General features: G+C 39.7%; 1 protein-coding gene across 1 annotated transcript; it reads left to right on the top strand.

Annotated features, from left to right (window-relative positions):
* The first annotated feature begins 62,192 nt into the window (after window positions 1-62,192).
* ALDH1A1 (aldehyde dehydrogenase 1 family member A1) lies at window positions 62,193-114,395 on the top strand. Its single transcript, XM_080820711.1, has 13 exons — window positions 62,193-62,344; window positions 74,629-74,733; window positions 82,642-82,782; window positions 85,102-85,231; window positions 86,803-86,864; window positions 89,318-89,446; window positions 91,039-91,152; window positions 95,484-95,586; window positions 97,363-97,547; window positions 101,561-101,725; window positions 105,676-105,833; window positions 109,087-109,161; window positions 113,775-114,395. Exons 1-13 carry the CDS (start codon window positions 62,279-62,281, stop codon window positions 113,845-113,847), a joined length of 1,506 nt encoding a protein of 501 aa, XP_080676837.1. The 5' UTR covers window positions 62,193-62,278; the 3' UTR covers window positions 113,848-114,395.
* Window positions 114,396-144,179: the final 29,784 nt, after the last annotated feature.

The following is a 144,179-nucleotide window of genomic DNA, read 5'->3' as shown; positions in this document are numbered from 1 at the left end:
GTGTGTCTGTGCACATATGTGTACATACATATCTAAGTGTGTGTCTCTTTCATGTACTGTGTGGAAAGGGAAAATAGTTTATTTATTGTTACACAAAGAAATCTTGGAATCCACTGATTTACTTGGTATTCAATTCAAACTTATTCTTTGCTGTCATTTCCTACAGGTTACATAGGTGAGATATTATATTTTTCATTACTTTGCTTTTTCTCCTGAACATTATAGGTATTTCAAGGGCTTTCTTCACAGTCTCTACCCACCCTCCCCCAGCAATATACATAGATAAACTCTTCACCTAGGAATATTACCTTCCACTCCCATCCCTAGCTTTTTCATGAACATTAAAGCAGTTTCAGCCAGATACTTGTTTTAGCTGTTAGGGTTCTTCTTCCTTCCATCGGTAATGATTCTAATTCCTTTCCTACTTGATGAAATCTGTCTAAACAAAATGTAGATTATCTAATTTGCTCACCATTATGTGCTGAGTTCCTACCACAGAGTATGAGCTCTAGAAGCATTTGTTAAATAAATAAATAAGCATGTATTCCTAACAAATAGGAATGCAGACCTATTAATGAGTGATCCTATCTTCCACTCTACAGTGGCCCTTCCTAAATCACCCATCCCTACCAAATTATTGAATCCTGTCTTCACAGGGCCCAAAGCATCCTTGCCTGAGATGGCACAATTGAAAGGGTGAGGGAAATAGAGGAATCTCTTCTTGATCGGGATTATGGTAGAGCTGGATGTAAATTATATCTGGCTAGCAAAAATCCTTTGTTTGCTCCACACATTTTAATCAGTGTCCTATATTTACATGTTAGAAATTCCCACATAAAAACTCAGCTTGTCTTAAAAGATCGTAAGATCCGGCAACATTAGATTCAGAGTTGGCTGGAGCTGGAGAGGCTGATTCTCCTTGATGGCTCCTGTGTGTAACTTTTTCCTTTTTGCTAGTTTTCCCTACTAGATTGTGAGTCCCCAGAATCCTCATAGCGGGGACTCGACAGCCATGTGAGAATGGATGTAAATTATGAATGGACCTCAGTGCTTAAGGTCTGTTTCAAGGCGAGCTTACATAACTCTAAGGTTTGGGCCTCTGTTTGCTTCCTCACTGCATCTAGAGTTTGTCCCACAGAAACCTTATCTAATCCTGCAGCTCAGCTATCATGTCTACCATAAAGCTAAGTTGGCAAGCCTGGACTATAATTAGAGATCTCCAACTCCCTCTCAGCCACAGACCTTCAAGAGCTTAACCTATTATCTGGCCAAAACGTGCTTTCCAACTGACTGCCCGGTTTTCTGTAACACCAGCAGCAGTCTCCTCCTTCTCTTCAAAACAGTGACTGTCTCCATTCTCTTTCCTCTCTTCAAGGTCAAGTTTTATCATCTTGATAAACACTTCATTGCTCTCCTTGACTCAAGTCTTTTGACTTCCAATACAGACTTATTCATAATATCAACAAATACTTATCAACTACCCACCACTCACTTAGGGGTTAAGGATACAGCAGCAAGAGTCCCTACCCTATCCAGTATGTGAAGGCGGGGGAGGGGGGGGATACAGCCAGCAGGTAAACACATACATCATCATATGAGGTCAGATAGTAGTAAATTGTATAAAGAAAAGCAGAGTAAGAGAATTGTTAATGATACGATAGAGAGGGGCAACTTTTTTTTTTTTTAAATAACTAATTCTTTTAACATTTAGCTTCCTATACAATTAATGGGAATTTGTCACTTATGGGTTCCAGATTAAGCTGCACTTTTCTTTTGGTGATGTTGAGCCTATACCTGAAATAGAATCATACTTGAGGCATCCACTTGAGTACGCCTTGCATTTTTCTCTTGGTAGCAATCTGTCACTGTAATCCAAGTAGGTAGTAGAGTGGTTTGTGTCTAGGATGAAAGGCTTTGCTCTGTCAGGACGGTAGCTTCCTACACTTACCACAAGGGGGCGCAGCAGTCATTTCCAGGAGCCTGAATGACCAGGGATAGTTTGTTCTCCATACTTGGCTCCCAGGAATTTTTCTATTCTAGTGTTTTATCTCTTGCATGTCTTTCCCACAACTAAAGAGAAATTCCTTCTTTGCCCTAAAAAGAAAATTGTATTTAGTTTGCTTGATTCTATTCCTCTGGCCACTAATTGGTTAATTTTTTTTTTTTTTTTAATACCAGATTCTTACTTCTCTGTTTTTAAAGATCAGGGTATCTAAAAAAGCACCAGTACTTTCAGAGAATACTTATTGTTGAGAATAACAATTCAAGGGAGAACCAGAAATTATCTTTCAATCAAGGTAACATATTTTTGTCCCTCAGTTTGCCTGAAGTATTGAATGCGGATAGGTATTGGATACTTGCCAAATAGGAGAAGTTCTTCACTAAAACTGTAGATTCCAATACTGAGTACATACACAATTCTAGGGCTAGCAGGAATGTTCCAAATAGTCTGAACTCAAATATTTCAGTTTACAAAGTGAGCACAGAGGGGTCAAAGGATGAGCTGAGCTATTCCCCTGCCCTTTCCATGAAACTGTGTTGTCTTTCCTGTGATCGTAAGGTAAGATCTGAGCAAAAGTTTTGGCGCAGATCTAAAATAGTTTTTTCACAAGTCTCACAGTATTATTCTAAGAATCATTTAAAAATGTGGCTTTGGGTTCTGAATACCACAAAACATCTGACATCCACACCCGGTACTAGGTGTTACCTACCGGTTATCCAAGGAGATCTATCTGTTAGAAACAAGGTAAATAATAATAATAAAAACAATAGAAATAAGAGTCGTACTCCATAAGCATGACTTCTATTTATATAAAGAAAATTCTGTGTGTCAATGTAGGCATAACTTTCAGTAGGTACATACAGTCAAAATAGCTAAGATATTGTAGGGAGAGAGAGAGAGAGACAAGGGTACAGGTGACATGCTTTCCTAGGAGGCTTTCAATTTACGCCGTGTTTACTTCCAGGATATTTCAGTTTGGGCAACAAACATGTATAACTTCTGAATTTATGAACATTTAAGAGGCAAAAATTAAAATCCTAAAAGGAAGTGCCACATGGACATGATGGGAAGAAAATGTTACTTTTATGAAAGGCCCTTGAACTTGCTGAAAAGACAAAGACATCCATTATTTTCCCACTGCAAATATAGTCAGTTGGTGACTAACCAGCGAGCTCAAGATCCAGTTCTAATGGTGGCTCTGTATTGAATTATGAGTAACAAAGAATGGGCTTGTTTTGCAGGAGTGATTAAAACATTCTCATGAGCTCTGTCCTAGTACATCAGCTACATGAAATTGACTATCCACCACAGTGAATATCCTGGAGAGATAAAGACATCGAGGCTTTTTTACTGCTCAGAGTTCAGGCTCGGGAGTGCATCACCCTCCAATGCTTGGTTCTTAAGAATGGCCAAGCCTTCCTAGACTTCTTACCAGTGTCTTCTTATGTCCACGAATCCCCTGTTAGCTTGGTTTATTAAAATGTAATTTATATTAATGAGTTTCTTTGATCTAAATTGGCTCCATAGTTTCTCCTTTCCCAAAATTAGAACATAAGAAATTTGAACCCTTTATATATGTCTTGTCTTTTATATGATTTTGGTGCCTTTTATCAACAGGATAATTTATCTGTTCCCCTCATGCTGCCATAAGTAAAACAGTATTCAGTCTCAACGCACCAACTTAGAACCGTATCAAACACTTCTAATCCCTTTTATCTACATGGCCATTTCACTTTGGGGTGAAGGAAGAGCTTTATCTGTTTGGTGAGTTCTGTGGGAATGTAACCTTCATTAATGCCAGGTTTCCCCATGGGTTGAGATGATACGCGCTCAAGTTCTTGTCTGTGAAGAGCCCCGCACCTTGTTTATTGTTCTTTTTCTCCTGGGTTGTTCTGTTCTCAAACAGAACATTTTCCTTCTGTTCCTTTTCAGCGTCCATCTGCTCCCTCCTATAAGGGATGTCTGCCATTCTCTACTTTCTCCACCTTAGACTGGGGAGGTCAAATCCTAGCAACAAGAAGCCCTGTAGTGTACTCAAATCCAGTATTATCAGGTTAATTCCGATTCTGGACTTGGATCCTCATTCATCTCCTTGGATTAGCTCTGAATTGTTTATAGCCATCCTCGGAACTGTGCATATACATAGTATCTTTCTTTAATCTCTAGAAGTGTAATGTGTATCTTCTCTCAGGCATCACAAAGTCACCTCAAAACCGACACACTCAAACTTAATTCATAATCTTCTTCCTTGGGTAAAAATAAATCTGCAAAATCCCAGTTCCCTTTTGAGCATCTTCTACCACAACAAATGACATTACCTTCCTTCTCGTTGTGCAGACTAGCCAGCAGTCTTCCCTAACCTCTCTTCTCTCCCATTTTTAAGATCCAATTCATCACCCTTCCCTCCATCCCCACCACGTCTACCCTATTCTAAAACATCTCATCTCTCACCTAAACTATAACCACTGCCTCCCGACGGGGCTGCCCACACGTTTTCTGGCCTCTGTTCAATGAGCTCACCATGTTATGGCCAGAGGCATCTTTTCAATGCCACGGATGGCATTTATTTCTCTTGTAACAAAGACAAAACTCCTGGGGCATCTGGGTGGCTCAGTCTGTTAAGCTTCCGACTCTTGATTTCAGTTCAGGTCATATTCTTGGGGTCGTGCGATCGAGCCCTGGGTCAGGCTCCCCACTCAGTGCGGAGTCTGCTGAAGACTCTTTCTCCCTCTTCCTCTACCCCTTCTCTCCCTCCCACTCACACGTTCCTGCTCTAAAAACAAAGCCAAAAAACTCAGTCACATTACAAGTAAATAAATAAATGAAAACAAAACTCCTGGCATAAAAACCAACTGGGGTCAGCAAACCTTCCCTCCCAAGGGGCTACATGATAAATTCTTTACATTTCCTGGGCTGTGCTTTCTCTGTGATAATGAGTTACGGTAATGAACAGATGAGCACGGACACTGTAAGAAGAGGTGGCTGTGGTCCAAGCAGAGTGTACAGAGAAACACATGTGATAGGCTGGCTTAGACTCACAGGCTGTTTTTGGCCGATGCCTGTCTTATAATACTCTGCATATCACAACCCTGTGTACCTCTCTGTTCTCTTATGCAGGGTGTCCCACCACCCACTGCCATGTCAGTGCCACTGCCTTCATGTTTTTATACTTCTCTTCTCTGCCACCGGAAGGCCTTCACGTCCATCCCTCTGCCTGGATTGTTCTTCTGTTATCCCTTCACCTGGTTCGATCTTACCTGTTCTCCAGATCTTAGTCCCAAGCTGCTTACTCAAGGATGTCATCCAGGGTCTCCCCACCCTTGTACGGTTTCTGCTAGCCTCAGAGGCTTTCCTCCAGACTCACAAGAACAATTGTTACCTCTGCCATTAACTCAGTAATGTGTGTTCCCTGTGCTTCCTCCCACCAACTGTGAGATCCGGGAAGCAGAAATAGTCTTTCCTTTGTTTAACATTGCATACCTTGGACCCAGTGCCTGGCCCATAGGTGGCACCTGGTAAAGTCTCGTTGACTGAATAACGAACGGTGCATGCGTGAGTTATCCCCATGCCACCACCAGCAGCCTCCAGTGTCCCATTGTGACTGACACCTGCCTTCTCAAGTCCTCTCTTCCTATATCATTTCTAGCAATGTTTCTTCTCTCCCTCTTTCTGGGCTAATCTCCCTTTTTCTGCACACTTAGAGGAATTTCAATTGCTACTTTCAATCTCTGTGTCCTTTGCACATGTCTTGTCTTTTCTGGTGAGGGCCCTTCTACCTTTCCTTTGGCTCCTGGACACTCACCATACAGATTTTTCAAATCTCTCCATCCAAAAACCTTCTGGAACATGTTTTTAGTAGAACATAGTTGCTTTTATTCATTCATTGCAATGAGAGAGAACATGCACTGTGAAAACCATAGGAGCATCTTAGTAGAAGGGAGATAAAAAAGGATTTAAAGATTAGGGAATACGTTTGGTAGTTGTAGGGAGAGTTCAAGGAAGCAGAGCTTTTGCTCCGGATTGGTGGCTGCCCTCAGGAAGTGAGGACAGTTCTTTGATCCAGCGTCTTAATTCTTTTCTCGGAGGAAAGAGAAGGGAAGAAGGGAGCACAGCTGAAGCTGTATTTGGTTAAAAGGCAGTAGTCCCAGTATTAGCCAGATTAGGGTAATTTGGGCCTTTGTAATCATTTGGCCAGTGTTTCTGGTTTTATCTTTGAAGACATGGTTATGAAATGTTCTTGTTTTTGCTTTGATCCAGCAAATTTACAGAATGGTCTTGCTGTGTTTTGTCGTTCTCTGAACCTGTTTATGTTCAATAGAATGCTGTGGCCTGACTGTGAGGAACAGGCCAGATCCCAGCGACACCGAGTCCCAAGAGCCAGGGCAGGCACCCCTGGGCTGCAGAGCTGCTGTTCCTTTTCTCAGCATGAGCCCTCCTGGGGAAGAACGGGTATACACGGAAGGGTGCCCAAACACACAGAGGTTCTCTGTGCTTAGTTCTGGTCCAATAGTCTATATCCAGGCAAGCTAACCTTGGCCGACATGTAATAGAATTTCGAGAGTGAATACTTTTGTTTATCATTATTCATTTTGTCCGAGCTAAAAAGTCACATTAAGTTATGAAGTTAGATAAATAAAACTACTTATGGAAAAGCACATGGCATTCTTTGGCCTTTGCTCATTATTATAATCACAGATAAGATAAACACAATAGCCTTCAATAATCTCCCCTAGTACATAATTAAAAAAAAAAAAAATCTCGAGTCATGTTGCCAAGATCATCTGTGCATTCTCAACTGAGAAGGCAAACAGTTGAATTCTGGAGAAGAGCCAACCCGCTAGTATCAGTTCATAGCGGTGGCCATTGCCCACAGGTGAGGCATATCAAAAGGATTTATGAGTAGAAGTCAAGTGTATGGTATGGTGCAGCCTGAGGACCGTAGTAAGGAAGACTCTATATCCTGTATGCAGAATTCGAGGTTTTATTATTACGATTAAATGGCCAATTGATACAAGAGTTACATAAAGTTGCACTGAGAAATAGTTGAGAAAACCACCTAATTCATCCAAATCCATCTGGGAATCAGTAAAGCACAAGTTATGAAGGTTTCTGGAAGTCTCTGTCCAGTATGTATTTGTGGAAGAGATTTGATCCTATCTGAGGCTCTACAAAGTCAGTGACTGGTCACCAGGACAATACTGAACAGAAGCAAATGCTAGGCCTTTGATTAGACTTCATTTCTTGGCTGGAAGTTGTGGTGTTGAATTTGGGGAAAAAAAAAAAAAACTTCATAGATTTCAAGTACCACACGATGTAAGGAATGCATATTAATATCATTTTTAATTTAATTGCATAAAATAACCTGCAGATGTGTAAATATTAGCATATGCGTGATTATCTGGAAGATAGGACATTGGAAGTAAGGGTCCTGAGAGAAAAATATTTAGAAATAAAAGGATTTCAAATGAGACCTCAGGAGTATACGGCATCACTAGCTTTCACATGACTTAGAATTCTTTTATCTGTCCCTAACAAGGTCCTTCTCCCATCCCCCCCTTTTTTAGGAAAGTTATTAAATTTCTTTATGCTTTAATTTTTCATGTATAAAGTGAAAATAACAATATCAGCTACTACCCTAAGAATTAAATTAAGTAATATATTTAATGCAGGAAGAAGAGTACTTGACACATAGTAAGTGCTATTTGGTCACCACTTTTCTTGAGTTCTAGTATTTTCTTTTTTAGCAAATATGCTGATGCTGAATTTCACAGAAAAAAATAGAATCATCAGAGACAATAATGCGAGTCAACTACAAAAAACAGGTCGCAGCTAGAAACGATTGCCCTTACTTGGTGAGGATTCCCTTCTATCCATGATTTTTTAAAAAGATTTTATTTATTTATTTGACAGAGAGATTAGAGAGAGCACAGTTAGGCAGAGCAGCAGGCAGAGGGAGAGGGAAATGCAGGTTCCCCGGCAAGCAGCGAGCCTGATGTGGGGCTCTGATCCCAGGACCCTGAGATCATGACCTGAGCTGAAGGGAGATGCCCAACCGACTAAGCCACTCAGGCATCCTTCTATCCATGGTTAATGCCTCTACTGCGTTACTGATTCTCCATCTTCCACCTCCTCAGGGGAACTTTTTCCTAAATTCTTTCTCAACACACACACACAAACACACAAGTGTGTGAGTGCGTGCACGCACATGCTTCAGTGCCCCCCCCCATCTATAAGCTCTTTTATTTCAGGACGCAACCTGATCTAGTCTCTCCTATTAAAAAAAAAAAAAAGCCTTCCAAGAGTCATGTTTTTTAAGAGCTATATTTTTAATTAGTTATTCTCTCTTTAGGAAATGAGAACAAGGATACCTTGTCTTCCTAACAAAAACATTTTTTTTTTCTTTTGCAAGAGTTACCTAAACTCATTAGTTCTCCTGTTTAAATGCCCGTTTACTCATCATTTCCTTGGAAATTTTCTTGTCTTCCAGTTTTTCCTGGGAAGTTGTTTTCACACGTTTGACTCATTCCTCACAATAATCCTATGATAGATACCATTGATATTCTTCCACTTTACAGATGATAAAACTGGGTTATAGAGCAGTTAAGTAACTTTCCCAAAGTCACAGAGTTAGTAAAGACTTACTGAAAGTTAAATTAGAATTTATAAAGGCTATAACTATATTTAAGATGGGAAATATGTGCAAAATAATGTTATCCTAAAAGTAGAAGGATCATCCTAAGAGTATTTAATTTTTTCACTCTTGTGTCTTATATGTGATTTTCATCCCTTTATTGCATTTTAAGCTTTTATGAAAGCATGCATTTTATAAGTCCCCACAGCTCATAGAAGAATGCTGAATTAACAGTGATAAAAATAGTAGCCTGTATTTGCATACACTCCTGTATGTAAATAGCACTTACTATGTGCCAAGCGCTCTTCTTACTGCACTAAATATATTACTTAATTTAATTTCTTAGGATAGTAGCTGATACTGTTATTTTCACTTTATACACAAAAAATTAAAGCACAAAGAAATTTAATAACTTACCTAAAGCCACTGGGTTTGCAAATGGCAAAGCCAGAGTTTGAACACAGCCAATCTGGTCTACACTCAGTGCTAATAAGCATTGTTCTATAGTAATCGCTAAAGGCTTATGAGTGATTAAAGAATCTACCGAGACATATATTTCATTATAGGGCAATATAAATTGAGGCGTGATTTATCGAACCAAGTTCCGGATTTATACTCATGTATAAACCAAATAAGAACACAGGCTAGGTGTTAGTGAATCATACTGGGTGAACTAAGAATTTGCATTTGCGGAAATACACCACTCCCTTCTCCCGGGAAAATACTGGTCATTAACTAATGTCAAATTATCAATGATTTTTGAGAATCACAGCCATGTTTTGCACTTATTTAATAACATTCTTTAAATGTTATCCTCTAGATACAATGTATACTGCATATTAGTAAAACACAGCTCATAAAATTATACAGGCATTTAGCTATTTAAATATTAAAATATTTAAAATAAATATTCAGATATTTAAAGTATAGTTGCCAAAATAAACTTTCTAAACTAGGAATGACTAGGTGATGATTCCTCTTCAGACACAATCTTATTTAAACAAATATAATTTATTTTATTTTCTAGAGTATTAATTTCATATTTCAAAAGAGAAGAAAACAAGAGATGATTAAGTACAAATTTCAAGATAAAACTTGGAATTATTCTCAAGTTCTTGACTGCAGCTTATCATGAAACAAAAGTAATATCTTCCAAAAGAAAATAAACAAGTGTTAACAATAACAACAATTATAAACCACTGTTGAATTGAGTGTGTGCGTGGAACACTAAGAACTATCCTTAGACCCTTTTTTTAGATGAGTCCATTCACAATGAGACAAGATACATAATAGTCAGCAGAATACATGTTTCATTGTTCAAGACTTACTGAATCATCAAGCAGACCTATTAATGAGGCATTGGGATAACATGAAGACAAGAATTACTACTTCTTTAAATTAAAAAAAAAAACTAGTTTCTTATCCAAAGAAATAAAGTTATATAGTATCTTGTATACATTTCTAGCATAGAAATATACGATAATCACAGAATATAAAAGAAAGGGGATATCAAAAACTGTTACGACAGGAAAAGAAAGGACATTGTAGCATGATAAAAACGAGAAAGAGTTAAAAACTGAAAGGAAATTAACGATTGATAAGAATGCAGACAGACTTTTTCCTCTCAAATATTCTGTTTCCATATTTTCCATATTTTCTAGAATCAACTGATAATGCTTTTAAATCTTTAAAGTGTTACAAACATCTGCTACAAAAAAATGAGAATAATTATTTATTTGAAAGGATTAGCAATTGGAAATAGGAAATATAACTCCTATATGACTTGAAAACCATAACTTTTATAATTTCAAGGTTAGAAGTTAGTTTAGCAATAAATAGCAGTCATCAGTCAGCACCTCAGCAACATAAATAATAAATTTATAGTGCCTCCATTGTAACATCTCTATAAAACAAAAAAATACATATCAATTTATATCTCCAATAACACACTGAACAATCACCAGACTCTGGTATCATCTAATTTGAGCTACCAGTAACAACTAATAGTAGGAGTTTATAAAAAATTTCACCTAATCTATGTAAGCAATGTACACACCCTTATTTATCTTAATTAAGCCAAATAACATAACTTATTCACATAAACAATTAAGATATTCTAACAAGAAAAATCATTAAAATCAGAGGGACCTACCTTCTCAAGACTAAAATCCAAAAGTATTTTCCCCTTTAACTAAACTTAAACTAATTTTGTTGGTAGGTAACAGAACTTCCCTAACTGGGTCTACATCCAATTACAATTACACGTTCTGTCATCTTCACTCAAAAACGACTAGAAAATGTACATGCATTCCAGAAAAAAAAATATTAGAAATCAGTGCATATATGTAAATATCATTACCCACGCTAGGCTTCTCATTCTTGCCAGAGTTTATATCAGACAAGAGGACTTTCTCCTGGGTCATTTATCTCCACCAATGCTCGTTCTTAAACTCACAGGAAATCAGGGCTTACTTGTCTTTGATTTTTAAATAAACACAGGTCTTCGTAGGTGAGGAAGAACCCCAACTAACAACTTTGAGTCATTTCCTTAAAATTCTCAGAAGGTTCACTTGACCAGACTCATTATATAGAAGACAACAAATCCTTATCGTCAACAAACTCCATTTCAAGGCAGTTTGGGGGAGTGGGGGAGACAAACAGACAAAAACAAAAACAAAATGCCCCAGGTGGAACCAGTGTTTGGGCAGGCAGGAAAAGAGATAATCTGAATTTAAATGGAACATTTCCAGGAACAAGAACACAGGCAAGCTTTTCCGTCTTCTTCTTGTTCTTTAGTCTGATACCGAGATCCAGATGGGACTCCCACTTCCCAGTTAGTCAGCTCTAGCCGTGGGCTTCTGTCCTTTGAATACAGGTAGGGATTCCTAGCCTCTGCATGTGGAGGTGGTCCTCTCACTTCGCTGTGAGGACCTTCCTAGGATGCGAGAGGGTATGTGTTAGATCCTTGTCTATATCTGATTTGGGGACCAGTGAGTTAAGGCATAAGGGTTTGCATTGCCGAAGAAAGACAAAACCGCCTGAAGACAATTTCATTCCCATTGGGGACTTTTTTTGGGCTCCCTACAAACTCCTCCAGAAAGAGCTGAAGATGATTCACTTGCTTCAGGGACACACTTACTGTGGCCAAATTTTTTATGGCACTTGATTATGAGATCTTATATTAGCAGTGTTGCTTGGCAACCCACCAGCCCCCACCTAGACTTTTGCATTTTGATTTCCCTAAATTCACATTTTAAACTTTCAGAAAGAGCACAGATGGTTTTAAGTTTTAGTATGTAATATTTGCAAGGAAAAAAAAATGTTCAATTCTAATTTATTCTCCTAGCACAAGAAATTCTAAGTTTTTGTGCTAAGCAATTCCATTTATATCCATGTAAAATGTCCTTGCCATTTCCCTCAGTCTGCACCCAGCTGTTCCTACCACTCCCCACACTCAAAGAATGTCTCTCTATATGCATTTGCGGACGTAATTTCTTCTCTAGAGAGGAATGTACAGTAATCGAAGCAATGCCTCAGTCTAACTTCATATCATGACTGGTAAAGAGAGAGAGAGATAGGGAAGGAAGGAGGAGAGAAAGAAGGAAGGGAGGGAGTTTGCATCTGATTGTCATTCAAGAAATTGCTTTACTAGATGTGACAAACACTCCTTCCAAAGAGACTGTACAGACTAAATATTGTTTAGATTCCAACAAAATGTAATAAAAATGAATGAACATTTCTCCAAAATTTAGCATATCAACAAATGTTTTTAGAGAATTTAAAAGAAACTTGTCAAAGTATAGCTTATTAATAATACAAAGTACTTAACACATTCAAAGATGAGCAAATGATTTATAGTAGAACCTGCAATAGAGAGATATACTCAATATCCTTGTGGATGATAACGTTGATGTGGATTATTTAATGACAAAGATGTCAACAGTATATTAGATTATTAAGTTTAAAATTTGGTTTTAAAAATTGCATGTAGAATATGACCCTATTTTTTGCTAATATTAAAATGTGTGTCTATGTATGTAATAAGGAGATTAGAGGCGTCCCATTTTTTAAATAGTATGATTACAGGTGAGTCTCGTTTTTCTCAGTTTTTCTCCATAAATACATCCTTCCTTTATACATGTCATGCAGGGGATGACGTTGATGATTCATTTCATACTGTGTTCTTACCGTGCAGACTAGTAAGCTCGTGTATGTCCTCTCCAAATACACTCTTCTCCGCGCTGGTTTGTGATGCTGAACTTGGAGTCTGCAGATGATCTTTCCCTTTTCCCGCAGGTTTCCTATTAGATTTGGCCATTAGCTTCATACGACTGAAAACAGGAGCAAGGGGCATACTTTCTATTTGCTGGTTTCTATTTCTTTCTATTTGCTGGTTTCATCCCAGCTAGGGCCTCTTACATCAGCAGCAGCAGCAATTTATTTCATTCATTCCGCAGCTTCTTCCAGCACTCCCGGAGCACCCCACCCTACCCCATGGTGCCAGGGTCCCAGTTACTACCGCCATTTACCAAGTCACCTCCAAACCCGCCGTGTTCGAGTAGGGACCGAAGAGAAGGCTCTGCAGCAAGTCCAGGCTGCAGGGCCCTCTGCTTCTCCCCCTGCAGACTCCTAGCGGCAGATTCTAGAATTCTAAGTATCTGTGGTGGACAGGGCTGCCCCATGGAGTCTCCAGCAAGCCCTAGTAGGAGGAGCGCGGTGCAGACCTCTGGGCTGTGGGAGCAAATCTGCATTCTCCTCAACATATTCTTTTCTTCTTTGGAGAAAGTTCCTGGAGGGCTTTTGATTCTTCTGGAGTTTTGGGGGGGTTTTTTTGTTTGTTTGTTTGTCTGTTTTTTTTAAGATCTTATTTATTTAGGCAGAGAGGCAGGCGGAGAGAGGGTGGGGAAAGCAGGCTCTCTGCTGAGCAGATGCCAGGACCCTGGGATCATGACCTGAGCCGCAGGTAGAGGCTTAACCCACTGAACCACCCAGGCGCCCCCTGGAGTCTTGAACTACTAACCACAGGACATCAGAATGGCCACATGGCCTGAACTGCCCCTCATAAACCGGGTATTAGATGGCCCACCAAGTCAGAAGTTTGGGCAAGTAATTAATCATCAAGCAGATCTGCTTTTAAGGGTTGTGCAGGAGTGACTGTTTGGAAGCCTTCATTTGTCCTTCAGTGTCCTTCTTTGACACCCACTCCTGCTTCATTTATCTTAACTTAGCCATGGTCACAAGATAAATAATTGTCAAATCTGGATTTAAGCCAACATCAGATTGACCCAAACATCCATTAGCTGGATAAAACAAAATGTGACATATCCATACGATAGAATATTAGTCACCAACAAAAACGAATGAAGTGTTCATTTGTGCTACAACATGGGTGAACCTTGATCTCATTATGTGAGGGAAGCCAGACAAAAAAGGCAACATAGTGCATGATTCCCTTTATATGAAATGCCCACAACAGACACATCTGCAGTGACAGAAAATAGATTGGTGGTTGCCAGGGGCTTGGTGGGGCAGGAATGGGGAGTAACTGCTAATGAGTATGGGGTTTCTTTCTGGAATGTTGTAAATCTTCCAATATCAGATGGTAGTGATCATGGTACAGTATCCCAAAATATCGGCAAATATATCCCCAAACCACTGAATCATATACTTTAAAAGGATGGGTTTTATAGCATGTAAATTTTACCTTAAGAGAACTGTTCTAAAAATTGTAATTAAAACCGAATAATGAAGGGTAGAGATGGATGGCTTCATTAGTTTTTACTCCAGGAAAATGGTTATTTTATCTTTGTTAATCAGCCTGAAATACATACAGAGAATAGTTTTCTGAATTTGGGGGAGTAAACCAGACCATTTTCTGTGTATGGGTGTGTATATTTTCCCCCAAAGGTTATCACACAGAGAGCACTTTAATTTTCCATGGTATTGTTATATTGATCTCTGAGTTCTTGCAAAGTATTAGTGATCCTGCACTAAAACATAAAGCGGGAGGGCAATTCACAGAAGAGGAAGTATGAATAGCTAATATAAAACAGATGTCCAGCTTCGCTAAGAGTGAAGTTCATTCATAATGTAAATGAACTGAGAAATAGGCCATCACCTCTCCCCCTCAGACTGGCCCAACCTGGAATGGTAACAAGTGAGGAAGAGAAGCCTCATGCATTACTCATGGAAGCATAAATAGTCACAGCCTTTTAGGAGAACATTCTGGCACTATATATTAAAATTAATAATCTGCATGTCCTTTCATGCAGTAGTCTCACCCTTTCTATTCTACCCCATAGAAATGAAAGTATCAGTGCATAAGGATATAATGACAAAGATGTGTTTGGCACCTTTGGAAACAAGGTGAAGGTCTATTATTTGGGGAATTTAATTGTGATAGTTTCATATAATATTTCTTAGCCATCAAAAGGAAAAAAATGAGATCTCTATATATTACCCTGGAAATATACTCATGATATATAGCTAAGATAAAAGCAAGATGCAGAGAAATATGGACATTTCATTTATGTAAAACAAAGTAACAAAACGTGGTTTGTATGGGCCCTGTGTATTTGTATGTGTGTGTATATGATTTTATATGCATGGAAAAGGGTAGAAAAAGATATACACCAGATAGGTAGTTTTTGGCTATGTAGCTAGTAAGTAGGGGATGGGGAAGATGTGGGATAGAAGGAGACAAATGTCAGTTCACAAGAACAAGTGACCCAGCATGAATGATATTAATCCCATTTGTGCTCTTATATGTAAATATAAAAGATTGAAAAAAGATGCGTAGTGAATTCAGCCAAGTGCTACAAAAGGACAGATGAAAGTAGTAGGATTTCAGAGGATGTTTTCATCCTCCTCCATGATTTGGTGTATTACTTAAAGTTTGACAAAGGTTATGTATTATTTATATAATCAGAAAAATTGAGAAGCTTTTCAGTGGGGAAAATAGATAATATAACCAATATTTTATTATTATTATTTTTAGCTTGAAATACCTTCATTAATTTGTAGGTTCAGAAATTATAATATTTTGGAGAATGGCTGGGATTGGAGATTACCTTTGCTCGACTGGAAATAAAAGTGTCCAGCTGATAAATAGTGTAAATCCCACATGAGGAAGGGCTGTGTGTAACTCACATCATGGACAATGGTTTCAAAAATCTTAACGCTCCACCCTCCACAATGAAACTGTCTCATCTGAAAATGAGAACCAGTATGTGGTCCTTGTTCTAACATCAATGTTTTCTTGTATTCTCAACTCCTTCCTTCTGCTGGACCTGGGGTTTTTGATCTGTAAAGGGTCTGGATTAGGTTAGATGTCTTCTAACTGAATGGAGATCTGTTAAGATCACCTAGGATGAAGTCCATACCAAACATAATGGATCAGAATTCCTGGAGCTAGAGCTAAGAAATTCATATTAAAAAAAAAAAAAATCTGGGGCCCCTGGGTGGCTCAGTGGGTTAAAGCCTCTGCCTTTGGCTCGGGTCATGATCCCGGGGTCCTGGGATCGAGCCCCGGTATCGGGCTCTCTGCTCAGCAGGGAGCCTGCTTCCTCCTCTTTCTCTGCCTGCCTCTCTGCCTACTTGTGATCTCTGTCAAATAAATAAATAAAATCTTAAAAAAAAAAAAAAAACAAGGTCACTCTGCTAGTTAGTGGCTGGCCAACAACCCAAACACAGGCCTTCTGACTCTTAAACAGCATCTCACACACACACACACAAATCCTTCAAGTCTAGAAGTCTAGAAAGCTTAAGAATCCCACAAAGTCTCTGTCACATCTAACTATGATTGTTTTAAATGCCTTTACTGTTGCTGCTGCCATACCCACTGAGGCTGAGAAATGGGTTCTCTCCAAAGATGTGTTGCTGCTTTGGTGACTGATGCTCATGAGGGATGCATGTCTTGCAGTGGTTCCCTAAGATCTGGGGAAGGGAGGAGAGATGGCTTTTTTTTTCTAGAGTTGTGTGCAGCTAGGTTTGTTGGGGCTTAGCTGGTGTTGTCTGGATACAAGAGAAATTTTTGTTGGCTGTGATTTCCTTATCTTCGTGGTGAGTCCTATATCTGTCCTTGAGAAGTAAGGAGTTGGATTTTCTGGGTATGTGTTATATTAGTTGATCTGCCCCTACCTATTAAAAGATTTCTCAATGTACAAATAAAATGTAGGTATAAAAAAAGAGTTAAAATTTCTATTTTGCTACATACATTAGATTCCAAAAATTATTATCAGTCAAATTAAACCAGTTTTATGGAAGGTCTCCTAGCACATTGCGTGTCTCAGAAGAGAAAAATGTGTCCTCTTAATGCTCCATAGATTCCAGATACCATTTAAAGATAAAAGTTCATTATATGATAGAGTGCTTTTTTTAAAAAAGATTTTATTTATTTATTTGTTTGAGAGAGAGGGCGAGAATGGGAAAGAGAGAGCATGAGAGGGGAAGAGTCAGAGGGAGAAGCAGGCTCCCTGCTCGGACTCCAGGATCATGACCTGAGCCAAAGGCAGTTGCTTAACCAACTGAGCCACCCAGGTGCCCCAGATAGAATGCTTTTTATTCTCCAATTTATTGTAGAATGTTTGTGTTAAGTACCCTTCTTTGTTACTTGTTAATTCTCATAGAGCTGAAAATATAATGTTATCAATTAAATATTTGTTGCCAGTGACAAACCCATTGGAAAAATTTATCTTTTCATGTATTTTATACATCCATAACTAGTTTCAATGACTGAAGAAGGAGAGCTGTGTTAGATGTTAGAAAAATTAATTACCACCATTCTGAAACTGTTGTTACAACAAATATGGTGGTATGTAGAAGGTCTTTTTTTCTATTCATTTTTTATTCATTAAATATTTTACATTAAAAACTTATTTTGCCCCAAGCATTTTGATAGCCATTCAAAATTCAAGGATGAACAAAATATCCTCCCCCTTTCCCTAGATCTTGGATTCAGTTGGAGCACTGCTCATATAAACAAAAAGCACTTTGGTAAAACGTGATAAAGTGACCATAATAAAAGCATATCAAAATGTTTGCCTCATTTTTTCACTTCTTCCTCATATAATAAAGTACGATGATCTTTAAAATGCTTTGATATGCTGATGTGCCCTTAGCCACCAAATAAAACATGTTTTAATGTTGCCATTGATCCTATTTGTCATTTTAAGAAAAGGCAGTTTATAAAAACGGTGGAAGTTAAATGAATTGCCTGCTAATTCCTAAATATCAGTGTTTTAAAATGGAGAATAATGTACGTAGAATTGTGTATCTATTAGATTTAATAAAATTATTAAAATCCAGATCTATTTCATAATATATTTAAGAATTATGAATGTTGAATTACACGTTGTTCGATTAGCAAAGCCGTTTCAAAAATGCTCTATGGGGTTTTCTCTCCTTTCCTCATTTTTCCTTTATTTCTTGATTTCCTCAGCGTCAGGATTCTAGTGATAAAGCGTGCGAGGTGTTAAACAAAAATTTTTCAAAGGTAGCCATAATAACAACAATAACAAAAAAGGGAAAGAAAAGAAAGTCAGAAGCCCAGCGTTAACAAAATGCATGTTTAACCAAGTCTGGGAGATCAAGCCAGACTGCACTTGGTAAATACCTTTTGGAGACACTAATACCCAAAGGTTGTGTTTGCTGTTGTGCTTGAAGTTTGCTTTGCGTGGGCTCTAAGACACCAGATGACCAGTAATCTCACTTGCCCTTTCTTCCTCTACTCTCTGTGGGCTCTGCATACACCTCGTTTCCCCCACAGCCTCGCCTGCCCCTGGCCATCCCCCAGCTCCCTCGTCCCCCTCCAGATGTCTGCGATGGTTAGGATTCAGCGGGTCACACCTTAGCCTGTCAGGAGCTGGCGCCTCCTATGCCCCACGCTTGCTCATCGCTTCATTTCCCCTGCAAAGGGCCCGCTGACAAGTCTGCCTTGTTAGAGGCAAATCTCAGGGAGCCCAAGGCAGCCAGCGGTTTCCCATTTGGTTACCTGTCATATCTCCTTAGGTTTTGGCGGTCTGAGACCCCCGCAGTTCTCAACCTCTGCGAGGGCCCTGCCAGAGAGGGCCAGCCGTAGGCTGGTGATTCATGCGAGGGCTCTTGGACGGAACCTGCAAAGGGTACACATGCATTGGGAAGGTGCGCAATTGTGGTAAATTTTTCCTCAGTTTTGGTTTAGCTTAATTCAACTCCCCGAACGTTTATTAAGGCTATGCAAGCTGAGGGAAACCGTGGGGCACTTGAGTTTTACATATATATAAAATAAATATATGTATAAAATTATATAATTATATATTTATATATGCTGTATTATACATAAATACATATATTAAGTATATATTTTTATTTTTATATACATATATACCATTTACTTATATATATTTTTTATTCAATTAGCCAACACATAAGGCTTGAGTTTTTTAACAGTCCAGCACACATGCCTGATTTTTGATCTTCACAACAACCTTGAGAGACAGATGGGTAAATATTTCTTCCATCCCATGGCATTCCATTCATTTATTCAACCATTTAGTCATTCAACAAACTTCTTTGTAAAAAATCTACTCTGTGGGGGCACCTGGGTGGCTCAGTGGGTTAAGCCGCTTCCTTCGGCTCAGGTCATGATCTCAGGGTCCTGGGATCAAGTCCCACATCGGGCTCTCTGCTCGGCAGGGAGCCTGCTTCCCCACCCCCCCTGCCTGCCTCTCTGTCTACTTGTGATCTCTCTCTGTCAAATAAATAAATAAAATCTTTAAAAAAAAAAAATCTACTCTGTGTTGGGGCTGCTCTCGGAGCAGAGCTAGGGAGAGTAATAAAACACTCTCCTCTGTTCTTCCTCTCCGTGGGCTACCTGTTTTATGAGAGAGCCACAGATTCAGGCCGATAAGACAGAGAGTAAATAAGAGATCAGCAAAAAAGAGCAGAGGGGAGTGTATCCAGTAAGGTGAGTAAGAAGCTGCCCACAAGGGCTGGGTGCTCAAAGAAGATGATGTTTATGTGAGGCAGGAAGTAAGAATTTGCCGGGAAAACAGAACACCCCAACTTATTTCGCCCCTATTCAATATTCCCCTAAAACCTTTTGAGGTTCTCATTACTGTCATTGCCTCTGCGGGAGTTTAGACCCAGGTTTAATACAGCGAGGAATGAGGCAACGTCAATCAGCAAATACATGGTAAACAGGGGATAGAGCAAACTCCTTCTGTCTGACTCATAGTTGATGCTTTTTTTCATGAAACAATATTAGTTCCTAGGAGGAGCCAATTCTGTTTTGAAGAAAGTATTGATATTAGAAAAGAAGTGAATTATACAATCGAGATAATTGAATATAATTATAAGCCAGAAAACACCATTAAGTTTGAGAATTTTTTCTGAAATACTCCAATATTCTAACTCTTCTATACAAAATAAGTGGACTAAAATGTCTATCTGTATTTTCAATTAGGCATAGTTATGTGGTAATTATTATGTGATTTTTTTTTTATGAAGTATAGGTTCTACTCAAATTTCACTAAACAAGGAGAGAGTTGAATTTACAGTTGAATTCCATGTTGAAGAACTCTCTTTCCTATCATCTTCTTTTTTTTTTTTTTTCTTTTGGGAATCATCAGAGACCTTAAAAGCATATGCTTACCCAACCAAAAAGGATGTTTTAAAATCATTTTATTCAATAATGAGAGGAAGTAAACCCAGTAATAGAATATAAATGCATTCCTCTTGTAGACTTTCCTGGAAAGACATCCGAAACTACGTCACAAAAGGTCACTAAGAAAATTACTGAATGGAAAACCATACAACTAGAAATGACAGCTCTGCCAAACTTTGCTGTGTGGCCCTGGACACATCATTTCATCATGGTAAGCCCTTCTGCTTCTTTTTGTATAACAGAGGAAGTGGTCACAATGGTGTTCCAGTTTACAAGGTTTTGGTAGACAAATTAATTAATATATGGGAAATAATTTGAAACATAAAATACTATGCATAAGGTACTAAAAAGAAGAATGCTTTGATTTATTATTATAAATTGAATATCTTGTGTTTATTAATAAAGGAGAATGTCTGTATTAGCAGATATCTAGGAGAAGGAGTTGATAGATGTCTTTGGAAAACCCTGGGTCTTCTCATGGGTGGGTTAGAACAATTCCTGTTACATTGCCTATAGCGTATTTTAAATACTTCAACATAATATGATATATGGATAGGATGCATTCAGTATAATCTACATACTAGAATGGATTATTGGCATTTGAAACATTCTAATTAGGATAGAGAGATAACATTCCAAAGTTGCTAATCAGTGTCGTATAGCTTCCAATAACAATGGCTTCTAATATCACCATCTCCATCCACAAAAGAATGGGCGAATGTCTCAAATACGTTTCCAGTTGTGAAGATAATATGAGAGCCTGGTGAGCCAGCCTCCTTCAGAGCAGTGCCCTAGTGCTAGGACTCCTGTTTTTCCCACGGCTCATGGGCAGGATAGAAAACGCACCTCATCTGGTCAGCTAGATGACTGGCTGATTCTCAAGACTTGTCAGATGGGCCTGAGAACAGTTCATGCCTTGTACTGGTGAACGACTGTGGGATGGAGTTGGAATTTTACCTACTTTAGAGAGTAAGTTGTTGGAATGTTTTCATACCTTGTTGGTCATAGATCTGTACGTGCAGACTTGTATCTGAGACTTGCTTCTGTTGTAACATCCCACTTGGTATGTTGGAGAAGGAACGCATTACTCGTTACTAACCTCATTCCCTACCTCTAGAGAAGGGACTAGAAACCAACCAAAAAGAGCCTAATAATTGAGAATGGACAAATCAGCTTAAGTCACTTTACAAAAGCTCTCTTTTTTATATTATTTGGAATATCAGCTGATGTTTTTCTTATAAATATACCAAACATCTACTATAAACAGTAGTCTTATGGAAGAGATTATTACTTTGTATGCTACAATGTTAATTCTTACTTGAAAAACTTCCAAGAATGTATTTCTTGAAAACACTGTTTCTTCTGAGATACTAGTATGATTCCATCTTTTTATTTTTTTTAATAATGAGAGTCATGTAGCCTAAAAAGGGAGTTTTTTTCTTTAGTGTACTGAAAACTCTTTAGTTTGATATTTGATTATATGTCCTCTGGGTTTCATGTTAGGTTTCTTCCTTGATGTGGTTCTGATTTATAAATTTTAATCAAATTGCTCTTATTTTATTTATTTTTTTAAAGATTTTATTTATTTATTTGACAGACAGAGATCACAAGTAGGCAGAGTGGCAGGCAGAGAGAGGGGGGGAAGCAGGCTCCCTGCTGAGTTGAGAGCCTGATGCGGGACTTGATTCCAGGACCCTGAGCCGAAAGCAGAGGCTTAACCCACTGAGCCACCCGGGCACCCCAAATTGCTTTTATTTTATTATCGCAGTGGGTTTTTATTTTTTTATTTTTAAAAAATCTCTTAAAGATTTATTTATTTATTTTAGGAAAGAGAGAGTGAGGTGGCTGGGGCAGAGGGAAAAGGAGGAACAGACATCTTCAGCAGACTCTGCTGAGTACGGAGCCTGACTTTGGGCTCAGTCTCACAATCCTGAGATGATCAGGACCCAAGCCGAAACCAAAGTTGGATGCTTAACCAACCGTGTCACCCAGGAGCCCCTACTTTATTTCTTATCTTAAATTCTTCACAGTACATGGATTAGAATTACAAACATATACTTACAAATGAATTTATATATAATCTAACTATCTAGCTGTGTTTGAGGGATGAGACAAACTCAGGGTCCTCCTCCTCCTCCACCATTTTAACTCTTCTTCTGTCGTATAATACAGATTTCAAACAACATGACTGGTGTAGGAGAACCTTGCAAATGAAAAAGATGGACTTTCTCTAGAAACCTATTTTCTCCTTTTTTAAAATTCCAGTTAATTAAGATACAATGTTATATTAGTTTCAGGTGGACAATATAGTGATTTAGTACCTCCATACAATACCCAGCGTTCATCACAAGTGTACTCTTAATCCCCATCACCTGTATCACCCATCCCCCCTGGTCCACCTCCCCTCTGTAACCACCAGTTTGTTCTCTATAGTTAAGAGTCTGTTTCTTGATTTGTCTCTCTTTTTTTCCCCTTTGTTTGTTTTGTTTCCTACATTCCACATATGAGTGAACTCAGCTGGTATTTGTCTTTCTCTGACTTATTTCCCTTATCTTCGTACTTTCTTCCATCCATGTCATTGTAAATGGCAAGATTCCATTCTTTTTCGTGGCTGAGTAATATACCATTAAATATCTATACTGCATCTTCTTTATCCATTCATCTCTTGTTGGACACTTGGGCTGCGTCTGTAAATTGACTATTGTGAATAATGCTGCTATTAACCTAAGGGTGCATGTATGCCTTTGAGTTAGTGTTTTTGTGTTCTTTGGGTAAATATCCACCAATGCCATTGCTAGATCATAGGGTAGTTCTGTTTTTACTTTTTTGAGGAACCTCCATACTGTTTTCCACAATGGCTGTACCAGTTTGCATTCCTACCAACAGTGCAGGAGTGTTCCTTTTTTCACCATCCTGCCGACACTTGCTGTTTCTTGTGTTTTTTATTTCAGCCATTCTGATAGGTGTGAGGTGATATTTCATTATAGTTTTGATTTGGTTTTCCCTGATGGCAAGTGATGATGAACATCTTTTCAAGACACTTCTCAAGTGTCTCTTGGTCATTTGTATGTCTTCCGAGCCTATTTTCGTAGTAAACAATTGAGAATTCAGAAAAATTAGTGAACATTAGAAGCAACAATATGAAAGTAACATTTTTAATAATCTGTACACTGTGGGAAAGCAGAAAGTGTGCACATTTTCAATAAGGAATTTCATTTAATGCATATTTATAGTTAATAAGTGGTTTCCTCAAACAATATTAGAATAAAAGTGCTCATTGTATGTCTTTTACAAATGTCTATAATATATAACACCCAGTATTTCTAAATTTTCTGTGCTTTTAGTAAATTATTTTTAAATCAGTAACGTGGTTTTCTATCCCCATCACTTCCACCCTTCTCACTCCTGAGCTAATGATAAATACTTAATCAAACACAAGAAGTGCAAGAGAAGGTTTGACGCCATTTTGAAACGTGGGCTATTTGCCTTTAGGTGCTGAAACCCTTCCTTGCAGAAAGTCAAGAACTTGCCTTCAAATGGGTTAAACCCACTGCTTGGTTAGCACTAATTTCCAACATCTTTGAAGTAGTTAGTGGCCCAATTTGCTTCTTTAACATTTATTTCCTTTGTACCCAATGTCTTTGAGGTTTAAAATTAGGATTAATTTCCTAATCTTCACGTTGTAGTGCTTATCATCTCTCTCATCAGTCTAATTTGAGTTAATTAGAATCTGTAGTTAGTTCTCAACCCGTGTTACAGTAGAACAATTGGAAAGAGAGGCACAGACACAATTACGTTGTTTTCTTGTCTGGAGGAGACAGAAAGCCAGTGGGGCTTCCCTTATTAGGTTAATATCTACCTGACTTCAGAATGTTCTGGGGATACAAATAGCAATGGAGCCACTGCGCCTTCTACCCCCCTCCCTCCTTGCCTGGCCCTCCCCCTTATGATCCAATTAATTCGAAGGTGATGGAAGAAGAGACATGTTCTACATGCCAAAGTGACAACATTCATTACAGGATCCCCGGAATGATAGATGTTGATGGCTTTGGGTAAATTCATGCTTTTACTTTTAAAATAATTTCTCTCTTTGTCACGTTTTATCAAACCGCCCCTCAAATCAGCCTGAAAAAAAGTCTGTGCCTGAATAATCTCTTTTAATGACCACAATGGCTTGGTAAAATGAGAATTAAGTAAATATGCAATGTTGTGGGCCCATCGCCTCCAATTGATAAGCTGGGAGTTACGGTGTGGTTTGATGCTCCAAAAGGAAATTTCACATTTTAGTATAGGTTGCAATGCCAGCTTTTGCTCTCAATGTTATACATCGCCTTCTTCAAATTCGATGTGTCTGGAATTAGTCCTGGTCTGAAATGCAAGGAACAAATGAGCTATTTATAAAAACATCAAAGGAGAGGCATAATATTTGGTATAATTTTGTATACACAGCATTTATTGTATTCAAGTGAACTCTCAGCCTTCAATTCAATAGTTAAATATTAGTAAGTTAAGAATATTATCACTCTGAATGGGTCATTAATGTTTAACACATTAAGGTTTTTAAAATACGTAGGTTCCAACAATATTTCTTGTACATATAGAAAGATCTAAAACCCACTCCTTAAGAAAATTCTAGTTGAAAATCACTAGGAGCCATTAGAACATGAATAAATGTAAAACAAATGAAAAACAGGTTTTAAGGTACCAAGATCAGGTGGTAGGGAAACAAAATAAATGTCAGCTACTTAAGAAATCTACATTGAATAAGAAACTACTAATACTCTTTCAAAAGGGATATTAAGGAATTATCTTAAAGATATTCTCCTCAGAGTCCTGTAGATTCATAAAAGTATTAGCCACGGTTTTTTTCTTATCCTTAAATAAAATACATAGCATGAAAACAGTGTTTATTATTAGCTAAAAATAGATTTAATTGACTCTAATGTCAGCTTGTTTCGCAAAGGTAGCTGTTATTGTCAGAATATTTTCAAGGGAGAACTTTTGTCTCCCTTGAAGGGAGACAATGGCTAATGGAGATAAATTGTAAGAAACTAAAATTATAAATAAATTAGATTGGGGGATACCACATTGCCATTTATTTTTAGCTCTTTTAAAACATAGAAATTAAGTAACAAAAGATGATGAAATATTTTTATTAGAAATCAAAATTCTGATTGAATTTAGAAACCAAAATTGTGGTTAAATTGTTTCCTTTTATTACAGTTTCCTTTTTATTACAATCTGTTCTTAGCCTATAAATGTGACATTCATTTTTAGTTGCAGTGTTTCTTTTTATGGGGCTGCCTCATGAGCTATAGGAACTATAATTTTATTTGCAAGTGGAAAATAAGGAAATTCAATTCCATTACCTTGGTTGTGAAATGAGAACAGTACACTCCTATCTTTCCACATCTCCTTTGAAAATACTGATAAAAATATATGTGAAAGTTGGGAAAATAATAGAACCTTTGGCAAATGTAAGATGATACCAGAATTATCTCACCTGGAAAGATCAGCGCACTCTACCTGGATGATTTGAGCAGAAAATAATTTTCTGAGCATGTATTTTACAGTATCACATGTTGTAATATTGCATCTGAAGCAAATCCACAGAGTTAGCTCACCCATATGCTGTCTTTGTGCCATTTAGAAAAAAAAAAAAAAAAGCCCCATTTTCCAGATAAATGCAGGCCCTTCCCAGGGCCATCACTTGGTGGGTGAGCATGGGCTGGATCTTTTACTTAGGAGACCTTGTGTTGTGAACAACCTTTATAACTGTTCATGTGATGCAGCAAACATGCTTTAATTTCAAAACTCATGTTTTCAGTAAAAAAGAACTAACCTTGGGGCGCCTGGGTGGCTCAGTGGGTTAAGCCTCTGCCTTCGGCTCATGTCATGATCTCAAGGTCCTGGGATCGATTGAGCCCCGCATCAGGCTCTCTGCTCAGCAGGGAGCCTGCTTCCCCCTCTCTCTCTGCCTCTCTGCCTACTTGTGGTCTCTGTCTGTCAAATAAATAAATAAAATCCTAAAAAAAACAACAACAACAAAAAACTAACCTTAGGGGTGCCTGGCTATCTCAGTCGGTAAAGCATGCAACTCTTGATCTAGGGGTAGTGAGTTCAAGCCCCGTGTTGGGCATTAGCCTACTAAAAAACAAACAAACAGACAAAAACCTTATATAGAGTCTGAACACTTACTAACAACTGGAATGGCCTCACATGTAGAAACTTATGCCCCATGTGGTTAGATTAGCTGTGGCTCTATGAAAAGGGATATACTAAAAAATATGTGTGTAAAACTTAGTGAAAGATTTATTGAATATGCTCAAAAATATGTGTAGTAATAATTGGCCACAGATTTTATAAACTGCAAAGACTGTTAAGTTGTAATTGCTATTTATAATGTAGATCAGCACTGTTCCATTGAAAATAAAATGCAAGCCATGTTTATAATTTATAATTTTTCTAGCAGCTACATAAAAATATTAAAACTGGTAAATTAAAAGAAGTTCAGTCATGTATTTTCTTTAACACACTATATGCTAAATATTATTAATCCAACCTGTAAACAATATACAGTACTATTTTTTAAAAATTTTTTTCCCTTTTCCTCATGGTGCTTCTGAAACCCAGTGTATTTTTACACTTATAGCAAATCACAGTTCAAAAGACTAAATTTTCATCAGAAACTACTTCATCTGTATTCAGATTTCATAAAATTTACAGTTGTGGGGGTATAGCTCAGTGGTAGAGCATTTGACTGCATAAAATTTACAGTTGACCAAGTTGTCCCAAGCATATTTAACATTTTTTAAGAGTACAATGAAGAGACTGGTTCTTCGGTCATACTAGCTGTATTTCCAGGCTCAGCACCCATGTGTGGTCTGTGTCCACTGTCGTGGACAGCATGGTTGAATTACATAGCTACAGTAAAAATTTTCGGGTGTGTGTTTCTTACTCAACAGATACACTTCTGGATACTTTAAAGGTATGGCATCTGAATGCATAACAAACTTAAAATTTAAAATTTAAAAAAATTTTAAAAATATAAAATTTTAAAATTTTAAAATTTAATAATCAAATAAAGACCTAAGTCGTCAAATTGAAAAAAGTAATAATTTAATGAAATACATAGGTTTATTTAAAAGATTTGTAGAATAATAGATGTCTACTTTGTTGAAATGGTAGTTTTCCTATACTTGCTTATTAATTTACCTGCAGCCATCATTTTTCCACCAAATGATTTCTATCTTTAAGAATGATGCTCACAATTTTTTATTTAAAAAATGAATAACTGAAATGTTGACTACATAAACAAAAAGATGTATTTTTCTACACATCTTCCAACTCGGGACTTCCTGACTTTCAAAGAAAAAAGGAGGTATTTCAGTTCATTTTTTTTTTTTCATTAATGAGAGTAGCCGTTCCATGTAGAGGAAGGATTTGGAGAAGACACTTAACACTACTTTTTTTCTTAACACTACTTTTTTTCTTTTTAAGTTGCAACTTGGAAAATGAAACTTTGAACAAAATTCTGAATAGTCGCACTCAACTATTCTCTTTCCTAGTCCCTGGAACCATGTAAGAATTGCGAAGATTTACCAAACATTTTTTTTTAAAAATCCATCTTTACTGCAAATTGTATTTTATTTTTTAATTTTTTTAAAATTTTATTTTTTTTTCAGTGTTCCAAGATTCAGTGTGGGTTTTTTTTTTTTTTTTCCCTAAGATTTTATTTATTTATTTGACAGACAGAGATCACAAGTAGGCAGAGAGGCAGGCGGGGGCGGGCGGGGGGGAGGAGCAGGCTCCCTGCTAAGCAGAGAACATGATGTGGGGCTTGATCCGAGGTCCTGGGATCATGACCTGAACCGAAGGCAGAGGCTTTAACCCATTGAGCCACCCAGGCACCCCCCAAGATGCATTGTTTATGCACCACACCCAGTGCTCCATGCAGTATGCCCTCCTTAATACCCACCACCAGGTTCACCCATTCCCCTCACCCTTCTCCCCTCCAAAACCCTCAGTTTGTTTCTCAGAGTCCACAGTCTCTCATGCTTCATCTCCCCCTCCGATTTCCCCCAATTCGCTCTTCCTTTCCTTCTTCTAATGTCCTCCATGTTATTCCTTATGCTCACCAAGTTAGTGAAGCCATATGATAACTGACTTTCTCTGCTTGACTTATTTCACTCAGCATAATCTCCTCCAGCTGTGTACAAAAGTTGGTTATTCATCCTTTCTAATGGCTGCGTATTTTAGCACACTATTTTTCTCTGCTTTTATATCTATCCCATACATTCTAAAGAATGATCACATTTTAGAAATAAGATTTATTATTTTGATGGGGAAAAACTCTTGAGAATTTGTTCCATTCTATTATTTTATACTACCTTAGTCACCATTAAGTAACAGGATGAAAATCTTGAATATATGTTCTCTATAAGAAAACAAAATACAATATAATAATAGTCCCTTCTCCAAGCAAATGGATAAATATAATTCAGATTCCTGATGTTTTTTGCTTAATTGACCTCAAAAATTTGCATGAATGCCATACATAAAAACATGTCTTAAATATGTGCACCTAGTAAATATTTCAGGAATTGAGTATTTTTGTTTTTCATGATTTTATTCATTGAAAAATCTATACCTCAGTTTTCCTTTAAAAAATCTTGAAATAACTTCCACTTTTTTAAACACTTGAATGAGATGAAAGAGATCAAGTTTCTTTAATGAAAGTCACATAAATTATTATTTATTATTATTGTTTTAAAAATATGTGCTGAAAATAAATAATACTATAGTAAACCTTCATTGTTTGGATATTTTATAGGAATTTTGCAACCCAGGACGAGTCAGTGAGCAAGTGTCCAAAATAGAGGAGAGCCCATTGATCATTAAAGTTTCAGGTCTTACATTACTGCATCTTTTCAGTTTGCAAACTGTATTCAGTTATACGGACAGCTTTATGTCTGGACTTGACTTGGTGTGAATTTGAATGACTTTTATGGTAGATGACACAGACTGGCTCTAAGTTTGCACATTGTTCTTTCTCCCATTGAAAATTAGAGGGCTCATGTAATTCCCTTCAGAGAAAGCAGATGTCTCGTAATGTTCCTGCTTGTGATGCCCTATGATTACAAAAGCATTGTAATATTTATTCCAGCAGTGAAATCCATGCCACTATAATAAATATGCTGGACCATAGTAACTCCATGAGGAGGCAATGAATTGCCGAGACAAAGGGGTGTTCAATACAGAGAATGGTGTGCAAATCAGAAAAGCATGCAGCCTCATCGCTTTAAAAGAAAATAGCTTTTGCAAGACAAATCTTATTGCAGAAAGTTTGTTAATACACCTGACAATTTTTATACTGGCCTTTTATTGTGTGTAGTGCTCGTTGTAAGAAGTAACACATCCGTGACAGTGGAGAAAAACATTCTTTTCACATATTTTTATTTTATGGCAATGTTACAATGGGATTTGAGCTCCAGAAAATGCGAAGGAAGCTCTATCTATCTCACTATTTGTTGCAAGTTTATGCACTAAATAAATCTTTTTCATATTTTGGTGTTCCTATCTGGAAAATGTTTTTTTCATCAGCTCATAATGCCATATTTAGCCATATAAATGTGTTTATCCATATGTTTCACAAACAGCATCTACTCATGTTTAGATTTTAAAATATTCTAGTTAAAGCATAGTAACTTTTCATATTCTTTATTTAAAACACATCCAACCTTCCTGTTGTTTTCTAACACAAAGCTGTTGAGAGCGGTCACTTCTTACACTTGATCTTAGCCAAAAGGCCGAGAAGCGATGAGAGTGGTCACTTTTTATGCAGACCAGCAGAATAACTTCAGGTCAGCTTTGTCCCTTTACGTTTCTCTATAATTTTGGATTTTTGACCTCCAGGATACAGTATGAGCCAGGGCAAAGATGGTAAGCTAGAGAACGTACTTGGAATTCTCTGGTAGTTTTTCACTCTTCCCCTAAACTACTCTGGGTTCTTTGCCTTCAAGGGCTAGGCCCATCTTCTACTTGATGAAATTTAAACAAAAAAAAAAGGGGGGGGGGAGCTAGATCCAGATGTGTGCTTCTTCTTCCCTTCATTCCTGCCTCCATTCCCATAAATGCACACCCCTCCAACAGTGCCATCTAAAGACCATAGCACAAGGCCATGCTGCCTTCCATTGTAATCCCTTTGCTTCCTCCCTCAGTGAAGAGGAACAGATGGAGAGATGTGTGCATTGCTGTGGTTCTCAAAACCTGCCCCATATCAGAGCATTAGAAACACCTGGGAACTTGGGAGGAGATGCAAATTCTTAGGCATATTCAACCTACTAAATTAGAAATTAATACTAAATACTAAATAATTTCCTAAATAAATACTAAACCTACTAAATTAGAAATTAAATTAGAAACCCTAGGGGATGCACCAGTATGTGTTTTAACAAATCCTCCTGGTGATTCTGAGTCTGAAAACCATTGGTGTAGAGAAAGACAATCCAGATCTCATAGTCATAGGTAAAACCAGTCTAAAAGTCGTGTACCCTGACTCCCAGCTCAGAACAACTTGCCCAAGTCTCTGTATGTGTGTGAACCTCATGCTCCCCTTGAACTTCTGTTAAGGCTTATTTGGATAATTTTGGAAGTGACAGCATCGATTTTTGTCTTTTAATAATGCAAGAAAAAAGAATATGATGCATAATGAATACTTTTTATTAAATATTTCTTAACTTTGAAGATCATAGCAGCGATAATGTCTCTCTGATTAGTCTCAATCATTTGTTTCTAGGAACACAGTTCTACAAATGGGAAAATATGAATGTTTAAAAGTGCTCAATAAAATCTTGGCAAAGTCTGCTTCAATGCTTCTGTTTGAGAAGTAGAAAGTGTCTTGTAGGACTACACTGATGTCCTAAATACCATCCTTACTTTTCTTCGCCTTGGTGTCAGAAAATTTATCTAAAGCATATCGGGGAAATGGCGCTCGGTTCTCCTGGCGCTTTCAGATACTATGTTGTTTTATTGGCCTTAACCTTGTCAATGAACTATGAGCACCATCATAATTGTTTTATTATTTGCAGCCAAGATTTACTCTGTATCTTTCTACTCATAAAATAGTTCTTTCTCAATTCAATTCTGGTTATATCCATGAATTTGCATTTCATGTATTTTAAAACATGAATATGGTGGCCTGCCTTACCCTTCAAAGTATTTAGGGATCTAACAAAGTCTATCATTTGAGAGGGAAAAATGAACCGTCTCTCCTCTCAAGGTTAGCCTTTCGAAAACTATCACAGTAGGGTGGTCGACAGAAGTATGAAATCTTCAAAGGGGGTTGGCCCTAGAACCATTTTACTGTAATACAGATTTAAATACCCTGTAGGGTAAGACAGTTCTAAAGTCACAAATTGTGGAAAGAAGACAAGTTATCAAGGGTGATTATGTAGAACAGGTTTAATTCCCCTCAACCTCAGGTATCGCCCCCCCTCCCCCCCTGCTGTCTCTAGGAACACTTGGTGATAGAATACAATGAAATTATCATTCCCTGGGGGTTTGCACTGACAGACATAATCCAGGTAAAATGCATTTGTACGAAGCAGCCAAGTAGATGACTTAGTGCCTATGATGGGATTCCTTTGGTCTGTAAATTGATAGGCACAGCCAGGGGGATTATGTAAATAACCAAGGGGATGAAACACAATACAGAGGATGTAAGTTGATCCCAGGCACGACGTGGCATGTACCTGGCGCTGGACTGAAGGGAGTGGCTAAAAATGGAAGCAGTGACTTTTTATAGTCGTGTTTCTCAAGGGGACCTACTCTACACAGTCTTCTTAGCCAATCTCACACTTCCAACGCTCCTGTGGGAGATCCTGAATCATTCCATGGTTTGCTGCTTACAAGCTCTCGTGGCACGAACTTCAGGCTTCTGAATTTAGTGTGCTCCGTTTTCACAACAAATTTTTTAAAAAATCTGTTATGTGCCTCATACTTAAAAGGAATGATTTCTCACATCATCCCCTAGTACCATGATCAACGTGTATTTGTGTAACTAATAATTACTGATTAAGTTCGCCCATTAAGCTATATGCTATCCTAGTTTCTGAGAATATGATGGTAGCAAAACACAGTCCAGTAATACCCCAATGGATGCAACAGATTCAGAGAGACCCTAGTGTGGTAAGAGCCTAAACAGTCTTACGGGGTCTGAGAAGGTTTCCGAGAGTAAAGTCCTAGGAAGGCTAAGATCTGAAGTAGTCATTGACCAAGTAAAGAGAAAAAGGAAGGTGGGGGGCAAAAGAAAAAAAAAAAGAAGAAAAAAGAAATGGGGAATTTTACAGATAGAGAAAAATAGTCTAATAACATATTCTAATCTACAGAAGCAAGAGAGCAAGTTCTGTTCAGGGAAATAGTGTCATGTGATGGAGCTCAGCATTTATGGGCAGGGAAGTGAGCGGTGAATGGGGAGGTAAGCAAGGCCTTCACCGTGAAGCAAATTTAACACTCCACGCTAAAAAGCTTGAATTTTAGCATCCAGAGCACAATGGGGAGCCACTCACCAGGTTTTAGCAGAAGGTGACAGCCAGATTTGTGTTTCAGAAGGATTTGTCTGGTCCTGTGGAAAAAGGATTAGAAGGACCAACCTACAGGCAAGCTACATCAGAGGGACCAATCTTGAGGCCGTCCTGTCTGTCTGCATTTCTTGTTCCTTTTCAATAAGGAAATATTTTCAGCGCTCATTCAACCATTTTGAACTGCAGCGGGGACTTTTTTCCCCAAATAATTATCATAGAAACATAACTTGGAGAACTATCTCATAATTATATGGAAACTAGGCACTAAGGTCATTAAGTCTAGCCCCTGTCTTCCATACCAACCAGTGTCTTGAAAGTCAAAAACATACTCCTAGCCATCATTTCTGTCGTATTTTGCAATTGCCCTACATGAGCTGTTCTAGTACTGTCTTGCTCTTATAAATAACTCCATAGCACAGTGCCTGGAAGAAGATAGAAGCTCCATAAACAGCTGATGATGTATTATTTAAAATAATCTCTTCTGATTCTGGATAGTCTAGTGTGGGTATAGAAAAACAATGAAATCCTTTTTTTTTTTTTTTTTTTACCAATTTCTGCACATATCTCTTCCTTAAGGAAAAGCTTTCCTTAAAATACTCCATCAGATCAATAATATACTTTCTGTAAGCGCTTGGTCTAGGTGGGAGTGTGTGTGTGTGATGGAGGGCATCTTTTAAAGAATAACTTTTAACTGTGAACTTTGGCATCAGGCTAATTTAACTCGTTATTCTGTGATGGCAAAGCACATTGGACATGACCTTTCCCAATGTTATGGAGGAGAAAGTGTTTCACCCCTAAGCGATTATTCCTGTTGTCCTATATCACTATATTTATGGAATCAGTCCTCCATTCTACCTGGCTCAGAATGCAGTGTCGTTAATGTGATGCCTAATCGCAGAAATATTTATCTACAGATTTATTGCCCACATATCAAACATTTAAAAATCAAAGGTTGCCTTAATCTTGGCTTTGAAACCAAGGTTGTTTCAGGGAAAGTTTCAGGTTGCTTAACCCCAGTTGATTTCAGCAAGATGGGCTGATTGGTTCACAGCTATCTGCAAGCCGGTGAGGGGTAGGGATCTATGAGTCTACTCACATTATATTTAAAGCGGAAGACTTACCAGTTATTTCTTAACCTTTGCATAAAAATAATTTCTTTTTTTTAAAGTAGGAAAAACTCATGTTAATGTTTAATTTGCCCTTGTTATATATGTCATTTGAGTCAGATTATTATCTTCCATGGCAAATAAGTAGCTAATGATCAGTTTGGGAGTATAAAGTATAAAGTATAAAGTTCATGCATGGAATGCATGGAATCATGCATGATAGAGACTGAAAGGCCGGCTCCTCTAGTCCAAAGCATTTTTTTCTCTGTTGGGGACACGGAGGACTTGAAGGTCCAAGTGCCTCCATCTGCCCAGGCTCAGACTGATGATTTTCAGAGGGATGGAACTGGGACCTTAGACTCCTAACTTAAATCAGGACTTTCTTCACTCCATCTTGCAGCTCAGTGGTTATATGGGGATTCCATAAATTGTAGCAATTAGTAGATTGTGAACTACTGAAGAAGGAAAAAACAGTCCTTTGCAAGGAACAGCTTTATAGTTTAGCCATTTATAGCCATTGACCTCTATGGAGGATATTTTCCTTTATTTGCCTGCTTTTAACTTCCCAATGCCAATAATTAGCTAAAGTTTCACAAATGCATGTGAACTTTATGTGTATAATTTTGTGTCCCCTAGTGGCTACATATACCCAAATTATCCCTTTGGGGGAAAGGCTTTGAGGATGATTCTTAACACAATCATTGACTAGTTTTCACATATTCTTTGTCTAATTGGTAACTATTGTGATATATTAACCCACATTGTCTATTCACTTGATTCCCTAACCTGGAGAAGGTACCTAAATAAGGAGTGAATTCTTTTTTTCTCTCAAAGCCTTTTTCTTTTAACAGGATGACTTGGTTCAGAACAGGCTCAGACAATATAATTTATGCATAGTCTCCTAAAATACAGAGCAAAAGACATCCCAGTGGATCTTCTAAGATCATGCAGGATCCTGGGGAAAGGCTATAAACATAGATCCTCTATGACATCACTACGGAATGCCTAGGAGTGAAGAATTGCGAGAGCTTGTGACTTTAAACCTAGTTCTTCCTAAGAAATTGTAATTTTAGTGAGAATTTTCTTCATTAAAGACTCTTCCCATCAGACCGTTGGACGCAATGAGTCATCCAACCATGGCCCCAGATTTGGAGAGACAACTGAAAAGAGCCCCCCGCTGATAACAGAGCCCTGCCATTTCTCTTCAAAAGTTTGTTCTTTGAGTCAGGACTGCTTCTCTGGATGAATTTACTATCAGGGTACCTATCCCCTTGACAGCAGCTTCTCAGGGATGATTACTTTCAGCAGCTTTTATTTATTTTTTTTCCAGGAAATACTTAATGAGCTAACATATTATGCGGTGTTATTTTTCATATGACATATTTAATATCATATGTGGTATAATCTCATATATCATATAAGCATAACTGAAAAAATTACTGAAATAATACTACATACAGTTCACACGAATCTATGATAGCCTCCTGCCTTCTTTATTAAATGCTGATCTCGACCCACTAAATTCATATCATTACATTTGAAGTTTGACAGTTAATTTGACTGATTATTTGATTTGTCATTTAAAAATACTGTTTTGAGCCAAATTAACTTTTTTGAAGGCCTGGTAAAAATAATTTATAGGCCTTGTTCATGGTATTTGGTTTTATCTTGTAAGTCACAAGAAGCTGTTGAAGTGTTTCAAGCAAAAAAATGGGGTGATCTTTTGGTATTTTATTTGGTACCTAATTAACATTTTTTTAAAGAGTTTATTTATTTATTTGACAGACAGAGATCACAAGTAGGCAGAGAGGCAGGCAGAGAGAGAGAGGAGGGAGCAGGCTCCCCGCCGAGCAGAGAATCCGATGTGGGGCTCGATCCCAGGACCCTAAGATCATGACCTGAGCCGAAAGCAGAGGCTTTAACCCACTGAGCCACCCAGGTGCCCCCCTAATTAACATTTTAATTAAAGGTAACAAACAATAATGAAAGAGATGACATTTTAATTAATTTTCTCAACTAAAAATAGCCAGATGGAAATTATGGTTAAGTCTGATTTAAATATTTCTCCTTGCAAAAACAGTGTCCTCAAACTACCCACTATCAGAAACATTCCCCACTTTTTTCCATCTTTATTGAAATTGGCATACAATATTTTATAAGTTTAAGGTGTACAGCGTATTGGTTTTTTGCACATGCATATTGCAAAACAGTTCCCACCATAGTGTTAGTGAATACCTTCATCACATCACATAATACTATTTCTCTTCTGTGGGGAGAATATTTAAGATTTACTCTCTAAGCAACTTTCAAGTATATAGTGCAGTATTATAAGCTATAGTTACAATGCTGTACGTGAGAGCCCCAGAATTTATTCATCTTATAACTGGAAGTCAGTTCTCTTTGACCAACATTTCCCCATTTCCCCCAGCCCCCAGCCCCTGGTAATCACGATTCTAGTCTCTGTTTTCCTTTTGGTAATTTAAAAGACAATTCTGGCTGTGCCATGGAGCATGGCTTGGAGGAGATGGAGACATCCCAGGTGTCCACCATCTGCTCAAGAGCCTGGAGCCTCATGGAACAGCAGAGGGGGATCTACTTCTCCTTATCATAACTTAGCCCCGGGTGTCCAGGAAGCAATTGAAAAGCCAGGGTTTTAGATGGTGATTTTCATGTAAGCAAAGGTCAGATCAAGGAAACAAGGAAGTATGGCAAGGAGGTTATGAAATTAGTCTAGTCTTTTGGAGCTGGAGTTGAGAAACTTCATACAGCTTACTGGTATGTTAGCCCCATGTATTTGTTGTCCAAATTACTTAGATATTTCAGTCACTCAAGTATTTGTTCGTTCAAGTGTATCAAACAATTACTATGTGTCAAGATTGTGCTAAGTGTCAGGGTTTTAGAGGAATAAGGCAAATTCCTGGTCCTGAAAAAATTCACACATTTCCCTGAAAGAAAGTAAATCTTTTGTTTTCAGTATTTATTCCCCTTTTGCGCTTCCTATGTACTTAGTAAAACTCAAAAAATCTAGCCTGGCTTTGTTTTAGTGACAGGGACCTCTAGTATTAAAAAAAAAAAAAAAAAAAAAAAAAAGGGAGGGAGGGAGGGAGAGGAGGAAAGGATTGAAGGAAGGAAAAAACTCAGCATCGTGGGAAAGGAGAAACTTGAGAGAACAAATCTGGAGCCACTTGGTTCCAAATGGACCTCCATATGGAGATTGTGCCTTTAGTAAAAAAAAATCTTTTGAGGTTCTGTATTTTGTTTTAGAGAGTCGGCATTCCCTTAATCCTACATCATAATCTTACTATATGTTTTATTTTTTTTTTCCAAAATATGTTGGGTAACTACTAAGAAAATCAGTTGTTTGTCATCAAGAACCAGAAGATGAATGAAAGACACTTTCCATTATTCATAAACACATCTCTCTAAATGTATTTAAGCCAACAGCCAGTAATGCTGGCAACAGCTGAAACAGGTTTACAAAATACTAAAGGACATATGATAAAGATCTGAGCAGTAACATAGAACAGAAGTAAGGGTTATTCAAAGCACACTTTCCCCCAAACTCCAGCACACACAATACCTCCCTCTGTGAGTCGCAGGCTTCGGTGGAAGATCAAAGAACTAACACTTGAGACTCTATCAAGAAATCTGGTCGTTAAAGAGCCAAAAATGTAGATCAGAATCTTCTTTCAGATTAACTCAGGATATGAAGCAGAAGAAAAATGGGCAAAATAACTTTCCAGTGAAATGAAGAAGAAAACAAGTAAAATAAAAGAAAGCCATAATCCACAGTTCAAAGTGGACGCTTAAAATATGGAGACTCAAATATAGTATTTATTACCTGCAGACTGTCTCATCCCCCCTAAATTGCTGATTATTTGTCCCACAGTCCTGAAAATTATAAAACCACTACAGAAAGTTTAAAGAGCTAACTGAGGAACAAGGAAGTTCTGGAAACTCTTCAATAATCCTAGTAATTATCACTGCAGGGGAACTGGGCTAAATGGCAAACCATTCTTGGGTATTCATTATTTCTATATGTGGTTTGTCATACCTAATGAATACTTCTTTATTGCTTCTTAAGCTTGCAAATTAAAATAGTAAAATGAAATGATCTCTAAGGCATTTTTCAACTTTAAGACCTTATACATTCAAGAATTTGGAAGGATAAACCACTTGGTTAGAAAAAGTATATATATATATTTTTTCATATATATGCTATATGAAATAATGAAAATAATTTTCTATATGAAAAATATATATGAAAAAATTTTGGGGGGCACCTGGGTGGCTCAGTAGGTTAAAGCCTCTGCCTTCGGCTCATGGTCCCAGGGTCCTGGGATGGAGCCCCACAGCGGGCTCCCTGCTCAGTGGGGAGCCTGCTTCCTCTACTCTCTCTCTGCGTGCTTCTTTGCCTACTTGTGATCTCTGTCTGTCAAATAAATAAATAAAATCTTTAAAAAAAAAATTTGTCATTAAAGAACACACCTGAACTGTAACATTTCTGATAGAGGCAGACTTCTGAAAGCTACCACCATCTCAATGGATAATTAACACATTAAGTAAAAGCCCCAAACAGGCATTTGACTTCATACAGCCTCTGCCAACAAAGGCCATGTCTTTAACCTGAGGATGTAGTTTTCCCCAGATTTAATCTGTATGTTAGGGCTTGACCTTTCATTTCTTGCACAGTGAGTCAGCATTATTTGATGCTGGTAAAGAACTTTAACTAATTTTCACACCAGCTGTTATGTAACCCATAAAAATAAAATCTACACCCTTCTTTTTTCCCATGGCATTCTCATAACCTGGCACCTCATTACTACCCCAGAAACCATTGCGTACGCTCTTTTGCAAGAGTGTATACACCTTGTGTCTACATACACCTGAGGTCCTGTTTGTATTTGGTTGCTGCGGTGTTACCCACAAGAGCATTTTTGTGGAAGGTGTTGCTGTTTGTGCCAAAACTCTAATTCAAGCTTGACTTAGAGACACTAGAACCTGGGATACACAAGTGAGTTCCCCGTGACTGCATTGTTTTGTATGTGAAGAGTGGTTCCTACAAATCTGCAGAGATAATTACCTCTTTGGTAGAAACTTGTGGGGACTCGTGGGGGGCCTTGCTCTGAGGAAAAGGCTACATAGTAAAAAAAAAAAAAAAAAAAAAAAAAAAAAAAGTGGACGTGCCTGGTTATAGTAGTTCAAGTCTTGCTAAAATGGTTGCCTTTTTTTATCTAACAATCATTTAGTGGCTACTCTTGAGAGTGAAACATCATGGAAGGGCTTGGAACATTATTTCAAGCGTATTGGTTCATGAACATATAATTCCCTAGTTTATCTAAAATGTGTGAGTCTTGAAGCCTGTTCATCTATCAGTAGGTAGAAATTGGATGGGAGCCAGTAGATACAAGTGCCAGAAGGAAATACTTTTAATGTACTGCATTATTCAGGCCTATAATCTGTTGGATTGTTATATAACATTTCACTTCACTATTTGAAAATACTTCCAAACCATAGAATATCTTCAGCATTGCAAGTAAGTCACTGTGCCAACATACTCCTGCCACCCTGTTGAGCCCCATTATTAGATGAGTTCTCTTAGCACCAAGTATTTTTCTAACGGACTAGATTCTCTTGCTTGGAAGCATCATACTTTCAATAACTTTTTCACACAAAAATCCAGGGTCTTATCTCATATATGCATTCAGTCAGTCTACATGTGTCTGGTCAGTCATTTGCTAGAACCGATAGGGCAGAGTATAGTGAAGAAAGTAAAGACAATTAAGAAGTGGTTCCCATCCTCAAGCTTCTCAAAGTCAAGGATAGAAAGCAGACACATAACTGTAATTATAAGACCATGTGATTAAGATCCTAAAATATTTGAGGGAGGAAGTGGGAGATGACAGGGAAGGCAGAATGAGTTCTTACTCTGGGTACCTATGTGCCACGCAAGAGGGTTACGCTTATCCCATAAGAAACTGGAAGGCTTGGAAGGTTTTTTTTTTAGCAGGAAACTAGAGACATGATTATAAATTTATTTTAAAGTGATAATTTTGGAGGTCATATTTAGTAAACATCTATTAATTTTCAGCTGGACCCATCAGCCTTTGCTTTGAATACTGCCCCTTCTTCCCTGCTCCTTGTGATTCTGGTAGGGCTGGAAAACTCGAAGTCTTCACCTCTCTCCACAATGAGGTTGGGCAAACAGCATAAGCTTGCTAATCCAAGTGGTCCAGTAGAGACCCTGACCTAAGAGAGTGTGATATAGGCCTTTGGGGGTAGGGAGGTTAGATGGCACCGATGCTATGGGACATCATGCTATTTTGTCGAGAATTTCTAGTGGAAAGACTCATGTAAGCCCATGCTCCTTGGTCATCCTTGTTACTCTGTGGCCAGAACCTGCACTTAGGAGGCCAATGGTGAAGAAGGCAGAGTTGAAGGAGGGGGAGAGAGAATTCCAATGGCGTCATTTGAACCCCGGTCTCCAGCTAAGTTTAAAGTCAGCTCTATTCTTCAATTCTTTGATTCAATAAGTTAATTTTGCTGCTGTTGTTGATTTCATAAACACAGTTTGTGATGCCTATATTTGTCGTTGAAAATGTTCTGACTAATGCAGAGTAAAGGTCAGATAAGAGTGGCAGCAGAGAGAGGTACGGAGCGGAATGAAAGTAATCTAGATGAGAGAAGATAAGAGGCTGAACTGAGACAATGGAGCTAAAGAAAAGAGGGTACGTCCAAATGTATGACTCCTGAATGAACAAGATTCAGTGAGTTATTAGATGTGAGAGAGGATGAAGAGTGACAGATGTTATCTATAAAATACTCTCCACCATAACATCGAGGCAAGTGAAAGGGTGCATTCTTAACTAAAACGAATGAATGAAAAAGCAGGATATGCTTTAGTTCTCCTTGGGGCTCAGTCCAAGGAAATCCATATGGTGTATTGAACCCTGGTGAATAGCCAACACGAAAAAACAGAGGCCGTGTGTACATTTCCCCCCGCCCCTGGTACTCCAGGAGTCAAGTTCCAAGCCCAGTGTAATTAGTTAACATAGCACTTGATGTTCCTTCATCTAAAAGCTGGGCACTGTCAGATGTGACATGCCAGCTAAGCTGAGTGCCCACAAAAGGATGAGGATGACTCACTGTGTTCTGCTTCTATGTTTGCCCTGCTTTGAATGGGATAGAAACTTAAACCCTCATCTTTGAAGCTGATCTTTGTGGGTAACTCCAAGCAGAGCAGTAATTCAATCTCCAGTTCCCAGAGGTAAAAGTGATAGTGATTTCAGAGAGATGATGCCACATCTGTGCCAAAATGCAGCTGGAAAAGAACTCCTTTGCCTTTATTCAGGAGCTCAAGATTAATCTTGTATGATTTGTCCAATATGATGGAATAAAAAAAAAGCAGACTAAGTGAGGGCTTAAAATAGATGTTAGCTCTTAGAAAAAAAGAAATCAAGTTATACAGTATGTAGTACAAGTCTGTAACCTCCAAAGAGCCCATTCAAATTTTCGTGTAAAGCACTAAACTTCAATGTAAAGAGAATGAGCAGGAGGAGGCCCACTCATGAAGGGACGTGCATAATAATGACTCAAGGTAGCTGGTTTAACCTCATGGGCAATCAAATAAGTGTTTATTATAACCAAGACAGAGTATCATTTCATTAATAACAACTTGAAGGCAAAAAATTAAAATGTTTAAGTGAAACTATGTAATAGTATTACTCTTAGTCAAAATGCGTATTCTTTTGATTATGTCCCCAGGATATTATTCAGCATAAGAAAAAGGCATATGCATAAAATGTCTATTATAACACTCTCTGTAATATCAAAAAATATTAGAAAAAATTGACTAACAAAGAACAGTGAATGAATAGACAAAAATGTTCCAAATATGTGAATAGGCACAAATATTATAGTTATAAAGCAGTTAGAAATATGGGAAAAAAGATAACTTTTGAAATAGAGAAACACTATACAAAATCGTGTATCTACCATGTAGATAAAAAGTATGCATTTAGACAAAGACTAAAGACTAAATTGGCTCAAATAAAGTAAACAGAAACAAATAATATGTATATTGAAACTTAATTTATGACTGAAAGTAAAAGACAAAGAGGAACAACTACTCAATAAATAGTACTGGATAACACAAAGGCAAAATCAATTCCAGGTAAATTGAAAAAAAAAAAAACTTTAATACGAAATGTAAAACTGAAAATTTTTCTGGCTCCAGGGCAAGGAAAAACTCCTTAAATCATATAGTAAAAGCGTTTATCATAGAAGAAAACTAACATCCGATTATCCTCATGAAAATAAGAAACTTCTCTTCATCCAAAGACACCCTGAGAGGGGTAAAAATGCATGCCAAAAAATTGAGAACAGATATTTGTAACACACAATTGACAAGGACTAGTATGCAGAATACAACAAGAATTGAAATTTGGGTAGAAGTCATGAATGTATACTTCATAAATGAAGAAATATAAGTAGCCATTACATAAGTGAAAAGATTCTCAAACTCATTAATAAGCAATTATAAATTAAAAACACACTGATATATGTTTCATACCAAGATTGCTGTATACAGATGCATAGATGGTGCACTGCTCAACTCCAGAGAGCATCATTCCTATGCACTCAGATATGAATGTCACCCCCCTCAAACTGTGGAATGCATTGGCCCCGTTTCATAACCCTCAAACTGGCAGAAATTCAAAAGTCCGTAATATCAGCAAGGATGTGAGACAATAAGAATCTCAGTCACTGCTTACTGAAGTGTAAATTGGTTCAACCACGTTGAAGAACAGTTTGTCGTTATCCAGGATGATTAATGGCAGGTTTAGGGGAGGAATGGGAAAGAATACTAAGTAGTGATGAACACACAATTGAGCAGATATTCAAAATAAAAATGTGAAATAGCACTGATCAGCATAATATTTTCCAGATACACTAGAAACCTGGCAACAAAAGCGGGGAAAGCAGATTTTAAAAACTGTCATATGTTACATTATAATGTCAACTAATTGGAATTTGAATAAAACTTAAGAAAATATATATAAAAAAAGATTTAAAGAAAAACCTGTCAGGATGCATGGTGTTAAAGTTCTGAAGGACACAGGTAAAATAATTATCCATAGTGTCCATGTTAGTACGCAGACTAAGACACAGGCCAGCAAGCTATGACTGTGGACCAAATCCAGCCACTTCCTATTTTTGTAAATAAAATATTACTGGAATACAGTCCCATCCATCCATTTATGTAGACTCTCTGGCCATGTTAGCTCTACAACAGTGAAGATGAGTTGTTGTGACAGAGATCATATGGCCTGCTAAGGCTAAAATACTTACTGTCTCACACATGGTGACAGTTTGCTAACCCCTAGACAAAATGTTAGGCAAACTTAAAAAAAAAGAGAGAGAGAGAGAGAGAGAGTGCTCAGTGAAAATGTAAAAAATATATATTTTAATGAAACAAAAGATTTTTGATCATTATCATGGAGAGGAATTACAGAATTCATGTATGCTAAGTTGGAGAGAAACTGGAAGATAATAAAGCCCAGAGTGTGTTCCTGCCAAGCTGATACCAAGTTGTGACTAAATATAGCTGACTTTGTGATATCTCGTAAGCATAGTGGAAAATTTGGAACAGAAGGCCAAATATTTCTTAGGAACTGAAAAAGTCCTACCTCGTGTGCAATATAGATAGAATTGACCCTATGTAAATAATCAAAAATTAAATGGTGAGAGGTTGAGTTTTGCCAGTAGATTCTCTGGATATTCTATTGGCCTTTATGACTCCTGCAGTTGTGGTGATAGTCTACAACAGTGGTATCTATTTGCAGATTATTTGCCAGAGTAAGAGTAAATAAACTACTGTAACTGATTTCCATAAAACCAGTGATCTAAGGATAAAAGCAATCCATGTCTCTTCCCATAAATGCCCCTAGGAGTTCACCCTAGATTTGCAGAGGTCATTCATAAACCAGATTCCTTCTGTCATTGTAATGCCATCCCTCAGAACTAAATTCTCATGTCATCTAGCTTCTTGTTGGTGGAAAAGGGAAAGAGAACATGGAGGAGGTATACTCAATGTCTGAAGTCCCAAACCAAGAAATGGACACACACTTATGGAACTGTGCTGTAAAGGTGTGTACCAGCCTTTATTCTCTTGCTTTGGAAGAGGAGGACAATGGATTTTGGTGGACAAACAGCAGTCTCCCTCTTGCAAGAGGTAATAGTTTTCTATCTGGTAGAAGAATACCAGCCCAAACAATGATAAGCAGACAGTAAAAAATATCATTCTAAATGTGAAGATCATAGGGTAATTTATGAATGATATTTGCTTGAAAGAAAAGTCTATGAAAATTTTCCATGGTTTTCTACTTTTGAACAGACTGAATTCAAAGAAATGTGCAGAGATCTCTTCCTTCCACCAGGGGAGGAGAGGAGGAGATACAATATTTTTCCAGTTACTGAAGCTTCTATATATTTAGATTTTTGGATTATGAGAGCAAAGTTGGCAGAATGACAATGTGGTCAGAACAAATTAGCCTCAACCTAAGATAACAAACACTGGCAGGGCAAAGCTGCCACAAAGAAGAATACTGGCCAGGTGACATGGTTGCGGTCTTGCCTCTGAAGGCAAATAAACATAAAGTTTTGTGGGAAGTACCCTTATATGGTAACCAAAAAGGAACACCAAGTCTTCTGTTCTGTTTTGTTTTTTAAAGGTTTATTTATTTATTTATTTGAGAGAGAGAGAGGGAGAGAGAGCAAGAGCATAGGGGGGAGAGACAGAGGGAAAGGGAGAGAGAATCCCAAGCAGACTGCACACTGAGCGTCGAGCCCAATGCGGGGTTTGATCTCATGACCCTGAGATCACGACCTCAGCCGAAACGAGGATTTGGACACTTAACTGACTGGGCCACCCAGGCATCCTAAGTCTCTTGTTATATTAACCAGATTAATCACAGTTCTGTGGATGGAAAGCTATGATGCTAATGACTTTCTAAATATTCTTTGCACCAGGTCTGTTGGTTGGGGGTCCTGGTTCTTAACTATAATATGAGTATTTTTATCTATGGCAACTCAAATTGAAACATCAATCAGGAAATGTGGAACACTAAACCATTAGGTATTCAGAAGATAGATACTGGGTGGTCTATACCCAAATCTGGGTACTTCTCTAATATCAATGTCAATAATTTACAAAATCTGGGGCACCTGGGTGGCTCAGTCAGTTAAGCGTCCAACTCTTGGTTTCAGCTCAGGTCATGATCTCATGGTCATGAGATCGAGCCCCACATCAGGCTCTGTGCTGAGCACGGACTGCTCAGATTTCCTCCCTCCCCCTCTGCTCCTCCCCTGCTCACTTTGACTCACTCACTCACTCTCTCTCTCTTTCTAATAACTGAATAAAATCTTTAAAAATAATAATAGTAATTTGTAAAAGCTAAAAATAATTATGCAAGGTTCTATTACATGCAAGGCACTTCCCTCTGTAGTGCATTTGGTACAAAGCTGAGTGAGATAGGCCATTCCCTCAATTTATAAGCCTCGGGAAGAAGGAGCAAGGGTTTATATAGGTGCTAGATTAAGAGATGTAGCAGGATAGATTTAACATATTTCTGTAGGATGTGGCAAGTCAAAGGAGGTAGGCACTAAATTGACTTGGAATGGTAGGTTAGGAAGGATTAGGAGGACAAAAACTGAGGATATAATTGGCCTCACCAAACCACAGTTTTCTCGTCTGTACGATGGGAAAATAGTTGCACTTTTCATCTAGATTTTAAAAAACCGAGAGCAGAATCGGGTTCATAATAATCATAAATGTCAGTTGTCATCATTGTTTTTGTTTTGGTTAACATAATTCTTTGAAACTTTGATTTTGAATAATGAGCAGGATTCCAATAGCTACAATTTTTGGAGTGTAATATTTCAGGCCAATGGAATGGAATCATCAACTACTGGATACTTCAGTGGTATGAATCCAGAATGCAATAGGCTTTAGTATGGTTTTACTAAGCGAGATGCCTTTCTAAGCCAGATGTCTAAAAAGGACTCCAAAGCACCATGGTTTCTCTGCCCTTGGTTCTATATTTACAAAGAATGACTTTATTTATTCAATTCTATGAATTTCCTGTTTTACACTTTTTAGGAAGAAGTCCACCAGCCTCTTTCCATATGTTGGCTGGGGTAAAAGAATTTGTCGCTGTAAACATCAGTGATAACCCAGATAGGGAGGCATGTAAAATTTCTTTCTATAGGGTCAGGTCAGTCCCCACTCAAATGGTAGCTGAAGTAAGATTAGTTACGCAAGGTCAATTTCAACAGCCTGGAATGGTATACTTGGGTAAGGAATGACTAACTCGTAATTCTATGGAACAGAGTGGAATGTCTGGACACAGGTGCTCATTAAAATCCAAAGAAACAATATCTTGACATTAGCTATGTATTTCTTGCTATTCTGCAGTTTGGGATGGAATTGAAAACCTAAATTGGTATTTGGGGAAAAAACTCTCATCGAAAATCAACTAGTTAATGCACATTTAGGATTTCATACTGTTAAAGTTCTTTTTTTTTTTTTTTTTTTTGAGGAACAGTTTGGATTGCCTATGGATAATGTTATGTGATTATATGTGTTTATGGAGTTCATGATCCACATATTTAAGAAAGTCTTTTTTTTTTTTTTTTAGATTTTTTTATTTCTTTATTTGACATAGAGAGAGAGATCACAAATAGGCAGAGAGGCAGGCAAAGAGAGAGGGGGAAGCAGGCTCCCCGCTGAGCAGAGAGCCTGATGCAGGGCTCAATCCCAGGACCCTGAGGTCATGACCTGAGCCAAAGGCAGAGGCTTAACTCTCTGAGCCACCCAGGCACCCTGAAAGTCATTCTTTATACAGGAACATAAGGGAGAGAAATGTGCCATTGCTGTTTTGTCTAGTAAAGTTATATCCTGGGAGAACCACCTCCCAGAGGTCTAGAGGGAGGCTTTGAAATCTGGGTCCAGGGCAAATCATGACACCATCACCTGAGGGAAGCCATTTCCTATGTTCACACACCATTTGCTTTTAAAATGTTTCAACTCCAGATTCTCAATTGCTGCCCCGTGCTTTAAAGCTATACTAGCCTGACTTCAGAGAGGAATAAAATCCCTATTCTCAGGACAATGTACAAACACTTTCCACAACTAATCAGCGTGACTTACAAAAGATTTTGGATTAATACCTACCTTTGTTTTATTATTTGAGGGAGGGAGAAATGTGAAAGAAATCATCTATGATCCTTCAGAAAATGATCAGAAACAACAAGAAAAATATATAAAAGTTACCCTTTTAGAATATTCTTGAAGTGTTATCCAAGACAAGCTAATCATTATTTATGTTGTCACAATATCTAAGAATCGAGACTGAAACAATAGGACATGGGAGCAAAATATTTTAAATGGCATGAAACTCATATTTCCCCAGGGCAGCCATTCCTGGATCAGTTTGAAAGTAATAAAAACTCTGTTTCTCAGGGTTTTCATATCCATGTTGTTGTAAGGTCCTGAGCCCCATGATAGAATCATCCATTATTTAGAGTGGTTCTTGGATCATCTCCTCTGGTCAAGAATAAGATTCCATCTTCCTCCCCTTTCTATTTTTCAAATAATTCATTGAGACGACATTTTCATAACACAAAATTAACCATTTGAAAGTGAACAGTTCAGTGGCATTTAATCCATTCACAATATGGTTTGGCCACAACTCCTATCTAGTCCCCAGATATTTCTATCACTCCGAAGTAAATTTCCTTACCCATTAATCAGTTTCTCCCCAGGCCCTGGCCACCACCAATGGGCATTATCTCTCATCTCCTTCCCCTTTTGTGATCCATTCTTTTCAGTGAGGGCTCTTCGCAGCCTTTTCCTGTCCATAAAATCATCTGAGAGCACCTCATTTACAGCTGAAGAAAGCTAATCCTAGAGCTCAAGGCACAATCTCTCTCTTGGTGGTCACTAAGCTGCCAATTCCAAGTCTCTGCTACCTAATACTACCCTATCTCCCTGGTTATCCTATCTCCTGGGCATTGCTCTAGGCCCTACATCTTTGCTGCGGTTGATATAATGGCGGTCGTCTTCAAGAATGCCAGTGATAATGTATTTTCTGGGTTCCTTAATGCCCATAAGCCAGTGTCTGAAGAATATATTTGCCTCTTCCCTTTTACATTTCTCTTTACCATGTGGGTAACTGAGAGAAGTTGAGGACCCCTGGAATTTCTTCATGTATGTGGAAGGTTGCCTTTGCATTCACCAATGACTTTCATTAATTAATTTCAGCCTGTTCTGTCCTTATCATGATGGTGTGACACCATGCTTGAGAAAGGAGGTGCTGAGTCAGGAGCAGATCTCAGGAGCAAATAGCAAGTTGTGATCAGATTCAACCCTCATCTCTGACAACCAAAGCATTATACAGACCCAGGTTTATTTGTCTGATACCACCTTCCCTTAGAGAATTATTCCCAAGAAGGTCTTAGCTCCTCCTCAACAAAATACTCCTCAAGAATGTAAAAAATACTCCTAGTGAATTAATATGAGCAGTTCTCCAGACAAATCAAAAATATCTGAATAGCAGTGGACTTAGACTCAATCTAGAGCTCTAAACACAAATTAACTTAGTGTTGGAGTGATAACAAACTGGTATCACTTTGTAACTTTAGCATAAATTGACCAGGAGTTTCTGTAAAAGGAAAAAAGCTGAAATTTTTGGAATAGCCCCAAATTAAGGAAGATGTGTCTATACAGATACACCCTTATGCATATATATGTAATAATTAAGAAAAAAAAAACTATGAGAATAAGAAGATATTCTGTTATTGATTGCCATTTATAAAGAAAAATCTACACCAAAATATGTACAAAAAAAAAAAACAACCAACAAAACAAAACAAGACATAAACCTAGCAGTCTGAGGAAACAACCAGTTTTACCTCCTTTTTTTAATGACTGTGTCCTTTTGTGAAAATGATTTCCATGTCACTCATTGTAGCAGACTGGAAATTTTCCTTAAAAAAAACAACAAAAAAGTACAAGATAAAAATATAATAAGTAGCTACCAAAAGCATAGTTGGCCCAAAAAAAAAGCGGGAGAAATCTCCAGAAGCCAAAAGAAAGAGGAAACTAAAAATCAAGAGGTAAACAAACTGTCCTCCCCTTGAGAATTTGTTGCCTTGATAGCCAAAGGGCTTGATAGCCAAATAAGGAGAGTAGTCAAGGTTGTCTGAAGAGGAGCTAGAAACTGACACTCCATTTCCTGGAATGACTGACACTCACTAAGGAAAGTAATAGAAAAATATGCCCTCTGAACCCCTGGATTGGGGAAGCAAGAGCTCCTTAGCTTAGGCTGTGATGTAAAAAAAATTCATTCTTCTTTGTGATTTCATGAACACAGGCTTATACTCTTGTCCGTGTTCTATCACTTAGACATGAAGCTGCAGTCTCCCAAATGCTAATGAAAGAAATATCAGAAAGATAACAATAAAATATCCCTCCCCCCCCTTACAGTACAGAGGAGCAGATATAACTTCATGTCTTCAATTTAGTTCTGATAAAGTGGTGAATTAAAACCACTCACAAAATCACCTCAGTATGGGGGCGCCTGGGTGGCTCAGTGGATTAAGCCTCTGCCTTTGGCTCAGATTATGATCCCAGGGTCCTGGGATTGAGCCCCGCATCAGGCTCTCTGCTCAGCGGGGAGCCTGCTTCCTGCCCCCCCCGCCCCCCCCCCCCGCCTGCCTCTCTGCCTACTTGTGATCTCTGTCTGTCAAATAAATAAATAAAATCTTTTTTAAAAAAAACTAAATAAAAGCTTCATGGATACTCTAAACAGTAGATTAAAAATAACTGAATAGAGATTAAGTAAACTGGAGTATAGATTGGAGGAAATTATTTAATGAGCAGCATGGGAAATTAAGATGTGGGCAACAAGAAACAGATATTCAGGAATACAGAGGTAAAATCAAAAGATCCAATATACACTTAATAGAAATAAAGGCTGAGACATCTCCAAAACTAATGAAGGTCATAAAACTCAGATTTAGCTATCAAAATAAACCCCTAAGAGGATAAAAATAAAATATACATTTAGACATATCATAGCAAAAATGAAAATATCATGAAAAAAGCAGAGAGAAGAGTACATATAAATGACTGACAGAGAAAAAAAAAGCTGCCGATATAGAATTATTATTTAACGTAAATTTTCGGTCAAGAACATTTCATTGAAAAAAAAATGGAAACGTTTTCTTAGTAACTGATTTTGATAATGGCAGAGCAAATATTTTGGGCTGGACCTTCCATTGAAGAACAATGAGAATATCTGGACAAAATATTTATTTAAACAAATCTCTAATAGACAAAAATTGCTAACCAGATGGTGAAATGCTCTCAGGGCAGATTCAAGGGCCAGATGGAAGTCCTGAGAAGGAAGCCCACTGTTTGGGCAACCTTTACATTGGGGCATTTCCTGACTGCAGATCCCTGAAGATCTGAGAGAGGGGCTGCTGCCCATTTGACAGTCTGGTGGTTCTTAGCCCAGAGCGGGCAGAGAAGGGAAGAACAGCCTTGACGAAACCCTTCTACTTTGATGCTAGAATACGAGAGCCTGGAGCCGTTCGGGGAAACCTGGAAATACTAGGAATCTAGCGACAGCAAGTACACATATTCCTTGGGAGAAGATAATGTCATCATAGGTCTCTAATCACTTCTACAAGCACACTTTTCAATCTAATACCTAGCACCAAATAGCTAGCAGAGCCAGAAGAGGAGGAGACAAAGAACAAAGGACAAAATGTATTTCTCGGTGCAGAGATTTGAGATTGGGGGATTATCAGACATAGACTTGAAAAGATCTATATTTAAAAGACAAAAATGAAAATTTCACAAGACCTGGAAACTAACAAGAGGATAATAAAGGAATAAATCTTGAAATAAAAATGACCATTATCAAAAGCCGACTAGGTGAATTATTTAATAAGAATTGGACACAAATAAAGGAAGCATCAGTAAATTCATTAGGATTGAAGAAATTTTCCTTAATGAAGCCCAGGCAGACAAAACAATGAAAAGTGGTGAAGATTACTAAAGGATACAGTGACATGATCTATAAACATGGCTGGAGTCCCAGGAGAAGGGAGAAGATTAAATGCAAACCGAACAGAAAGATTTTGTGGAAATTGACAAACTGGTTCTAAAATTAATGTAGAAGCAAACAGGATCTAGCCAAGACAACTTTGAAAAAGAACAACATTTGAGGGACAACAGGGTCTGATTTTCAGACTCATTATAAAGCAACAGTTAGTACAACAGTGTGGAGCTGGACTATAGACAGACAAAGAGATTAATGGACCAGAATAGAGAGTCCAGGAATAAACCTACATATAGGCAGACAGTTGATTTTCTACAGAGCTACATAGGCAACCCCATAGAAAAGGAATAGTTTTTTCAACAAATGGTACGGGCACATTTGGATAAATTCATATGTAGTTGTTGGTAGTGTTTCCTTTTTTTAAAAAAAAATCTTTATCTGCAAGCATGTCCCATTTTTTAATCAAAACATTTCTGTGTCTTTTTTTCTCTTTTCTTTCTCAGTCTTACAAAGGATTCCATCTTCTTATTTTGTTCAAAAAGTCAAACCTTTAGCTTTGTTGACTTTCTCTATTCCGTCTCTTTTTTCCCCATTTAATTCATGCCTATCTTTGCCCTCACTACGTCCTCTTTCTACTTCTTTTAGACATATACTGCTGTGGATTTCTTAGCTACTTAAAGTGAACAATTCATTCCATTTGAAAAATTTTCTTTGACCGAATTTTCAGGAACAAAAATTTCCATTGAAGTATCTTTTTTCTTTTCTTTTTTTTTTTTCTTTTTGTTGGGCCTCACAAATTTTAATACATGGTAATGTTATTATCGTACATTTCTGAGCAGACTATTGTTTTCATTCCCAAAGTAAGTCATCAAATGGAAATCCAATTTAGCTTTATCTCCTGCATGCAAGAATTTTTTAATATTAGAAAAAACCATAAATGTACCTGACAACATACAGAGTTAAAAAGAAAAAAGATAGGGGCACCTGGGTGGCTCAGTGGGTTAAGCCTCTGCCTTCGGCCCAGATCATGATCTCAAGGTTCTGGAATCGAGCCCCGCATCAGGCTCTCTGCTCGGCAGGGAGCCTGCTTCCCCCTCTCTCTCTGCCTGCCTCTCTGCCTACTTGTGATCTCTCTCTCTGTCAAATAAATAAATAAAATAAAATTTAAAAAAGAAGAAAAAGATATATACAAAAAGCTAAGGTGATATGAAAGAAAATAATTGTACAGCATTCAACACCTTCATAATAAAACAAAAGCTCTGAGTCAAGTAGGAATCAGAACATTCTTTAAACTAATAATGAGTTTCTAAATATAAACAAATGAAACCCATTATAAAAATCAATCTAAATGAGAAAACACTATCCCACGCTGTAGAATTTGGAACCACAGGGTCCTTTTTGGTTGAAGGTGGAAGTATTGATTGATAGACCCACTTAGGCATTGTATCCCAAAGTTTAACACTCATATTCCTGGAGAACTAGCAAATCTGATTTCAGATATGCAGTCAACAGAAATATACACAAGAATGTTTATAGAAACACTATTCACGATGGCAGATCCCTAAAACCCATTATCAAAAGACTGGATGAGTAAACTCTGATCAGAAAGGTATAATATACAAGAGTCGAAATGAAGAAACCACAGTGATGTACAGTAATGTGGATGGCTCCTACCAATATAGCATTTCAGAAGAAAATAAGTTTGTTTTTATAAAGTTAGGAATAACTTAAATTTATATACACACCACATACATGTCATTCATGGAGTACAGAGAGACACAAGAGAAGTCAATCAAGAGAGTAATAGAGATGGGTTTCATAATTCTCTCATTTGGGTGGGAAAGAGGAGACAAAGCAGTCGGATAAAGGACCACAGGTACCCATGTAGAGTATATTCTAAGTATTTTGTTTAACTATTGGCTTGCTAATGCTTATTGTCATTATATATAACTATTTATATACACCCCCCCCACACACACACACACAAAGATGCATCTGAAGTTCTAAAGGAATCATTTCAGGGTCACAGCAAAAACCAGTAGACACACCTGGCTGGAATTTTGAAAATGTTCTAAGAAAGGAACTCTTTAGGGAAGTGTGGGCAGCCCACAAGGGGTACTGCAGACCCCAGAGCTGACACACATGAGAAGCCGTTACCACTCCCGAAAGCCTGAAGGTGCAAGAGGGGGAAACAGTGTTATCGGAGCCTGGGGAATGATGGAGCTGTAGAGGCCGACGCTCCACAGGGAGGGACACTCAGCGGAGCCTGCAGTCCTAGGAGGAAGACTCAGCCCAGCCGGAGTGTCATTCAGGCATAAAAGAAGCAAGGCGGGAAGGGCTTTTCTCTCTTCCTGTACTTTATTCTCCTGTCCCACCAACACCCCCTTTTCTTTTCTTTTTTTTTTTTTTTTTTAAGATTTTATTTATTTGACAGAGATCACAAGTAGGCAGAGAAGTGGGCAGAGAGAGAGGAAGGGAAACAGGCTCCCCGCTGAGCAGAGAGCCCGATGCGGGGCTCGATCCCAGGACTCCGAGATCATGACCTGAGCTGAAGGCAGAGGCTTTAACCCACTGAGCCACCCAGGCGCCCCAACCCCCCCCTTTTCTATTGGTTGATCTAAATCAGAAGCGGGAGAGCTAGGTCTTGAGGCAAAGAGATGAAATGGATCTAGAATGGGAAACAATATCCAGGGAATCCACATGCACACAAACATTTAAATAAACGTGCACTGACAATTGTGTGGATTTGGGGAGGGATGTAAATAAGTTTAAAGTGTCCCAAGTATTTGTCTTCACCAAGAAAAAAACTAAAGTCACCAATCAATTAATTATACTTTCGGAAGTGACAAAATAAAAACCTTTTATTTCTCAAGTAACCATTAAAATAACAGTAGAGACAATATATAATTCCCAACCTGAGGGAGAAAATAAAGAATTAATTTTTAAATTAATTAAAATGAATGTACACTAAATGTAAACTTAAAATTTAGGGGTACCTGGGTGGCTCAGTTGGTTAAGTGGTTGAGCGTTTGCCTTTGGCTCAGGTCATGATCCTAGGGTCCTGGGATTGAGCCCTACATCTGAGCTCCCTGCTCAGTGGGGAGCCTGCTACTCCCTCTCCTCCCAGCTTGTGCTCTCTGTCACTATCACTCTCTCTCTTGAATAAATAAAATAAAAATCTTTAAAAAGAAATTTAAAGTAATAAAGTTAAAATTTAGTTTAATTTTAATGCTAACATCTTAAGTTAATAATTTAAAATCAGTTTTAAAAAGAAGTCAGGGGAGAACAACATAGAGCAGATAAGATCGAAGTATTTAGTAAGATGGTTGAATTTTTGTTTGTTTTTGGTAAGATGGGAGAATTTTTAAACATAAATTCATCAGTACAGTATGTTACATGTCAATAAAGGAAATGATCCAATTAAAAGAGAATGTTTGTAAGATTGCATAAGTACATAAAACCCAACTATGGGCCATTTAAAGAGCCATATGCAACAGGGCTGCCTGGGTGGCTCAGTCGGTTAAGCGTCTGCCTTTGGCTCAGGTCATGGTCCCAGGGTCCTAGGATTGAGCCCGTGTAGGGCTCCCTGCTCAGCAGGGAGGCTGCTTCTCCCTCTGCCCCCACCACTCGTGCTCGCTCTCTCCTACTCAAATAAATAAAATATTTTTAAAAATTTAAAAAAAAATTAGAAAAAAAAAAAAACAAGACACAAGAAACAAACAAAAAGAAATTAGAGAACTGTATGCAACACAGATGCAGAAGATGGGGGAAGTGTATTATGCAAACCCCAACCAAAGGAAAAGCTCTTGTAGGGATAATTTATCAAAGGAAACTCCAAGGCAAAAAGCATAGAGAGGAACAGGGAGAGCCTATCATGATTAAAAAAAAAAAGGAAGGTCGATTCCCTAGGAAGACAAAGTGATACTACGTTTAGAAGCACATAAAAATATAGCTGTACTAAAGCTGCCATGATTTGGGGGTTGTTTATTGGCAGCCAATAGAGAAACTAAGAAATGCACCTCAAAATAAATCATGAGTCAGGGAAGACATCACAATGAAAATGTGGAAGTATCTTTAATTGACCAAAAATGAAAATGCTATATCCAATCTTCCGGATGTTGCTAAAGACAAGCAGAGAGGGAAATTTAGAGCTTTGAGTGGAAGAAGGCTGGAAACCAAATGATCTACGTATCCAGAAGTTAGAACCTTGAGAAAAGAGAATGGAAGAAACACTTGAGGTTATGAGCAGAAATTAATCAAACAAACAAACAAACAGTACAGATCAGCAGAGCCAAAAGGTCTTTGAAACATTGATAACATTGACAGTCTCCTGATAAGATAACAATGGGAGCATTTGTCAGACTCTCGAGGAAGGAAATTATCACAGAAGGGTTGAGGTAAGAGAATAATGAATGTCCAGAGATATTTTTACTTTTTAATGTTTTTTAAAGATTTATTTGTTTGTTTGTTTGATTATTTATTTTAGAGAGAAAGAGAGAGAGAGTGAGCATGGGGATGGGGATACAGAGGGAGATGGTGAGAAAGTCTTAAGCAGACTCCGTGCTGAGTATGGAGCCCCATGTTGGGCTGGATCTCACAACCCTGAGATCATGACCTGAGCCAAAACCAAGAATCTGACACTTAACCCACTGTGCCACCCAGGCACCCCTGAAGCATTGGCCAAAGAACTTTTTAAATAAATGGATAAAGTAAAATAGAAATTCATTGAATAGGGTAATAACTATATAATTGTGACTCCTTTGGGATGGTGGAAAAAAATTTATAACAGACATACAGCATGTAGAACAGGAATAGAGAAATTTTGTGTGAGCTGGTGATTAAAGTTACACATGCTTATCAGAGTGTTATGAGTGTATTAAGAAGTTTAGGTTAGCCAATAAAAATACAAAGTATTTCTTCAAACAAGAAAAAAAGGCAAATTTTTGTTGTTGTTGTTGTTATACACTGTATGAGTTCAACGTGAAACAAATACGCAGGCTCTTGAGTTTGGAAACCCAGTTAAATGACAATGTGACACGTAGCTCAGGTATCCAGCAGGCATCTGACATGTACAGCCAGGGCCTGGAAAATGAGTTTGGATTGTGGTTCTAGATCTGGGTACATACACGCAACTTTAAAATATGGGAACGGATCCAAGCAAGCAAATGCACTTGCCCCAATGAAAGGATTACTGAAAAAGATTACCAGTTTTCACAAACATCGTCATCTGTCGCATTTTACTTTTGCAATTGAATAAATATCCACTTATACAGCAACTGAAAGTGAAAGATTTTTAGGAGGTTGAGCACCTGAGAAGTCTCTATTTCACTGTACAAATGGGAGGTTTTACTTTATTTGAACGTGAATATCTCAATATAAGCAATAAACCAGGATAAGGTGCAGAGTTGTGATCAAATGATAGCAGCTGCTTTTTCGGCAGTCCTGCTTTCACTGATCTGTGTATTTGTTTGCCGAGGTTGTTGTAACAAATGAACAAGTGTCCCAAACTTGGTGGTCTAAAAGCAGCACATATTTATTTTTCCCAATTGCAAAGTTCAGAGGCCTGAAATTAGTTTCAAGAGCCAATATCAAAGGGCCTGCTCCTCCCAGAGGCTCTATGGGAAGAGGCTCCTTGCATCTTCCAGCTTCTGGAGTGTGTTGCTTGTGTTCCTTGGCTTCTGGTCCCTTCCTCCACCATGAAAGCTGGCAGCTTCAGTGATCACATTGCCTTCTCCTTGTGTGGTCAAGTCTCCCTTGCTCTGCTTCAAGGGACATTTGTGATGGCATTTAGTTGCCTGCCCCGATAATCCAGGATAATTTCTCATCTCAGGATCCTTAATCACATCTGCAAACTTTCCTTTATCATATGAGGTCAAATTCACAGAGTCCAAGGATAACTTTGAGAGCCACTATTCAAAGGGAAAATGATATAAAACCATAACCAAGGGAATCGTGTGAACCTGCACAATTTCAGGATGCCAGGAATGACACTGGAATTGAAATTCAATTATTCAGTTTTCCAAATGCTGAGACCAAGGTCAAAGGTATATTGCAAATTTTTGCCAAATCCAAAGGGTGAAGTATAATTTCTTAGCACCCCTACACAATACACAGCTTTAACAACCTACTTTTTTAAAAAATTAAATTACAATATATTTCAAAAGTTTACCAGGTCCTTCCTCAATTATTTGTTTATTATCTATGTATTTTGCTAAATACAAACTACCTAACCATTTGGTATTTTTCTATTTTATAAATAATATATTAAAGACACTTGTTCATAACTTACATACATTTTTGGTTGTTTCCTTGAAATGAATTTCTAGAAGTAGAACAACTAAAACAAGGGTTTGAACATTTTTTTAAAAAAGATTTTATTTATTTATTTGACTGAGAGAGAGAGAGAGATCACAAGTAGTCAGAGCAGCAGGCAGAGAGGGGGAAGCAGGCTCCCTACTGAGCAGAGAGCCCGATGCGGGGCTTGATCGCAGGACCCTGAGACCATGACCTAAGCTGAAGGCAGAGGCTTAACCCTCTGAGCCACCCAGGTGCCCCATGGGTTCGAACATTTTTTAAAAATTTCGATATAATGCATAAGTGCTATTGAGCTCTGACCAAAACTGTAGGAAAAGGGCCATTTCTCTGGACTTCAGCAAGTACTGTGACTAGCATGAAAAAAATACCCTTCTTCTCATAGAAATGCCAACCTATTGCTGTATATTTCACAATTCTTAATTATGTTTATTGGGGCTATATTTAAGTGAGAGCACTCTCTGAGAAACTTTTTTCACCTACGATCACAATTTAACTCACCGGTCAGACTCACTTCCACCTCTGGATTTCCTTTTTTTTTTTTTTTTTTTTTAAGATTTTTTGTTTATTTATTTGACAGACTGAGATCACAAGCAGGCAGAGAGGCAGGCAGAGAGAGAGAGGAGGAAGCAGGCTCCGCTGAGCAGAGAGCCCATGTGGGGCTCGATCCCAGGACCCTGGGATCATGACCTGAGCTGAAGGCAGAGGCTTTAACCCACTGAGCCACCCAGGCCCCCTGGATTTCCTTTAAAATTATTCTGTCTGTATGATTTGCTTGCATCAAGTTCAAAAATCAGGGTTAAAAAAGAATGTATGGCATTAGAAGTTAGGATATGGGTGATATCCCAATTTAGGGTGAGGAAAAAGAGCATAAGGGTGGGAAGGAGGTACAACGTGGTCTTTGGGGGTTGCCGATATTGTCCTATTCTGACCCAAGTGGTGGTGATTTTCTTTTGTTCCTTTTATGATTATTTATTGAGATGCACGCTTCCAATTTTGCAGTTTTTTTCTGTATGGCGTATTTGACTTGAAAATATTTTTCAAAAATGTTTAAAAAGTAAAAAGCAAGAACATGACCTTGACCACTCCTGCATTCACTCTGTTTAGGACACAGCCTCCCCTGCTTACTGTTCACAGAATCTCTGCTCCGAAACCTGATCATGCACGTGAATCTAGTCTTTCAACTACAGGATTGGATTAAATGTTATGTAAATTGCACATTTATCAAGAGGAAAAGAAGGGCTGTATCTATGAAAACTATGCATAAAGTTGAGTGCTAAGCAAACACCCAACCTTCCCAGTGGTTAAACACATTACTCTATGATCTGTGCCCAAGACGACCGTAAAACAATACAGGAAATGTCCTAAAACTCTCAAAGTCGCCTACATTCAGATTGCCTCAAAAGTGCCATTAGTGTCCTGAATTTCTCTCTCCACTTTGAGGAAACAAGCACACTGTGAATGCTGTGTAAGGTTATTCCAAACTCTGGCAGCTGACCCGGTGCTAAGAAATGTCTTGGGTAAAGTTTAGCAAAGACCTGTTTCAATTAAAATCATGATCTTATGGAGGCCTTTGTCTACTGTTTGTTTTAGTGGCTTTACTAACTGATATCAGAGAAGAGGGGCATCTGCCCTACCGTTAGTAACACAAAATGAAGAGGAAACAATAGGGTATGGGAAGAGCAGGAGAAATCAGGAGTGAGGAGATAATGCTAATTGGAGAAGAATGGCAGATGAGCAACACATACACATACAACACATACGATCAGGTGCTCACAGTCTGCCTTCCACCTCCATTGTTAACGCCAGCATGCCAACCAAGGACAGATGCTGTCCCCCAGGCAAGACCAGCTTTTTCCAAATTGTTAAAGCCCAAATGTGCCCAAGAACAATGCGGTGTCTGCAGAAATTGTGGTGATCAAAGGCAAAGGGATCTTTCCATCTCTGGCTTAACCAGCCAGCAGACTCACCCAGCCATGCTTACGGCAACACTGAAGAGATGGGGAAGGGACATCGCTGAGCGAAAGAAATTTAGCTCCAACAAAGTGATCCTGGATTTTGAGATCAGGAAATGTAAAAAGAAGCTCTTTTTATTTCACCATATAATTATGCTTGTTTTAACAAATTTGAGTGGCTTCTATTTCAACAGAAATAGAAATGGATGGGATCGGCTCCATTATCTTTTCAGCGACTGAACCTTGCGTGGAACTCCGGAGAGAGATTCCTTTTAAAAGGAGATAGTGGTTTCAGCAATGGCCGAAGTCATGGTCTGTGTGTTCCTTGGCATCATGACAGCTTTCTAGAAAGGGCTGGAAGAAGTTAGATGCAAGAGAAGAATCAATTATGCTTCTCTTTCTCTCCCACTGCTCTGTCCCCATGCGTGTGCCTGTGTAGTTTAGCTTGCCCGTAAAGAGGATTGGAAGATCAAACATCTTTTGTCTATCACTCCCAAATTCAAGTCCATACATACAAAAACGCAATAAAAATACCCATCCCTGGGCTCAGTCTTGATGTGGATTTCTTTTGGCCCTGTGCTTTCACCAAAGTCATGTGGGGCATGCGAGGGACAGAGTGGTCAGGTAAAGCCTTCCATCCATGCCACTGTTTCCGAGAACACGCTATCCCACAAGACAGGCTTTAGGGACGGGATGACCACTGACTTCAAAAATAGAGACCTCAGGCTCTGTGGTTTCTGGGCAGAAAAAAAAAACCCCAAAACAAAACAATACAAAAAAACCCTGCCCTTCAAGGAAGATTAAGGTGGGAGAACTCCTGATCTAATCACTGTGTTTTACCCTTAAAAAGCTACTTGGTAAATATTTGTTGAAATTAAATGGGCAGGGACGGTAACCTGTTTCCCAAGCCGTTCCTTTTACCTCCCTTCGCTCATGTCTGCTGTAAAGGGAAATATTCTTAGGTAATTCATTATTCAGTGCAACGGAGTCAAGGGTGAGAGCATGCAGGTAGTGAGGCAACACACCGAGAGTGTCAGGAAGCTTTGCGCTTTCACTGTCGGGACATGAAATGGACCAGTGTTTGGATCCATGGACAACTGCGAAGCTGGAAGAGGGAGACAGCAGCAAAACCCAGCTGTCTGGGCACAGCCAGAACTCCGCTCTGCAAGTTACATAACAGCTGTTGTGTAATTGTGCATTTAACTCAAAACACATTTCTAAAAGGCAAAACAATTCGATTTTCCCAAAAGAAAGGAATGGAGAGCAAGAGAAAGAAGGAGGGATGGAGAAAGAGAGCAGAATGTTGAAAGAACACCGAAGTTTCTACCTGGCCTTCAAGCAGGAGGTGCAGGGGAGGCACGGTCCTTGGAGATGGCTGGCTTAGAAGTTGGGGGCTGGCCCATGAGCCAGATCTGGGCTGCCTCCTGTTTTTGTAAATTAAATATTATTGGAAAGCACCTATACCCTTTAATGTATCCATTGTCTATTGTTTCATTCATGTAGAGTCGAATAAGTTACAACAGAAACCATCTGGCCTAGAAAATATTTTCTCTTTAACAAAGTTTGCCGACCCTACTCTTAGGTGAATGAAAGGGCTAGTAACCATAAGTGTCCGTGAGGGCAACTAGTCACTTAGGGAACCCGCCTGGGAAATGAAATTCTGGTTTTGCACTTGTTAGATCTGTGATCTTAAGCAAGCTACTTGCTGTCTCTCTTTATCTGTAGAAAGAGGAACCAAGTAAGAATGGAAAACTGACCAAAAAAACTGTGTCTGATTTGGAACAACTATTCACTGAACCTTTATTTCCCTACCTAAGTCCCATATTGGGGGGAACTGGCAATTTTCCCTGGGGGAAAAAATAATTGTGGTTCTTAACTCTCAGTAATCAGAATTAAGAGTATCCACAGTTTTCTGTCATGTTCCTGTTGTAACTTTTGGTTCAGCTTCAATACAATAAAGTTTTGTGTTTAACATGGGAGGAGTACAGCTAAACATTCTTTTTTTAACAATCCCAGCTTGAAACACTCATTTTTAAGAAATTGAATTCCTTAGGGTCCTGTTTAAATCTTTTTGCACCATTGCCTGTATCAGTCATTGATAAATATAGCCAGCTTCCCAAACCTTAGGTTGGTTTCGTTTTAGATGGTTTTAACAGACGATATTGCCATCTTGCTGTTGTGGTGACTGTGTGTGAAAGTGGACTCCAAGATTTGTAAAAATCCTGCCGACTTTTCTATTCCCCCATGTAACATAATGATCATGTAGAGCCTGTGAAATCACAGTGGGTCTGCTTACCCACTGATAATACACTTGACTGGTTGGATCTCGTAAAGCTGACTTGGGTCTATCCAGAAGGACTCTCTTCCCACTCCGCTTTTTGGGACCTGGGCTGATTTCGCTGACAGCATTGTCCTGAAGACACCTGGCCAGGGACCTCTCCTCACCAGCGTCTGCTGAGAACAAGTGCCCTTTGAGACTCTTTTTTTCAATCCTCAAATTCTCTGAGTCCAAGTCTGTCAGAGCAAGGAAAGTTTCACAGTGGCATAAAAAGCCTGAAAAGCCAAAAAATCATAACTGGCCTTAGTGGCCAGAGCAGCTGCCCTGCATATCCTTATCGCAGGTTTCGGCTTTGTAAATTAATTCGTCTGCAAATAGTGCCCTGTCTCCAGCTGCAGTCTAAATGCTGGAGAGCTGGTTTCTTAAGGATTTAAGTTTAAAGTCAAGGGCTTCCTGCCCTAGGTGTTACAAATAAGTAGTGTCGTTTTCTTTTCGCTCTGAGTTCGTTCATCCAATCATAGTCCAGTATGCAAATAGACCTTAGCCCGTGCAGATAAAAAGGAACAAATAAAGCCAAGTGCTCTATCAGAACCAAATCGCTGAGCCTGTCACCTGTGTTCCAGGAGCTGAACCAGAAATGTCGTCCTCAGGCATGCCAGACTTACCTGTCCCACTCACCAATTTGACATATAAATATACGAAGGTTAGTACAATTTATATTTGCTGCTTTGCCTCTCAGGTTTATAAAAACGACATGTGCTGAAAGCATAAAAGGTCAATGTGAGTAAACTTGGGCAACGAGCCCTTTGCAAATACAAAAATAAAAGGCTTGCAAAATGCAGGTTTGGGCTTAGTGTCTTGATCAAATAATGATTTCTAAATCGTATCAGGCAATGTTTCATAAGTTTATTTCTTAAAATATGTCTAAGTGAAAGGAATTCTCTTCTGTGTGAAGGGTTCTTGCCCCAGGGTTCAGTGGACTTTTCTAAGCAGTTCTATTAACTTCAGCATTGCTCAGCATATATGAGAAGAGAGGCAAGTGCTTACTAGAGAAGCTTACTGGGAAGAGCCAAAGAAATAGGAAATGATTTTTTTTTTAAGAAAAAGAGAAACCCCATGCTGAAGTAACATGGCTTTTCTATATGTTTAGTGAGTGTCAAAATTGAAGGACTTACCTCTGATAATTTGACGAAAGCTCCTGTTTCAAAAACTCCAAATGGACCTGCATTGTTTAGACTATTTGGGGCAAAGAAAGCATTCTTACTTCTCTCTTCAGCCAAGTTTGTTGCCATTGGAGCAGATGCATAATTGTTAACTGATAAATATTTAGCGAAACAAGAGCAGGAGCCAGATCCAGACTAAAAAAATCCGCAAGCTAGGGAGAACGAGGAAATGGATCCTATTTGAGCCGTTCGAAAGTATCCCTGAACTTTTGTTTCCCATTGTTATATGCCTGCTTTCCTGTCAGAGTCTAGAACTCCCAGGAAAAGAGATAAAACAAGCAAACAAACCAATCTGAACAAAATCACTTAAAATTGGTTTTATGGTACACTGCAGAAAGCAAGGTAAGAAAGGACCCCTTCCATCTCAGGAAGAGCCATTTTGCCTTCTGAATTAGCCAATGAAACATCAAGAGCAATATAATTTCATGATAAAGTGAAAGCCCCGCTAGTATTTATTTACTCCCTTACTTGTAACCATGGATGGTTTTGAAATCCTAAGGTCAGTTATATTTTCATTTTCATAAGCACAACAAATGAGGAAGTTGCTCAGCTGACTGGTTCTTTTCCTTAGGAAAGTGTCTGCAGAGATCAGATTGTGCCTTTAACATGGTTGGTCAGCAGCTATAAAGTGTAGTAGGGTATTATCTTTATGAGGTTTTATTAAAAAGGAAAACTTTTTTTTTTCATTTAATTTTATTCCAAATGAGAACATGGAAAATGTGATGAGTCCATACCCTCCAACAGTTTGCCCTTGGCAAAGGTTTGCCTGAAAAGATGACAAGACTCCAGTCTTCCCAACTTTCTTACTCCAAATTGGTCATTCACAAGATATTTCAATCTAAAGCAGGCACATTTAAGAATGCATTTCATAAACATCACAATCATTGGCAAAGACTGAAAATTATCTCATTACTATTACTACAGAGTCTTTTCTTTTTTTCTGTAATACTACTTGGAAAGATATTGTGGTAGTCTGAATGTCACATTTTAAAAAATTTGGCTTTGCAGAAGTTTGCAGTCTTCTACGTGTATCTTGAGGAAGCTCTAAAGTGAAGTATTCTCTCTACTAAATTATGCTTCATTTGGTAGCTATAAATTGAGCATGTAAGAAACAGTAATGAACAAATGAGATGGTCCTTAAAATCTAGCATACAAACACAGATCTAGTGATCCTTTAACACAGAGAGATGTTTTCAAGATTGGAATCCGCTGTTCACTTCAAAGCCATTAGACGAGAACACCCCTCTAAGGAAAATGATGGACCTAAGTGTTGAAAAGAAGGCACAATTCAAAAAGCAGCCATTTGCTTTTGCATTTAGGAACTTTTGGGGTAGAAACACCCAATGCAAGTGAGTGAATCTCTATAAATCTGTTCTGCTCAGATAGCATTTTATTGTCTGATTTATTGGTTACAGCGTTTTCACACTTGGGAGGACACCAGTTATGTATGTAATTAAATCTAAATGGGTGAGCTTTTTCAAATGCCTTTGCATTTGCTTTTTACTATGCCCCACTGAAGAATTGTATTGGATTTGCACTTGCAAAAGGGGTTGGAAAAATGACAGTTATTCACTAAGTTTCCTGGTTGCAAACCAAGTAAGCAAGGATTTTATAGTGTCTGTGGAATTCTCTTCTATGGCCGGCCCCTAAACTCTATTATTTTTCTCTTACTATGCTAATGTCCTTCGTTATTACCACTAGAAATATATTGGTCGTGGGGGCAAGGAGGAGGGAAGAGCCAAGCAGTGTTGATAACAAAAAATTACTACAGCTGTGGTAGAACTACATGCTCTCAAATTTGAGACTGCTTTTCACTCAAACAAAAGAAGTCATTGTTACATATCTTTTATGACTTATTCTCTAGTACAGTCTGATTATGTTTTTATTGTTGTTGGGTGGATAAAACAGAGATTAAGGTTAAGAAATAGTTTCTAAAATGATACAAACATTTTTAGGATTTAAAACCTCAATAACATCGTTATAAATCCACATAAACTTGGATCCCATTTCTAGGCTTGTTTTCCCCCTTCCCAGCTCTAAATGAATCCCGCATCTGCCAGCCCATCCATTTTACTGAGCCTTTAAATGAAGAGCTTCTTCAAAACTTATGTGATCACTGGGCAAACTACATTACCTCTGCCTTGGTTTCCTTATGTATAAAATGGGAATAATAAAGGTCCTAATTTCCCAAGGTGGATGAAAGCATTAAATGAGTTTAATGCATATAAACCATTTGAAATCGTGCATGGCACATGGGAAGTGATTGATTAACATTGGCTGCCCTGGTCCTGTTTATTTTTCTGAATTCTTTCCAATTTTCCAGAATCCTCTTTTAATCCTCTTTCCAAGACCTATCTCCTCATGAGTGTTCCTCATGAGTGTTCCTCTCATCTCGTTCTTTTCTTCTAGTTTTCCTGCCATTCTTTCTTGCACAGTCGTGCCCCACCTGACAAGGATTTCATTGGTGTGAAGTTCTGAGAGTTTATCCAGGATTTCAGGGATCAAAAATTTTATCTTAAACGACTCAGTAACTTTGTTTTCCATTCCCCCTTTACAACAGTTTTTTTGTTTTGTTTTGTTTTGTTTTTTACCTTAATTAAAAAAAAAACAAAACAGAAAATTCAAGAAGACAAGCTTTCTCAGACAGGATTAAAACCCCAACATATTTAACTTAATTCCTAAACTTAACTCATTGAACAATAAGATGTTCCTACTAGAAAAGATTTTCATATGCTAATGACATTACATAAACTGACAGACTCAGGCCCATACACTCAGGAAATAATTATAGCTAAAATTCATTGTGTTTCCTCTTTAGCAATGACTCTATTTACTTCTCATGATAACCCTATGGGGAGTTTCCTCCTCCTGTTTTATAGATGAGGAGACTGAGGAACCAGAGTGGCTAAGTAACTTGCCTTAAATCATACAGCTAGAGAGTGACAAAACTAGACTTCGAACGGGGGCAGTCTGAACTCTCACACCAAGTGGCTTGTCTAAGATCAATGTTGTTACATGGGGATGTGGACTTCCTGGAATCTTATTCTGTCCTCCTTTATTCTGACTCTCATTTGTCCATTCCTGATTCCTGGAGGGGACATGACCATGAGGCTTTCCAGCTGCCACTCAGCTGTTCCCAGGCCAACAGGAGGAAGTTGGTGGCCAACTTAGAAAAAGAGGAGAACAATAAGGAAGGCTGGAAGCAAACAGACATTCTGGTTTGATTGAAAAGGTGGGGTTTGGGCTGGGAGAGGCAGTGGCGTAGAGGATTTGGAAATAGGTGTGCCATTTCTATGGGAACTATGTTTTCTCAATTCCTACAGAGTAACTTTTGGTTGGAGTAAGAGATTCCTTTCCTAGATTTCTGATAAGGTTGTTTAATACATTGCTGTTAAAGATATCTTTTTGATAGGGAAAAATGATGAATCATGGCATACTGTGCACTAGGCACCATTATCGCCGTTTTAGATTCTTACAGCAAACAAATTCAGGCCACATACATTTCCCACTACCCCATTCTCTTCACTCCCATCTCCTGTTTTTCCTTCCCTATAGTTAACAAGTCACTGAATAACCACACTGTGCTTGGTCTTATGGTAGAAGAAGGCTAATAGGGTTTAGGGAGCTTATGTCCCTGGAAGGTGAAGAAAACAAGCAAGTATGTGCATACTTGAATCATAAATTACGATAAATGCTAAAGAGAGGACAACTGAAAGCTGAGAAATGAGGGGGAAGAGCTTTCTTTCCATGAGCTTTTAGGGAAGGTTTCTTTAAGAAAGGGACATTTAAGGGGAGCCTGAAGGATGCAGAGCACAAAGTGACCCTGGAGAGCTGAGAAGGGGCGGGGAGACAAATATCCAAGGTAACGGCACATGCAAAAATGTTTGTAGGCAAGAGCCTGCTGTGTTCACAGAATTATCCAGAGGGCTGCCACGAGTGTCGAGTGTCGTAAAGTTGCCCCGGCTGTCGTAAAGTGAGAGAGGCGAAAGACAGACCAGGGGAGGCTGGAGATAAAGGCTGTGGCCATACTTGCTGGTGGATTTTGTAAGAGGGAAACCACACCAAGGGGTGCTTCAAACAAGGCAGGACTTACGCCCAAAACCAAGCCGGTTGTGCCGAGGCACTGCTTTCATTCGGGAAACAATTTTAACTCTCTTCTGACTGAAGCAGTATTTTGTTTGCTTTTGGTTTGGAAGCACATGAACAAAGAGCTGGATGGCTGGGAGGTACGGTGGCTTAACAAGACAAACCAGGCTTCGAGTTCCAGCTCTTCTACTTATTTAATGCTATGACCTTGGCCAAGCTTCTAATCTCCTTGAGTTTCAGTTCCCCTGTCTGTAAATTGGGAATAATAATAACTACCTGGGAAAGTGGCCTGAGAATTAAGTGAAGTAATTTGTGGAAAACGCCCAGTGCTTATTAGGCCCTTGGTGCAGGCTCTTTTTAACCCTCTCCTGCCCAAGATGACTCCTACAGTTCTCAAATTATTCCACTCCCAATGTACTGGAATGAATACTTGCAACGCTTGCCATAGTTTAAAACTGCTTTCATCTACTGATCTCATCTGAGGCTCATAATGAGCCACTGGAAGAGAGTTAGAACATGTTAGTAGTGTCTCATTTTAAAGCTGAGGAACCTGAATTCAGAGATGTTAGGTGATTTGCTCCAGGTCCCACAGCCCTTAGGAGGTGCATACTAAACACGGTGGTGGTAGTCGAATCCTACCGGATTGTCTGTAACAAGTGATTTCATACCTATTGCTTCCTTTGTATTGTTCATCCCTTACTCTGATTGAGAGAGTTGAAATTTGGATGATGAGAAAAGAGGTATGATCTGGGCACTAGATCCCCAGGCAGATGGTCCAACAGAGAGAAGATACTCTAGAGAAGCACTTTCCTAATTTGAATATGCATGTGAATCAGGAAGGGTTCTGGTTGAAATGCAAATTCTGATTCTCTTGGCCTGAGGTGAAGTACCAGATTCTGAATGTCTAACAGACTTCCAGATTCTGCTGATGCCCCTCCAAGGGTGGTCTGTTGACCAGCAGCAAAGGTCCAGTAGTTTAGGGCCAACCTCACATTTTCACTGGCAATGACCACTATCTCGTTGCTTAGGGGCCAGACTTCCTCCTTTTCTCAGAAACCCATTACCACCCAGCCAGATCAGATTCACTTACCATTCCCTTCGGAGAGTGCCTGAGTCCAACAGGAACCAGATGGTGGCCGCAAACCGATGTTGGGACCAACCACTGAATTTTTTCCTGAGAGGTAACCCTTCACTACAAATGCAATGTTTTAGCTCATCTCCAAGGACTGGTGTCTTGGCAGATTCTTTTGTTCTCTGGCACCTGCCTGCCTCAAGGAACCTAATCAATAGCAATCCTAAAGTAAATAACCCATGCTCTAGAGATCCTATTAGCTCAATTTCATCAGGAGTCTCACTACTCCAAGCGTTCACATGATTTCTCTACACTGGACTTCACCTACTGAATTCGTCATTAACTGCCTGCCAGAATGAGAGGACTGGGTGGGAAAACTCTTAGGGTTTATGGGAAACAGCTCCTTTGAAGAGGAACTGAACCAAAAGTTAAGGTAATGCTTCTGAAATGGCATGTGTAATCTGTAGAATGATGTAGTACACGTCTACATAGAGGAAACCTCATGGGAGTACAGACCTTGATAAATGGTGATACACTGGTCTCAGAGTAGCAATTACCTGGCTTGGGGTGGCAGTGGTGGTGATGGTTTGGGTTTTCATGACACTCTTATAATTGTGGCCAAATACCTTATACATTTCCTATATTTAAGTAGCAGCATAGAGCCATGTTCAAAAGAACAGGAGCAATAGTTGCTTCATAATTAAAACCACTACTCATCGACAAATCAGAGAAGTGGATATTTGTGTGAACCCAGATTCCAGAACACTGTTATGTTTCGAGTGCATGTGTGTATCCAAACCTCCCACAACTGTTGTTTGCAAGGGATGTAGTGTTTTTCATATTTGAGTTTCTGATTACATATCATCATATCCATACCTCCTGACTTTGTTGTAATGTTGAAATTGTTCATGGAAATTTGTTTCCTAGGAATCTGGACAAATATCACAGATTGCTAAACTTTGCCTGAACAACTACCCACTCCTCACCCAGGTCCCATCATGTGACTATTTCCACTGTTTTCCTGATACCTAATAAGAAATTGAAATAATACAACAAATAACTGAATTATGCTATTTGCCACTAAATATGCAGAACTTTCTGGGGCCTCTACATCTTACCTCTTTGATGCAGGGTATGCATGACATAAGAGATCCTTGACAAGTATTTTTGTCATCAGTGGGATATAGTGAAGATGTGGCTCCAAACAGACATGCCTTAGCATCTTTATTTTCCCTAGTTGAAAGAGCTGAGGGTTTTCTGAATAATAAGAAAAAAAGAGTATACATTCATGTTACTAAAGTCAGACTATAATATAAAACAGAAATGAAAGGAAAATTTTATTTCTCCCACTTTTGTTTTGGTCCCTCTCATTTTGTTTTCATTCCTTTGGGTCAAGTTAAATATTTTCCTCCCATCTGTTATTTCCTCCTTAATTTCCTTTTAGATTTTTTTTTTTTTTTTTTTTACTTTCGGTCTCAACATTTTGCTTTACTGCCTCAGGGTTTGGGATGAACGGAGTTGCCAGAGATCTAGCTTTGATTCTTAAACGTTTAACACCTCTCCCTGACTTTAGTTCAGCATCTCATTATTCATCCCCCATCTTGTTCTCTAAGCCCCTCCCACAAAGTCTTTGGTACTCTTGAGTGCCTGATGCATGTTTTACATGTTTACAGCACACGTCCCTTCTTGTCCATTTACAGCACCCATCACTCCACATGCTGTGACCCAGGATCTCATGTCTGAAAATTCACACAGGAGACGTAATATGGGGAATTCCGTCACCTTCCTCCCCCTTGGCATATCTTAAAACAAATCCTCCATGCACTGAAAATGTGATGTTAAAATATCTCTGTGCCACCAAGAAAGCACCAGTTTCCCTTATATGAGCTAGAGCCACTGGTCCTGTTGCAGCCCCAAAGAGATGATGTGAATTTGGGGCACCCTGAGTATCTACTGGAGGGAGTCACGGGCTCTCTCTCCTTTAAGCCAACATGTTCCGAAATCTTATACCAACAGGCAAAGCTAATAGGTTTTATTTTGCCTATTAGTTAAATTCAGCTTGATCCAAACCAGAAATATTTTGAGGAAAGGGCTTATTTATTTAGAATTGTGGCTTTATGCCAATCACATAAAGACATAATCATTTTTATTCTGGAAAGGTTCCCCCCCTTAAAATTATGACTTATTCTTGGACATTAAACTACAGTCAGGAAATTGCCTTTTTTTCTTTTTAAATCAAAGGTCACAATGTGTCCCTTAAAGCTGGCATATCTAAAATTTAAAGAGTAAAAAATCAATTTTTAAGTTTCCTCAACACTCCCATTGATTGTTTCCCCCAATAAGAAGCACATGACATCTAAGAGCATGCATAGGAATCTATAATTCCCAATCAATATTATGAACTTTAAGCTGAGGTCCAGTGTACATATATTATTCAAAAGTATCCTGACTGTGAAACTCATAAGTAGAATGTAGTTCATATAGTAGTTAAATGGAACCCAAGATTTTTTTTTTTTTACTTCTATGGGATGATCCCTTTCCCCCTAAAGTTGCTAAAGACAAACAGCAAATGGAAAATGAGGTTGTTACCATGATAGATCATTTCAACAGGCCTCAAATAGGTTTCATAATGATTATACCAAACATCCATTAGCCTACACTTCTTCACATAACCATTTTATATAACAGGAAGAATGATTATTCATAAATGTTTGGTCACACAGTTAGCTGAAAGGCAAATGTCAGATGTAAAGCCCACAAAATTAAAACAGAAAAAAAGATCATTAAGGTAGTTCTTACCAAAGCACTTTTCCACAGCTAAGGGAAGAAAAGGAAGGTGTGGTGCTTGGCCCTCACCACCACCTTGGTCACTACGCCATGTTCTATTGTTATGCTGAAAGGCTTCTGTAGAGGGGAGAACGCATACATTTTGTGAACTGCAGCCTCTACTGCCCTCTCACTCCATCCACTCTCAAGCCTTATGAACGAACACATGCCTGGAATGTGAAGATCGTCTCCCGGCTGATCTCCCGGGATTCTGGTCGCTCTACTTCAAATCCATTTTGGGTACATTCACATCAACATCCCTCAAACATCCATTCGATCCTGTCATGCCCTTACCACATCCAGAATAGAGCCCAACCATCCCAGTCTGAGGATCGAGATTCACCACGAACTGGCCTCCTTTCCATCGTCAAAACTGATCTATGACTTGTTTCCATAAACTCTCTGTGTGGGGCTCATCTCTTCCCTGTGTTTTATGTATCCCAAGAGCATTCCCTTCCTCTGCTTGTTTTCTTTCTCCATCAATCCAATACCATCCTTCAAGGCTGCATTCTTCTGGCCCATTGCCTGCCCTTCCGTGGGTTCCACTCTGTCCTGATGAAAAGCACTGCTTTGGTTTTTACCCTACAAACAACCTTCAATTCTTTACGGGCCAATCTTGATGTGAATACACTCTCTCCTTGGATTATGAGCCCCTTGAGGGCAGGGGCTCACTCTCTCATACTTCCCCACAGTATCTTCCGGATGTCTCAAGTATTGACTATTTGGCAGAACATAGTAAGTAATTTAATAGCAAGATACAAAAGGCTGTTTCAGGAAGGAGAGGGGAAATAAAAGGTTAAATCCAATTGGACCGACTAGTGAAATCTTCACAAGGAGGTGACACTTGAAGCAAGACTTCAAGAATGAGTAGAAGAAAATAGTGAAACTCCAGTCTGAGGAACAGCATGAATAAAGGTGTGGAGCAGAAGGACATGGTGTTGGAGACAGAAGAATAAGGCCAAAGTAGAAGCTGAACTGAAGAAATAAAATAAAATTTGGAAAAGCACGATGGGGCCCCGTATGCTTAGGAGAACCACCTAAGTGTTCTGAGGAGCGGCCAAAATGTGCATTGGGTTGGCTTAGGAAGATTATGATAGTGGGGAGTGGGGGGGGTTAAATTTCAATTAAACAGAGGAAGAACAGGGAGTTTTTTGTGTTTGTTTTTTGTTTTGTTGGTTTCTGTGTGTGTGTGTGTGTGTGTGTGTGTATGATAGTATAGAAGAGCATGATACCAAACGATGACTAGGGATTGCGTGTATCATTAACAGGAGAGGGAAAGTGTGTGTATGTATGTGTGTGTGTGAGAGAGAGAGAGAGAGAGAGAGAGGGAGGGAGGGAGAGAATGTGCAAACTATAGAACTGTAGTCTGGGGTCAAGAGCAGCATAAAGCTGAGACGACCGTGAACTGTGTTTGGAACATGTTGATTCAGATATTTTGCAGCCAACCTTTGGGAAGAAAGCATAAAAAAGGAAGGGCTAGAGACGCATAAAGGAAAACACTTGCCTCAAGCCTAATTATAGGATTCTGCCCAATGTGTTTGCGAGAGCTGGAATGCTGATTCACCCTAAGAGACGTTGAGCAAGTCAGTATTTTAATCTGAATTTATCTTTCTTCAAGTTGAACTCAGATGCCAACACGTTTTTCTTGAAAGACAATAGGAATTGTACGGTTTTCATCTGTATCCCATTATCCTTTCCCACACCCCCACATATGTGTCCTTGGACATCTAGTCTCCTCATCTCAGCGGCTCTGCACCCCCTCCCCTTTATTTACTCACGCTCCCATCTTCTTCCTCTCGATTCCCGGCTAGCACTATAATTTTGTGAGCTCCTCTGAATACTGGCTTGATGCTGTTTGGACGCACGAGTAACTGTATCGGTGTGAATAGGCAAATAAGAAGGCTTATCCTTCCCTTTGTTTTTATTTTGTTTTTCTTTTTTTTCAGCAAATCACAAATATCATAGTGTGTCCATGTGCAGAACATTATAGATCTTACCCATGGGTAGCTACTGGATTTGTAGGTTCTTTGATTCGGTTTTAAGTTATTTATTCAAGAATTCATGACGGAGCTGAAAATCACTTGAGGGCTGGGACTGTGCGGGACACTGAGGATAAACCAGAGAGCCAGACAAACATTGTCCTTGACCTTATCTTACCAAGCTTACAGCCTAGGAGAGAGGGCACATATTTTAAAAATGACTTTTTTAAAAAGTGACAAGTTTGGTGATTGAAGTTTAGCAGAGCAGGGAACTATTTTGGAGAACAGGCTGTCTGTCTAAGTAATATTGTAAATGACAGAATATAGAATTAATTCTACTTAAGCATTTAGGGATCAAGGGCAATACAGATTTATGAATGTAACTAGATATTTAGCTCTGGATATTTATGGACACTATTCAATGGGATAGCTGAGTTAGTATAAACTCACAGGTTAATTTAAAGACTTGTTATTTCAAATATGCATAATAAAAGTGATTAAACTAAAAATGTATAATCTTGCTAGCCGCCACTGGGGAACTTTTAATAGCCAACTGTTGTTTAGTATAGCAACAAATTTAAACCTTGGTGGGGGAGGGGGACCATGTTTCAATACTTTGTCCCTCAGTGGCCTATTAATAATTTATCTTTAAGTATCAAGTAAGGGGAGGTGTCTGAATTAAGATAAATGTAAAAAAAAATGCAGGGCAGATGTCCCCCTTCACTTGTCAACTACCTGTGATTCACAATTACATCAACTAATTCACAGTGTAACAACAAATCCAACAGAAAATGGTAATACATAAAATTCAATAGCATATTTATGGTAATATTTATAGTTCAAAAATAAGTAAGAAAAAGGAGAGTAAACAAGAAATAATGAAATAACAGGAGGGGGAAGAAATTCTAGCTTCTACCAGAAGCAAAACATAATTTTCTTTACTGCAAAAGCAGTACTTCTTAATTAGACTTTGTAAAATATTTTTACTGCAGTAAAAGTTGAATGAATGACAACTCAAAGCCCTAGTAGGCTGCACAGTGTAGGAGCAGTTAAAGGAAGCAAAAGTTGAAATTCGGGACTTTTTAAACAACATACTAACACGTTTAAGTATTTCTGTTTGTTTATACACAGAACGAAATCCCATGTTTCTAGACCCCTCTGTCTCTTAGATATCATTAAGAAATCTAGTACCTGATTTAATCTGAGGACAAATAAATCATTAGATGACTCTTTAAAAGAATAAAACCCTTATGCCTGGAAACAGCCAGTAAAAACATATCACTAGCCAATTTTTTTTTTTCCAAGCAAATTTCTTTTAAAACCGCCCTCCACACTACCTTTAAAATAGTAAAATAAAGCATCAGGAAACAGTCACTTACGCAACCGAATCACCAGCAGCCCAACAGGAGGACGTTCAGAATCTAAAGGGAAAAATTAAGATTAATGAAGATTAAAGCCACCAAAGCCTCTGGTCTTGCCTCAAACTCAGATAAAAGCACTTTTTCTAGATGGTTTTCTCCAGTTTGTATTTTTCAGGGTTGAAATAACCTCGTACCTCAGTGTCATTTCAAAGTATTACCTTATTTTAATATGTGCATGTGCGCTTAACACACGCAGGTGTATGTGCTGTGTAAAATATCTCAAACAGCCAAAAATTCCTTGCAGCGTCAGGGAGAGGTGTGTGAGGGTTTTAAATTGGCCTCACATAGGCATTTTATAATGCTCTAAGTTTATAAAAGAATTTCTCGAATTTGTTGCCTATTTAAAGGTTTGTTTACCTCCTTTCTGTCCCTCTCTACAGATTTTCATAAACAATGAGTGGCATAATTCAGTGAGTGGCAAGAAATTTCCTGTCTTCAATCCTGCAACCGAGGAGAAACTCTGTGAAGTAGAAGAAGGAGATAAGGTGGGTTTCCCAGCCCTTATGCTAGCTTTCTTTGTTTCCCACCATGCTGAGCTTCTAATCCCACCACAACCTGAAGTAAACAGGTCATGAAAATACCCTTTCTGGAGCCGTCTGGGAAATTGTTCTTTGTGCATCGAGGGTGCCCAGTAGCCATGTGGTGATGAGGAGCCCATGGTTCCAGGTGCGGTGCTGATTTTTTTTCTTGCTATTTCTCCTTACTTGTTCTTCAGTATTTGGGTGTATTGTATAAAAAGACTACATACAATTAGTCATAGATTTATAAAGCAGAGAAATCCCTTATATAAAATTGTTCTTCTTTTAAGTTGCAAGATGAAATGAAAGGAAACAAGATAGAACGTTTGAAACAATATATTGCCCACATTATATCCTTAAAAATCATTGAATGGTGTGGTGCGTAAACAATGAATCTTGCAACACTGAAACAATAAAATTAAATTTAAAAAATAAAAATAAAATAAAATGCAAAAAAATATCATTGAGTGAACATTAAATTGGTACCTTGAAAAACTGAATCTTAAAACCACAGAAATTAAACCATGAATTGAAGGTATTGTTGTTTTCCAGCTAATCATCATGCCGACTACAACAAAAACCAACTTATATCACCATTATTTTTTAATTCTTAATGTTAATTTAACCCTCAAGCATCCCAGTGGGAAAGCTTCTATTTGTAACTGTTTTCACCAATGATAACAAAATAGCAGAATGGACAGGTTGACTAATTTACTTTAGGGAACATTGCTAATAAATAATGAAATTTTAAAAATCAAAAAAACAATAATAATAATGAAGTAAGTAGTCAAATGCTATCCTTCTGACCCCAGAGTCTGTGACCGGCAGGGTTGCCTTACCTTGTGATTATTATAAAAGTGAAACACTAAATAGCCTGGGAAGTGAGGAGACAAAAGCCTTCCTGTTCTTCCTCTGAGCACGTACCTTAAAATGTGAATGTGTTTCTCAGTCTCTAGTTGTCCAAATATTATCAGGCTTGAAATCTCTGTCCTATAAGGTATTAAAAAATAAGTTGTTTGGGTACGTAAAAAGACCATTGAAAGATGAAGTCCGGATGTCGACCCAAGGATAATACTATTTGTGACCCAAGGTTCAGTCCCATGTTCCTGCCCAGTTCCCATTCTTTCACTGCCTTCTCCCCACGTGATGAGATCCCTAATTGAAGGCATTGAGCCTTGTAGATTTATTCTAAGATAGCCTAGGCCTCCGGGGCTCATTTAGGTTTAGAGAAGCCCCTGGATTCAGGTGGCCATATTATCAGAAGACGTAAGATCTGTGCCTCAAGGAGCAAGAGTTCAGAGTTTAACCAGAGGGGTCGACAGCTTGAGAAGTAGATGCAGAATAGAATGGAGAACACAGGTCACCACTCTGAGATTTCACTTTCTGTACACACCAGAGTTGATCTGTGCATAAATTCTTCATGCGTTTCTCACTAGCCTCTGGAGAAAAGGCCAGAAAGCCGTCTCAGGCCACCCCATCAACATAGGAATTTCACCTTTCCTGTGTCCAGAATCACGGTCCAAATAGTGCACACCGCTCAGGGCCTCTGTGACTGCCAGGGTCAAGGTACGATCCTCGGGTCCTAGTTCAAATCATTAGCTGTAGAAAGAGCACACGTGTTTCACATGTTATTGACCCTCTTTTTGAGCTTTGGTTCCTTGTTGTGTAATGGGGACATAGGAAAAACTCGGGGAAAGTTAAGTAAGAAAAGATGTTGGGGCGCCTGGGTGGCTCAGTTGGTTAGGCGTCTGCCTTTGGCTTCGGGCGTGATCCCAGAGTCCTGGGATCCAGCCCTGTGTCAGGCTTCCTGCTCGGTGGGGAGCCTCCTTCTTCCTCTGCTGCTCTGTGTCCCTCCCCCTGCTCTTGCTCTTTCTCTCTCTCAAATGAAGAAATAAAATCTTGAAAAAAAAAAAAAAAAGGATGTAGTGTTTTAACAGTGCCAGGGATATGACAAAGCCCAGTCATTGTAGGGTTTTATACTTCTCTAAAGCCCCCCCCCAAATTTCCCAGGTAGAATTACTGTCAACTGTGCCAGTACAGAACATCATACATACCTAGATGATAACCCCCGTGTTGCATGGGTATCGGTTGGTTTGTCTGAGACACCAGGCTTCTTGTAAAGGTCCACATTACCTTTTACCATTATACTTTCAGTGTCTTACATGCTACAGGTAATGGATAAATGAAATTACATAAGTAATATGTAAAACTCCTCCATTAAGCTCTGAGTTTCCATATACCACCCCCCCCACACACACACACACACTCTCACACCCCTCATCTTAGGAATCCAGTGCTAAATTATCTGCTGACTAAGGCAGTGTTTCTCACAGTTTCGCCTGCAACCAAATTCCCTGGAAGGCTTGTTGAAACACGGGGTGCTGGGCCCCACCCACCCGTAGAGTTTGTTTCAGTAATTCTCTGGTGGGGCCTGAACATTTGCATTTCTGACAAATTCTCAGGGGATGCTGCTGTTGCTGATTGGCGTGGAGATGGGGGAATATACTCTGAGTACTACTGAATGAAGTTATTAAACCATTAAATTATGATTGCATTTCATAAGGGGCATGGACTTTAATAAGTAAGAACGTTGGAGGGAGAACCTGCACCGTAACAATCTCTGTGCACCCCTGTGAAATGTTACAAGACCAGACTTGAGCAGAGACGTACTGATGATCCCTGGCAACGTGTCTTAGGAGACCCAGAAGCCTATGTGCTTTGGGCCATTCCTAGAAAGAAGAGAAACACGTATTCTTCTATTCAGCAGAGAAATGACTTTGCCAGAGACTTCCGGAGATCTACCCAACACTACGTTACAGCCCCACGTTACAGCCCCACGTTACAGCCCCACGTTACAGCCAATGTCCTTCTCGTTGGCTGAGTGGCTCTGGCAACCCGGGGTGGGGAGGGGAAACAATAAAGGGCAGGGCGAACTAAGTCTGAGCCCCTGACTGCTGCCCGCTCCTTCTCTCCAGAGATAGAAGTGCTGCTTAGGAGTAAGACTGCAGACATGGTTGCGTTGGCAATTACCAAAAGAACAAGTATTCTTGATGCTTTGGCCCTGGTGCTTTGGACGTCTCTCTTTGCCACTGGCTTGCAGCTTTCGTTTCATCAGGAAGACAAATCTGTGTCTGGAGTTCCAGCTGCAACCTTGTCAAGATCTCCGAGGACTTTTCTTGCATCGTTGGTGATGGGATTTGCCTTCTTCCTAAAGTGCAGTGAGGGGGACCTGAGGAGCAGACCTGAAGCTTTAGAAATATCTGTCATCTGTTTGCTGTGGGCTTATCGGTAATCACTCCCGCTCAGAGCAGAGCAGTATTGTCTGCGCGAATGTAGATCAGGAGCACTCACTAACACCCAGCAAAGCTTCAAATCGGGTCACAACGCTAACCGAGCTGCTAGATACTGGATCACTTGAGTTCAGTTGTTTATGGTATAAACTGTTCAGGGTAACCTGCTGTTTGCTTCACATTCAACATTCTTGTGATCCCGTTCTCTTCTGGAGTAATCTACTGACGTTTGCTTTTAAATAATGATTGCTCGTCTCACAATTTTGCTGACAAATGTGCGTGAACTCCTAACAGTGCTTAGTGAAAGGTACAAATCGAGTAAATTACACAGTCACTGTAAACCTAATATTCTGGAACTGACTCTTGAGATAATGAGCCAAGAGGTTTTAGGGATTTAATTTATGAGTAGAATGGAGCTAACAATGGGCTATATACCGCCTTTCCATGGTGTTATGAAGAAAGGAGGAGGAGCGAGAATGAATGGAGGTTACAAAGCGAAGCACAGATGTGGGTGGGAACTGTTTTCTTTTCACTTCAGTGCCTCTTTTAGGCTATATTGACTAATCCTGAAAACTGCTTTTAATACTGAGCATGACCTAACAAATAATTGGTGGGGATAAAAATAAATGTCCATTAAAGTAAGTGCTTGTGACAGGTGTAAAAGTAAAACTGGTCTGATGACTATTTTCTCCAAATTGGAATGGATCTAATATGGAAATGGGCAGCCTGGGAGCGATAGAGAAGTTTGTCCTTCCTCAACTGTGTTTAAGAGGTCTTTTGATATTTCATCATCCAAACTTAAAAAAAAAAAAGGAACATTTAAACCCCTCTAAGGCAAAAGTGTTATTGGTGGTGGCAAATCTGAGTTAATACACCAAATTGTTTTCCGGTGAATTGAAAAACTATGTCCTTGGAGATGTTAGTCCTGTAGTAAAATACTACTTGTAGAATTTTAAAAATAACAATAAAAAAAACCCTTATGCTTACTATGGTTAGTGCAAAAGCTTTCTTATGTAATAGAATCAGTTAAAATATGATTTATGGTGTGAATGTCAATATAAGCAAATTATTTATATCAGGAGCACTCTTCCATAAAATCAATGTAACATGATGAGTTTAAAAGGCTGGTAATTAAATTGTTAAATATTTATTAACTGCCTGTTGTAGGCCCAGAATAATAAGGAATATTATAGCTTTTAATACAGAGACCAATAAATATTCATCGCAAAGATCACCATCAGGATGTCTTGCAGAGCTGTAAAACCGGATTTGGGAGCCAGATGTGGGATCAAATTTTGGTTGATAGATTTCATGCTGGGTTTCATGTCCCGTAAAACAAAGTCCATGGTGTTGAACTGTCGTAGTAACTGCAGAGTTACGGAAGGCTTCGTTGAGTGCCTGGAGCTTTGTAAGTTCTTCCTGGTAACTAACATCAGGCTGGATTAGACTGACAAGGGTTTAAGTAGGTTGTGATATTTGGTCTTAAAGGGTATGTCACATTTTGAAAATAGAGTTGTGCTGGTAGAACATTCTTGGCAAGGAGAATTTCAGGAGCAAAGGTGAGAAGCAGTTGGGCCAGATGGAGTAGAAAAAAAAATGTGAACACAAGTTTGGAAAGGTGAGGTGGGGCCCAAAAATGTTGGGTCTTGAAAATCAGAAAGAAGAGTCTGGCCTGAGGACCGTAGACAAAGGGAGTTGCAAATATTTGATAGGGAAAGTGGTGACATAAAATTGCATGAGGAAGATTAGCCTGGTGGCCATGGGCAAGACAGCTGGGGGACACAGAAGAGAATGGCTTGAGAAGGCAAGCAACGATTAGATAATAGCAGCCTAAAATAATACACGGTAGAGAAAACTGAAAGGAAAGATTAAAATATACTAGAACTGCTGAGAGTTATTTTAAGGTGGTTTTGCCTGTTTTGCCGCAACTATGGTAGCCCTTGCTACCCCTTAATGAACACTGAGTCATGACTGTCCCGGAGAAAATGTGTTTCCAGTGTTACCTTATATAATTTTCAAAAGGACAATCTCCTGTCTTCCCGATTTGATCATTAGTAGCCTGATCCCAAGATTTACAGTAGAGTATTTAGCAAATTTTTGGATGGAGGACTAGCTGGATGGATTGGGGGATGATGAATGGATGGACAGATGGATGGATGGGTGGGTGGGTGGATGTCTCCGAACTCACAGAGTTAATAGATGAGGAACCAGAATTTAAACCTGGGTTATTTGTTCCAAATCTATGTGTTAACGATCCTTACTCTACTTCTGTGCTTGCAAGATAAAATAGATTATGAGCAAAGGAGGATTATGGTACAAAGGACACAACTGTAAGAAAGTCCTTATCTCAATGTGTTTTCCGTACGGCAGAGTTAGATGTCTTGAAGCCATTTTTCTCCCTCCCTTTGAGAGGCCGGGATGGCTCTGATAAACTGTATCTGGCTAAGGCTGACGGCAGAACACTGAGCAGAAGGATCCAGATGAAAGCTCTGTCACACAGACCTGTTTAAACACACAGCAGCATATATTTTATAAGTTGCGGTATCCATAGATCATACTGGCAATTTCCGAATCTTGTGGGTTTTTTTTCCCAAATAGCACTGTCTGTGTATAACTTGGGAAAAGTTAGAACTTATGGCATAAAACAATATCCAAATATAAATAAGCAATGTGATTAACTGAATACCCCCAATATGACTATATACACATTTCTCAGGAAGGGCGAATAACAACGCATTATTTTATTGTATATACTCATCATTCTCTCAGAAGTTAGGCGGTGAGATAAACAAATATATGATGTATTATAGTGAAAGAATGTTTGCTTGGGCTCTGTGAATGTTATCACTTAATCAAAGTAGATTACACTTCTAAAATATCTTGCTGGCCCCAGATCATCTTAGTGTGGTGATAAATACTGTAAAAATAGTTTATTTGTCTTTTAATTTGCAGACTTCTAAGTTTTGGACTTTTTAATGAAATATATTCCAAGGTGGGGGATATTAACTTGAGGTTCATGATCCCCACTGGGGCAGGGGTCATTCTTGAATGGGGTTCAGCTAAATTGTGGGCAACTTTAAGAAAATTTTATGTAATTTTCTCCCCAATTCTCAAAAGAGATTATGTCTTCTGCAAAAATTTCCAACCATCTGGCCTAAGATGTGGCCATGATTTGTGGAATTTATGTAGCTCTGTGTCGTGGCCAGTCCTACACACCAAAGAACATTGGAACAATCTATGCCTTTAAGTTGTCTGCAACTGGGGAGCCTGGGTGGCTCAGTCGATGAAGCGTCTGACTCTTGATGTCACTTCAATTCATCGACAATCTCAGGGTTGCGAGATCAAGCCTCTCATGGGGCTCTGTGCTGGGCATGGACCCTACTTAAGATTTTCTTTCTCCCTTTCCCTCAGCCAGCCCTGCCCACCCCTCACTCTCGCTCATGCTCTCTCTCTTTCCAAAAAAAAAAAAAAAAAATGCTTACAACTGATTTGAGGCAGAAAAAACATACAAAGTAGTAATGGAAGAGGTGGTGAGTTTTGTAGTAGGTATGTGCTATCGGAGCTCCAAAGAGATCTCAACAGGGATCTGTGGAATGGAGAGGCCAGGGGAAAGTAGCAACTAGGTTGACTAGGAAAGAACAGGAGGAGTCAACCTGGCTCCGGGAAAAGAGTGTGAGTAGAAGCAGCAGGAGTGAAGGCCAGAGGCTAGACTGAATGTGGAATTACTAGATTTTTTGACCCTGCTTGATTATTTGAATTAATGTAATTTTAAGTAGCACCTTAAGAATAGGAAACTGACTTCTGTACCTAGTTAGGAACTGAAAAGATCTCTTTGTATGCATTTGGGAAAAGAGAGGTTGTAATATCCAGACAGAGCCTCTGTATACCAGTTCCACTTCTCAATGCCTTTTCCCTCTGCACAGGAGAAATGAACATGCGCTTATAGTACTTACCTTTCAACAGCAAGACCCAGTTTTCATTCATCCTGCAGTGGGTTCTCAAAAAGCAGGCACAGGCTGCTGTCAAGAAGACAGTCACCATTTTAGTAGATCTTGAGCGTTCCCTGGAACTCTTGGTCCATCACCAAAGCTGTAGATCATGGCGAAGGGCAAAGGCTCTACGATCAGAGCTGCTCCGTGTAAAACCATTCTGCCACTTTCAGCTATTGACGTTGGGCCAATTTCCTCTCTCTCTTTGCTTCAGTTTCTTCTTCTGTAAAACAGGAAACATATTTGTGTCACAAGATTATAAAGAATTCCATGAGTTTTATGTGTGCAAAGTCATTTGAATATGACTTGATCGATGTATGGTAAGCACTCCAATGGTAGCAATATTATAATATTACAATATTGCTATTCAGGGAAATCAAGACTGAGCTGTGTGTGTGGAATTCATCATTCTAAAGATTAGGCAGCAGGTCTGTAACTCCCATATCTGGCAGTTGAGTTCATACAGTGTGCTAGACTTCGGGCTAATGAACACACAGCATCTGTTTATGGGGACTGTCAGTCTGTTTTATAGGGTTATTGCCACTGCATTTGCTAACATGTCTAGGCTACTGAAATGAATTCCCTTTGACTTGCAGGAGGATATTGACAAAGCAGTGAAGGCTGCAAGAAAGGCTTTTCAGATCGGCTCTCCATGGCGTACTATGAATGCTTCGGAGAGGGGACGGCTAATCTACAAGTTGGCTGACTTAATTGAAAGAGATCGTCTTCTCCTGGCAGTGAGTATTAACCAAACTGGGCAGGTAGAGAGATCTCTAGAAAGCATCCATTGTTTGGAATGGCGAGTGGCTTTGGTTTTAGTGATCACTGTGTGCTCTCTACAAACAAAATGGAAAGACTTCTACCAGCTCCTCTATAGAAATTGTACACACCGTTGAGCTTATTCTCAAAGAGGAAGCTGCCTGCTAGTTCTGGATAATGTTCATTTCTATGCCTAGATTAGAGTCTACAGGCTAAACCTTAGCAAGCCCCAAGTTATAGCCTCTTAAACAAATTTTTTTCCTCTATTCTAGAATTCCTTAGGGACTTTAACAAAGTCACATGCAGTGAATGTCCTGGAATGTTGGGTTTCTCCAACTTACTTGACCACTGAACTCTTTTTGTGGAAAATGTCATAGATTTTGTCAAAAGTGCCCAGAATATTTCTCTAAAATAGACGTATTTCTCTTTAATCTAGACCACCAAGAAACTTAATAAATGGCTACTTTTCCCCTCCTGAAATATATGTATTCACAGTGGTCTGGGTTAAATGATGGTCTTCTCACAGGTGAAAAAGTTGACAAATTAAAAAAGTCAATCCTTTGTGTATTTGTAAAAACTGTATTTTTTATGTATACTGCTTTAAAAAAAAAACATTTTGGCAGTTAGATGAGTCAGCAAGTAAAATGGGTGGGGTGTTTCCTTGTTTTCTTTTTAATTAGACATTCGAGTAAAGCCAATTGCAAATGAACCAATACCAAGATCCAGCTTCACAGCAAATTCTCATTACCTTTAGAATCTTATAATGGCAGTAACACAGACGCCCATGTACATAATTTTTTTTTAATTTATTTGGCAGAGAACACAAGTAGGCAGAGAGGCAGGCAGAGAGAGAGAGGGAAGCAGGCTCCCCGCAGAGCAGAGAGCCCGATGCAGGGCTCGATCCCAGGACCCTGGGATTATGACCTGAGCGGAAGGCAGAGGCTTAACCCACTGAGCCACCCAGGCACCCCCCATGTACATACTATTAAATCAACTTGAGTGATTATAGTTAATCAAGGAACTATTTATTATTCAAAGGTTCAGCATGATTCAAAGCATGCAAAAATAATGGAGTTAGAAGTTATGTACAGTTGGGGCACCGCGTGGCTCAGTGGGTTAAAGCCTCTGCCTTCCGCTCAGGTCATGATCTCAGGGTCCTGGGATCGAGCCCCACATCATTGGGCTCTCTGCTCGGCAGGGAGCCTGCTTCCCCCTCTCTCTCTGCCTGCCTCTCTGCCTACTTGTGATCTCTGTCTGTCAAATAAATAAATAAAATCTTAAAAAAAAAAGTTATGCACAATAAAATCACATTAATCAAAATGTCCTGTAGGAAGAAAGCAGAATTTGCTAAAACTTGGCTTGTCTTATTTAGCAGTTCTGTGGATTTTAGAATGCTCCCTCTGTCAGCATAAGATCCTAAGGGGGAAAGAAGATCAGGCACACAAAAATGTTCAATGAAGTTTGGGGATGGCAGCCAGGGTAACACAGAGACAGAAGACTGTGTAACAAATGAGGAACAGTTTCAACAGTTTTTCACTTGTATATTCCTGCCCCGGCAGGACATGAGATCCCCAAAGAGCTCTCTTAGAGTTCCTGCTGAAGGAAAGGAAGAAAAGAAACCAGGTCATCCAGTGGATGGTTAGCAAACTGGACCAGAAAATGTTGCACTTTCCAGCCTGACCGTCCAAACAATAATTATGACAATAGGGGCAAAACTGGAAGTTTCACCATTCAAAGTTCTGCCGAAGAAAACTCATGGATGGAAGATTCAGGAATCACTGAAGTTTGTGTACATAGGTTGTATCTGGATGGAATGCAAATACCAAAAATGATCACTGAGGCACCGTTCATAGTCACTAAATTGTCCCACAGTTGTGTCTATACAATAAGCGAAATTTTGCTGGGCCTCTGATCTGACTTAGGAACCGAGGTGCCACTCACTCTCACCAACTGTGTGTCTTCCAAATTGGGACTGATTCCTAGCAAGCTGTCCAGCCGGAGGACATTCAGAATGAAGAAGGAATGCTAGGGTATAGAAGCCGCAATCTTACTGCCCTTTTTATCTGGATCTTGTTATGTGGCCTTAAGCAAGTCTAAGCAAGTCATTTTTACTCTTTTTGTTTTGTTCTGTTTCTACCTCCTTTGTAGAAAGGAAACGTTATACAAGATAGCTTACAGGATTTTTTTTTTCTATTTCCCAAGTTCTCTAGCACATGCTTCTTTAAAATATTAACTCTCGATTTTTTAATCGAAAATGTTTGTGGGAGTTTACGTTTGAGGTTTGATTTCCTTTTCAGACGATGGAATCAATGAATGGTGGAAAACTCTTCTCCAGTTCCTATCTGATGGATTTGGGCGGTTGCATCACAACCTTGCGCTACTGCGCAGGGTGGGCTGACAAGATCCAAGGCCGCACAATACCCATCGGTGAGTAGCTTTGAGAAACACCAGGGGAGAGGGTAGGCGAGAGGCGATCGCTGTAGAGCTGAATCACTCCAAACTCCCCCTTTAAAAGATGTCAGCCGAAAAGGCAGACTGATTTTCTCCTTGACTTTGAGACAAGGCAGCTCTGAGCCTGGAAGTTCTGCAAAGATTTATCAAATGGTTCTTTCAAATTGTTTCAGCATAATCGTGCAGAAGATCTCACTACAGATATTTTAGAAACTATTCAAGAAAGAACATTCTTATGTGTACAATCACTGAATTAGGGCAGTTGCCTCTCTAACCGCCCAGACTTTTCAAAGTTGGCCTCGGATGATTTACTTTGTATTCCGATAGTGAAATGTACACCCTTCCTATAATGTAATTATTTAAGTGTCTTTGCGTGTTCCAGTGCGAGGCAGTTATGGTCATCTGCGCCTGGCCTCACTCAGTAGAGTTACAGTACATTAATTCCACAAACTAGTTCACGCTGATTTATTTTGAGTGGCTTCAAAGTGAGATGAGGTGGTGTTTAGAGTTCAGTTTAAGAATTTGCGTGATGAAATGCGTATGTATGTGCTTTAGTATTTTAGCAGAGAATGTTAATGGGAGAGGAATATAAAAAAGCAGTAACTGGGAAAACATTATGGGTAGAATTTAATTCATATACATTCACTGGCTCTAGAACTGCAACACCCTCCAGGACTGACCCTGATGGGCATTTTCAATCTAATTGAAGCATCCAGCAGCGTAAAAGCAATAGCCAGGAACTAAACTAAACGGGGCGAGTGAGAACATGGTGGTAAAAAGAAATGAGGCTACTCCGGAAATTCTTTCTTTACCGTCTGACAAAATGGGAGGAACTATTTTAAGTACAAATAGATTTGATAAGGAGCTTTCTTGTTCCGATAGCCAAGAAGCTTTTGTGGGAACTAGAACGGAACAAAACAGAACAAAAAGCACAATGTAACCTCATCAAACTTTGAGGCATATGAATCAGTTCAGATCCAGATTGCAAAACAATGTATTTTACTTCTGGCAATTTCTTCCTTCCTTTTTTTTTTTTTTTTTTTTAAATGAAGAGATTTGTTTTTATTGTTTGGTAGGTCAAAAAAAAAAGCACCTTTTAGAATAAGCCAGTAGGCTTGTAGGGAGATATTTTTTAATTCTACTCTTTTCTAATTTTGTTATTTTTAACTCCAAAAAAATTCTGCCATTACTGATAGAACTGTCAGAAACAGAACTCTTAACAGTTGTCTTTAAGCCACCCACCTTGTACCTTTATTTTTTTTTTAAGAAAATAAACTTAGAGAATGAGGATTAATTAGAAAATAGCCCTTCTACAAGATGAGAGAATTAAATATCTTTCAGATACATTCCGGTTTTGCATCTTTGCCTTGGCTTACATCAGTTTTATGGTTCCTCTCATTGCAAATTACTATTGTAGGATGTGGATTTTTCCTTTTGTAAGTGGTCAGAGATATGGGGGTTATTTCTATTTCTTTATTTGTTGTTTTGTTTTCAACTATTGTCTACACCTTCCTCTCACATCAACCCCTGTGTGTTTTATTTTCCAGATGGAAACTTTTTTACTTACACAAGACATGAGCCTATTGGTGTATGTGGCCAAATCATTCCTGTAAGTTGGTCTCCTATATCATTTTCAGGCTTAAAAATGAAAAAAAAAAAAAAAGAATTCTATTTCTATTTCTTTTGGTAAAGAAGTTTTCTCCAGCACATAGGGATTCTTAGGTATTTGCTAAATGTGGAGCAATGTAGTAACTGATGAGCTTAGGTCTCTCTGTGACTGAACTCTGGAGGTGAATGAGGTAGTTCAGAAATATATCTATTTTGTGGAATATCACTTGAGTGTGTTTTGATATTACAGCATTGACCTATCTTAACCTTTTATTCTGTGGTTCATTTTTTAAAAGCTGTGTTATGTACTCTTTTTAATACCCGTGTTTCACATGCATGTGGCAAAGCAGCCATTGCTGCCTTCTCTATTGCAGGACGCCATTTTAGTGAAGTAGTATGGCCTACTCTTCTCCAACACTTTTTATCTCCTCATTGAGACTTCTCAACTCAACAGCCAGTGTTGAGTCCAAAATGCATTTTTTAAATTAAAGTGGAGGAAACTGTTGGAACACTGTATGGAATTTATCCTACCTTTAATTGTATTTTTAAGCAGAATCATGAAGGCTTTCTTTTAAATCCAACAAAAAGGAGACTATCTAAATGATTTCACCGACATACTCAAAGAAGCCAAATAAAAAGATGGTAAAGTATTCTGAAGCTTTTAGATGGGGAAGTGTCAATGACTTATCTTCTCCTCCAATGTGGTTGAAATGCATCCACAGCCACATTTTGAATAAAATTGCTCATTAGTTCAACACTCAATAAAACTAATAAAAATTACACCATCCTGAATACTAGTAATAGCTAATATTTTTTGCATGCCTATTACGAACCCATCACTCTGTTAAGTCTTTGGCCCACTTTCTTGACAAATCCTCAGGATCATAAGGTAGCTCTATTTTTGATTTCTTGAGGAATCTCCACACTGTTTTCTAAAGTGGCTGCACCAACTTGCATTCCCACCAACAGTGTAAGAGGGTTCACTTTTCTCCACATCGTCTCCAACACACGTTGTTTACTGTCTTGTTAATTTTGACCATTCTAACTGGTGTAAGGTGGTATCTCAATGTGGTTTTGATTTAAATTTCCCTGATGGCTAGTAATGATGAACATTTTTTCATGTGTCTGTTAGCCATTTGTATGTTTTCCTTGGAGAAGTGTCTGTTCATGTCTTCTGCCCATTTTTTGACATGATTAGCACTAATGGGGATTTACCCCATAGATACAGATGTAGTGAAAAGAAGGGCCATATGTACCCCAATGTTCATAGCAGCAATGGCCACAGTCGCCAAACTCTGGAAAGAGCCAACATGCCCTTCAACAGATGAATGGATAAAGAAGATATGATCCATATATGCTATGGAGTATTGTGCGTCCATCAGAAAGGATGAATACCCCACTTTTGTATCAACATGGACGGGACTGCAGGAGATTATGCTGAGTGAAATAAGTCAAGCAGAGAGAGTCAGTTATCAATATGGTTTCACTTACTTGTGGAGCATAAGGAGTAACATGGAGGACATTAGGAGAAGGAAAGGAAGAGTGAATTGGGGGAAATCGGAGGGGGAGATGAAGCATGAGAGACTGTGGACTCTGAGAAACAAACTGAGGGTTTTGGAGGGGAGGGAGGTGGGGGGATGGGTGAGCCTGGTGGTGGGCATTAAGAAGGGCACGTATTGCATGGAGCACTGGGTGTGGTGCATAAACAGTGAATCTTGGAACATGAAAACAATTAAATTAAGATGTTAAAAAAAATGAGAATCCTTAGGATGACCTTTTGAAGTAGAGAGGATTTTTATCAGCATTTACAGATGATGAAATCATGCATGGAGAGCATGTAACTTATCTGAGCTCACTGAGCTGGTCAGTGATTGAGCTGAGATTTGAACAAAGTTCTTAGCCACCAGACCCTATACTTTTTGTCTTTAGCCAGATATTTATCTTGGAAATAAACATTGCTACTACCACTACTATGCATACACACATGTGCACACACACCCAATTTTTATTATTGAAATATAGTTGATGCACACTGTTAATATTAGCTTCAGGTCACTGCTAACTATTATTATTGGGTACAGGGTTACAACAAATGATCTATAAGGAGGGAGGAATAATTACAATTTTCAAAGATGTGCAGACATGTTTAACAGGCCTGATTTTTAAAACCATGCAGTATTTTTTTTCCTCCAGTAGTTGAAGAACTCAAAATAACAGCACTTAATAAAATTTTACGACTCCCTTCCACTCCTGTCCCATATCTAGTTTATTTGGAGCTTTCCAGCATTTATGAGTTGCTTTTAGCAATGAACCTAATTTGAAAACACCAGTTGATTACACAAAACTACAACAAGTATTATTTCACATCTATAGGTAGTGAATAATGTAGAAGTTAGATTGGCAAATGTGGCTTTCAGCAATATAAAGAATCAATTGTTCCCTGTTGCTTTCTAGTGGAATTTCCCACTGGTCATGCTCATTTGGAAGATAGGACCTGCCCTTAGCTGTGGAAATACAGTGGTTGTAAAACCTGCAGAGCAAACTCCTCTCACTGCTCTTCACGTGGCGTCTTTAATCCAAGAGGTGAGTTTCCCTAATCAAAATAACGCACGAGAACTCAGGAGCCCTCCTTTACCCTATGAAGACCTCACTTGGTGCTGCTGTAAACCACCTGCCAATGGCTCCAATCCAGATGAGAACACATCGAGCGTGGCCTCCAGCTGACATTGCTGGCAGTCAGCCGCCATGAACTTCTGCCCAAATGGGGACAAGAAGCCACACTCAAAGGCTTCCTGTCAAACAGTCACCTTACAACCACTTTTATTTTTGTTTCCTTAGCTTAACTCATGGATGCAAAGTCACGTTGAAATCGATGTATCTTTCTTTCAAATAGTGAGATGAACATTGGTTTCTAACTGGCACTAACGGATTGGAGGTTCCGCAGAATTTTTTTAAACTAGTCCCTCCAGAGGTTGGGGGCCTCTGCGCCAATATGCTTACTTTTAATATTGGGCCACATAATTTTTAAACATATCTATCCACGAGGGGTCATATTTATGTTCTGTTTCCTGTTGTGGTTTTCTCAGCATTTATCTTGCTCAAACACCAGCCACAACAAAACAAAACAAAACGCATGAAATGTAGTCTCATCGGGGCGCCTGGGTGGCTCAGTTGGTTAAAGCCTCTGCCTTCGGCTCAGGTCATGATCCCAGGGTCCTGGGATCGAGCCCCGCATCAGGCTCTCTGCTCAGCAGGGAGCCTGCTTCCTCCTCTCTCTCTGCCTGCTTCTCTGCTTACTTGTGATCTCTGTCTGTCAAATAAATAAATAAAATCTTAAAAAAAAAAAAAAGAAAGAAATGGAGTCTCATCAACTATCCAGATTGGGTTCCTACTTTCTTCTTGGAATTTATTGCTCTTTGTCCTTCAGATCTTTCCAGAACTTAAAAGCCAAGCTTTAGTTACTAGAAAATAAAAATCTGAACCTAAATCTTAAAACTTTTCTTCACTTCAAATTTAAAATAAAGAGAAAAAGGGCAAAAGAGATATCAAAATGGGGCATGTTGATGCTAATAACATGAAATTTTTATGTGCCCATCTCAGATACATACTGTTTTCTACCTGATCATTCTTTAACCAGGAATGAAATCAATCTGTGAAGCTTAGTCATGCACGGGAGGACAGTTCTTATCTAATGTCTTACTGATTAAATATTGCCAGTACCAATTTGCAGCCCAGCTGGAATGCCCTGAACGATCAATAGCTAGAAACTGAAAATGCGAGATCCTTTTAGCTTCTTGGTTTCGCCGATAGGATAATAATTGCATCGTTTTCCTTCTCTGAGAATAATTTACCAAGCTCTTTTACACACACTCTCTTTCTGAGTTACTCTTATGAAATTTGAGGCAGCCATCACTGGGGCAATGATCCAGAAAAGTCCAACATGGACTCCCCCTGACCAAGGAGAAACACTTCCCCAGTAACATAACTTGGGAGGTTATTTTAAATGGGCTACGAAATGAAATAGTAATAATACAAATAGCACTTAAATGAGTCTTTCTTGGTAGAGAAACTCATAAGCTCAGCATCGAGAGGTGGCTTTGATCCCAGGCTCTTATCTTTTTATCATAGAATTAAATGCTCAGTTGTGTCGTAACCGTTTTACTCTTTATCCGCAGGCGGGTTTCCCTCCTGGAGTGGTGAACATCGTCCCTGGCTACGGGCCTACTGCTGGGGCGGCCATTTCCTCCCACATGGACATAGACAAAGTGGCCTTCACAGGATCCACGGAGGTAACATTAGCTACTCAGGCCAGTCGTGCAGAAGGTCTGCATCTCCAGGTGTCAGAAGCATGTTTTGTATCACTGTTTTTAGGCCGACATTTCTCTATAACAAAAGTTCCTTTTAATGATTTGTTCCTTATTCCAGGCTTCGTGCGTGTTTATAGAACATAAGCAGATGTGGGCGAGATGAGGCGGGGCTCCTGTCACTCACCCGGCCTGCACGAAAGTGTGTTTGGTGTGTGCGTTCCTTTCCGTGACAAGAAATAGAGCCGATGAGACCCTGTCGTATGATTAGTATGGTTTATGATAGAAAATCTAAATGAGGCCACGGTGATTTGTATGAATGAATGTAATCGTACCCTGTAGATTATGGAAATTAAACAGCAGAACATCCCCTTTAGCTCCTTATTTGGGGCTCTCTTTCCTGATCATTCTGAAAGGGAGCCAGCGACTCAGCTCCCTGAGTGCTGCTGCTGGCTGAGCCTAACTTTTATGCCTCTCTGGCCCCAGCTTGACTTTCCAGAAGGTGAAAGGACAGGGTGTCAACTGTGGGCACCGCAAGAAGAGGCAGGAGGGAAAGGAAGAGGGAACCGCCCGGAAAGTGGAGTTCAGGAGAATGGATTCGCACCTGTTGAGATGATTTTCTATTGCAAGTAGGAAATGGTAAAATCATACGGGATCAAGCAGAAAACCACTGGAGTCCTCCTGTTGGATTATGTGACACTGTGGGATGTTCAGTGCAAACCTCTTACTGCTACGCAGTATGAAAGATAAAGAATGAGAAGAGCCCCTTCTTATAAAGGCGCTGTTACACACAAGAGATAAGACAGGATGTTGTAAGATACTAAGGGCTGTACAAAGTGCTTGCTGTAAGGGTATTCACAGGGAGGAATGACGATGCCTACACAGGTGTGAGAACCTGCTCTGAATTTTGAAGAGTGCTTCCTTTTTTTAAGTCCCCAGAGATTGAGAAGCAAGAACAACATCCTAGATTACGAGGAGAGGCTAATTTGATTATTTTATATTCCTAATTAGACACGCCAATGTAAAAAAACATTTTTTTTAAAGATTTTATTTATTTGTTTGACAGAGATCACAAGTAGGCAGAGAGGCAGGCAGAGAGAGGAGAGGAAGCAGGCTCCCCGCGGAGCAGAGAGCCCGATGCGGGGCTGGATCCCAGGACCCTGAGATCATGACCTGAGCCAAAGGCAGAAGCTTTAACCCACTGAGATCATGACCTGAGCCAAAGGCAGAAGCTTTAACCCACTGAGCCACCCAGGCGCCCCTAAAGAAACATTTACATAGAGAATGAAAATGGTGGAAAATCAAATTTGATTTTCCTTGATCTTTTTAAAACTAAATACAAAAAATACTTTTTATGTTTCATAGACACAGAACAGAAAAGGTTTACATTCTACAGACCCCCTCACTGAGTTGGGGAAAACGAATCCTGCATTTAGGATTCTGTGGACAAAACAACTGGGAATAAGACATGGCAATAAGCTAAAAAATGGTGAAGTCACAGATCAAAATCATAGCAGAGGAGGTTGAGGCAGGAAGGTACAAATTTCTCAGCCTGGCCTTCCAGACTTCCAGGCACATTTCCTGCTCTGGACCCCATGCCCACTCATTCCCCAGGTCATCGGATCCCATCTCTACAATCACTGCCTATTTGTCTTGACCCATCCTTGGGCCCCTACACACTTTGGGGCACTTTACCTGCTAAAAATGGTAGAACTCTGAGATTAAAAACTAGGAAACATCCGGGTTCAAATTTTGACTCTACCCCTTTAAACATTGTGTCTTCCAAACATTAAGTATAATTGCTACATTTGCAGTTCTCATTTATAAATGAGAATAATAATATCTACCTTATTGTACAAAATACAATTGAAGGAGCTAGTGAGTAGTAAAATATCAGACACCGTATAGGGTATTCAAATCTTATCTTTTCACTCCTCCAGCCTTTTGCTCACTCATGGCCACACCCACTGCAATATGGCTTCCACCACCTATATCTTTTGTGGTCATGGTAGCAATGACCCTCTTTCTAAAGTGTTTCTGGCAAGGTAAGAAGTTTAATGTCCTATTAGACTCATTTAAAACAGAATGAAATGAAACATAGCAAAGAAGAGAGTCCAATGCACATTGTGCAGGATGTGGTATATTAGACCATTTTCTTGAACACTTGCTACTTCTGCCCCTCATGGCAATGCGACAGCATCATGGAACATATTGCTTACTGTAGGTTCTTCGAAGGTTCTTATCTTTCTTCATTGCAGACCGCTTTAAAAAAAATGATGAATCTTCATTTTTTTCCAAGTAAGAGAACAAAATCATGGGACAAAAACTGATGTCTCCTTGTTTCGGCTTTCACTAGACCTTTGGGAAAACTCACACAAACCTTTTATTTGCCTTTGAAACTTGTACTAAGCAAAAGTGTAACCTTCCTCCCCTACTCACACTTCTGGCCACTCTTCATTCTAGTTCTTTTGACATCTGTAGCTTTTAGGAAAGTATCTCAGATTCCATTCCCTTCCCTGAGACAAAAATGATGTACTCTAATAAAGTTTCTCCAGTAAATATTTCTAAGTTAAAAAAAAAAAAAAGATTCAGGGGCTCCTGGGTGGCTCAGTGGGTTAAAGCCTCTGCCTTCGGCTCAGGTCATGATCTCAGGGTCCTGGGATCGAGCCCCGCATTGGGCTCTCTGCTCAGCAGAGAGCCTGCTTCCTCCTCTCTCTCTGCCTGCCTCTCTGCCTACTTGTGATCTCTGTCTGTTAAATAAGTAAATAAAGTCTTTAAAAAAAAAAAAGATGCAGAAAGAATTTGGAGACTTCAAAGGAAGAAAAGAAAATATTATGTAGAAAATAAAAGATTCTTAATCATCATCTTAATGAAAATTTAATAAGAAGTGTATCATGGAAGGAACATGGTATACAAAAGAAATTTTCAGACAGGATTTCCCAACCACAAGTCTAATCTTAGGTTCTTTTTATTAACCTATATTAAAGGATTTGATTTAGTGCATGACGTCTTTAAATAAGAGACAAACATTGGCAGATTCATTATTGCTGTGCTCTCTCTGTAAGGCACAGTAGCAGTCAGTTCAATAACCACATAAAATTCAAACATACGCTCAGCAAGCATCTGCTTACCTTTTGTTCAGTTGAGAGAGAAACTTTTTATTAAAATCCGATGTGTCAAATAGGGAAAGGAAAAAAAAACCCAGAAGCAAGATAAAATGAATCATCTTTCAAAAAGAAAAGCAAAGAGCATTTAGGACGTTAGGACTTCAATAAAAATGGTAAAGAGGAAAGAGTTACAAAGCAGGCCAGGTCTCAGGGATGGAAAAATAAAACAACTACAGCAAATAATCTTGATGGGACATGATCCACAGAGAAAAAAGAAATGAAAACAATGCCTTTCTCTGAAGAGGGGCAACTAGCATTAAAGAAGAAACCAGAACAGTAGGATTCCAGCTAACTGAAGCAGCAGCACAGAGCCCAGATCCAATTTCTTTTTTCTAGCTCCACGGTTCAAAGGTGTGGAAGGAGAGAGGGAGGGAGGGAGGTGGGGGGTGGGGTGGGGAGAGAGAGAGACCTGGCAAGCAACCCATAGTTAAACAGCCCCCACTGTGACAGAGTGTGCTGAGAAGTATGCAACGACAGGACTTTATCACTGCCACCAACAGGGCGGTATCTGTTTGGGAAATTGATGTGTTTGCAAATAACACAATCCGAGGGAGACTGTGAATCTGTCCTCATGAGCGTTCCGTGGGGGAGGGGGTATAAGAGGAAGAAAAAGTCGTGTCTGCAAAGACTCAACAGAGCGGGCTTCGTAGAAGAGTTCCGGTATCAGCCGGACCCCAAGGAAGGGTGGGACTGAGGGAGGCCCAGGTCAGGGTAGACATAGAATGAGAAACAGACATGAGGTTTAGGGGGCAGTAAATATGCCAGTTCGGACAGAACTCTCTGGATTTCAGTAGCAGGATGAAAAGCCAAGTAGGTAAGTGATGGTTGGATCATGACACGTCCAGTCCAGCAATAGAAACATGAAGTTCTAATTAAAACGAAAAACACCTCCTGTCCTTTCTGTCCATCAAGATCAGCCGTCATCTTCTCTGTATCTGTTCTCATGAGTGTTTTTCTGATGCCTCATGTTTGTGTTCGGATGGAGGGGCCTTTGATATCGGAAGGTGCCAAATCTTGAGAACAGCCATTTAATGTTTCTCTCCAATGGAACTCAACTGTGGCACAAACCTCATATACATTTAAAAGGCTAAATCGAGCCGCCTTCGGGAGAGCGGATTCAGCCTCCTGCTCTGTAATGCTCCGTTCCAGGTTGGCAAGATGATCAAAGAAGCTGCCGGGAAAAGCAATCTGAAGAGGGTGACCCTGGAGCTTGGGGGGAAGAGCCCCTGCATTGTGTTCGCCGACGCCGACCGTGAGTGGGAGCCATTCTTAACTTTTCACCCCTCATCTTGGTGTCTGGCCATGCCGGACCGTGACCTTGAAGTTTATAAAAGGGTTTGCTTCTAACATCCAAATGCAAGGCATTAACCAAAACTCAGAATGACTCTTGAAAATCTCTCAAACTGTCCTAAAATGTCACAAGTAGATGAGTGTAACGCAGACACACTTTCTTCCCGGTGTGGAATAGATTGCCACTTTCGCAGCTGAACTCTAGGTGACTGTCTTGCACTTAGGAGCCATGGTGTATTTTTTTTTTTAATTCCATGCCTGTAAATATTAACATTGGGTTAGGCATGGTGACATACACCCAGTTGTGCTGGACTGGGACCAGCTGGAGAGATGCCAGATGTCCCAATCTTCATTTCCCTTCCCTCGAGGTCATACACACACATTAAATGAACTGGCCAGAAGACAATGATCCTTAGCACTTAAGGAATGTCTCTCTCTCCTTTTTTTTTCCTAGCAAGTGTGGCCAAGTTTACATATATTCCGTCTATAATTAGGATGTGACTCCACTATACAGTATCCCTGGTTCATTCTGATTATATTCTCGAGTGAACCTCCCACAATCATTGCCTAGATGGGAGTCAGTCAGCAGTGAGACTGTCAGGCATTCATCTCGTCTGTCTTTGACGGCCGCAGTATGAGGCAATGAACAGAAATGGCCCAATGTGATCTTAGCTGAAACTTTTCAGAACACACTGCCTCACTGTATATTCTACAAATGTGATAAGAGTCCTGATTTTTACCAAACCTTTCTAGAAACTGTTTCCACTCCAACTTAAGTGGGTGTGCTTAATTCACGAAGTAAATAGAGCAATACTCAATTGGTTTCCTTTGAATTAAATCTTCAACAGTTAAAAAATTAAAGTGTGGAGAAAACTTTCTTCAGGTTGTTTAGGGTTTAGTGATAACTTATTTCTCCCTTTTAAGGCTGATCCTACCATCTCAAATACGTAGATAAGAAGAGTTTATGGGCATATATGAAATAATACGGTGTATTTTAAATAAAGGTGGAAAATGCTTTTTCTAGAACAGCGCTGTTAAGGTGGTGGAGTGATTTTGACTATTATTTTCTTTTTCAGAAATACAACTTTTCCTATTGATCAGGGTGTCTAAAAATATTTTTAAATTCTTTAACGCAATAGATAGTTCATGTTTTCTTTGTCATTTAGTTAAAATCTGAGGCCTGAGCTATTCAGTCATCTAACTAATGATAAGCAGAGATGTTTATAAAAACCGTGTACAGGGTCGGTCATCTGGGTGGTGTAATCAGTTAAGCACCCATTCTTGGTTTCATGTCAGGGCGTGATCTCAGGGTCCTGGTATCAAGCCCCAAGTCGGGCTCCACCATCTGCAGAGAACCTGCTTGAGATTCTCTCCCTCTACCCCTCTCCCCCCAAAATGAACAAATCTAAAAGAAATCCTTTATAGTGGGATAGGATCTTGTGATACTTTCTATATTCTTGGTCATTATTCTTGGCCTCAGATTTTAACTAAATGACAAAGAAATATTTCTATATTCTTGGTAGTCTCTATATTAACTTTTTTCAGGTTCCATATTTGTGGCTAACATTTCCGTATCAAATGAAGGATTAGAAAGGTTCATTTGTCACCTGGCCGATGGGGGGTTGGATCTACATCTGACCGTGCATCTCACAGTGTCCTACTGCCCCTGAGAGAGATGTATACACATGCATCATCTTTAAAAAGTATCCGTTCTTCCATGTGACTGTCTCCTCTGCAGTGGACAATGCCGTTGAATTTGCACACCATGGGTTGTTCTACCACCAAGGGCAATGCTGTATAGCCGCATCCAGGCTTTTTGTGGAAGAATCGATTTACGATGAGTTTGTTCGACGGAGCGTTGAACGGGCTAAAAAGTATGTCCTTGGAAATCCTCTGACCCCAGGAGTCAGCCAAGGCCCTCAGGTGAGTGTACAAAAGAAGAAATAGCATTCACAGGGGACAAGAATAAAGTGTCCTCTTTAGGTTCACTTTTTATTGAATAAGATCATTTCCTTACTGCAGATCTTCCTAGGGAATCACACTGTATCAGTTTGGTGTTTCAAAAAAAAAAAAAAAGCAGTAACTAATTCCCAGTGTTAAAGAAAGCACCCCGAAGTTGTGCGGCCCCGGCTTCATGTCTTGAAGCAGTTTAAGAAGCCTGTTGGCAACCGAAGAGGTGAGGACAAACAGCAAAGGCTGTCACTGTCTTGTCCCCTCAGTCTGCACACCTTCTGATTCCTGCGTGCCGTCTCTGGCCACTTGGAAGCTCGTGTAGAATCCTGGCATTTCTCTCTCCCTCAGGATCAACCCTTTGTCTCAGCTACCATCCCACAGACATGGGCCGCTAGCATGCCTCTCAGTTCACGCCGGCCTTCACGCACTCTGACAAGCCTTCCAGTGGTGGCCTGAGTGTTCTAGAAGGTCCCGAGGTCCTGGTTTTGGGGCAAACTTCTCATTTCCAGTGGAAAAGGCCAGTTGTTCCCTCAGGTTCCCATTTTCTTCTGTCTTCTTAGAACCATTGTCAACAAGAGGGTCTTTCTCTTGTCCAAAGGCTACCTTTGCCTCATCCTCGCACAGTGACCTGTTCATTGTCTGTTACGCGAACTCCTTGATCTTTCGTTCCGAATTTACTCCAGCCTTCTGGGATCTTGATCTAGAGCGGCGGTTCTCAACTGCGAACAGTTTTGCCCCTCACCAAGGAAATATTTGACAACATTTTAAGTTGTCTCAACTGGGGTGACTGAGAGGGAGTGGTTCTACTGGCATTTAAAGGAGGGTGGAGGCCAGAGATGCTATAGAACATTTTATGATGCACAGGAGAGCCCCACAATTAAGAGTTCTCTGCCGCAAAATGCCAGTAAGGTCACTGTTGAGAAATCCTTTGCTGGAGTGTAGACAGTAAGTGTAGAGGCTTTATTATTTCACACTAAAAAGTATACACTGTTCCATGCTATTGATTTGAAATGAACACTGTTCTTAACATACTCACTAAGCCAAAAACAAATTTTATTAGCCAAAATTTATTGAATGCTACTATCAGCTACACCCTGGGATAAGGACCTGGCAATGCCCAAAGGAACAAGAAGGATACACCACCTGACCTCATGGAGTTTACATTCTGGAAGAGTTAAAAGGCTGTCTTGGGGTTTTCCTGCTCATGCCAAGAAAGCTAAGTAGGAAAACCTTAGGGTTTAGGCAATGCCAAATATTAAAACCTAAGAGCCCTAAAATAACTCGTCTGGTAAATGAAGTAATATGTTGTTTTATTTTAATCACATTATATTTATATTTCTTCATTGGTAAAGTGATTTTCCAATTTGATTTCATAGACCAAAATATGCATTCTTTTTAAAATTTATTTTTTTAAAAACCTGGAAAAATCGGTATTTTCACTTGCAAAAGAAGTAATGATACCCACATCAAAGGTTATAACATTATCAGCAGAAAGTGGCATCTTGTCCTAATGCAGAGAGATGGACTTTCGAAATAGAGGTTGGATTTTAAATCTAACCTCCCTGAGGCTCTGTTTTCTCCTCTGTAAAATGGAAATAGTAACACCAATCTTGCAGGGTCATCGAGCTGTGAAATGCAGTAATCTCTACAAAGCATCTGAGTGCCTGGTTCACAGTATGTGCCCAAATGTCTGTTGAGTAAATGAAAATTGCATGCTTCCATTTATACCTACAGTGACAATTACTATCACAGATCAATAACTTCATATATCCACTCTCATTGGTTTTGTTGATCTATGGTTTCCAAATAATATGAAGGATGTCTCAGTGTCATTTCTCAAACTGTCTTCTTTCTCAACCCATCAGCCCTAAGGAATTAAAGAATTTGCACATTCGAACACATCAAAACGTATACTTTGAGACTATTACAATGCCATGCCCTATTGCATTTCATAGACTAGCCCATGAGCTAATGGCCCATCACACAGCAAAGAGCCCTTGCTACATCCTAGCCTTACTGAGAAGTTCTTAAGGGCCAAAAGGAAAGCCAAATCCAGATATGGCTAGTCTGAAGCCTTCTGAGGAAGATTTGTATTTACGGTGAAGCAAAATTAGCCAGACTACATGGAGTATGTCCCTAGGTATAACTGAAAACTTCCATCACTAGGACTGAACTCTTGTGCAATGTCCTGGATCTTTCCTGTGCATTTGAATCACCTGTAAATCTCATTAAAAATGCAAATTCTGATGCAGCAGGTCTAGGGTGAGGCCTAAGACATGCATTTTGCCACCAAGTAATGCGAGGGTTGCTGGTTAGAGGACCCTATTGTTGGTAGCCTGACACTACACTATGAATTCCTGTATTCTTAGAAGTTACTGACCATCTAAGTTTTCCAACAAACAGATCCTTTCAGGCTTTACCTTCCAGTTAATAAGCAAGACTAGGACTGTCCCCAGATATCCACTCTGGCCACAGGCAGGGAGAAGTTATAACTTAGGAAATACATCTTAAGATGAAACCGCCCTCCCCTCCAAAATCGTGATTTTTGAGGCCATAGTGAGATTAATATTTTGGCATAGGCCAGAGAAGCTTTGCACGGAGATACTTGGGCCCTTGGCTAGTTGCTGGCAAACCTGAACATTTTAACCAGGCAGAACTAACACCACCGCTTTGTCTGGCTGCGGTAAATACTAGGCAGCAATTTAAATATCAGACCAACAGTTATTAAACCAACATGACAACTTCCTTAATCTGCTGGAAGTGAAGAGATGTTTTCTTTTGAAATATTCAATTAAATATCGTACAGTAAGGACTGAACAACATTGTACCAAATATTGTGCCAAATTTTAGAAAACGGTTTCTGGTTTCAAATAGCACTTAATCTCCTTGGATATGGGAGCGGGGCTGTGTGCTGTTAGTCTGAGACCTTCTTCTGGGATTTGGATGACGGGGAGATTGCAGGGTCAAAGATGAAGAGCGACACTTTTTAAGTAGTGAGAAGAGACAAGTTGAATTGTCAAAAGGCCCTTCACCTTAACTCCTGGGTCTTCGATCTTTTTCCTTTAAAGCTTAACCCTGGCCACCCCTGACACAGGGAAGGCTTCTCCAGTGATTCGGGGTCCAAGAGTCACCCAGTCCCTCCCAAAATAGGAATTGAGACAATACACAGCCCCAGTTCCAGTGCGTGGAGGGAAGGTGGGTGCTCCGGGCATCCCAGCCAGAACTCTGGACTTAACAGTTTTGGGTTTGTTTGTTTGTTTGTTTGTTTCCTTATAAAAAATACTGTTTAAAAAAAAATACTGTTTAACAAACCATTAAGGCTCCGTAATTCTTGTCATGTACTTAGATGTGTTCTATGTAAGGAAGCAGGATGCTAATAATCAGGACCCGCTGGAAATTGGGATCAGACCCACTGAGACCGCCCCACGGGGATCCGGCCGGGAGGACGCCCGGGCTGTGGTCAGCGTGGGTCTGGCCAGACGAGGTTGTTGGGAATGAGGAGAAGCAAACAGAGGTCTTGGAGTCTTCAAAGCCTGAAAGCATTTCCTTTCCAACTGCCATATTTAATTAAACCTAATATCAAAGTTCTCTTTTCCTTTTCTTCTCAATATTTCAGTCAGGACTATAGTTTCCAAGTAAGTACATTTGATCATTAACAGGCATTTTTTTTTTCTGCTGTAAACAGATGACAGTTGTGTGAAAAAGTACATTTGTTCGCAGGGCTGATATGCTTTGCTTATGTAACTGCAAAACAAATGCCGAACACAAATATTTATCTCTAAGTGTTCTTTCTGGAAAAGTCAGGAGAATGAGCACAGGATGAATCTGATCCTCTGTCGCTGTTTTGATGGAAGATTTCACTTAATAACAATATTCCAGCATTTTGAAACCCTCATTAACAGGCTGGGCAATATAGTATCCTTATAAAACTTACACTTTATCTATTCGTTTATTTTCCTTTCTGGGTGGTATTTTTCCTGCAGATCGATAAGGAACAGTATGAAAAAATACTTGACCTCATTGAGAGTGGGAAGAAGGAGGGGGCCAAACTGGAGTGTGGTGGAGGCCCGTGGGGGAACAAAGGCTACTTCATCCAGCCCACGGTCTTCTCTAACGTTACAGACGAGATGCGCATTGCCAAAGAGGAGGTAAATCCGTTCCCTTCTGCTCCCTTCCCTTCTGTGCCATGTTTTCTCGACGTGTGTGTACAAAGTGTCCCTTTGAAATTCTCAGCCCTTGGGGACCCTGGGCGGCTCAGTTGGTTGAGCACACCGCTCTTGGTTTCAGCTCAGGTCATGACCCCAGGGTCACGAGATCGAACCCTGCAACGGGCTCCACATTCCCCGTGGAGTCTGCTTGTCCCTCTCCCGCCCCTTCCGCCCCCCTTCCCACACACTCTCACACACACTCTCTTACCTCTAAAATAAATAAATCTCTATAAAATAAAATTCTCAGTTCTCTTAACTTCTTTCTTTGGTGTAAATGTTACTTTTCATTTCTTTTACTGATAAATGTTTGTTTGTAATCAAGACTAAAAACAGTAAGGAAGTCATGAGGCCAGGCAAGAATTTCTAGTCGAAGACTGATCAGGATGCTTAACCATGTCTAGGGGCTTCTTCTACAGCTCTAAAGTAATGGAAAAGAGAGCTTCATTTCGTTGTTGCTTTCTCTCCTCTGCAAATAAATAGTATATTCAAAGATAACTGGAAAATGACTCCATGATATGCAAGATTTTTTTTTTTTAATTAAACCTCTTACTTTGTGATGACTGTAGATTCAGCTGTGGGTATGAGAAATAATGCAGACAGATCCCCTTCGTGTTTACCCCGTTTTCTTCAAAAATGGTGACATCTCGCAAACTGTAGCATAATATCACAGCAATTATGTTGACATTGAAACAGACAAAACAGAACATTTCATCTGCACCTGAATCCCTCATGTTTCTTTAAGGGTCAAACCCCTGTCCCTCCTCTACCCCCCATCCTTAACCCCCAGCTTTCCCTTAACCACTAATCTGTTTTCCATTTCTGTAATTTTGTCATTTCAAGAATTTTGCATAAGTGGACTCATACTCCGTGCAACCCTTCGGGATTGATTTTTTTTTTTTCACTCAGCTTAACTTTCTACAGATTCATCTAAATTGTTGCATCTCAGGAGAGTTTGTTTATTTTTATTGCAGAGCAATTCTCTTGAAATTGGGAAGACTGAATCCTCTCACTTCATTCTTCTTCAGAATTGTTTTAGCTAGCCTCGTTCCTTTGCTTTTCCGTATAAATTTTAGAATAAGCTTGCCCACATATATTTTAAAAATCTTACTGGAATTTTCAGAGGAATTGTGTTAAACATGTCTATCAATTTGGTGAGAATTAACATCTTTAACGCATAGACTCTACCAGTCATTGAACATGGCCTGTGTCTTTATTTATACCTTCCATGATTTCTTTCATAAGGATTTTATAGGTTTCAGTATATGAGTCCTAAACATGTTTTATTGAATTTATGCCTAAGTATTTTTTTGAGCTATTTTAAGTGGAATCTTTAATTCTGGTACACATATGCTTATTGCTAGTATAAACAGATGTAACTGATTTTGTATATTTTCTTGATGTTGCTGGACTCAGAAATTCTAGAGGTTTTTAGAGATTTCTTGGGAATTTGTATGTAGACAGTTGTGTCATCTACAAATAGGAGAAAGTATATTCCTTCTCATCTGTATGCTTTTTCTTTTGCTTGTCTTTTTCATTTGCTAGAATTCTAGCATTATGTCGAATAGGAGTAGCAAGACTGAGCATCTTTGCTTTGTTCCCTACCACGGAGGAAAAATGTTCACTCTTTGCCACTGAGTATGATATTAGCTGTGAGATTTTCATAAATGCCCTTAATCAGGTTTTGGAAGTGCCTCCCAATTCCCAATTTGTTGAGAGGAAAAGGAGGATGGATTTTGTCAAATGCTTTTTTTGCATCAACTGAGATGATTTTGTGGGGTTTCTTTTTCATTCTACCAATGTGTAGATTGTATTGATTGATTTTTGCATACTGAATCAGCCTTGTATTTCTGGAATGATTCTCACGTGGTGATGGTCTATAGCTCTTTGTAGGTATTGCTGAATACTATTTGCTAACACTTTTAAGGAATATTTGCAGTAGTTGATATTGGTCTGTAGTTTGATATTCGTCTGTAGTTTGAGGGATATTGGTCTGTAGTTTTGATTGCTTTTATTAATAATGAGAACCATTTAGTGATTGCTAACTATGTGCCAGGTATAGTGCTAAGTGCCTTATAGTCAATGTAAAACATAAATATATTCCTATGAAATAACAGAAATACAAATGTTTTAATTATGTGATATATATAGATTTATATTTCTGACATTCCTATTCATTTTTGTCAAGTTTAGTGTATATGTGTACATAAATGTTTATATAAATATATTTAATATAAACATGAAATATTCTCATTTAATTCTCACAACCTCTTGAGAGAAGTGTCAATATATTGTTTTCTTTTCATGGAATCTCTCCAATATAAGAAGAGAGCCTGTATGTAGTCTTTTCTTCCCAGAGACAAATACTCTCTTTTATTATTTTCACCTATTTAGACTGGTATTTTTCTTTTCTTTCTTTTTTTTTTTTTTTAAGATTTTATGTATTTGACAGAGATCACAAGTAGGCAAAGAGGCAGGCAGAGAGAGAGGGGGAAGCAGGCTCCCTGCTGAGCAGAGAACCCGATGTGGGGCTGGATCCCAGGACCCTGGGATCATGACCTGAGCCAAAGGCAGAGGCTTAAACCACTGAGCCACCCAGGCACCCCAAGACTGGTATTATTTTTCTAATAAAAAAATCTCAGAATATTTATCCAGTGTACAATTCCTACATTATGTTTTAATCATTGGCAACTAAATAAAATTAAACATTTTGAATTAAAAATTCTGATCCAATAATTTTCTTAAATAATGACATGGTAGTTATTTTCTGTTTCTACATGTTGTATATATTTTATGACCCCTGTGAATATAACATGTCAAACTTTTTTGAACCTTTTTATATCTTTATGCCTTTTGTATCTTGAGCTCTCCTTTGAGCCACATAGTCAACTATGATATATGATTCTTGTTATCATCCTAAGTAGTAGATAAAAAACCCAAGGCCCAAAGTAGAAAGGAAGTAGCTCACATGGCTAGTTCAAGGCGGCTTGAGAGTGTAGTCTACTTCTCATGACCACCATTCCCCACTCTTTCTATGTGACCGACTGTTGCTCATACTAACCTCATTACCACCCAATCCCACCTAACCTAACAGCGCAGAATCCCGTGGAGCATGTGGGAACCATTCTGTTAAAAAGTGATAGGGTGTTAATGTTAGGAGGAGGATTATGAATAATAATTTAGGTCAAGTCAAATTTATAGATGAGGCAATTGAGATCCGTAGAGCTTAGGTGGCTGGTTACTGTTAGATATAGATAGGATCTTCAAACTAGAAGGATCTCTTAAGCCCATTTCTCCAAACTCACTATGTCCATTGGTTTGCTCCTGGCCAGCGGCCAGCCAGTGTCTCTTGAAACAGCATCATCACTAGGTAATTCATTATTTCTTAGGCTTTTCCATGTTTGGACAATGCAAAGCATTAGAAAGTTCTGCCTCTGGCAACACATGAATCCCTCCTGGTATGTTCCGCTTGTTGGCCTCACAGCTTCACTGTGCCCTTTTCCACACAAGAGCCATCCATATATTTGAAAATAACAGTCATCCCCCATATGACTCCTCACGTTCCATATGCTCTTGGCCCTGTTTTCAGCTCTTGTACTTCCTAATTTTCCTAGACAAATATATTGCAATTAAATATTTGATGAGCACAAGGTAATTAATGTTAAAAAGATGTAATCCAGAGATATGATATATAACTATATAACTAGGAAAGGCTAGTGTGCATTTAGGAATTATAAATAATCTACCTCGTGAACAGAGGGTTTTCTTTTTCTTTTTCTTTTTTTTTTTTAATTTAATTTACGACAGCTTGTAGGGGAATAAAACTACAATGCCATTGAAAACCATTTAGTTTTAACCTGTTACTTTGATTTCTTTCATTTTTTATGGTATAGATATTTGGACCAGTGCAGCAAATCATGAAGTTCAAATCTTTAGATGACGTGATCAAAAGAGCAAATAACACTCTTTATGGCTTATCAGCAGGAATCTTTACCAAAGATATTGATAAAGCCATCACAGTCTCCTCTGCTCTGCAGGCTGGGACAGTGTGGTAAGTTGAATCCACATAAAATCATCTTTTCAATGTTAGTCACATTAACATGTTACTTTGAACTTTGTTCTTTCCTTATGTCCTATACATTTTTTGAGGTATTGACACTGTAGTATTTTCAGGGGTACGACACAATAATTTGGTAATTGTATATACTGCAAAGTGATCTACAATAAGTCTGATTATCATCAGTCTCTCTCCAAAATTAATTTTTTTTCTTATGATGAGAAATTTTAAGATTTACTGTCTTGGCAACTATCAAATATGCAATACAAAATTGTGTACTGTAGTTGCCATGCTGTACATTATGTCCCCATGACTTATTTTATACCTGGAAGTGTGTCCCTCTATACGTTTTGTGTTTCAGATTCCACATGTAAATGAAGTCACGATATCTGTTTTTCTCTGACTTATTTAGTGTAATACCTTCAAGGTCCATCCGTGTTGTCACCAATGGCAAGGATTTCCTTCTTTTTTATGGCCAAGTAGTGTTCCATCGTACACATATCTCACATCATCTTTATCCGTTCATCTGTTAATGGACACTTTGGTTGTTTCCATATCTTGGCTATCACAAATAACATTGCAATTAACATAGGGTGCATATATCTTTTTAAAGAGGTATTTTTATTTCCTTTGGGTAAATATTCAGCAGTAGAATTGCTGAATCACAGGACAGTTCTATTTTTAATCTTTTGAGCTACTTCCATGCTGTTTTCCATAGTGGCTGCACCAATTTCCATATCCACCAACCGCACAAGAGAGTTCCCTTGACTCCTTGTCCTCGCCAACACTGTGATTTCTTATCCTTTTGAAACTAATCATTCTGACAGGAGTGAAGTAATCTCTCAAGTGGTTTCGATTTGCATTTCCCTGATAGTGTGGGATGTTGAGCATCTTTTCATGTGCCTGTTGGCCATTTGCATATCTTCTTTGGGAAAATGTCTGTGTAGATCCTTCTCCCCATTTTGTTTGTTGGACTGTTTTGTGATTGTTTGTTGTAGGAGTCCTTTATGTAGTTTGGAGTCAGTCTCTCATTAGATGTATGGTTTGAAAATATTTTCTCCCATTCAGTATAGATTGTCTTTTCATTCTGGTAATGGTTTCCTTTGCCGTGGAGAAATTTTTTAGTTTGATGTGGTCCCCGCTTGTTAATTAGTGACATTAAGTCATTGATCAAAGCTGAGAGGCAGACCTATTTGACTTGAAAGTAGTGATTCTCAACCCTGGCTGTGCCTTGGAGTCATCTGGGGAGTTTTAAAAATTAAATAAACTGATAGGGCAGAGGACGGTGACCCTCAAATCCATCAGTTGTACCAATCTCTGGGATTGAATGTGGACTTTTATGTAAGGAATATTTTTCAAAGCTCCCATATGATTCTCTGTGCAACTAGAACACAGAAAATGCTGAAAAGTCTGATTCTTTCTGTAGTGGGATGTTTTCTGTCAGAGACTTAAAATCAAGCAAATTCTTAAATAACCAGGAGGGATAGGGATTAAAGTGTAATTTTCCTATGATAAAATTATTAATAAGATTCAGCATTACTATTAGATGTATGTATATTGTCTCCAGTTACTAAAAACTTACTACGTACTAACCACTATCAGAAGGACATTATATTTAAAAAAAAAAAAATAATAACCTGGTGAGCTATTACCACTTCCATTGTACAGAGGAGAAAATATATGTTCCGAGAAGCCAGACGCCTTTCTCAGTATCACCTGGGTACTCGGGGGGCAAAGCCAGGGGTCTTGGGCTTGGAACCTCCCTCCTTTATAACAAGAAAAGGCTGTGGAAGGAGAATCAATTGGCAAAGTTGATTATTTTGAAATTAACAGTTTTCTCTGAGTATTTCTTAGTTCTCCAATTACTTAAAATAGTTTCATTTCCAGTACAGGGTCAAAAGAGCAAACTCATTTTCTGCACCTTTTAAAAAGGACAAGTTTCAGGTTTTTGACTTTGGAATGTTATATGCCTGCTCGATTAGACTGAGCATATGACATCGTTCTGCCCAGTGGTGTGGAAATCCCCAGTCCGGAATTCCTCTGTTATTAAAACAGAGGCATATTCTTATTGCTATTTATTCTAGAACATAATTCTAGTTCTGGCATTGTCCCAGACATAGTTTCCACTTGGTGTTTCAGGATAATCATTGAATCCCAGGGTTGCTTGATTTTACTCATCATCTCAGAGTAGGGATCTAGCTTTGCGGAAGAACAATTAAACAAAGCTGAAACAAGTTGTGTTTTGAAAGCATACATTTATTTAAGGAACCCTGCTCCAGAGAGACTTGAAAGAAACTGTGGTCCAGTGGGATACATGGAGCTCTGGGAATTTGGGACAGTAAATGCTTTAACTGAGGAGAAGTCTGAATTTTATCTCCGGATCATGTTCATAGTCAGTCGTCCATGCATCATACAATGTATCTAGGGGTCACATTGTTGTTCTCCTATTATGGTAACATCAAGGGAGAGGAAATATTTTAAAAGAACCTGTTTCTCCTTTAAATTGTGTTTTTTCTCCTTATGTATAATGAGAATCATATAGGTAATTAAATTTTGCTGTTCACCTTGGCCATCAGGAGACTGAAAGTTAAACAAATTGCTCATGCCCTGCAAAACTGTATTCTTTTTCTTGTCTTGACCTTTTATCATAATTTTTCCTTTACTTCTAATTATTCATGTTTTTGTAATTATGTTTGTTCACAGACTATCTTTTAAACATTTTATGAACTATGGCACGGGATAAACAAATCAATAGTGAAACCCAACTCCTGCTAAGGCCTGTTAAAGTAATTTATTAAAACAATTAATGGAAAAAGTGAACTGAGTAATGTGATACATATTACAATTGCAAAAGATAATTAATTCTAGCCTTTTACGTACACAATCCTCAAGGGATTTATAAAGCTTATGAATATAGGCAGTGAAAAACACCCACCCAACAAACACCAGTTCTCTGGCAAACAATATCCTTTCTCCTATGGTATGTCGGCGGTTCTGTCTTCTATAAATCAAACTACAATTTCTCAGGGACACCAGAAGGGCTATCCACACACACAGCTGCACCATTCTCTTTCTTTCTAGGCAGTACATACACGTTACTGCATTCTAATTTATAGTACTGCTTTAAAAAACAAATAACAATGAGTATGTTGTATTGAAATCAGCAGGGTTGTTAAGGTTGTTAACATTCCAGATTCAGGAGTTATTTCGTGGGTTATGGTCTATAGTATACTTCTTCTTTTCCCAGGGTGAATTGCTATAGCGTGGTATCTGCCCAGTGTCCCTTCGGTGGATTCAAGATGTCCGGAAACGGAAGAGAACTGTAAGAATAACTTTCTATTCAGATAAATGCTTCCCTTGATCAAAACGACTGTCACTCCAGCACATCGATCCGTAGTTGCCACTTGAATTAAAACCTGCCTCCGTTCTTTCCTAGAGATTCGTACTGTCAAATAGCTTTTAAATGCTGGATTTAGCCCATAAGTGCAAAAAAGTGTTGGCAGAAGGGAACTGTAACATATTACGCTCCTACTGTTCATGAGAGACCACACTAAGCACTTTACGTTGGTTACTGAGATATTGCCTACTTTTAGAGTTTCTTGCTATGTATAAGAATGGAATCTATCTGGGAAATATTTCCAAAAGGAAGCAAAACTACACATTGATGACTAAGAAATATGAAAATATAATGACAGTCTAGTCATTTGAATATACCTCTTTAAAAAGTAAATTAGTGTCTTTATCTCAAAAAGCTTCTCAGTGTAAGAAGTTTCTCATTTGTTGGAATATTTTGATATGGAATCTAAAATTTTAAATTACCCAAATTAGTTCTTTTTTCACTAAAATATAAACTAAAAAGGAAATTTGAGGAAAAGATGTTTTATAGTCATGACTAGATTGAGAATATATATATCAATTCATTTACAAGCCTTCAAGTTGCTTTTGAAACCTGGGTATATAGACTCTTTAAAAACGTACATGTACATATGTATACACAGAAAGTGGTAGCAATATATTTGGTTAATGTTGTTCAAACAGCTTTAACCATTGCATCTCAAAATTTTCTTGTATATATCGATACGTTTTAAAAGTCATAAAGACACATCCTATACAAACCTCATGGAATCAAGCGTAGGAAAGCTGCTCATTCTGTAAATAGCAAGTAAGGACGAGCCTTAGTTTCTAAAGGTCATGAATGCATTAAATAGGCATCTACTTTGTCATTTAAATAAATCAGCAAAATTACAATGAAGCAATCATCTTCAGGGAGCCAGTAGAAAGGAAGAATCATAAAATGATTCATCCTCCTTCTCAATGTATGTTCACTAAGCATTTGCTCTGTATATTAGGGCCGAGGAGTTAGAGACACACGATACCACATCCCATCCTCCATGTAACTGTGGTGGCAGCAAGAATTTGTAAAAGGATAAGTTGTGCAAAATCATCTCCTCACACTGTGAAGTAAACGTTCGTAGACAAGGAGTTCGTAAGTCGTGGAGGTAGAAAAGCAGATAAAATGCAGAGCACAGCACTGAGGGACAGAAAATCTGGGCACCGCCGGAATAGAACATTCACGGCATTGCTTTACCTCTCACGATTTCATCTGTCAGCTATGATCAGCAGTCATGGGTGGGAACAGGACGGGGAGAACAAAGTGTAGAGACTCAGTGAGCTCCTTTCCATACTTAAGATTCTATAGTTTTAACCCCTGTGGGAACTCAGTCAATAAGAATTTACTGGCAGTTGGCAGAGTCAGAAAAGACCTCACAGAAAATACAGGACTTGATCTAGGCCATGCAACAAATGTCAGATGTCAGGAAGCAGAGAAGGGAGCGTTCCTCAACAGCAGGTTACATGTGGCGCACTGTGGGGGGCAGAGGGGAGAAGTCAGTGAACTTTGATGTCTGGTGGGGATTTATGGGGTTGGAGAGTATGATTTCAGAGTTAAATAGGATACAGATTAAGAAGTCTTGCATTCAAGAAAAGTGGCTTACCTTTTGTTGAGGAAGCAGTAAAAAACCATGGATATCTTTAGAATGGGAGAGAGTGGCAAAAGCTCAACTCGTAAAAAGAACATGGCGTCATAGAGGAAGCATGATGGGATCCTAACCGACCTGCACTTGAATCCCAGCTGCACCTCTTGCTAGCTATGCAGCCTGTTTCAAGCTGTCCAACTTTTGAGCCTCTGTTCCCTCCTATTTAAAATGGAAATGCTAACAATCCTCTTAAGATGGCTGTTTGAGAGTCCAGCGACACACTGTGTATCCATCCCATAGCATTCTGTCACCAGGTGGGGACTTGGCAAATGGTTCCTTCCTTCCCTGGTTCCTTTTCTTTATAATATCCATTCTTAGGGAGTCCCCTAATTACTGTACAAAAAGCTGTAACAAAGGTTAGGTTATTCTGCAGAAGGGTTAACTCGTTCTTGGCCCAGCTACCTAACACATTTCCCTAAGAATGCTGAAGATAAAAGAATCATAAGGGACAAATGACTAAAGCAGACCAAATATATCAATTTTGTTGAATACAGTTTGGTCCAACTTTAAGGTTGAGGCATAAGGAAATCCACTAAGAGAGGGAAATGGAAAAATAATCAAACATCAATAATTTCTTAAAATTCTCTATGTGAATATAATTTCCTTCTACATCTATGTAAATACAAAGAAGTGTTATGCTGTAATTTTTTTACTGCAAAAATTCTGGCTGAGGATGCTGTTAATGTCTACCTGAACCCAAATTTGGCCAACTTAATTAGCAAGTCATTTACTGCGAGATGTTTAAAGAGAATTACTGGAGCAGCAACCTTACATGACTCCCAAGAGTTCAATTACAATTTATCTTTAAAGATAGAAGGGTGTAACTGATCAGTTAGGAACAGAGTCCTCAAAGAGCCAAGACGAACGGTGCGCAGACCTCAGCGTGGTGGTAATACTAAGTCCCTGAACTTGGGATTGGTCTCCATTCATGGTGCTGGCACTGGAATGAGTCAAATGGTAGAAACTCCTTCCTTTGTGTAATTGTGCTCATTTTCACTTGAGTGAACTAAGTCACTGGAGACTTTACTAGTACACCGTCGCAAACTTAATCAGTTCTTAGCACCTCACAAGAGATTTCCTTCCTCCTGTCCCTTGCAGGAAGGGGGAGCATGGAAGTGCTATAAACTACCAGACTTACGGAGAAAGCACGTGAATGGATTTGTTCGGTTATATGCTCCAGTTCAGTGCAGTGAACATTATCCCTGTGCCCGCTGAAGTGGCACCAGGCTGTGTTCTGGGTACAGAGAGAAAGTTGTAACTTGCTTACCGGGATCTAATCACTACAGCGTGGACCCGGGTGAGAAGCAAGAGTGTCCCGCAGAGGTTTGCTGGAAAGAGAAATCTCAGGCCTCTCTCCAGACCTACTGAAACAGAATCAGCATTCGAACAAGGCCCCGGTGACTGGTACCTTGAGGATTTTAGAAGCACAGAACCAGTAGTAGCCCAAGATAGAGAGAAATGCAAACAGACGTGTTTGTGTTATATATCACAGACACAGGAATGTCTATGCGTCGGGATACTTAGGAGCAGGACTTAGTTCAGCCGGAGTAAGACAATAATCACACATAGTACTCTCCCGAGAGTTTCAAGTGTCCACGTCACCTGAAATACAATGGAAAGCCCATTGGCAAAAATCATGCGTTAATTTATCTAACTTTGTGAGATAAAATACTTACTAAGATATTATCCTTTAATGGGTTTCAGACAACTGAGGCTAAGTCCTTTAATTACTTTGAAGAACATGTTCATTGAAGCTTTCAGAAGGTATTTTCAGAAGCTTAATTGCCCAAGAAAATAATCAGCGTTAAGAGGATTAGGTTACCCAGGAGAAAAAGTTGTCTTCTACATACCTGTCTCCATCACCAGAAGGGAGGGGTGGGAAGGGATCGAGATCATTTTCCTCTGTCAGCCTGCATGTGCCCGAGTTATAATTTTAAGAGTGCCGCTACGTACGTGCAATTCAATCCTCTCACCAAAACAATATAGAGAATAACGAACCCAAGGCTTTTAGTCATTTCTTCAAAAGAGAGTAAATTACAGTTTCCAAAACTGGTAGGAGCTCTCAATAAACCCAATAACAGGTACCAGGATGCTAACTGGTTGACTCAGGTGAGTTCTTGATCATTTGGGTTGGATTTAAGAGTTATATAAGCAAATGGCAGGGGCTGAATGAGTAGAAAACCCCTGAAACCACAAAAAGCCCAAAGGTCTGAATTTGGACCAGTGAACCCTCTCTTCTCTCTCTCGAAACAAACAAAAAAGAAACAAACTCTAACAATAAAGGTCAGTATTTTTGTTTTGTTTTCCCCCAAATCAAGAGATACTACTAAAACTACATACAGCTAGAAAATATTTTGTTTCAAACTGTATCAGGGCACGTTAGCATGAAAATGCCCCGTCATCACTTCTGGGCCAATCACACACAATAAAAATGCTGAGCTAAGCTCCACTTGAATTTATAGTTTTACTGCACCACTCAAGTGATTATATATTACGACTTCTCCTCTTGTACTATATCTCTCTTATTTATTCGAACCTAAACTAGAAATGTTACAATGCTTGTTGGACTGAACAGTCTGGGTTTTTTTGGGGCGAGCTTGTTTATAGTCAAACAGAACAATGTCAAAACTGGACAATTTATGTGAAAATCAACAGGACGCACATAGTCATTTAAAATGCAAAATAATAAAAAGAGCTTCAAAAGGTTCCCCACAAGGGGATTTATGTAAGACCAGATATCTTCTGGTTGGCTGGCTACTATTTGAAATGCTTCCGTACACAGAAAATATTTTCCATTGTCCCTAGCCAGATAGGCAAGAACAAATTTGTACTAAACCATGGACCATGGTCCATTTTCACTGCTGTGTTAACTTCTGTGGGTTTCTCCCCCTCTTTCCAGGGGAGAATATGGTCTCCATGAATACACAGAGGTCAAGACAGTCACAATGAAAATTTCTCAGAAGAACTCATAAAGAAAGCACAAGAATGGAGTGAAGCATCCTCAACGACTAAGCATCTTCTACAGTCACTAATATATTGTAGTGGGTTTTAAATACAAAACTGTTCTTTTCTTGATTTTTCTTAAACATAAGCTAATCATATTAGCATTAAAACTACACATAGAAAACTTGACATGTAGCTTATTCTGAAAGAATCTTGTATCTTCTGATATGTGACCCCCCCCCCAAGTCCTATCTGTAAAAAAAAAAAGGACGGATCTGATGTAAGATCTCTCCAAACTCTGTAATAGCAATGCGCTTCTCTTTGTAGCTACTTGTCCAGGATAATCATGTTATAGAAGAGGACCAGTTGTCATGTAGCTTCTTTCTCTAATGACCCCATAAAGTCCTTAACACACCTTTGAACTGCAGAATAGATGGTGTTCTGTTCCCAGTAGTTGTGAAGTCACTGGAGTTTATTGAGATGTCTCTTAGAATGTGTCTGCTTGTCAAAGGAAGTAATGCCTGAAGTACTTAGCTGTAACCTAAACATAAAGCTTAATAAAAACAACCTTGCATGATTTTTGTTAAGTCTGAATTTTTTTTAAGACTATTTATTTATTTATATGAGAGAGAGAAAGGAGAGCATGAGTTGGGAGGAGCAGAGGGAGAGGGAGGAGCAGACTCCATACTGAGTATGGAGCTGGACCGGCAGGGGGCGGGGAGGGTCGATCCCACACAACCCTCACTGAGATCTTGACTTGAGCTGAAATCAAGAGTCAAACACTCAATTGACTGAGCCACCCAGGTGCCTCTGGTTTGAATTTTTTAAGTAGAAGTTTTGTTTATGGTTATTTACTCTTCCTGTCACTCGAAATCAGTGTTAAATTGGACATCAAGATGTATTTAAGAATAAAAATCAGGGCGCCTGGGTGGCTCAGTGGGTTAAGCCTCTGCCTTCAGGAGTCCCACATCGGGCTCTCTGCTCAGCGGGGAGCCTGCTTCCTCCTCTCTCTCTCTCTCTGCCTGCCTCTCTGCCTACTTATGATCTCTGTCAAATAAATAAATAAAATCTTTAAAAAAACAAAGAATAAAAGTCAAATCCACTCATTCTCAAATAGGTAAAGAAACTTATTTTTCCTTTCCAGAGGAATTCTTGAAATCAACAACAAACATCTGAGGTAGGTGGGTGACTTCAGTCTTTCAGCAAATATTTACTGAGTTTCTAGAAGATTCTGGGTGCTACATTAGGTGTTATTAAACACACACAGACACACAAACAAGTGAATAATGGATGTTCCATTACCTCAAGATGCTTTGCTTTAGTGGAGAACAAAGACACTATACAAAAAAAAAAAAAAAAAAAAAAAAAAAAAAATTTAATGATGGGGCATTGAAAGGGAATGAGAATTCAAGGAATCTGAAGAGCATGGTAATAATATACCAAAGGGGAAGGGATGACCTTTCACTGAGGGAACTGAAAAGAGCCTCATGAAGGAAATTTCACCGGATCTGAGACTTAATAATGAGCAGATTTGCAGTGAATGAAGAGGGAAAAGTTTCTGTAACACTCTCTCAGGACATGTTCCTCTGGAAAAAAAATTGGAAAAATTCTCTATCGTATTTTCCTCTCGGAGTTTCAGATTGCACAGTGGTGTATTCTAGATTCTAAGAAGTCCTACAACTTGTTCAGTTTTGTTTCATATGGATTTTCTTCTAGATTTATTTAACCATACACTTTCCATTTTTCCCACCCTCATTTAATACCTATTAACACTAAGGGACCCACATTGGAGGGTGCTGTTCTGAGCATCACATTAGCACTGAGTGTTTGGGGAGAGCGCTGGGGATCAAGGAGGAGTGACCGGAACAGTTGTCCTCTGTGGACACTGAAGAAGTTACATATTTATGCCCTCATACAAAGAACTTTCTGTCTGGGCTCCCACGTAGAAAGTAAAAATAAGTGAATATTTTGTGTATACATATTCCAAAATGTTCTTAACTCAGCAACCCAAAATTTTAGCTTAATAATGTTTAGGATAACATTTTTTTCCAGATTCAGGTTTTATAAACATAATTGCTTATCATTTTACTGTAGTAGATCCCTCAGTACCACTATTGTTAGGAAATGTAACAGCTGTCACAGTACAGCTCCACAATGTGTGAACAAATGGAATTCTTTGGCTTCTTAGACCCAAAATAATTTCAACTCCAGCTGCAAAAGTTTTTCAGAACTGTGTGGGCCTAGAAGATTGGCAATCCAGACTATCTTGTAAGATGTGGGACACAATTATCACTTTGAAAACTGGAGGAATCAAAGGCCTGGGAAGAACTGAAAAATCTTTGGACGTTGAGAAGAAAAAGTACCCAAATACAGAGGAGGGCTGTGTTTTCCCAAAGCCAGACAGTGTCTACATTTTTTAAAAGATGTGTTTAAAACCATGCATAAATAAATTAATAGGCAGACAAGTTAATATTGTAATGGCAACCCACCAGAACATTCTACAATGTAAAACAAAGAGGGTGAAAGACAAAAGCCAGAAGCAAGTTTAAATATTTGAAAATTAAATCTTCATTGTATAAATAAGAGATTACAGGATTAAACAAAATACCTGTTTCATATTGGCTTGTCCCGCGCCTCTAGACATTATTTTTCTTTCTTTTCCTCCAATTTATAAAGCTACGCTGGCAGTAATTCTTCCAACCTTGAAACGTTAGAGGGTATTTTATTAGCCCATGTGCTACAGAAAATATAATAAGGAATTTTATCATGAAGAACTCGGTTCTGTAATCATTAATGTGATATCATTGTCCTCGTTATCCACATGATAGAAAGTATTTTGTGCTCGGGGAATACCAAACGGAGTCACCAAAGTTAGAACTAACTGCTCAGGCAGAGGCAATGTCAGGGATCAGACAACACAGATTTTCAAATGTCCTAGTGGCTTCCCGCCTCTTTTCCCCCTACCCCATTTTTTTTTAGAATACATGCTTCTTTCTGCATTATATTGTAATAGCCAAGGAGAAATTGGAGGAAAATATTTTTCTTAAAACTTTCTGTGGCCAATTCAAAATAGAGCTAACTCAATGTAGGGGATTTTGACGATTTCTTTATATACTTGGAGGGAGTGAGGAACCTCCCCTTTGCCTGGGTAATGCATTTTTTTTTTTTTTTTTTTTGGTCTCATTTCACTTGGACCTTTAGAAGTATGCATATACCACCAGGTTATGTTTTCACATAAAGCACAAGTTCCCAATTAGAATTTCATTTTCTGATTTATCTTGGAACTCTTTTTTATATATTCTCTGCACATGCATTTGAGCCTTTCCATTTTGGTGGTAAAAGAATACACCGGTAAGAGAACTGGAGATGATGGCTGAATTCTCCAGATACCAAAATTCAGTGACTGCAACGAGGGCACAGAGACTTACTCTTGTAGCATGCTGAGACTGTGATATTCTGGAAGATACGATCCTGCGTCAGGACACAAATGAGAGTGAAATGGCCCAATTATCACTCTGAAATTCTGCACAAGGGTAGTAATGGCCACAGACTTCTTGGTGGGGGCTTCAGAATGCCCTCTGTCCTGTCTCTAAGCTGGCCCTTGGATTCCGAATGGGGGGATTATCCCAGGGAAAAACAGTGACATCCGTAAACACTTTGGATCATTCCAAAACCCCTAGGAAGTCAACTTTCTTGCCAAATGATCTCTCGCAAAGGTATAGCAATGCTTATCACATGTTTGATTTAGTACGATGTACTCACTAGTTTCACAAGCAGGATCTCATTTCATTTAATAAATAAACATCTCTGAGTTTTATAGAAATGTTCTAGGAGGCTGACGTGGTATACCTTCAGTGGGTTTCACCAGATTTTAAGATTTTGGTTTGTTTACTTTTTGTCAAGTAACTCACTTAAAGATTCACCAAGTCTAGAAGAATGTACCAAATATGAAAGCACAAAACTTTTTTTGTTCATTTTCCCCCATTTTTAAAATTAACATATACTGTATTATTTGCCCCAGGGGTACAGGTCTGTGAATCATAGGTTTACACCCTTCCCAGCACTCACCGTAGCACATACCCTCTCCAATGCCCCTAACCCAACCACCCTATTCCCCGCCCCCGACCCCCCAGCAACCCTCAGTTTGCTTCATGAGATTAAGAGTCTCTTATGGTTTGTCTCCCTCCAAATCCCATCTTTTTTTTTTTTTTAACTTTTTATTTTAAAATAACTTCAAGCTTTTGCAGGAGTTGCTATAGCAGTGCAAAGAACTCCCATATATCTTTTATTCACTAATTTCTAATATTTTCCCTCATCCACTTCATCATCCCATTCTTTTTATAGATTCACTTTTTTCTTGAGACAAACTTTTGACAAACTTTTGAGAATAACTCTTGGACATCATGCCCCTCTGCCCCCAAAATACTTCAATTTCTTTTGGGGTTTTTTTTCTTCAATGTAATTTATCAAAACCACATAGAAATTACCTAATTCAGGAAAATTAACATTGACCAAATACTAGTATCCAAAACACAACCCACGCACTATTTTCTCAAAATGTCCCACTATTGTCCTTGATGGCATTTTTTCCCTGTGATCCAAAACTTAATCAAGGATCATGAATTACATTTGGTTTTCATGATTTTCTTTTGTTTTATTATTCCTTAATAACAGCAGCATAACTCGTAAACATACCTAACATTCAGCCAGGTTGATCAATAATGTCTTGGTCTGGAGAGAAACCTAAGGGACACATAAAACTCACTAAATTAATAAGAGTCAGAAAGGGGGATTAAGTAGCTCTAAAGAAATGAGGTATTTACCTCATTTCAAGATTGACTATTAATTACCATCTTTCCTCATAAATTGTCAAAGATTTTATACACATGGGTTCCCCCTTGGACAATTTTGAAGAAAAGCTCGATGTTCCCTTGAGGACATTAGTACCTATTTCTTGTATGCATTGTTGCAATACTGTCCTTTTTCATTTCATTCCCTAGTTTGTTTATTTGAATACTTTCCCATAATAACAGGTTGCCAACATTCTAATGACGTCTAACGAGGCACCTTAATTGTAACTGGTTACAAATCTCTCAGTCACTTAGAAACATTTTAAATGACTTTACTTTCAAAGTACAATTGTAGCAGGAAGATCTTGACCTTTGGAGTAAAAGAGATGCTAAACTCTGGTTCTACCACTCACTAGTGGTATTATCTTAGGTTAATTACCAAACCTTTCTCATTTAGCAATCATTTCTCACTTAGCAATCAAAAGCAACCACCATAGCAATTATGGTGGCCTTGGAATTTGGGACAAAATAACCAGCCTTTTAAAATTCCAGTTTGTTTGTTTGTTTTTATCTGTAAGAAGGAATTAATACTGGACTTATCTAACTGGGTTATTCTATTAAGTGAAATAATGTTTGCAAAATGCAAAAATGTAAGGTTCATAGTATGTAACAACTACTCAATACACGTTACTCGTCTACTGATGAATTAACAATAACAATATCAACGATATAACAGTTTCTTTAGACACTAAATAGCTTTCTCTTGACCTTGACTTTGTATCTTCTATATGTTCTTTCTCTGTCTTCCTGGGTCCTAACTGTTAGGCTACCCTCAGTGAGGGCCCTTTAATTATGATATACCCATCCCTCCCATCCATTTTTTTTTTATCTTTCCTTCAGACACAAGTGAAAATTCATTATCAAAGAAAGACCAGGGTGGAGGAAAATGTGAGTAAAAAACTTGGCTTAGATTTGAGGCTACAAATTTAAATACATTTAATACCAAAGTGGGGTTAGTTCTAAAGAAATGAACTCAACTGCCTTTCACCCCTGAGTTGTTAGTCCTCATGATTAATCCTTAAGCTAATAGTCTGGGACAGCGTGACTAAGAGAACAACAAACTGAAGAGACTGGTTTCAAATGCAGCATGGGAGCCCACAGGGACGGACGGTGGTCACCCGGTGATTGATTCAGAGGTTCAACCCACATGAATTCAGCGAGGATTAGGGGACTTAAAAGCACATGGCTTAGCATTTGTGTTCAATGTTCAGTCATCTCACATTCATGCAACCACAAAATGTCAGAGCTAGAAAAGAACGTAGTGTTTTTCTAGCCCAATAACTTCATTTCACCGAGGCATGGAGAAATCGGGTGATGTTTGAAATATCACTAAATTACCAGTGGCAGGGTTTGGTTAAGACCCTCTGTATTTTAACCCCTAGTTCTGTCCCACTGCCTGTGCCCCATGCAGCACTGTAGATGTTTAAATCGATACTTGAGTAGAGATGTAACAGCCAGTGCTGTATTTTATTTTTATATTTAATTATTTTATTTTATTTTAATTCATTTATTTTTATATTTAATTATTTTAGTATTTATGTATTTATATTTTATTCATTTATGTAAAAGAAGTTATGTAACACCCACTGTTATATTTTGTTTGCAGATATTTTATTTATTGGAATTTACTCCTTTTGTCTAAAAAAGGAAAAACTTCCAGTGATAGCTTTTTTTACTAAGCCTTCAAGTAATGCAAATCAGCTTCAATCACTTGTAAAGCAGGCTGTCTTGATATAGTTACAAAAATTAAAATCCATTATATGTGTTTACTTAACAGTTACCGGAAGTCTACGAAATACAGTGGATTACGAAAGACATGACGAGCATTAAGTTCTTGTTCTGTGCAAACACAATTCTAGATGCCTTAGGGTATTTGCTTCATATATATAAAAAGGAAAGATCCTGCTCCTACAATGCTTAAATCTAGTGGAGAAGAAAATCGTGGAACTAAAACAGCAAATGTATGAAGTATGATAAGATGGATGGAATCCCCAAGGTAAGCCATAAACATTTAACAAAGAAAAATCCTGGGGTGCCTGGGTGGCTCAGTCAGTTAAGCGTCAGCTCAGGTCATGATCCCGGGGTCATGGGATTGAGCCCTGAACGGGGCTCCCTGCTCAGTGGGGAGCCTGTCTTTCTCTCTTCCTCTGCTGCTCCCCCTGTTTGTGTGCTCTCTCTGCGTCAGATAAATAAATAAAATCTTAAAAAAAAAAAAAAAAGAAAAATCTTAAAATGAACAGTAAATTCACTGGTTTGATTTTTTTCAGTTAACCTCTTATTTAATAATTGTAGGTTCATATGTAGTTGTAAGAAATCATAAAAAGAGATCTGGTGTGCCCTTTATCCAACCTCCCCCAATGGCAACAGCATGTAAAACTGTAGTACAGTAGCAGGACCGGAGCACTGATGTCACTGTAGACAAGACACAGAAACTTTCCGTCACCACATGGATTCCTCGTGTTGCTTTTATTATCATACTGGTGTCTCTGCCACCTTCATTCCAGTCTATACCCCTGACAAACTGTCCTCCATTTCTTTAGTTTTGTCATTTCATGAATCATTCAGTATGTCATCTTTGGGGATTTTTTTTTTCCCTCAGCATAATTCCATGGAGATTCATCCCAGTTATTGTGTCTACTAAGTTATAATACATGCCAAGTATATGGACGCATTTTACCACTGGTAATGGGAAGTGTCTTGACAGATCCTAAGATATGTATCTTTAGAGAGACGTTCACTATTTTTTTGTTTAATAATTTTGAATAGAGGGCACCTGGGTGGCTAGGTCAGTTGGGCGTCTGCCTTCGGCTCAGGTCATGATCCCATGGTCCTGGGATCGAGCCCCGTGTCGGGCTTCCTGCTTAGTGGGAAGTCTGCTTCTCCTTCTCCTTCTGCTGCTCCCCCTACTTGTGTGCTCTTACTCTCTGTGTCAAATTAAAAAAAAAAAAAAAATGAATAGGGTTGACACGTCTTATCATCCTCCAGCCAAGTGTGAGAACAGGGTAACAATGAAAGGGTGGGTAAGTAGGAGGAAGATCTGTTGCAGATAGTTCTGGAAGCATAACTGAATCTCCTCTGAAGTTCTCGGTTAGATGTAAGAAAACAGAAGAAACAATTCCTTCAGCATCCACGGTGGACACTCAACAAAGGCTTGAAGGACAAGGCTGTTGGACTTGCTTTGTTGGACACTCAACAAAGGCTTGAATGAGCAAGGCTGCTCCATCAGGCTAGACCCTGCGGCACTCAGTAGTGCCGCCAACCCGCGGGCAGAGTGGAAGGGTGGCCGCCCCAGAACACCAGGTCATACCTCAAACATCCCCCAGCCCCACACGACACCGCGAGGCCCAAGAGCACGCTCCGCCCCACTGCGGACCACTGAGTTCACTCTAGGCCCTACTGTAGGTGCACTCCGTGAACTAGCTCATTGCCTCGTCTCAACAAGGACATTAGACCTACTTTCTTCAACTTGTAGGGGAAGGAGCAGAAAACGTAACTTATATGGCTAGGAAGTAGCAGCATCAAAATAGGAAGCCAGGCAGTCTCACCACATAATCCCGCTCATTCTTAACCAGTAAAACTAGAACTGGGCACCAAGCCCAGTCAAACAATCACAAACTATGCAATATTATTAGCAACATTTACTCTTTTCCTTTGCACTAACATTCCATGAAAAGTCATTGAGATTTTTCAGACTTCAAACATATATTTAATTTTTCTTCCTCTTTTTAACGTTGAAGTCCAGACCTCTGAGACCTCTCTGTTATACTCCTATTGACGTCTGCTGGCAGAAAGACCCATAAGCTGGGGGTCTTTGTGGCAGGTAACCTCCCAAGACACAGCTGGTAGAGAAGCCCGTCCATGCCTCCTTGACATTCATTTTCACAAAGGAGCACACGAGGAAGCTGTCATCTCTGTCATTCAATGAAACAGTCCCCATCTCGGTGATGTTCAGACAATGGGGTCCATAACTCCAGCATCCAAGGTCTTCTTCAGCCAAGGGGACTGATTATAGTACTTCTGTAACTTTCCAAGACTCTTAGGCTACTCGCAGCTGCTTTTCAAAGATCAAAGAATTTTATTAGGGCTCATTCCCTCCAACAACAAAGGACTACCAGTTTTGAATCAAATCAAGTTTTAAGGAAAAGGGTGGAAGAGGAAATATTTAGATTTGGGGGGGGGGCAAGAAATATTTAGATTTAAGAATTTTTTTTAGAGCCACGTGATAGCTAAGGGAAAAATCAAGGTAAGATTTGTAGAAATAAGGAATGAAAGCACAGGGAGATTGTAGGTATAGATGCTGAAGGGGGAGGAAGAACTATTTCATTATAATGTTGACTCTGGTCATGCTTCTTCATGATGTAAGTCAACGGTCTCCTTAATCCAAAAGCTTCCCGACCGCCCACATGTCTACGGCTTTTCCCAGCCAGTCGCCTCCCCTCCGTATGCCCCAGCGCGCTCGGCTGATCTCACCTAGCGGTCACCCTCTGTTTCCTTGCTTGCCTCACACATCAGAGGGCGAAGTCACAACCTGAGACGGGATGCTTTGCTTTTATTCCACGTTCCTAGTTCCAGCACTGGGCTTGACACTGATTAGAAGTCCAAAAAAAACTTACAGAACGAATCTGTATTCTGAGACCCTAGGCTTCTGCAAGCTCTGGTGACACGTCCAGAAAAACGTGTCTTCTATGTACGTCATATATGTTGCCTTTGGCACAGTTCTGGTTTCGGCCATCTGCCCTTCCCAGTCCTCTACGTCTGGGTTTCCACTGTGTGGCAGCCAGGGACGAGGGAATAGAGCCTCAGAGGGAACCAGAGCTGCTCAGCAAAGCCCGGGCTGCAGGTGGAGAAGAGTGAGCCAAGCAGATCAGAAACATGCCCTTGTCCTTGCCCTTGTCCTTGTTCTTGTTCTTGCTCTTCTTCTTTTTAAAATTTTACTCATTTATTTGAGAGGGAATGTGTGCACAAGCAGCGGGAGGGAGGGGTAGAGAATCAGACTCCCTGCTGAGCAGGGAATCCGATGTGGGGCTCAACCAGCAAACCCGGGAATCCTGACCTGAGCTGAAGGCAGACCCTTAACCGACTGAGCCACCCAGGTGCCCCAGAAACATGTCCCTCTGAACCCAGGCAGGCACACTGATCCTTCCAAGAAATACTACAGAGATTTTGCACAGAAGAGGTATCTCTAGCATGGCCCAGACTTGCTTCAAAGAGCCAGCTCCTGCCTCTGATGTGAGTAATTGAGCTACTTTGGGTAGAATAACCGTTCTAGGTTTCACTTTCTTCACCTGCTCGGTGAGATGGAGATAGAACAGTGAAAACTTGGGAGGGTTATGAGAATCCATGTAAGTAACTAGCTCTGCCCGGTTTTCAGCTCACAGTCCCTGATTCATAAAAAAGTTGGCTTGGAAATCATTAACTATGAAATTATTCATGACAGCTCACATTTTTGCTGCATTTTATATGACACTTACACACACTTTATTGTATTTGATTCTTGCAACATCTCATGAAGTGAGCTGGGAAGGTAGTTATGCCACTGGATATCTGAAATCCTAACTTCTAAGAGACTGACTCGTTCAAGTTCACACAGGTAAGGCGTAATGGCACAAAGATTACGCTGAAATCTTCTGCCTTTTTTACTCGGGGCTCCTAGACAGCACCCTTACAGCATTAATTGTTCTTTCCCTCACTGTACTTTTCAAGTCAGAGCCTGGGGCGCCTGGCTGGCTCAGCTGTTAGGCATCTGCCTTCAGTTCCTGTCCTGATCCTGGGGTCCTGGGATTGAGTCCCACGATGGGCTCCCTGCTCAGCGGAAAGCTTGCTTCTCTCTCTCCCCCTCCCCCTGCTTGTGTCCCCTCTCTCGCTGTCTCTCTCTGTCAAATAAATAAATAAATAAAATCTAAAATAAATAAAAGTCAGAGCCTGCTGGAGGAGCAGCTATGGCAAAGGCAAAGCTCAGTACTGGGGAAAGAGCAGAAAGGAGGAAGGGAGGTGGTACTCTGCACAGAGACGGTGTGACATTTCCCCTTCACGTTGTCCCTAAATGGCGAAGGAGAGCTGCTGGGGTGAGCTCCGCATGGGGGAGGGGTGCAAGGAAGGGGTACAGCGCTCCGTGTTCCTGGAATGATGGCCCTGCAACATCGTTCCCTCAGGGATGCTCTGTTTCCCTTCAGAACACTGACCTATTGACTCTTAGTTGTTTTCTTACCATTTCTAAACAGTAGGTAGAGCGTCGAGCAGGGTGGGTGGGGACAATGTAAGAACGAAAGGGGCAGACTGAAGCAGCTGTCTGTGCACCCATCCCACAGAGATCCCTCTCTGTTTGGGGCTTGAGAAGCTGATCACTAATCCCTGTATACCTTAAAGAGGGACAAGAGCTTCAAAAGAAGGTCTGAATGGTGATGGACATAGAACAATGCGGAAATTTCTGGATCTGTCATCCAAATAAAAATTAGAAGCAAGATGGCCTTTATGAAGGAGCTAAAAAAAAAAAAAAAAAAAAAAATCCCTCCCCCAACAGGATTTACAACAGCAAGCATTCTACAAGGGAAAAGCCTCGAATCTCTCCAATCCTGAACCTTTGCATAACTGAAACCAAAAAGTCCATCACAGCCTCCCCCCTCCCACTCCCCCTCCCCCAGCAGAAAGGGCTGAGGGAAGATGACAATGTTTAGCTCCAACCTGCCCTTGGGATAATTGCACGTTCCAAATGACATCAAACAAACAGGCAGTCTGGACATTATTGGCATGAAATGCTATTAGGTTGTCAAGAATCCTGTGATCTCCAACTGCAAGAATGGGTACAAAATGACTCGGCAGAGGATATTAACGGATTGCAGGATATTCCCTCTCTCGTTGCATTCACATTTTTTTTTCTCCAATCATTTTGAGTCACATTCTGGAGGGGTAAAACTAGGTAGGATTTTCCCATTAGGCAGATGGTGCGATTGAAAGAAAAAGAGTGGTTTTGCTGGGTTTATAAACGTCCCATCTGATCTTCTCCTGGTTTATAAGCTTTTTTGGAATCAAACAAACGTCAGCAGCTATGACATGATTACACCCAGCAGGTAAAAGAGAAGCACTGAAATTAATGTGTCACTGTAAGTCATCCACATTGCAATTAACTCCGCACGGCTTTGCTGGTCATGACATATCGTCTGCTGTAGATTTGAGGAGGACGTCGGCATAAAATGACTGCAAAGTCAAAATCCTCCCTCTAGAAACAGATAAAATCGTTCTGTACCTGGCATAGGGTTGTTAAGTGGGAGGGAATCAAGTATACACTGTAGGCCAGACCTCTGATTGTATAGATGAAGATACTGAGGGTCCTAGAGGTGAAGTGAAATGGTCCACCAGCTCGTTATTGGCAACATCACCACTAGAATCTAGGATTGCTGATCTGTACACCAGTATTTTTCCCAGTATCATGGAACTTTTACCTTTTCTTTCTTTTTTTTTTTAAGATTTTATTTATTTATTTGTCACAGAGTGAGAGAGCACAGCAGGCAGAGTGGCAGGCAGAGGCAGAGAGAGAGAAACAGGCTCCCCCTGAGCAAAGAGCCCGATGCGGGACTTGATCCCAGGACCCTGGGATCACGACCTGAGCCGAAGGCAGTGGCTTAACCCACTGAGCCACCCAGGCAACCCGGAACCTATACCTTTTCTAAACATAAAATATTTACACCTTGAATTTGGAAGTGAGTTGCGAGTTGCTGCTATAAACTTTGCTGGTAGTTGTTTTGTTGTGCCAACTTAGTATCATGTGGGGAATCAGCTGTACTCCACCCTCACTTCACATGGTTTGGGGAAGTTGGAACCCATACAGCTGCTCCGACTTCTGGGATGGGCACTGATCCCAATCTGGTCAACTCTGATGGAATTCTTATCTTCCTGGGCTAGTGGATTGGTGTTGGGTTAGGCACCTGGTCCCAGCTAAGCCAATCAGACCTCTACCTGGGACTATTGCTGGAACTATGGAGAATGATTACTAATAATATATCTAGCACACAGAATGAACGAGATTTAGGGGATATAATCGGTGTAGACTTTTATCTTGATCTCCCCTCTCTCCCAAAAATGTATTTTATGGGAGAAGTTCTGATCCTGCACGAAACTCTAATAGACGTATAATTTTTTTCACTCTCAAGGAGTAAGAAGTTCTTTATATTTTTAAGATGTAATTCAACATGTAGAATGTCAGATCCCCTTGGTGAGTTACAGGTAAGGATACTCATCCACCGCTAACTACAGCTGGTGACAGACAAAAGCGTGTGGACTGGAAAAGAGGAAGAAATGATCTTTCCTTTTTATTTATCACTTTTCCCCCCAAATACACATTCGTTTTGTCCTTTCCCAACTTGATAAGCAGATCTCTTCCCCTTCAGGGTCAAATCTGACCCAGGGACAGGGTGGAACGAAAGAGGAGATAGAAGTCTGGTGGGAAGAAAGGCCTCACTTGACTGACCCTGTTGTGTTCAGGCTTCATTCTCTCTGCCTCTGACTTTCTCTTGGGGGCATTTTCATGGGTTCTTTGGAGACCACGTGCTGGGGCTCTCATGCCATTCATGCCCTCGACCAGATGAAAAATACTTCTTCACCACGCTTTCAACCTTATTCTTACCACAGCCATAAACTGTGCACAATTCAATTTTTCTTTTTGGATCGGATCTAAGACAGCTACCCTAGTACTCCCTCATGTGTCTTGGCCACACACGGTCTGTTATGGGCTGACTTCTGCCCCATCCCCCCACTCTATTTCTATGTTAAGGCTCTAACCCCCTGTACCTCAGAATGGGACTGTATTTGGAGAAATGCCCTTTAAGGAGGTAATTAAGTCTAAATGAGGTGAGTAGGGTGGGCCAGTATGACAACTGTCCTTACAATAAGGTATTAGGACCCAGACACACACATAGGAAAGACCACGTGAGGACACATCAAGAAGGGGCTGTCTCCAAGCCAAGGAAAGAGGCCTCAGGGGAAACCAAGCATGCTGACATCCTGATCATGGATTTTGGTCCCCAAAACTGAAAAAAATGAATTTATGTTGTTAAAGCCACCCAGGGATTGGTATTTTGTTACGGTGGCTTTAGGAAAGCCTTACACAGTCCAAGAGAAACCCTTATGCATCATTCTTGTTGTCAGAGCTTAGAAATACAAGCCTAACATCACAGCAATTCTCCCTTGTTGTTTCTAGAGAAGCCAGGCAACTTTTTTCTCATCCTTGAGATTTCTCAGGACTCAGAGAGTAATCAGTCGCAGGGAAAACTACATTATATGTGTAATGTCAATCTCTCAGAGTGATTCCTTTAAAGCTCCCCCACTCACACCTTCTCACAAACAGTTTTCCTCAAACAAATCTTTCCCCTAACCCTTCCTTCGTACCAACCACGCCAACCCTTTCGGTAACAGAGATTTCCATCATCATACAATTTGGTTTTGGTTAGCTCTTTGCGGATTCCCCCTATGACTTAGTACCTCCCTCGTGACGCAATAGGTACGGAACCTCAGTGATTTCGCTGAAACTTCTGCTCAGCTGGTTATAAAATTACATCCTCCGTGACAAGAGCCCAGGTAGAAATGAAGTCAACTCACAAAGAAAAGTAAAACCGGTGGATGGAAAAGTAAAGTCTTGACAGTATCATTTGTGAATTCAGCTGTACCTGAGCAGGGTCTAGCTTGGGATATTTTGGTTAAGTGAGCTGACCTCAGAGCCAGCATCCTTACCCTCTGCTCCCTCATTTTCAAAGCTTTCATTGAAATAAAACAAATCCCATTGATGAGGTGATTATTTTCAAGGGCTTTATTACTGGTTGGTTCAGTTCCCTCAACCTGTTACGAAACTGGCCATAGTGGTCACCGCAGCTGGGGCCTGGGGGCCGTGACATGAGCCCAGAGTCTGCACTGCTCAGAGGGCTGAGCAGAAATATCCCTTGGAGCACAGGAGCCCCTCTAAGGTGGGATGGAGGGAGACACAAGCAGTCTCAAGTAGCGCAGATGACCAGAGCCAAAAGTCTTTGAGCTTGGGCCACTGCAGATTCCCAGATTAATTTTTTTGAATCCTTGAACTTCCCAATAATCCAATGAGTCTTTGTGCCTTATCTATACTTTCACTGCAGTATCTTTTATGTCCAAACTTGATTCTCCATTCCTATGATCTATTACATAAGCCTATGGATGCTCTCAAAACTCTCACTTAGGATTCACTCTATTTCGACAAGTGCACGTTTATTTATGCAATTTTGCGTATAATTTTATGGGGTTTACTCACCCTCTAAAATCCATCTATAGATCTTATAACTTAAGAACCCCTCTTTTATACTTGGGCCTGATCTGGCTGTCACAATATTGACGGACATCCTGAACAAAGCAGGATGAGTTTTTGTATTTTTTTTTAAGTTTGTGCTATCAGGCATTTTATTAAGGGCTTATTATGTGCCAGGAACTATGCAAAACACGGTGATTTTGCATGAATTGCCTCATTTATTCCTACCACAACCTTCTCTCTAAAAAATATTTTATTTATTTATTTATTTATTTGAGAAAGAGAAAGAGAAAGAGCAGGGTGGAGGCAGAGGGAGAAAGACTCACAAGCAGACTCTGTGCTGAGCGTGGAGCCTGACACGGGGCTCGACCTCACAGCCCTGAGACCATGACCTGAGCTGAAATCGAGAGTCGGATGGCCCACCGACTGAGCCGCCCAGACGCCCGAGTCACAGCCTTCTGAAGCACATCCTATTTTTATTCCCACTTTACAGAAAACAGGTTTAGTGGTATCATGTAGTCACAGGCCATGGCTGACCCTGAACTCGAACTTCAGTTTCTGAAGGATGACCTTATACGGCCTTTCTTTTTGTACTGTTTTCTTCTCCTGTGGCTTTGTCCCATGGGTAGTTTCTTAATTCTCCCAATTAGTGAGGTCTGGTATATAATGCTACCGATAACAGAAAACCTTCCAGATCTCAGTGTCTGCACAGTGAGGGCTGATTACTCATACACAGTCTTTGGTGGGTCTGGCCGCCCCCGTGCCTCCAGTAGCTCTGCCCTCAGAACATGAAACCGTCAAGGTCACCCCTTTAAGGGAAGAGGTAGGTGAACAAAGAACACTTGCTTTTAACAGCTTCAGCCCAGAAGCGATACGTTGTGTATGTTATCTGGTCTACGGGACCTTACGAAATGTTATTAGCTTTGTAACCTTTGCCACCAACACAGGGAAGTGCTTTATATTTCAAAGCCAGCTCAAAGAAATACATTTACCTAAATATTAAATAAGCTCAGCCACTTTTTCTGTATAATATTTCCTGATTCTCCCATCACATAAGGCACACCCACAACATTCAGATATAATTATGATCAAGAGAACTAGTACACGAAAGCCTCCGTGATTCTAATGTGGAATTTGTCTGCGCTCATCTTTTCTTCTTGTGGGGACCTGGCTTCTTGTGCTGTATGGCGTCTGCAGTCAACCCCAGGGACATCCGTGTGCTTTTGTCACCTCACTGCAAACCTAACACTTCAATCTGTGGCAAGCCACTCCAACGTCCAGCATCTCACAGCAAAATAACAAGATTCCATAAAATCCTCCAAAGCAATTTCAGAAAAAGTGAAGAACTTGTAACTGTCTAACTGGACGCTAATCTAACCGAGACCCTGTCCAAGCCCGAGAGTCCAATAAATACAGAAGCTCTCAAACGGCCCCCCCCTTCAGCAGAAAACACAGGACGTTAGCAAATGGTTTTCTAGAACATAAGTGGGAAGAGAAAGGCAAGCTGCAGCTCTGAACATCGTTTGCCCACATTAATCCTGTTCGTAGTCACGGGGCGCCGGGGGGTGCAGTCGGCGAAGTGCTTGACTCGGCTTCAGCTCAGGTCATGATCTCTGGGTCCTGAGATCCAGCCCTGCCTCGGGCTCTGCGCTCAGCGGGGAATCTGCTTGAGATTCTCTCTCTCCCTCTGCCCCTCCCCCAATGCAAATCAATAAGTAGATAATATTTATAAATATACAAGTATTTATGAATAATAAATCTTTTTTATAAAGAAATCTTTCTAAAAACACTCTGTTAACCAAGACAATCCCGTTGGGACTTATATCCCCCACCAACCATATTTTGTTTCAGCTTTATTTTTACCTTCTCAAATGTAATGAATGACAGCTGTATTTACTGAGCTATAGGCATGGCACTAGGTGGGGGTGTGTGTGTGTATTTTATAGAATTTTTTATCATTCCTGTAACATCATGAGGGGATGAAAAATATTCATCCCGTGGGCACCTGGGAGGTTCAGTCGTTAAGCAGCTGCCTTTGGCTCAGGTCATGATCCCAGGGTCCTGAGATCAAGTCCTGCATCAGGCTCTGCTCAGCAGGAAGCCTGCTTCTCCCTCTCCCTCTACCCCTGCTTGTGTTCCCTCTCTTGCTGTGTGTCTCTCTGTCAAATAAATAAAATCAATCTTAAAAAAAAAAAAAAAAAGGTAAGTTATTTCTCCAAGGTCATGTGCCTAGTAAGTTATGAAGCTGGCTCTCCAACCCTGGATTGGAGTGGCTTCAAAGAGTCCCACTTACCAGGTTAAAAAAGGGGTATGCAAGACATCCTCCAAAACCTCTTAGCGTATTCCACAGAGACATGCCTGACTCCACTCCATTGAAACCAGTCAAAACATGGTAGGAAGGAGCAAAGAGACTGGAAGAATTCACAGAACCTGACGGAGAATGGCAGCTTCTGGGACCTGGAGGGTGGGAGACATGAGGAGATACTAGTCAAACGGTACAAACTTCCGGTTACAAGATGAAGAAATTCTGGAGATCTAATGTCGAGCGTGGTGACTATTGCTAGTATCGCACTGTAGACCTGAAATAAGCTGAGAGGAGATCTGCACTTTCCTCAGGACACCAAAAAGGTGGGGGTGGGGAGCTAACTGTGGGAGATGATGGATATGTTAACTGACTTGTGGTGATCATTTCACAATATTTACACACACCAAACCATCACATGATACCCCTTAAAGGTATGTAATTTTTATTTTTCAGTGATATCTTAAGCTGAAAAAAAATAATAATGAGGAGACAGGAACCTCAAGGCTTTCTCTCTTCTCATCAGAGTCCTGAATAAGAGTGTGGCCAGGTTCCTGAGGGTGGGACAGGGTACGCCCTCTGCCCTTACCTGATTGCACTCCACCAACAAATAACTATTCCTTTCTTCATTTGTGGGATTGTTTGTTCATTTGTTAACTCAACTTCTTTTTCTCTTACTGTTTGCCCTCTCTGAAGGCTCTTCTCTTCCTGTTTGCCCTCCTTTCTCAAACCTCCACACCCAGGCAGACTCGAGCTCCGCAGAACCTCCCGGCCCAGCCCTCTGAACGCTGAGGACCGCAGACGCGCAGCACCACACCCGGCTCCCCAGCCACTGGGACCACCGTTCGTTTTATGCAGAGACAGAGGCACAAAACCAACCGCCCATAAAACGCTTGCAAATAATTTCTTCGTCAAGAGAGTGGTTTTAATTCAATGGAAACTTGGCAGATGAGGAAAGGGGATTGAAAGTCTGGAGGTTCGGGAGCGGGAAGCCCAGAGTTCAAATCCTGATTTCATCAGTTGTCATTGCGGGATCTTGACCAAGTCAACGTCAAAGTTGTTTCCTATAACATGGGGATAAGGATGGTGCCCAATCCGTAGGCTGAGAAGTGAAATGAAGAAGGAAAACACTGAGAACACACGGCAAGGCTCCTGCCAGTCACCGCTCTAGCTGGGGACACGGTGAGGAATACTGAGAAAGTCCATGCTCTCCCTCAGCACGTGCCCTAGGGAGGGAGGCAGAGATAATACAGAAGCAGACAAATAAATACACACTATTTTGTCTGGTTGTAAGCACTGAGGAGAACACAGAGCTGGATAAATGTCTGAGAGTGGCTGTGGGGTGACAGGGCCACTCCTGAGGGACATGGGGTGATCACAGACACACCTGTTCCCAGGGACAGCCACCCCAGACAGACCTCTCCAGCTAGACCCCAAAACTGACCATTCCCCTGGAGAAAAGAGGAGAGAAATCCATAATCTCCATCCCAAAATAAAGTCAAAGTTTGCATCAAGCCTCCTTTGCTCTCCTTTTCGCTGTGAGAAGACTCAGCGAAGTCCCCGGATATGTCTGACGGGGCAAACCTGGTTAGCAGCTTGCTGAGCGGACTCACTCTTCCACCCAAACGTGTCAGCCTGCAGAACCCAGAATACTTTCCGGGAGGGAAGGGGCTGGAGGCCTGGCAGTCTTCAGAGTCTCCCACCTGACTTCCATTCTTCCCAGTCAGAGATGCCACGTGGAAACAAACCTGAGCTACCAGGTTGGTAAGATCATCCTTTTAGGTCAGTGGAGAAGGGAGCAGCTTCTAACATTCCCAGGTCTTCCAGCTGGGGTCAGGAGAGCCAACTTCGGCTGCTGCCCTCAAGTGACCTGCTCCTCAAAACATCAGTATCCAGGGTAAAGAGGTCTCTGACAGTTGTTCCCATGGGTGTCTCCTGCCTCCCCCCGCCCCCCACCCCCGACTGTTGGCTCTTCACACGAAGGCTTCCTCACACGAAGACAATGCCTCTTAATCTTCTCCCTCACTTCCTTCTTCTATCTGGGGCACCCTGTCAGGGGTGTTTACCCTTCAAGATCCCTTTAGTGAGTCCACAAACACCTCCCCACACTGCCTTGGGGTCTTATGGCTCCACTGCCATTAAGAGACAATCCTAGACCCATACAGTAGCTTCCTGCACGGGCCCAGCTCTCAGCCCCTTTGGGGTGGTCCCACACCAATCTCCTGCTGAATTTGCATCCCGCTGAAGGTGACCGCTCACCCCTGTGGAACGAGGCTTGCTCTCTTAGTGTAATACTCTTGCAGTTCTATTTTGATGTGCTGGCTTCTAAGAGATGATCCTTCTTGGGCTCAACAGGATACAGGCTAGTTTTCAAAGGACAGCCCTCTTTCTAGTGTCTTGGTCCTGGTTTTTGTCAACTGTCCCATGTGCCTCTTGATGGAACAGGACGGGGTGTCCATGTGGCAAGGCAGAGGGTGAATGGCCAGCTTTGGGAAGCCCTGCCTGCTCCCTCCAGCTCCAAACAGAACGTCTCTTATACTGTCTACATACTGAGCTTCAGCAACAGGTTTTTAGTTGAAAATGGGTTATAGAAAAGGGTGAATACTTCTGGCCTGTACTGATTCCCCCCCATCCAACAGGCCTGGAGGTTCCAGAAGGGTGTGACTCTGAGCTCTACAGGATCCTTTGCATACCAACCCTGAATCTCAGAATCGAGCCCGAGAGTTTGGCGTGACCCCAGTTTCCTTCATTCAACAGATGGTTATTAAGAACACATTCTGTGCACGGGAACGAAGCATGACGGGACACTTTCTGCCAACAAGACAGACTCATAGATCTGCCCTCTTTTCTGTGAACATCTTAAGGCTGATTTCTTATTTTCTTTTTAAATTTTTTTTAATGCTGATTTCTAAGGACTGAATTCTAGCCCACCCCCTTGCCAAGAGGCCTTCACAGGTATCTCTCAGGGGGCTTTATGGCTGTCATACCTGCCTGGGGCATTGCAGGGTCCCCGAGGAACGTTCTGCATGTTGGAATCCGAAGAACTCTCACGGTCACCGAAAGCAACCTGTGGTGTTGTTTACCAAGTGTAACACAGAGCAGAGGGTTCTCGCATCCACCAGTAGAATATGATGTTTTAAAACTTCCCATTTCTTCAATTCACAGACCTGTACCCTGAGGCAAATAATACATTATATGTTAATAAAAATAATTAATTTTAAAAAAACCTTCCCATTTCTTGCACAGAAGGATAGATCCTATAGGAGAGGTATGAGACAAGCAGTCTCATACCACACTACAATTAAAAGGAGAAAAAAAAGAAATAAAAGAAGAAAGGGAAAGAAGGAACAATTAAGAAAGAAATGATTTAGGGGAATTCTTCCAGGGGGACCTGTAAACCTAATGCCTGACCCTCTGGGCACACTGGCGAACTCCAGTCTCCACTGGCAGGAAAACGATATTCCATCCCTCTTCCTCCAGATGTCCCCAGGTCCAAACATAAAACCCAATCCCGCCCAAATGAGTCCATCCTAAGGCATGGGCCAGTGAGCCAATAAAGTTTCCTTTTAAGTTGTGTCTATGCCCTTGAATACAAAACCAAACCTGACTAATTCCCATACTGTCTCTTTTTCTCTCTCCTGGTCTCTTCCCCCTCCCCCCAACACCCATCATCAAATAAGAGATATTCCTGTATTACATACATACTATTTCCTCTCTCCTGCACTGCCACCCAACGTTTGACATAAACAGCTTTTCAGTGTTTTGGCAGCTTCATCTCTGTATAAAAAAAAAAAAAAAGATGGGGCAGAAGGTGACCGCAATCATCACAATTTACTTTTGGTTGTCACATGGCCTAGAAAAGAATAATTCAGTACTTTGAAGAATGGCCCAGAAACACAAGTAAAAGGCCTATGTGCCTTTCTAGTCAATGTAACTATGAGAACTAGGGTGTCCAACTCCTCTTTGGAAGAGAGCTCTAAATGCATCTCGTTAGTTTAGAGTATGCGCAAAATACCTTCTAATGTCTCTCTTTGGATTCCTTCTCCTGTTTTGTTTTCTTCCTGTTGTTTTCAGGGAGTATGAATAAAGGAGATGACATCGCGAAAAGGACAAGGCAGAGAATTATTTCTTTTCTTGAGTTTTTCTGCCACTGAAATAAAAATATAACAATAATAATAGTTATTGTTCATTAAATTCTGCTAAGCACATCATGGTTTCCTTTAAGCCTTGAAGCTCATGCCAAGAGGTTATTGTCTCTACTTTACGGACGCAGGCGGCTGGGGAGCTGGGGGTGGGAATTTGCCCAAAGTCATAGGATGTACTAGCTGCAAGGAATACGGGTCTTGAACTAAGCACCTGACACAGACGATCTCATGAAATCTTCACAACACCCCTAGAATAAACACAGGACTAGCAACAGTTTTGTAACTTGTCAAAGTAATGGGCTAAGTGGTAAATTCAGAGCAAAATTAAAATCTCAGTTTTTCTACCTCCAAAACAAATGTGCTCTGACTTCACCATGAAAATTCTCCCGTCTTGTTCAGACCACATGTCCTGAGTTTTAGCTCAAAATACATGGTTGCTATGCATAGCCCACAATAATAGATTTAGTGTTTTATGGACTTTTAGAAAAGCATTTTTGGAAACATCCTTCAGCATTTGCTGAGGTGTCTGGGTCAGGCCTTGGGCTGGATAATGCAAGCGTGACCATGATAGAGATGCCCCAAAACTTGCCCAAGGAGTTCATAGCCTATCAGGGGAGGGGAGAGGGGGGAGTCGGCTGGGGGAGTAGGGGAGTGGGTGGGGACAGGGAAAGGAAGCAGAGAGTAAATCAGAGAACAAACACAAAGTCACACCCTTATACAACATACACTCAGTAAAACAGAGGCACACTACACCCTAATGCAGAACTCCCACATTTGGGGCTGGATAAATCTTCGTGGTTGGGATTGCACTGGGCATTATGGAATGTTTAGCAGTATCTCTGAATTCTACCCACTAAACACCAGTATAATATAGTTCTCCTTCTCCAGATGCGACAACCAAACATGTCTCCAGACATTTCTAAATGCTCCCCGCTGATGGGAGGTATCAAGGTCCAGTTCCAAATTATGGCCCTGGGGATACACCATGGCAGAGATAAGCAATGAAACCAAATTGCGGGTTGTTCATGATCCTGTCTGATTTTTAAACAAGGGCTTGTTTTTTGCCAAGTACTTTAGAAACCTGGTATCAGTGCATCCTCATAAAAACCTTTTTGATGTGTATACAGTGTACTGATGGCCATTTTACAGACTAGGACTAAGGCACAAAGACCGTAAGTAACTGAGCCTACCAGCTGGATGATAGTGGCTGGTAGAGCTAGGATGGGAATCCAGGCCTGACATCTTAATCCATGCACTGAGGTAGAAACAGCACTTTTTAAGTCTTGCTGGCTCACTCATTTTCTTTACACATCCACGGACCAAACATAAAACTACTGACATAGGAGAATGAAGATTTTTATGTTGACATGCAATGTGATTCTTTGGTGGGTATTTGTCCTATCCATCCCGGACCTAATTAATCTAGTTTATTTTGGGCGATTCAGTTATGGGAGTCATGCCCATATATCTAGGAAAAATACTTTTTAATTCTGAAGAATAGAATCCGTTTCATAGCTTGGTTTATCTTTTGGCCGTCCAACTACTAACTATGTGGAGGCCAAAAATCCCTAAAGATAACAAAATGTGATTATCTGAGACTACATACTTCAGTTATTTTTATTGAAATGAGTTAACAACAGGCAAAACAAACAAACAGACCTGGACACCACCTCTCCCTTAAATAAATACCTGCAAAGGATTTCCGGGATTCCTAGAAAGTTTTCATTTAACCTGCCAACTCTATCAATTAAAAAGTACAAGTAAATTTGTGTTAGTTAGATTTTCTAGGTATTTCTCAGAAAGTTTAAAGGGCAAAATTTCCTTTCTGGGCAAGGTTTTTAAATAGTCCATTTGCTAGGCTTAGACAGCTAGAAGCCAACAGGGATCATTTTATGTTCAGTCATTTACCCCAGTAGACTGTTAGGATTTATTTCTTATTTTGTTCGTTTGTTTGTTTGTTTGTATATCTGTGATAATTATCCCAAATCCAGTAAGTAGAAGAACATCAACATAGGAATCAAAATTGTCAGTGGAGCTTTATTAAATCAATGCACTTAATTGTGGATTGTTGTCTGTGAAATCAGGACCTGAGGGGAATAAAGCCACAGGACTGACATTCTGACTCAGGGTGGCTAACTCACTAATTCACAATTAGCCTGCCGCGTACAAGAGGCCAGGGAGAATAAGGACTGTATGTCAGACCTCTGAAATTCAAGTTTACACCCTGGACACAGTGAGACCAGATGCATGCCAGGTGGTGTTTAAGGACTTGCAATGACCTGATCTAAAAGAGAAATCATCTGCAGATAGGACACTATTTATATGACAGGGTCAAAGTTACCTTTGTGCCATTTTGGTGGAGATAAAGAGAACTGGATCTGCGTATTCATGTAATAAATCTCCCCCGAGAGACAGGGAGTTTGGCTGACTTAAAATGCAAGGCAAGTTATTTTCATGCACTTTAAAATTACATTAAGAACAAGTGTTGGAAAACATTGTGCTAATCACAAATGTATGATTTCTACTTTCCATTACTACATAAAGCAAATATAAAATAAAGAACCAATTCAAATGAAATAGTACTACCTATATCACAGGTTTTTCACTAATTCTGATAAGGGTTTTCTCCACTCCCCACAAATATATATACCCCATATTAAAATAATAAGCTATTTAAAGAATAAGCCTAGTGCCTATGTATATACATAACAAATAATTAGATTCTTTCTCAAACACTGTGTACCTGAGCAAACTTGCTTCCTTACTCTAATTGGGCTGATGTGTAGTCTTCTTTTTAGATCTATACTTAAATGCTACTTGAGAATTCTTTTTGCTTTAACCTCGTAACTACAATTAAGGTCCCAGGTTATAGTCTCTTAAAAGCCGCACATTGGCAGATAGTCCAAGATGGTGGAGGAGTAGGAGACCTTAGTATCGTCTGGTCCCAGGAATTCACTAGATAGCGATCAAATCATTCTGAGCACCTGTGGACTCAACCAGAGATCTAAGAAAAGAGCAGCTGCAACCCTACAAATAGAAAAGCGATCACTTTCTGCAAGGTAGGAAGCATGGAGAAGTGACTTCCAGGCGACGTAAGGGATGATAGACCCTTGAAGGAGGGAGCCTCCAAGAGCCAGCTACCAGAAAGTGATAGAACAGCAGAGCGCAAAATCAGAACTTTTAGAAGTCTGCACAGGAAGCGACATCCCTGCCTGAAAGGTGCTCAGGTGGTGAAACGGAGTGGAATCCTGGGTGGGACAGTGTGGCTTCAGGATTGCTGGTGTCACAGAACAGGGGTGCCTGAGGGCAGCAGAGTTCCCAGGGATCTGATAGGGGAAGCCAGCTGCAATCAGTGAGCCCAGGAGAGGCCTCTCAGCCTGGGGATGCCATAAACCTCAAACCACGGCACAGTCAAGCGACTGCTCTCTGAGCCAGAACCCAACAAACAGCAGATCCAGGAAGAAACCCTTTCCTCCCCCAGGAGGAGCAGCACAGGTGCACACTCCAGGAGTCTGTAGCTTTGGAGACTCCAAATGGGGTTCTGTGCCTGAAATACAAATGCTCGGTCACAGGCCAGGTGAACAGGGAGTGTAGACGGAGACCAGGGAGACAGGACTGACTGACTGTCTTTCCCTGAGGGCGCACTGAGGAGTGGGGCCCCAAGCTTTCGGCTTTCACCTCTGGCCCAGAGGTTGGGAGGCCACGATTTTCATTCTCATCCTCTAAAGCTGTGCAGAAAGCCTTCAGGGAACAAAAGCCACAGAGAGCAAAGGGGAGCAGATTACTTAGCCTGGCCTCTGGCAAGGGCAGTTCAATTCCCCCTGGGGCAAAGACACTGAGCATCAAAGCAACAGGCCCCTCCCCTAGAAGATCAGCAAGCACATCCAGCCCAGATCAAGTTTTCCAATCCCAGAGAACTGCACAACTCCAGTGCTTGGGGAATACAGCATACAGAATTCATGGGGGTTTTTTTCCCCATGATTCTTCAGTGTTTCAATTTTAATTTTTTTCTCTTTCCCTTTTCAACCAATTTCTTATTTTATCAACTCTTTTTTTTAAAATCTTTTTTAAATTTTCATTTCTATAGTAACATTCTATCCTTTCATTAAATTTAATTTTATTTTGGGGTATACATAAATTTTTCCTTCTTTACAATTTTGGGATGCAGTTTCTTCTAACAAACAGACCAAAATACACCCAGAATCTAGTGTATGACTCTGTTCTCCTCACTTGTCTGATAATATTCTCTTTTTATTCTTTTTATTGTTGTTGTTAAAGCCTTTTTAAATTTTCATCTTTCTAGTTACATTCTATCCATTCAATGTATTTAATTTTATTTTTGTATATATATATATATATATATATTTTTTTTTTCTTTACAATTTTGAGATGCAGTTGCTTCTAACAAACTGACCAAAATACACTCAGGATATAGTGTATTGCTCTGTTCTGTTCAACTGTCTGTTTATATTCCTTCTTTTTTTTTTGTCTTTTAATTTTCATTTTTACAGTTAAATTCTATCCTTTCATTATATTTAATTTTGTTTTTGTACATATATAAGTTTTTCTTTCTTTACAATTTTGGGTTGTAGTTTTCTAACAAACCAAAATATATACAGGATCCAGTGCATTGCTCTGCTCTGTTCACCTGATTTTATGTGTGTGTGTGTGTGTGTGTGTGTGTGTGTGTGTGTGTGTGTGTGTTTTGGTTTCAGGTCTCTTCTGATTTTTAGTGTATACTTCTCTGGGGTCATTGTTGCTGTTTTAGTATTCTGTTCTCTCATTTATACATTCTTCTCTGGACAAAATGACAAGATGGAAAAACTCACATCAAGAAAGAGAACAAGAGGCAGTACTGACTGCCAGGGACCTTATCAATATAATATATGTAAGATGTTGGAAACAAATGAAAATGAAAATAGAACTTTTCTAAACCTTTGGGATGCAACAAAGGTGGTACTAAGGGGGAAGTATATAGCAATAAAAGCCTGTCTCAAGAAACAAGAAAGGTCTCAATACACAACCTAATCTTATACCTAAAGGAGTTGGGGAAAAAACAGCAAAAAAAGCCTAAACCCAGCAGGTGAAGAGAATTAATAAAGATTACAGCAGAAATCAATGAAATAGAAACCAAAAGAACAATAGAACAGATCAACAAAACTATGAGCTGGTACTTTGAAAGGATTAATAAGATTGATAAGGCCCTGGCCAGACTCATCAAAAAGAAAAGAGAAAGGACCCAAATAAATAAAATCATGAATGAAAGAGGAGAGATCACAACCAATACTGAAGAAAAACAATTATAACATATTATGAGCAACTATATGCCAACAAATTAGGCAATCTGGAAGAACTAGATGCACTCCTAGAGATTTATAAACTACCAAAACTGAAACAAGAAAAATAGAAAACCTGAACAGATCCATAACCAGCAAGGAAATTGCAACAGTAGTCAAAAATCTCCCAACAAACAAGGATCCAGGGCCAGATGGCTTCCTGGGGGGATTCTACTAAACATTTAAAGAAAAATTAATACCTGTTCTTCTGAAGCTGTCTCAAAAAATAGAAATGGAAGGAAAACTTACAAACTCTTTCTATAAGGCCAGCATTACCTTGATCCAAAAAAACAGAAAAAGACCTCACCAAAAAGGAAAATTATAGACCAATATCCCTGATGAACATGGATGGAAAAAATCTCACCATACACTAGCCAATCAGGACCAACTGTACATTAAAATGATTAATCACCACGACCAAGTGGGATTTATTCCTGGGCTGCAGGGGTCGTTCAGCATCCACAAATCAACCAACCAGTGTGATACACTCTATTAATAAAAGAAAGGCCAAGAACCATAAGACCCTCTCAATAGATGCAAAAACAAACAAACAAACAAACAAAAAACTGACAAAGTATAGCATCCTTTCTTGATTAAAACTCTTCACAGTGTAGGGAAGGAACATGGAAGGAACATAACTTGATATCATAAAAGCCATTTATGAAAAGCCCACAGTAAATATTCTCTGAGAGCATTTCCCCTAAGGTCAGGAACATGGCAGGGCTGTCCACTATCACCACCACACAATACTAATCCACTATCACCACCACAGAGTACTGGATCTCTAGCCTCAGCAATCAGACAACAAAAAGAAATAAAAAGCATCCAAATTAGCAAAGAAGAAGTCAAATTCTCACCCTTTGTAGATGACATGACACTCTATGTGGAAAACCCAAAAGACCTTACCCCCAAATTGCTAGAACTCATAAAGGAATTCCACAGAGTGGCAGGATATAAAATCAATGCACAGAAATCAGTTGCATTTCTTATGCCAACAATGAGACAGAAGAAAGAGAAATCAAGGAGTTGATCCCACTTACAATTTCACCCCAAACCATAAGATACCTAGGAATAAACCTAACCAAATCTGTACTCAGAAAAGTATAGAACACTCATGAAGGAAACTGAGGAAGACACAAAGAAATGGGAAAACATTCCATGCTCACAGATTAGAAGAACACATACTGTTACAATGTCTATGCTACCTACAACAATCTATATATTCATTGCCATCCCTACCAAAATACAATCAACTTTTTCACAGAGCTGGAACAAATAATCCTAAAATTTGTATGGAACTAGACCCCAAAGAGCCAAAGGAATGTTGAAAAAGAAAACCAAAGCTGGTGGCATCACAATTCTGGACTTCAAGCTCTATTCCAAAGTCGTAATCATCAAGACAGTGTGGTACTGGCACAAAAACAGACACATAGATCAATGGAACAGAATAGAGAACTTAGAAATGGACCCTCAACTCTATGGTCAACTAATCTTTGACAAAACAGGAAAGAATGTCCAATGGAAAAGAGACAGTCTCTTCAACAAATGGTGTTGGGAAAACTGGACGGCCACATGCAGAAGAATGAGACTGGACCATTTTCTCACAGCATATACAAAAATAGGCTCAAAATGGATGCAAGACCTAAATGTGAGAATGTGAGATAGGAATCCATCAAAATCCTAGAGGAGAACACAGGCAGGAATCTCTGTGACCTTGGCCATAGCACCGTCTTGCTAGACACATCTCCGAAGGCAAAAATGAACTATTGGGACTTCATCAAGATAAAAAGCTTTTTTTTTTTTAAAGATTTTATTTATTTTGACAGACAGAGATCACAAGTAGGCAGAGAGGCAGGCAGAGAGAGAGAGAGAGGAGGAAGCAGGCTCCCCGCTGAGCAGAGAGCCCAATGCTGGGCTCGATTCCAGGATCCTGGAATCATGACCTGAGCCGAAGGCAGAGGCTTTAACCTACTGAGCCATCCAGGCGCCCCAAGATAAAAAGCTTTTGCACAGCAAAGGAAACAGTCAATAAGACCAAAAGATGACCAACAGAATGGGAGAAGATATTTGCAAAAGTCTTATCAGATAAAGGCCTAGTATCTGTAATCTATAAGAACTTACCAAACACAACACTGGAAGAACAAATAATCCAATCAAGAAATGGGCAGAAGACATGAACAGACACTTCTCCAAAGAAGACATCCAAATGGCCAACAGACATATGAAAAAATGCTCAATATCACTCAGTCGCAGGGATATACAAATCAAAACCATAATGAGATACCACCTCACACCAGTCAGAATGGCTAATTAACAAGTCAGGAAATGACAGATGTTGGCGAGGATGTGGAGAAAGGGGAACCCTCCTACACTGTTGATGGGAATGCAAGCTGGTGCAGCCACTCTGGAAAACAGTATTGAAGTTCCTAAAAAAGTTGAAAATAGAGCTACCCTACGACCCAGCAATTGCACTACTGGGTATTTACCCTAAAGATACAAATGTAGTGATCTGAAGGGACACCTGCACCCGAATGTTTATAGCAGCAATGTCCACAGTAGCCAAACCATGGAAAGAACCCGGATGTCCATCGACAGATGAATGGATAACGAAGAAGAAACAATGAAATCTTGCCATTTGCAATGAGGTGGATGGGCTAGATAGTATCATGCTGAGCGAAGTAAGTCAATCAGAGAAAGACAGTTATCATATGATCTCAGTGATATGTGGAACTTAAGAAACAAAACAGAGGATCATCGGGGGGAAAAGAGGAAAAAAACAAAACAAAACGAAATCAGAGAGGGAGACAAACCTCAAAAGACTCTTAATCATAGGAAACAAGCCAAGGGTTGCTGGAGGGGAGGGGCTGGGGGATAGGGTAACAGGGTGACAGACATTAAGGAGGACACGTGATGTATGAGCATTGGGTATTATATAAGATGGATGAATCATAGACCTGTACCTCTGAAACTGATAATACATATGTTAATTAATTGAATTTTTTTAAAAAAGAAAGTTGAAAAAAAGCTACACATTGTATGCAGAGCATTTATAGTGATTTATAATTTTAAATTTTTTTGAGATTTTTATTATTTATTTATTTGACAGACAGAGATCACAAGTAGGCAGAGAGGCAGGCGGAGAGAGAGGAGGAAGCATGCTCCCTGCTGAGCAGAGAGCCCGATGCGGGGCTCGATCCCAGGATCCCGGGATCATGACCCGAGCCGAAGGCAGAGGCTTTAACCCACTGAGCCACCCAGGCGCCCTGATTTATAATTTTATATGTGCTTATTTATTTGATATCTCTCTTCCCTCTTAATGCCTTATCTACCCCTGTATCTCAAGTCTCCAGCACCAGAGCAGAGATGCAGTGCATATTCATGAATGAATAATGAATAAATGAGAAGCAGACATGAGAGTGACTATGTGTTCCCTACAAGAAGCAAAGAGCAGCCCCTGGTAAGCCTTT

The sequence above is a fragment of the Martes martes genome (genome assembly GCF_963455335.1).
Source record: "Martes martes genome assembly, chromosome: 12".
NCBI classification, from domain to species: domain Eukaryota; kingdom Metazoa; phylum Chordata; class Mammalia; order Carnivora; family Mustelidae; genus Martes; species Martes martes.
Note: the sequence above shows the minus strand (reverse complement) of the source record. Positions and strands in the feature narration are given on the sequence as shown.

Bases quoted from the DNA above. Each gene is read 5' to 3' on its own strand.
- ALDH1A1 (XM_080820711.1), top strand. From the start codon at position 62,279: ATGTCGTCCTCAGGCATGCCAGACTTACCTGTCCCACTCACCAATTTG. The intron at 101,726-105,675 runs GTAAATCCGTTC...TTTATGGTATAG, and splicing joins TGCGCATTGCCAAAGAGGAG to ATATTTGGACCAGTGCAGCA. The intron at 109,162-113,774 runs GTAAGAATAACT...CCCTCTTTCCAG, and splicing joins TCCGGAAACGGAAGAGAACT to GGGAGAATATGGTCTCCATG.